The 111,132-nt window shown below is 45.9% G+C and overlaps 3 protein-coding genes and 1 non-coding gene across 12 annotated transcripts; 2 read left to right on the top strand and 2 right to left on the bottom strand.

Moving 5' to 3' along the window:
* The first annotated feature begins 13,546 nt into the window (after positions 1 to 13,546).
* ZNF3 (zinc finger protein 3) lies at positions 13,547 to 23,908 on the top strand. 5 transcript variants are annotated; one of them, XM_060078693.1, is made up of 7 exons: positions 13,547 to 13,633; positions 14,229 to 14,303; positions 14,777 to 14,905; positions 17,848 to 17,984; positions 18,940 to 19,031; positions 19,322 to 19,448; positions 21,168 to 23,908. In XM_060078693.1, the coding sequence occupies exons 4-7, from the start codon at positions 17,930 to 17,932 to the stop codon at positions 22,235 to 22,237; spliced, it is 1,344 nt and encodes a 447-aa protein (XP_059934676.1). In that variant the 5' UTR covers positions 13,547 to 13,633; positions 14,229 to 14,303; positions 14,777 to 14,905; positions 17,848 to 17,929; the 3' UTR covers positions 22,238 to 23,908. The 5 variants fall into 5 exon arrangements, with proteins under 5 accessions (XP_059934676.1, XP_059934674.1, XP_059934678.1 ...); XM_060078695.1 differs by having other exon boundaries at positions 13,553 to 13,633; positions 14,193 to 14,303; positions 17,898 to 17,984; XM_060078690.1 differs by having other exon boundaries at positions 13,553 to 13,633; positions 14,193 to 14,303.
* Positions 23,909 to 34,686: 10,778 nt separating this feature from the next.
* Positions 34,687 to 96,173, bottom strand: ZKSCAN1 (zinc finger with KRAB and SCAN domains 1). Of its 5 annotated transcripts, none has more exons than XM_060078688.1 (7): positions 73,903 to 74,014; positions 64,772 to 65,287; positions 64,366 to 64,519; positions 62,248 to 62,339; positions 61,849 to 61,975; positions 58,271 to 59,111; positions 34,687 to 35,680 (listed from the first exon to the last, which is right to left on the bottom strand). In XM_060078688.1, exons 2-7 carry the CDS (start codon positions 65,195 to 65,197, stop codon positions 35,083 to 35,085), a joined length of 2,238 nt encoding a protein of 745 aa, XP_059934671.1. In that variant the 5' UTR covers positions 65,198 to 65,287; positions 73,903 to 74,014; the 3' UTR covers positions 34,687 to 35,082. The 5 variants fall into 5 exon arrangements, with proteins under 5 accessions (XP_059934671.1, XP_059934667.1, XP_059934668.1 ...); XM_060078683.1 differs by lacking the exons at positions 34,687 to 35,680; positions 73,903 to 74,014 and adding exons at positions 78,050 to 78,177; positions 96,073 to 96,173 and having other exon boundaries at positions 52,005 to 59,111; XM_060078686.1 differs by lacking the exons at positions 34,687 to 35,680; positions 64,772 to 65,287; positions 73,903 to 74,014 and adding an exon at positions 64,049 to 64,087 and having other exon boundaries at positions 52,005 to 59,111; positions 64,366 to 64,452.
* On the top strand, positions 89,367 to 89,473 carry LOC132477204 (U6 spliceosomal RNA). Its single transcript, XR_009530224.1, has one exon. It is a non-coding gene; the product is annotated as a U6 spliceosomal RNA (small nuclear RNA).
* A 599-nt stretch (positions 96,174 to 96,772) lies between the features above and the next one.
* AZGP1 (alpha-2-glycoprotein 1, zinc-binding) lies at positions 96,773 to 109,863 on the bottom strand. Its single transcript, XM_060079194.1, is given in 6 exon segments — positions 96,773 to 96,830; positions 103,202 to 103,294; positions 103,296 to 103,328; positions 109,295 to 109,379; positions 109,382 to 109,542; positions 109,820 to 109,863. Coding segments are annotated over 6 exon segments (474 nt in total).
* Between the last annotated feature and the right edge of the window lie 1,269 nt (positions 109,864 to 111,132).

Raw genomic sequence — 111,132 nt, 5'->3', positions numbered from 1 at the left:
GCTGCCTGCCAGCCGGCCCTGGCCTCTGCCTTTCTGATTCTCAGTCCCCGTGCTTCAGCCACACTGGCCCTCACGTCTGTTCCTTTCACACGCCTCACTCACCCCCACTTAAAGGCCTTATGTCGCCTTCATCACTGTAACCCCTGTGACCAAAACTGTACCTGACACATGGGCACCTAAATGATTTTTGAGTGAGGCGGTGGAGTCTGGTCTTGAGAGGCTCCATCCACACGTCCTATCTTTCCTCCTTGTGTATTACCTAGGGCACTAGGAACACCCCCTAGTGTTTTCTAACCTCTTCCAACCTCCCTCTACCCTCCATCTCCATCATTCTTTCCAAACTCACCTCTGGCAAACCTGGCCTACTACAGCCCTCTCCTCAACCCTGCACCCAAGCAAGTTGTGTACACTGCGTTTACGCCATCTTGTTGCCCCTACAATTTCGCTGGCTCTTTTAGTGCGTGTCTGCACTGAACCCAAAGTGTTAGCTCTTAGAGAACAGGTAGAGACCTGTATCTTGACCCTATGGAGCCTACTCGTGCCCAGAACCAGCAGGTCCCAGGAGATGTTTTCTGGTGATAATGGTGCTTTCTGTGAATTAAGCAATCTTTCCTAAATGGAGCCTGAGTGAAGGGAAGTTAAAGGGCAAGCAGCCCTCAAAGGAAGGGGCTTGAGAAATCCTGCAGGGAGAGACGTCTTCTGGCCAAAGGGAAGTTAAGAGTTTCTCTCGTTTTAATCCCCAACGAGTGAAAAACCTCCCCGTCAACTGAGAGGGTTATGGGAAAACCTCACTTCTCTATATATGCCTCACTTCTCTTAGGAAAAGTGAGGTCAGAAACATGTATCTCTTAAATAATAGGCAGCTTCTGAGGACTGTAATGCTTCTCAGCTATATTGAAGACTCAAAAAAAAAATTATTCTGGTGTTGAAGTTGCTAGTTTGCATTGCTGTTTCAGTCATTAGAGAATTCCTTTGCCTTTTTGTTGTTTCAAATGCTTTTGAAACATTGTTCAGATAACTATACAACACATAAAACAGTGGTTACTGTGAAATTTAAAGATGACTTGGAAATTGAATCAGTTGTTTATACATGCTTTGGAAGTAAGCTCAGCTGAGCATTTCTTTAAAGTGCATTGTATTTAAAAAAACTACCATCAGGGACTTCCCTGGTGGCGCAGTGGTTAAGAATCCACCTGCGAATGCAACGGACACGGGTTTGATCCCTGATCCAGGAAGATCCCACATGCCGCAGAGCAACTAAGTCCCTGCACCACAACAACTGAGCCGGTGCGCCTCGAGAGCCCGTGCTCTTCAACAAGCGAAGCCACCACAATGAGAAGCCTGTGCACCACGACGAAGAGTAGCCCCAGCTAGAGAAAGCCCGCGCGCAGCAACAAAGACCCAACACAGCCCAAACTATAAATTAAAAAAAAAAACAAAAACCTACCATCAAAACCTCCGGTTGAAATGATGGTGTTAAAGCAGCTATCCCACTGTTCTTTTTTTCCCTTCCAACAAAACTAAACATACTGTATCACTTTGTTGTTTTGTTAACTTTTCCTTCCACAGACAGAGTGGAGGTGACTGGGCTGGTGGGGAACAGAGCAGAGGGTCTGCTCAGAGAGCCTGCAAAGAAGGCACATATGTGGAAGCTGCTAAGAGAGTACACCTTTTTAAAAATTATTATTATTATTATTATTTGCCACGCTAAGCAGCTTGTGGGATCTTAGTTCCCCGACTAGGGATTGAACCCGGGCCCCCAGCAGTGAACGCGCAGAGTCCTAACCACTGGACCACCAGGGAATTCCCGAGAGTACATCTTAAAAGTTCTCATCACAAGAAAAAGTAACTATGGATGGCGGTGGATGTCACATCCCAGTAACTATGGCTTCTCCTTTTCTCCAATTATCCCCTATTTCCAGACCTTTTGTTCAGAAGGGTCAGGTGTGAGTGACGAGGCATTTTTACAAAATGTACAAAGACCCATTACTCTGGCCACCGTGGCACATGTATTTGTTTCCCATTGTTGCTGAAATAAATTACCACAGACTTCGTGGCTTAAAACATCACACATTTATTGTCTTACAGTTCTGGGGGTCAGAGGTCTGAAATAGTTTCCACTGATCTGAAACCAAAGTGTCTGCAGGGCCACATTCCTTCTAGGGGAGAATCCCTTTTGATGTCTTTTCCAGCTTCTAGAACTGCATTCCTTACATTTCTTAGTTCATGGCTTCTTCCCCGTCTTCAAATCCAGTATTTTAGCAGCGTCCTCAAATCTCTTTCTTTGTCCTTCTATCCCCATTATCGTATTGCCCTCTGTTGTAAAATCTGTCTCTACCTCCCTCTTATAAGGACACTTGGGATTGCATTTAGTGCCCACTGGGATAATCCAGGATAATCTCCCCATCTGGAGATTCTTAACTTAATCATATCTGCAAAATCCCCTTCACAGGTTCCAAGGATTAGGACCCAGAAATCTTGGGGGCCACTGTCCAGCCTGCCACAGCAAGTGTGAGCCACTATAGGGGAGCTGGAGAGAGCAGTGTCCTCAGTCACATGATCTAGAACCACACCAATCCCAAGGCTGGGTCAGAATTAAGCTGGAATTCTCTAGGCTCTCTTTTGGCTGGGCTGTACTCAAGAGAGTCTACCAGCCAGGCTGGCCTAGGGTAGCTATTAGGGGAAAGAAAAGAAATGCCATACCAACAAGTGGTCAGGGCAGACTCTTTGATTTTCAAAGTAAGTCTAGAAAGACCCCCGTCCCTTTCATCCTGATCATTACCCAAGAGATGGCCAACCAAGAAGGGACAGCCACATTCAGTGACCAGGCTGCCTTACTACAGTGTGTGGACCAGAAGGAAGTGAGGGAAGTAGAGCTGACTTGAAAGAGGTCATTCCAGTGCTTGGTACCCAGATGCTGTGGGTGGTAGGGAGTGTGGAATGTCCATCCAACACCTTGACTATTGGCCCCCGGTGAGTGGCTTTTGTAACAGAAGGTGCATCAATATCAGACTGTAGAGGACCTGCACAGCCTAAGACATGACACAGTTTCAGGGCTATAATGATGTGGCCTGAGTCAGCCGACTGGACTGGAACAGGGACACCAGCATCAAGAGAGCCCATAGCAGGTGTTAAAGTTTCGATGGAGTCAATTTACCAGGAACAGGAGGGAGCTTCTGGGCGGTGCAGGCTTGATCAACAGCCAGGGAGTCTTATCAGAGACCAGGTCCCCACTCTGGGCATCCACATGAATGACCCATCTGTCAGATAGGACCAAGGTGTGATTCCATAGTTTACCTCCCCAAGGGTGTGTCTTTAATTCTCCATACCTGTCATTTTCCAAGTGAACCAAGCAGCCAGGCCATTGGCTAGCAGCCCAAGTCAGTAAAATGTAACAAGGTTCATCAAGGGGAGTGCTGGCCAGACTCAGGATGAGAATGGCCTTGACTTCTGCCCATGGTGGCATCCACTTTCGGTTTTACGTAGCTGGCCATGAAGCTGGATGGCAGTGGCCACCCAACGCACCCATCAGGTTTCACCTTGGCTAAGTCATCAGTGAACCAAAGCCGGGCATTTAGGGGAACCTGTGTCACTTGAGGGCCCCAGATTCAGGACCTTGTTTCAGGTGGTTTCTCCCAAGGCAGTAGCTGCCACTTTTTCATGTAAAATTCCTCAAGGGCCAGGCTGACTGCGCTTTTAAATATACCATTTCTATTTGACTATCGAGGCCTTTTAGGCTCTTCCCATCTTGTTAACTCTCAGGTTCGACTTGACTCATCCCAAAATGGGGTATCAAGCTGGAGAGCTACAAAGCCTCCCGGGTGTGGAGCTCAGTGGCAGAGGTACCTTGTGGCTGTGTCAGCAGGTGGCGCTGTTGCAGTGAGAGAGGCCTCTCTGAGAGCACAGGCAGCAATCCCGTTTTTAAGAAAAGCTGTGATTTCCTTTTCCTGCTTCACAGTCTTTATTGTTTCTGTTGGACCATCGGAGGTGGAAGGAAGGAGGGTTGAGGAGTGATCTCCGTGTTCCACTGTCACCCTCTACGTACAGCAGTCCCTGAATGGGAAAAGCCCCTCTAACACTTAAGGGACTGGAAAAGTGCAAGCATATAAGCCATCAATTCCTGCTACGTATACAGGTGCAGAAGCATCAGTTGAATTCAGACACCTCTTCCCCTACAGGAACAAGGACCAAGAAATCTAACACATTTGCGAGGGGCAACAATAACCACCAGCAGGAGACCCCACGAATCCTCCAGCTGAGCCTGCAGGGCACGGTGGAGGCAGCAGAGGGGAAACGGAACCCTCAGGCTTCTCCTTCTTGGGCCTCGCACTCCAGGGTCAGCACCCACGATTCACTGCTGTCCCTTCCCTTGCATGGAGGGTTGGTACCTCCTGGCCTCCTGTAAATGCCCCAGCCCAGGGGGCCCCTTTCTTTCTGCACCCATGCATGTTGTTGCATTTCACCCTGCAGTCCTCAGGGCCTTGCCCACCCCTGTGCCGAGCACCCTGACCTTACTACCAGGAGCCAGGTACTGCGGCTGGTTGTGAGCCCAGCCCAGCAGATACTCAGGCCACTGGCTTAGGCAGCACTGGCATAAGCCAGTGGCCTGAAAGGTGACCTGTCCGGACACCCTTGCTTTGCACAGAGGGGTAATGACTCACAAGGCCACAATGACTGCCCCCTCCAAACCCACATTGATGAAAACAAGTGGCCTTATTATTGGGCTGGGGCTGCACAGGCCCCCTGGGTCACTTGTGGCAGCCCCCCATGTGGTGGGAAGAGAGGACGAGCTGACCAGCTTCAGTTCATAGAATCCTATAGTGCCGGCCTTGAGTACGTTCCTGGAACACACAACGGGCTAGTCAGCTGTGAGCGGGCCACATCTCCTGGGCACTTCCTCCGCTCCCCCCCACCCCGGAACCACACACACACACACCCACACACACACACACACACACCCCACTGAGCTCTTTATCCAGGAAGATAAGCCAAGAGAGGATATGCATTCACCCTTCATTCAGGCTTGGAGGTGGCCAGAAGAGTTTAATCTAGAAATAAAGCATCATTAATTTTCTAATTGATTAAGGCTCTGTGGGGGTAACTAAGATAAATGTGCCCACATGTCTCTCCCCTGGGAGTTACAATCAGAAAAAGAGAGTGACTGGTATTCAAATGTTGCAGGGAACTAGTAGACTCTGAGTGGATCCCAATGCAGTGAAGGTCAAAAAATTATCATCTCTTCTAGTCCTCTGGGTCCCTCGTTCTGGGCGTTTAATCCGTTGCCAAGCGCTCTTGGTTTTTACCTCTATGAAATCTCCCATATACCAACCTCCTTCTCCCCGTTTCCGACGACGCCACCCTAAAAGCACGCAGCCTGCTGGCCATCCAAGTGCCGAGGAGTCTCTGATCACCTGTAACTCGTCCCAGGCACCCAGGCTGGGCACCTGGTCGGAAGCCCCTCTTCCCTCAACCCTGACCCCTCCACTCTCACCCTGCCTCCTGCTTACCAGGAAATAAAGGCTCTTTGGTACGACTTACGTCGACTTCCTGATCTCTAACAATCCTAGCGGGTATATACATCTCTCTCCATCTCCTCACCTGTAGTTTCAGAGGATGAATCTTACCTGGAGTTTCATCAGAACATCTTGCGGGAGCCAGTCACGACTCGAGGGCTACAGGCAGCCTTTACTGGAACAAGCAGCGGCCGTGGAGATAAACGGAAGGGCCGCAGACAAGTGTGGCGGCCACTGGGAGATGACCTGCTGGGCGCGGGTGCAGGACGCCCGCCCTCCACCCACAGACAGACAGACTCTGGGGTCCAGCCCAGCCATAGCCGTTCATAGCATGTGCCATCCAGGGAATCTGGTTACTTATCCAAAGTTGAAAACTTCATTTGCAAAAAACCCATATGAATTTTTGCCACAGCTGAAAATAACTGACAAGTGAGCTGACCTCCCAACAGAGGCCTTCCTGTCCTGTGGCCACCAATGGGACCCACTCCTGGATGTAAAAGCGCATTATCTCCCTTCCTCTGGCCTCAGAGAAGCCTTCAGTACGGACAAGAAAGGGTGGCTGAGCCTCCTAACTAATCCTGGGGTCCTGTGCGCATGCGCATGAGTAAGACGTGGGCTCGTAGAGAGGAGAATGGAATCGACCCACAGAGCAGGAAGCTGGGTTAGATCGCTTAGGGAGTGCCTGCTTCCCTTAAAGTTCCTTGAGTTCCCAACTCTGAGACGGATCCTGCCTTCGGATTCTGCGTGCTGTCCGGGGCCCTTCATCACCCTCCTTCCCCTACTTTGCACGAGTTAGTCTGGAGAGGCTAAATTACACGCGCGATGAAGCACCGGACTGCAGTGCTAACACCTCCCTGAGGCCAGGAACTTCCAGTTACTGAGCAGGAAACGCTTACAGCTGGATGCCCCAGAGCCGCTGTTGCCCTGGGCTGTACGGTGTACAGTGGTGATCCAACGGGATTAGCACAGCAGTTCTGACCAAAAGACAGGATTAAGGGGGCTCTCTTATTCCAGGGATGTGAAGAAAGAATGCCATCCCCGGACAGAATCTTAGGGCACTTGATGTAAAGGTGAAAGAGAACTATAGAATCATGCTTCCGTTTCCAATAACCACTAAAAACTAACTAGAGTGCCCCTCTAATTCATTTTGGGGTCCAGGTGGATCCCCTAAGAATGCTCACATGCACAGAGCTGGAATAGAAGGACATCCAGACATCCTGTCTGTCCCTCTCCAGAGCTTCAAGCCTGCTCCCTCCCACTGTGCCGGATGCCAGAGTACTTAGACCCTGTATTTTTTTTTTAAAAGCAGCACTTTATTATTATTATTTTGCATTTTTTAAAATTTATTTTTAATTATTCTTTTTCTTTCTTTTTGGCCAAGCCACCGGGGCATGCAGGATCTTAGTTCCCAGAGGGATCGAGACTGTGCCCCCTGCAATGGAAGTGTGGAGTCCTAACCACTGGACCACCAGGTAATTCCCTAGACACCTGTCTTGAGTTCTCTTGGGTCCTATATTGAGATGTTGGACAGGAGGGGCCAGGTGATGGGAAGAAACTGGCCTGGTGATGGTGGTTCCTGAGCACAAGGGTGGAGTGGAAGTCCTTGCTCCCAGGCTGGCCTTGGGGCTGGCACAGGGTCTTACCCTCAGGGCAGCAGCTTTTGCAGGCCAGCTCTTTCCACAGTGTGTCACTGGATGAAGGCAGCTCACAGACAAATAGGCTAAAGCCTTTTTTCTACACCCTGGGAGCCAGGTTGCCCTGGAGCAGAAAAGATGGGGCAGCTTCCTTGTCAATTGTCCCTCAGGGATGGGACTGCAGCTTGAGCTCAGTCAGCTGAGGAATTTGGTTGAATTTCTCTCAAAGGAGACAAACTACATGAGCAACAACGCTATTCCCAAAGCCACGTTTGGAGTCTGGTCATGGAATCTGGTACTCGGCTCCAGCTGCTACTTCCAGAGCCAAGGTGCCCTTCCCCAGCCTCACCAGTTCTCTGAAGGAAGGCAGCCATCCTAACTAATCTCAGGGAGAGACCTTTTCCCCCTAACCCAGTGGTTCGCAGCTGGGGTCGATTCTGTCCTTCAGAGGTTTGGTTTCATAGTTCTATGTTTCATGAAGTCCTTATCATATGGGCAATTATACTGTAATTATTCTGTAAAATAAATATTTACATAAAAATACTGAATTACTATAATGTTCACCTGAAACTCATATAATATTGTAACTCAACTTTACTTCAATTTTTTTTAAGTGTGAAAAATAATATTTACACAAAAAATGATGTTATGTTTGGGATTTGCTTCAAAATAATCAGGAGGAGGAGTGGGACTGCAGATGAAACAAGATTGGTACCTATTGATAACTGATCGACTTATCATAATTCTCTGCAAAAAAATTGTATATAAACTGAAATTTAATTAAAGTTTTCTATGAACATAAGGCTTTAAGTATTTAAAAAAATTTCTCCTGGATTGGGTTATCATGATAAGTAGGACTTTACACTTGATCAAAATAGAAATGTACAACAGGGACTTCCCTGGCGGTCCAGTGGTTAAGAATCCACCTTGCAATGCAGACGACTTGGGCTCTATCCCTGGTTGGGGAACTAAGATCCCACATGCCACAGAGCAACTAAGCCCTTGCACCCTAGAGCCCGAGTGCCACAACTACTGAGCCCCCTTGCTCTGGAGCCTACGCACCTGCTGCAACTAATGACCCTGCGTGTCACAACTAGAGAGAAGCCCATGCACCGCAACAAAAGATCCGGTATGCCGCAACTAAGACCCGATGCAGCCAAAACTTAAATAAATATTTTTTAAAAAAATAAATGTATAACAAATCTGATCTATGAGTAACAAAAAGTTATTTTTATTAGAATTTATCTCAGTGAGATAGAGGGAACTGTCTTGTTTTTCTCAATAGATGGGCAATACTTATTACCGGAATGAAATATTATGTCTATTACTACTTTTGGGTTTTCTTTTTTTTTAATAGATCTTTATTGGGGTATAACTGCTTCACAATACTGTGTTAGTTTCTGTTCTACACCAAAGTGAATCAGCCATATGCATACATATGTCCCCATATCCCCTCCCTCTTGAGCGTCCCTCCCATCCTCCCTATCCCACCCCTCTAGGTCATCCCAAAGCACGGAGCTGATCGCCCTGCTACTTTTGTTTTTTAATTTAATTAATTTATTTATTTATTTAGGCCGTGCCCCGCACAGCTTGTGGGATCTTAGTTCCCTGACCAGGGATGGAACCTGGGCCCCGGCAGTGAAACCGCCGAGTCCTAACCACTGGACTGCCAGGGAATTCCCTACTTAAGTGAGATGAGTGGTGAAAGGAATATAGTTATAGCAATGTCAATTTAATCTGCCAAAATCATATTGTGATCTATCACCAGCAATGGCCTTGTCCTCCTCTCATTTTTTTTGGAGGGAAATAATAGGAAATCACTTGAATCACAAAGGATTTGTTCATCTACTCGATATTGGCAGCAAGGTTCCCAATGAATCCTTTTGTTTGGTACCCCAGAAGTTTTGGGGTACCAAGAAAAAGAATAAAATACCTAGGAATAAACCTACCTAAGGAGGCAAAAGACTTGTATTCAGAAAACTATAAAACACTGATGAAAGAAATCAAAGATGACATAAACGGATGGAGAAATACACCATGTTCTTGGATTGGAAGAATCAATATTGTGAAAATGAGTATACTACCCAAAGCAATCTACAGATTCAATGCAATCCCTATCAAACTACCAATGGCATTCTTCACAGAATTAGAACAAAATATTTAACAATTTGTATAGAAACACAAAAGGCCCCAAATAGCCAAAGCAATCCTGAGAAAGAAAAACAGAGCTGGGGGAATCAGGCTCCCCAACTTCAAACTATACTACAAAGCTACAGTAATCAAGAGAGTATGGTATTGGCACAAAAACAGAAATATAGACCAATGGTACAAGATAGAAAGCTCAGAGGTAAACCCATGCACATATGGTCACCTAATTTATGACAAAGGAGGCAAGAACATACAGTGGAGAAAAGATAGCCTCTTCAATAAGTGGTGCTGGGAAAACTGGACAGTTATATGTAAAAGAATGAAATTAGAACACTACCTAACACCATACACAAAAAATAAACTCCAAATGGATTAAAGACCTAAATGTAAGGCCAGACACTATAAAACTCTTTGAGGAAAACATAGGAAAAATGCTCTTTGACATAAACCACAGCAAGATCTTTTTTGACCCACCTCCTAGAGTAATGAAAATAAAAACAAAAATAAACAAATGGGACCTAATTAAACTTAAAAGCTTTTGCACAGCAAAGGGAACCATAAACAAGATGAAAAAACAACCCTCAGAATGGGAGAAAATATTTGCCAATGAAGCAAAGGACAAAGGATTAATCTCCAAATATACAGACAGCTCATGGAGCTCAATATCAAAAAAACAAACAACCCAATTAAAAAATGGGTGGAAGACCTAAATAGACATTTCACCAAAGAAGACATACAGATGGCCAAGAGGCACATGAAAAGATGCTCAACATCACTAGTTATTAGAGAAATGCAAATCAAAACTACAGTGAGGTATCACCTCACACTGGTCAGAATGGCCATCATCAAAAATCTACAAACAATATATGCTGGAGAGGGTGTGGAGAAAAGGGAACACTTTTGCACTGTTGGTGGGAATGTAAATTGATACAGCCACTATGGAGAACAGTATGGAGGTTCCTTAAAAAACTAAAAATAGAACTACCATATGAACCAGCAATCCCACTACTAGGCATATACCCTGAGAAAACCATAATTCAAAAGCCCACATGTACCCCAATGTTCATTGCAGCACTATTTACAATAGCCAGGACATGGAAGCAACCTAAATGTCCATGTACAAATGAATGGATAAAGAAGATGTGGTACATATATACAATGGAATATTACTCAGCCATAAAAAGGAACGAAATTGGGTCATTTGTAGAGATGTGGTTGGACTTAGAGTCTGTCATACAGAGTGAAGTAAGCCAGAAAAAGAAAAACAAGTATCATATATTAACACATATATATGGAATCTAGAAAAATGGTACAGATGAACCTATGTGTAGGGCAGGAATACAGACGCAGACATAGAGAACGGATGTGTGGACACAGTGGGGGAAGGAGAGGGTGGGACAAATTGGGAGATTAGGATTGACATATATATACTACCATGTGTAAAATAGCTAGTGGGAAACTGCTGTATAGCACAGGGGGCTCAGCTTGGTGCTCTGTGACCACCTAGATGGGGGGGATGGGTGGGGGGTAGGAGGGAGGGCCAAGAGGGAGGGGATGTAGGTATACATATAGCTGATTCACTTCATTGTACAGCAGAAACTAACACAACACTGTAAAGCAGTTTTACTCCAATAATAAAAAATATATATTGGCCGCAAGATTCCCAAAGAATCCTTTTGTTTGGTACCCCAGAAGTTTTGACACCCTGAGGGCAATGCACCATTGCAAGATTTGGGGGTGAGAAGCCTGACTATCTTCTGCCAGGTGGGGAAGGCGACCGAGAAAGAGGGTGCCCTGGCCACTGGGATGCTTTCCAGGAAAGCAGTTTTAAATGTGAACAGATAGAAAATAAGGATCTGGGGCAAACATGGCACTGAAAGCTGTGGGGACTGTGCAGGGCCGAGGTCTGCAGCCTGTGCACCGTCTCTGTCACCGTGGCACACTGGCCCGGCTCTGCTGTCGGGTCGTAAATTCACAGACAAACATGAATGGGTAACAACCGAAAACGGTGTGGGAACCGAGGAAATCAGGAATTTTGCACAGAAAGCTTTGGGAGATGTTGTTTACTGCAGTCTGCCTGAAGTTGGGACAAAATTGAACAAACAAGAGGAATTTGGTGCTTTGGAAAGTGTGAAAGCTGTGAGTGAACTCCACTCTCCTCTATCAGGAGATGTAACAGAAATGAATGAAGCTCTAGCAGAAATCCAGGACTTGTCCACAAATCTTGTTATGAAGATGGTTGGCTGATCAAGATGACACTCAGTAAGCCTTCAGAACTAGATGAACTAATGAGTGAGGAAGCATATGAGAAATACATAAAATCTATCGAGGAGTGAAAATGGAACCCCTAAATAAACTAGTTTGAAACAACTTAAAAAAAAAAAAAAGAAAGAAGGATCTGGAATTGATTCTTTCAGAACTGGCTGTGTCCTCACACTCTCTGGGAAGATTTGTGTGTTCTCCACCCTCTCCCTTCCCTATGCCCCCTCCCCCAGGTCCTCATATCCTTGTCTGAAAATGGCTACAGTCTGACATGAGACCCACATACGGCCACCAGTACCCTTCCTTCTATGGACCTCTGATAAGACTTATTATTTTTTAAATGAAATTAATACTTTTACTGCTTCATCAAGGACATTCTTAAATGAAACTGGATTTTTTTGAAAACTATGCATGCATGGCAATGAAGAATATAATAGTTCAGTTTTGTGCCATTACCTGAATTTATGCGAAGGCATTAGCAGTTTCACCCACGATTACTTTTGTAGCATCACTGCAAAGTCAACACAGTGAAAAAGACCAAAAAAATCTATCTTATGTAAACAGTTTTGACCTCCCAGACCACCTGGTCGCAGGGACCCGCACAGGTCCACAGAACATACTTTGCAAACTGCTCAAAATTAGATACTTCAAAGATAAGATAATGTTACAAATAATATCATACCAGAAGATTCGAGATTTTAGATGAAACAGATAAATTCATAGAAGAAAGTAACTTACCAAATCTGATTCAAGAGGAAACGGAGACATGAAAAACTCTAAGCCAAATTCTAGGCTTCAGAGATGAATTCTTGTGGAAGTCTCTTCTGAGATACAGAACAAGATAGATACAATTTTGTTCTAATCTGTTTGCAAAGCCACAGCTGCAGCTTACTTTAGGACAAATGGACTAAAGTGCAGATAACACTCTCTCTTCCCCTCACCAGCCTGTATCACTGCTGGAAAGTCTTCTCACCTCTGGACAGGGTCCTGCTCTTCATCACCTTTTCTTAGCACTTACCGTATTTTCTTGGAATTGATTAGATTACTGTCCTTAGAGTGAAGTCCCAGGAGAGTAAGGTCTGTTACATTGCAGAGCTGAAAGGGTGTGCTATAAATATTGGAGGCAGTAAAAATTGAGATCAACCGCGAGGCAGAGTCATAAGGGAAATCAGGAGATCACAAGGGTTCATTTTGTATATCATCTGAAAGACTTGATTCTCTCACTACCAGGATTCCTCCTGTGAGGGCATAAAAGTGAGTGAACCTGAGTGAGCCACGAAGACTCGCTCCTCATTCCCTCTAGCATTTCACACCTTCTTCACAGTGATGGGGCTTCACCAGTTTTCTATGATCTGGATGGATCGACATCGGTAACTTCCCCAAGTCTTTTCTGCTCGCTTGCCTTGTACAGGTTTTGTCCTCACGTGAACTCTCTGATGGGCCGGAATGTTTTCTTCAGATTTTAGTAATTTAAAGGAGGCATTTTTACAAGAAACAAACACAAAACTTGGTTTGTTTGGAAGCATAAACTTGGTTTATTTGGAAACTTCAAGTAAGGGTGAATGTTCTATATTGAATCCTTCCAGCGTCCTCCTGTTTGCTGCGTGTCGGCTTGGGACTCCGATCCCTCGGACACGGTGAGCAAGGCTCGGCACTCGGAGGCCCCGCGGGAGACCACGTGGGAGGGCAGCCAGGACCCACTCAGCCCCCTGCGCCCCGCCTTCTGCGCCCCGGCCGAGCATGCGCCCTGAGGACCAGGTGCGCGGCGCCCCACCCGGCCTGGCCAGCAGGGGGCGCGGCTGGCGGTGCCGCAGGCCTGGAGTGTCGCGTCGGTGCTGGGGCCCTGCGCCCAATCAGCAAACCACCGAGAGGCGAAGACCTTCCATTTTCCTAGAGGGAACAAGTGGATGTGGGGGGACCGGGGGAGGTGTGGGTGGTGGTGAATAGGACCGACCCGGAAGCGAAACGGAGCGAACTTCCGTTCTTTGTTCTGTCCCCAGTGTGTGGGTTTGTGACAGGGTCCGACGGGGCCTGGTCGGTGTCCGGCCCCCCAAATCTCCCGTCCCTGCCCCCAGGGTGAGTCCGGCCGCCCCCGGGGCTCGCGGTGGGACAGAGGCAGTGGTCGCCGGGGAAGGGGTGGTGTCCGTGCCGCTGCGGCCCGCGGGGTCCCCAGGCCCGCCCGGGGCAGGGTGCCGGGAGGCTCTGGTCCTGACTCCGCTTCCCCAGGGACCCCGCCCCCCAGCGGGCCCTGCATCGCGGGAGGAAAGGGGCTGCGGTTATGGTTCTGTGACAGCGCCCAACTCGAGTACTTTAAAGTTCTGGTATGGCTGCATAGGCGTTCCTCTCTTTAAAACAGCTGATGACAACGACCCTAACTTGGTCGTTCCCCGAGACGCTTTCATTTGATGTTAACACAGTTACAGTTATCCGCGCCCGCGGCACGAGAGAGGGTCGATTTTTTACTGGGCTGGGTCTGAGGACCAGAGAATGAGTTCAACGAAGTGTGCGCAGTTAAAACTATTCAGATTCCATAATAATCCCCTTGGCGCCCAGTAAATCTAGTCTTTTCCTAGAGTGGTACAACTGTGTCCCATTTCCAGTTGTAATAGATCCCTGATTTGATTCGCTTTTCAAGTGGGACTGAACACCGACCGGTGTTTCCATTCTGAAGGGCATGTGTAAACTCCAGGAGAGGATAAGCAGGATGCTGAACCTGAAGTCTGTGGGATAATTAGAGGAACTGAAGGTATTTATCCCCAAGAAGAGAAGTTTGTGGAGTGGGCATCATTTGGTTTCAGGTGTTTGGTGGAGAATTGTGTGGAAGGAGAAGATTCTATCATTGAAGGTCCATAGGGCACTAAGCCTCTGAGAGGTGAAGGTCCAAGGGGCAGGTTTTTAGTTTACCATCCGAAGACCTCTCTAATGGCTAAGCTGTGCAGCAATGGGACAGACTCCCAGCTGAAGCAGCTGAGAGTGTCTAACAAGTTAGCTGCCAGAACCTTAGGAACTTGAGAAGGTGTTTCTTGCCCTGGGTGGGAGGTTGACCTGGAGAATCTTGACTTCTGTTTCAGCTCTAAGGGTGCAACACAAATACCAGTTGTGGTCTTAATCAGTATTTATTAGCATATGTCCCCTCTCTTTTTCTCTTATCTCTAAATATCTAGATTAGAAGTGAAGTTTACATAAACATTTAAAATGCCTTTTTTTTTTTTCCCTTAGTCCTACAGCGTTGGCATCAACTAAAGTCAGAATTCCCAAGAACTTGAACAGAGGCTGCCAAGTTCCCAGTAATTGCTACTCTGGCCTTTTAGAGACCAACTCCAGAGAAGGAAGGAAAGAATCCAGGAGGTAAAGCTTTCCATGACTTGTTCTCACTGCCAGGTCATCTTTCCCAGTCCCCAGCAGCACTCCAGAGAGTGGGGTTGGCAGTGGAGCAGGGGAAGGGCCCTGCCAGGACCTGAAGCTCTGGGGGCACAATGGAGGTTTTTCTTTCTATGAGAAACATTGTTTACTGATCCAGACACCGGGGACTTTTTCTCAACAATATCCGTTTGAGCTCCAGCTTTGGTTAACCCAGCTGGGAGGAGGGAGTGTTGCTTTCTTCTCCGGAGTCAGAGCCTCTGACTTTCCCTTCCTTTCTAAGGGAGAGCTTAGACTGAGAGCGGATTTGTTGGGGGTGCCTGCTTATAACCAATCCTGGAGATTGTAAAGTTCGTTGACAGAAAAAGATGGCTGGCTCTGAGAAAGAGTTGAAGGGCCCCAGCCAAGAGGGCGATGGTGGCAAGAGGGTGTGTCACCTTGATTGTCAGTGGGTCTGGCTTATGCCTGATTCATTGCTTTTCACTGTGTTATGGCACTGGTGATGGGCCTTCTACATCCCCTTGCTGCCCAAAGACTATAGAGTTCTCTAAACTCTGAGTGACTCTTAGGGCCCCTCCCCTTTTTATACCTTAATGTGAATGCAATAGTCTGTAATGATGAAGCAAGTACCTTTTGCATTGCTGATTTTCTTACTCCTTTCAGTAGTGCTTTGCATTGTTAATTGGCACTCAACAAGTGTTTGTTACATGTGCAAATGAACAAAGAGGGAGGCACACAAAATCCAGGGGTTTTCCCTGTTCTTCCCTCAGTGTAAGGATGCGCTGGCAGCTGCAGCACCTATTCTCCATCTGTTGATTCTTGCCACAGCATTCAGTTGTGAAAAACAAACTTGTACTTGAGACCCAAACCTTCGTCTAGGTACTAATGTTACATCTTATTCCCTGGAGCCACAGAGAACAGCAACCGGGGAGTGGGGATCTTAGTAGGGACAAAAATGGAGTAATAAATAATCTTATGCTTTTTAAAAAGCATTGGTTCTTGCTTCAGGGACTTACATTCTGATCCAAGAAAATCTCTTATGAGAGAAGGGAGATAAAAAAGAAGGTTGGGGGGCTTCCCTGGTGGCGCAGTGGTTGAGGGTCCGCCTGCCGAAGCAGGGGATGCGGGTTTGTGCCCCGGTCTGGGAGGATCCCGCATGCCGCGGAGTGGCTGGGCCCGTGAGCCGTGGCCGCTGGGCCTGCGCGTCCAGAGCCTGTGCTCCGCAATGGGAGAGGCCACAGCAGTGAGAGGCCCGTGTACCGCAAAAAAAAAAAAAAAAGAAGGTTGGCTGCTACCTTCTTGGGGAGAGGAAACACAGCAACTGGGACTAGTCTCTCAGAACCTGGCAAATATATACACCCACCCCTGTGATGAGACGACACAAGGACCACAAAAAGGGACTAAATCCTTCAATAACATCCCACCTTTGACTGAGACTGGAAGCAGAAAACTTATCTTTTTTTTTTTTTTTTTTTTTTTTTGGCCACACCGCACAGCTTGTGGAGTATCAGTTCCCTGACCAAGGATTGAACGCAGGCCACAGCAGTGAAAGCGTCGAATCCTAACCACTAGATTGCCAGGGAGTTTCTGAATTTATCTTAATTTAATAGATCTGAGCTATTTGCCCTGGTTCTGTGAGACAGGTATTGTTTCCTCAGGGTTTTTAAATTAAGACAGAACTTATGGAAACTCCCCCATGGTCTCTGTTATTTGGGTGCTTTTTCATGGCCCCTCTTCCTCTAAGGATAGCACCTACATTTAATATAACAGCTAGAAACCTACCACAGTAAGTTTTCTTTCCTTCTACTAATTCTAACATTTATGAGGGTTTAAAAAAAATCTATATAGGGCTTCCCTGGTGGCGCAGTGGTTAAGAACCCACCTGCCAATGCAGGGGACATGGGTTCGAGCCCTGGTCTGGGAAGATCCCACATGCTGTGGAGCAACTAAGCCCATGCACCACAACTACTGAGCCTGCGCACCACAACTACTGAAGCCCGTGCGCCTACAGCCCATGCTCCGCAATAAGAGAAGCCACCGCAATGAGAAGCCCGTACACCGCAATGAAGAGTAGCCCCTGCACGCCTCAACTAGAGAAAAGCCCGCATGCAGCAACAAAGACCCAGTGCAGCCAAAAATAAAATAAAAAATCTGTATACATTAGCTTTATCCATTATTACAAGTATTCTTAAAAGTTGATATGATACTTACATTTTGCAGTCTGCGTGTAACACTTTTTCACTTTAATATTTTTCATGTGACTAGTTGCTTCATATTTCATTCTGCTAATGGCATCATTTGGCACCCGTGTTCCCCATTTTTTGTTGTTAGAAATATCACTCAGTGTTGCTGGGGGAGCCTAAAGTGGGATGTGGCCCAGGAACTTCGGCCTTTGACCTGAAAGACTAATCCCAGTTGCTGCATTTCCTCTTTGCTGTTCTGGTACTAACTGAAATGCTAGTTTCCCTCTGTCTGTATTCAAGAGGGTTTTTAAAAATTATCTTTGGGACTTCCCTGGTGGCGCAGTGGTTAGGAATCTGCCTGCCAATGCAGGGGACACAGGTTCGAGCCCTGGTCCAGGAAGATCCCACATTCTGCAGAGCAACTAAGCCCGTGCACCACAACTACTGAGCCTGCGCTCTAGAGCCCGCCGAGCCACAACTACTGAGCCCACATGCTGCAACTACTGAGCCCGTTTGCTGCAACTACTTAAGCCTGCACGCCTAGAGCCCGTGCTTCACAATAAGAAGCCACCTCAATGAGAAGCCCGCGCACATCAACAAAGAGTAGCCCCGCTTGCCACAACTAAAGGAAGCCCACGCGCAGCAACGAAGACCCAATGCAGCCAAAAATAAATAAAATTAAAAAAAATATATATATATATATATATATATAAATTATCTTTGAACCTTGAACTTTTCCTTCTACAGTGCTTCCTCATTCTCATTCAAAACCTGTTTCCTGCTGACTCTGCAAATAGGAGACCAGAGATCCGAGCTTCACACCCGACCCATGGAAACTCAGGCTGATCGAGTATCTCAGGAACCTCAGGCCCTGCTTGAGAGTGGTAAGGAATCAGGGTTCCCTCGTCTTTTTATTCAGCCATTCAGCAATCACCTGTTGAAATCCCTCATTCACCAAGTGCTGGGCTAACTTCTGGAATCCAGACTGGATAGGACATAGTCCTTGCCTTTCACTAGCTCCCCGCCTAGTGGGGAAAGGCGGAATGAAGCCATTAGTTAAGTATAGTTTGGAACTTCCCTGGTGGCGCAGTGGATAAGACTCCGTGCTCCCAATGCAGGGGGCCCGGGTCCATCCTTGGTCAGGGAACTAGAGTCCACATGCCACAGCTAAGAAGTCCGCATGCCGCAACTAAAGATCCTGCATGCCGTAACAAAGACCTGGCGGAGCCAAAATAAATGTTTTTTTAAAAAAAGAGTTACAGGAAAAGATATATGATCAAGCACGGAAACAGGAAACAAGATATATCATCTAGCACAGAAACAGGAAACATTTTGTAGTGTGTAGATTTGATCTGGGGATAGAGAAAAAAGAGAACAGTTGTGGGCATTGTGTCTTCAGTCAGGGCTGGGATGAAGCCCGTTTTCCTCTGGTCAAGAATTTTGTCCAGGAGTTTGAGATGTGGAGAATGACGGAAGGGACATGAACAGGATAGCTTGTGTTCTGGCCAGGCTTGAGAGGATGGACGAGAATACACGAATCACTAACAGTAGTTCAGGGCAGATGTCATGAAGAGTAGAGTGACTGGAAAGAAAGAAAGGGACCTGGGGCAGACCAGAGAGCCTGGGTCACCAGGGCTTTGGGTGTCTTTCCTCAGGCAGGAAGGCCCACGCTGAGCGTGCCGGCCGTAAGTGTAAGCACCTTCTGTAGCTGCAGACGGAGTGAACTTAGAAATGTAAGAGGGGGTGGGTCCTTGGTTGTCCCAGGACCTGTGAGTTTTCTGTAGGTCGAGAGGCTCAAGTGCAGATAGACTGACTCATGGACCCTTTAATTGTCCTCAGCTCTTCCTTCCTCAAAAGTTCCTGCATTTTCCGACAAGGACAGTCTGGGGGATGAGATGTTGGCAGCTGCACTGCTGAAGGCCAAGGCCCAGGTAAGCTGTGCTTTTCTTTATCCTCCTTTCCCTTCCCATTTTGCAGAAGTTTTTTGTGTAGCAACATCCCATTCAGTGCCCTGAACTATGATTCCCTCTATCAGGACTGTGGGCGTTTCCTGCTACACAGTGGAACTTCGCTTTATCTCAGACTCTCTTCTCTCCTCCTCCACCCTGACCTCCTCTCCCACTTCCCAATATGCGTTATTCAGCCCCATCCCGAATTAGCTTTTGGCTCTACCAGTCCCATCCCGCAGCCTGAAATTGCACGGGAGAACATGTTGTTTCAGGAATTGGTGACCTTTGAGGATGTGGCTGTGTATTTCATCCGGAAGGAGTGGAAGCGTTTGGAGCCTGCTCAGAGAGACCTCTATAGGGATGTGATGCTGGAGAATTACGGGAACGTGTTCTCCCTGGGTAAGGAGCGATGCTTCCTCAGTAAAACTCCCTTGGCATTTCTCTGCTTCCTTGTTTGCTAGTAATAGTTGAGTCACTGAAAACCATTAGCTAAGGACTGACTTAGTCTCAGAAAATTCTAACAATAGTAGCAACTCCCATTTGTACAGTAACTTGTAGTTCATAAAGAGTGTTCATAGATATTCTCTCATTTAATCCTCACAGTGATGCAGCTATTGAGGTAGCCAGAATTAGCCTCATTTTATAGGCAAGGAAAGAGAGGTCAGAGATCTTAAATGCTTTGCATACGGTCATATTGCTAGTGACTGGCAGGACTCGAGCCCTGGCCTTTTAATTCTATACTTCTTTTTAAATCTGGCACTTTTTTCCATGTTATTCTTAGGACTTAACATTAACATATAACCCAGAGATTTTCCCAAAAGATTACATATTGGGATCCCTAAACATGTGAGGTACTGCTCAGTGCCCAAGTGAACATTCTGGAACTCTGTCTAGCTCCTCCCCTTCTCTGTCGGACTTCCTTTAGGGATCTGTTGATTTGTGGGTGGACCTAGTGTAATTGCTGCTCTTGTAGAAATTTCAACTTGCGTTAGGGAGGAGAGCAGTTAGCTTCTTAACCTGTCGTCTGTGGACTCTTCATTCCTTTACCCTCGCCTGCTTTCAGTGAGGACATTCTCCTGGGCAAGGCCGGGGGTCTTCCTGACTCCCATTTGAGAACTCCCCATGCATTTCCTCTCTGTCCCCTGCAGATCCTGGGTCTGGGATTGAGCTCTGGGGCCGTTTGGTATGAACAGGATAAACCTTGTCCCATGTCTTTCCCTGTGAGCAGGATTCCCATTTCTGAATTTTGACATGATCTCTGGGCTGAAGTGAGAGGAAGAGCCGAGGGTCCTGGGTTTGAAGGGCACTGAGCAGAGAGGTCCTGAGAGGTACCTGTTCAGGTGAGGGAGATACAGCTCTTTCTGTCCCTAACACTCACTGCCCTGCCTTTACTCTCACAATGTTGACAGACTAAAAATGCTAACAGTCTGGACCCTTTACCCTTGTCCTCTGTGCCTAAAGTTCCCTTAGAAACCCCAGAGCAGTGAAAATAGCGAAGGCAAACTTGGAAACTGTTGACATAGCCTCACATCGTAGCACAGCGTTCTAGGCCTGGGGCCCAGAGATGGACTGACCTCTGTCTCAGGCCTGTTTCCATGGACTTGGCATATAGGTGCCACGACTACAGACCCGAGTGTCCTTTTCTCCTGGGGCTACAGGGCTTCACCCTTGTCGCTTTGTATTCATCACCTTCCCACTTTTCTCCACACCGTCTGTGGTTAGTTTCTCATACCTGCTCCCCACTTCATCCTCTAACTGTTTTGCAGTCACCATCTCCCAGGTTATGTTCAGTCTCTGACATCTAGGACTTTGTCACTTCATTAAACCGTGTGTCCTGTCTCTTCTGTTTTTGGTTCCCTGCCTCTGCCTGATCCAGCTTTCTCTACACTTCCACCTCCACCTCTTTTCTCGATTTTCCTTCCTGCCTTTCTCCTTCCCTGTTTCCTTGGCCCGGTTCTCTTATTCTGCCTTAGCTACGTACAGCCTGGGTAGGCCTCTTTGCACACAGATAAGAGGCATGTGCTTTTAGCCTGTGAACATTATGTGATTATACTGTCTCTGGTTTTGATTCTTTTTCCCACAAAGAACAAGTGACATTTGTGTTTTGTATTGTGCCAGATGGTGAGACCAGAACTGAACATGATCCAGAAATTTCTGAAGATACAGGATCACACGGGGTGCTATTGGGAAGATTCCAAAAGGATATTTCTCAGGGTCTTAAGTTTGAAGAAGCCTATGAACAAGAAGTCAGTCTGAAGAGGCAGCTGGGGAGCTCCTCTGGAGAGAGACTGAATAGGAAGATACAGGATTTTGGTCAAGTGACAGTTGAAGAAAAGCGAACCCCCATGGGAGGGAGAAGTGAGAAATACAGCGATCTGGGGAACAGCTTCACTGTGAGTTCCAACCTTATTTCCCAGCAGAGACTTCCTGTGGGAGACAGACCCCATAAGTGTGATGAATGTAGCAAGAGCTTTAATCGAACTTCAGACCTTATTCAGCATCAGAGAATCCACACCGGGGAGAAACCCTATGAATGTAGTGAGTGTGGGAAGGCCTTCAGCCAGAGCTCACATCTTATTCAGCATCAGAGGATCCACACTGGGGAGAAACCTTATGAATGTAACGACTGTGGGAAGACCTTCAGTTGCAGCTCTGCTCTCATTCTCCACCGGAGGATCCACACTGGAGAGAAACCCTATGAATGTAATGAGTGTGGGAAAACCTTTAGCTGGAGCTCCACCCTCACTCACCACCAGAGAATCCACACTGGAGAGAAACCCTATGCTTGTAACGAGTGTGGGAAGGCCTTCAGCAGGAGCTCCACCCTTATTCATCACCAGAGAATCCACACTGGAGAGAAGCCCTATGAATGTAATGAGTGTGGGAAGGCCTTCAGCCAGAGCTCACACCTCTATCAGCACCAGAGGATCCACACTGGAGAGAAGCCCTATGAATGTATGGAATGTGGAGGGAAGTTTACCTATAGCTCAGGCCTTATTCAGCATCAAAGGATCCACACAGGGGAGAATCCCTATGAATGTAGTGAGTGTGGGAAAGCCTTTAGGTACAGCTCAGCTCTTGTTCGCCACCAGAGAATTCACACTGGAGAGAAGCCTTTGAATGTAATGGGAGTGAGCAAAAGTTCTCTCCGAGTTACTGCTGAATTAAATATCAGAGAGTCTACGTGAAAGAGAGCCAGATGCCTGTTTTCCTCACTTCCTCTGAGTTTCAAGAGCTCCTGCCTTACTATATAAGTATGAACAATTTGGGACGTGTCCCTTCCGACTCCATCCTTTCGCCTTAGAGAATGGGGCATATTGGGCAAATCATCCTGGCACAGTGGTTAGCAACCTAGTCAGTTTTCCCAGGAATGACACCAGCCTTGAAAAATTAGGGTGCAAGCAGCAGGTTAAGTGCTGGGAGTAGAGGGAAGCTCTGGGACCAGTCTCCTTCCATTTGGGAAGGGAGTTTGCACTAGACCATTTTTCTCACACCATTTCCAAGGTGGGGATGGAAGCACAATAGGAATAAAATTCCAAGGATTCCTCTAACTGGAGTCAGCACAGAAGAAAGTAGAATGTTTTGGGTCGTGTTTTTGCTAGAAAGGGGAAATGGAGGCTGTATTTCAAAGCCACTGCTTCTAATCCAGCTTTAAATTTTGATAAGGAATGTGCTATTTTGTTTCATGACTTCATTAATTACGGGAATCTGGTGCTGAGGGATTTGTTATTTTGTTGGGCATGGGGGAAGGCCCCAAGAGAGATTTTCTGTAGTGACTATATCCTTCAGGGCTCTTGGAGCAGCAAGACCAAGTTGCCAAGAGCAGTCTGACGATATGGGTGGAGAACTCACTCTTCCCTTTTGTGACAGTGAGTCTAACATGAGGGAAAGGATCAAAAGCATTTAGCACTGGCCTCTGTCTCATTCCCTCCCCTCTCCCTCTTCCTCTTGGCACTCCTGTGATGGAAAGTGATTTAATCTAAACCCCTAGCAACTAAGGACACTTTTAGGATCTCGCTCAGCCAGCTTGCCCTGCCCTCTGATACCGATGACCTCTGACATCTGGCACCAGCAGCCCGACCTTTCCCGACCCCACCTCTGACTTCAACAGCCAAGTGTGAATGCAGAGAGCACAGCCCAGAGGAGGAAGCTCAGGTCTGAGCCTGGCATCAGGGCTCCTTGCTGGCTTAGGATGGAGCTCCCCGAGTTTTCCCAGCGGAAGGGATGACCTTTTGTTATATTTTCCAAATCCTGCTCATCCTGTAGCATAAATCAAATGCACTATTAAACAGAATAGTTTTCCAGAAGGACAGATGGAGTGTGTTTTTGTGCTGGGGCCAAATTTATTTCGGCTTAAACAAGAAACATTAGTGACTGTAAATGGAATCTTTAAAACTTTTTACAGACAGCTGTTTCTCTTCTAGTCTCAAATCTGTGACCTCTCTCCCTTGACTCTGTCCTTTCCTCTGCACACTGCCACAGAGTATCTTATCTCATTTACACAGCCGCTTACACGTCCGTACCCACCTTTAGGATTTCATGTGCTGCATGGCGTTCTGTGTTGCACGATACTTTAACACCAGCAACCAAAACTAGAAAGGTGTTTCTGAGTATGGGGTTCTTGACAAGAGCATGCTTGGATGTTGGGTAACAGTAGGCGTATTGAGGCAATTCCCTAGCGGCCCAGTGGTTGGGACTCGGTGCTCTCATTGCCACGGCCCCGGGTTCCATCCCTGGTCGGGGAACTAAGATCCCGCAAGCAGCATGTCTTGGCTAAAAATCGCGCCCCCCCCCAAAAAAAAAAAAAAAAAAACCAATAGGCATATTGAGATTTCTTGGTTTGGCTCTTGGTGGGAGGTTACAGTCATGGAGAAGGCTGAGATGAAAGTCTGATGGAATAAAAGGAAATGTCTGGAACTCTGACCTCTGAAAAATTTTGGATCATATATTGTGACTGACTAATATGTTTTTAATTTCTTAAAACGACCATGAAACTCATCATTTTTGGCTCGTCTTTGACACCCACCATAGACTTGAGATTGACCAAGTGTAGACCACAAACTATCATAGCAGGGTCACGAGGCTGCTTGTTAGTAATGCAGGTGTCTGGAGTCCCAAGTCAGACCTATAAAGTATAATTCCTGAGGGTAGAGCCTAAACATTTACACTGAGAAGGAAGAAATAGTAAGGAAATGGAGGAAATTTCTAAAAGATAAACCTGAGCTAGGCCGTATAAGACCCATGTGTAAAGGAGAGGAGGTTCCAGGCAGGACAGTTTGGGGTGGGCCTGAGCCTGGCTGCTCGTGCAGGTTCAACTGTGAAGCTCTGGGAAAGACCCCTTAACAGGTAGAACTGGTGATGGACAGTCACTGCACAGCAGGGCTCAGCCTTCTGACCACCCCCGACCCCTACCCCTACCCCTAGAAGACTTCATGACACTTCTCAGAGCATCTCAGGGGGGCCCCTGAGACTGAGCAGGGCCACTGTGTGAAAAATATGTTTTTTAAAAAATATCTTTGAAACAGCTACAACATCTGATTCACCTGATTCTCCTGATTGTTCATTCCTTTTTCTCTTAATGATTCCTCTTTTCTCAGTCCCTAATTGAGCATTCCTTAATGTTCAGTCACCGTATCGGTGGTATCTTCCTATGCCATTATCCTTGGAACCCATTTATTCCCATGGCTTCGACTGTTAACCTCTATTCAATTAAATTTTAAATCTGCACATGGGGTACTGATCACTCTCAAGCTCCAGTCTCGGGTCTCTAGCAGACTGCGGGGCATTTACACTTGGGCCTCTTAAAAGTTTCAAATTATTTGCTTCAAACCAAATATGTTTTTTGCCCCATATACTGCCCCAAATTTTCTGTAAACCTCTCGGGGTCTAAACTTCTGAGTTTTCTTTAATTATGCTCATCCTCCTACATCTGACCAGTGTCAAGTCCTGGGCAGTTTCAATAAGCCAGGTGTGGAAAGACGTTGTCAGAGGGGAAGGTTTCAGAGTTGAGTCACGGAGGTGGTGGGGTTTCCAGTGAAGGTAATAATAGCGGACACGTGGCATACACTCTTCCTGGCCCTTTCCCAAGTGGTGTTCATATATTAGATCATTTAATCCTCACAACAACCTGTGTGTGAGGCAGGTGTTAGTATTAACCCCGTCTTACAGAAGAGAAAACAACTGAACTTGCCTAGGGCATGGCCTAGACGCCTTGGATGTGACGTCAGGAGGCCGGTGTGAAGAGCAAACGTCATCCAGGCAATTGCCTTGTCCTGTCAGTTACAATTCTACCATCTCCTTCCTAGTTCCTCCTCTTTGTTTCCTTTGTTGCGAACCCTAGAGTTCAGGTCTTTATGACTGTTCCTCTGGATCACATCAATAGTCTCCTAATGGACTAATACCTTTGTTTTCTCTCCAGTTAATCTCCCCTAAGCTCTACTCCCATCTTGTCACTGCTTTACCAACAAGTTTCAATGTCTTCTCCCTCCTTAAAGGATAAAATTCAAACTCCTTAGCCATAGAGTCCAGGCTTTCCTTGAGCTGGTGTCTACATATCTGTACAGCCTTCTCCTTTACTGCTCTTTACACATCTGAAAACCAGATGTTTGAGAAAACAGAGGTGGGTAGTAGGGTGGTAAAAGATTTTATTCAGAATTATTATAATAGGGGAAAAGAGGCCTCAGTGTAGAACTGGGCTCAGTTCTGAATACAGCATGGCCACATGGGAATTTATAGCTAAGGAGTAGGGTGGAGGTCAGTGGATAGAAAACTTCTAAGGGGAAGCTTTAGGGGTAAGAGGGGTTTTGGCTAAACTGACTTAGCAGGGTTCTTGCTAGAACTGGATTTTGCAAGGAAGTGCACAGAGGGGCCTAAGAAAAGGTTCGGGAGCCTGAGTAAGGTTTGCTCAAGCAAAGAATCTCTGTCACATCATATAGCAAGATGATAACAAGGCCCCAAACACACCCTACATCCTGCCCGAGAGGTTGTCCACGCACGGTGTCCCCACGTCCTGCTCCAGCTCCTTACCTCCAGCCAGTGGAAGTCAGAGTCCAAGAGGGCCTGTTTCAAGGCAGTCTTCAACCTCCACTCAGCGCAGACACTAAACAATAGTATCCTGGGCGGATGACTCTCGGGTCTCTGTGGTGGTCTCTTTAGGGATGGCAGACTTGTTGTTACCCCAGGCAAAAGTCGGTGATTCCACTGTTGAGCTTTCTGACTGCTGGAAGTTAAGTTGTGCTGCTTGCTGCCTCCCTGTAAGCTTCTGCCTTCCACGGTTAGCTTTGCCTTCTCACCTGTGGAGTGATTTCGAAGGATATTATCAGTCCTAGCAAAAGCAATTTCATTCCTGATGCCCCTGCCCACCCCAAGTCACGCCTGTCCGAGCTCCAACTGAAATAATTCTGAGAGAGGATGTTGGGTTAAGTTTCCAAGGAGAGGAAAAGCCTGGTTCTACATGAACTCTGCAGCTGACAGGAATGTGAGCCATGGGGTGGTGGTGGAGAAGAACATCTTAACAAACTGTTCCTTTTTAATTAAAAGATTGTTTTTAAAAGCTCCCCAGGGGCTCCCCTGGTGGCGCAGTGGTTGAGAGTCCGCCTGCTGATGCAGGGGACACGGGTTCCTGCCCCGGTCCGGGAAGATCCCACATGCCGCGAAGCGGTGAGCCGTGGCCGCTGGGCCTGCGCGTCCGGAGCCTGTGTTCCACAACGGGAGAGGCCGTGGCGGTGAGAGGCCAGCGTAACGCAAAAACAAAAACAATAAAAGCTCCCCAAAGGGCTTCTCTGGTGGCGCAGTGGTTGAGAGTCCGCCTGCCGATGCAGGGGACACGGGTTCGTGTCCTGGTCCAGGAAGATCCCACATGCCGCGGAGCAGCTGGGCCTGTGAGCCCTGGCCGCTGAGCCTGCGCGTCCGGAGCCTGTGCTCCGCAACGGGAGAGGCCACAACAGTGAGAGGCCCGTGTACCACAAAAAAAAAAAAAAAAAAAGAAAGAAAGAAAGAAAAAAAAAATATATATATATCAATAATGATGAACTGAAGAGTTTTAAAATGAGTCCAAATTCCCATATGGACCATTTTCTGCATATGCAGATAAACATGGTCGCCAGAGTGGTTTCTCAGGAATGACAGAGGACTCTTAGTACCTTCCTCCACAGCACAGTTTCCCTCGTGTATCCCCTCCTCTGGTTGCTGAGAGCATCAACTTCCCGGTCAGCAAGCCCCAAACCCGGGCCTTGTTCTGGCTGTGCTGTTGCCCTCCATCTCCTCACCCTCCACGTCTCTCCCTATCCTGCCTGGCCCATTCCTGGGACTTCTGCATTGGCCTAGGCCATCTCTGATTTGTTCCCAGACTTTGGCACCAGCCTTACAGTAGGTCTCTTCACTCCCAAAGTGCCCTCCAACCATTTGTCCTGCTATGAGTGAGTCATCGCTCCTAAATGCTAACTGGCTGACAGCCCGTCCAAGCCTTCCAGGGCCCCTTCTCAGCCCCCAGGTTGAAGTCCAAATTCTTCATCATGACACAGGGCTTTTCACTTCCTGGCCCTGCCTACTTCCCGTCCCCCCTCCTACCACCCCTCTCACTCCAGCACCCACCCTTCTGCCCTCCCGTACACACTATACTGGAGCGATGCACAACTACAGTGACGGCGGCGCAGAAGCTATTTAATGCCCCGGTGCCTTTGCACATGCTAATGCCCTTCCCTGCTTCGTCTACCTAACAAACTCCTATTCATCTTTGAAAACCTCCTCGTATGTAAGCTTCACCTTGTCCGTGGGGTCTTTCCAGGGCGTGGGGGACGGCACCTTCTGCCCCCACCGAGTACATCATTTCCTTGAGCTGCCTCTGCATCTTGTACACATGTGCATTATTGTGCTCATCTCCCCCCTCCTCCATCTTTTACTTGTTTGCTCATACCTCTGACTCCCTCACTATGGTGGGGGGGTTTCCTACGTTTTCACACTTTTCTACCATAAATAAGTATGGCGTTCATAATCAGAAAAAAATACACCAAGAAAAAGAGAAAAGTAGTAAGAAGGAACAGCCATGGAGCACTTATTATGTGTCAGGCATTGTTCTAAGCATTTTATCTGGTAACTCATTTAATCCTTGTAGCCATCCTGTGAGGTAGGTACTAATATTGCCCCCATTTTTATTCCCTTTTCTTCAGGAAAGAAGAAAGGAAGGAGAGGAGGGAGAGAAGTCCTCCAGGCACAATAAATGGTGCAGTGAGACTCAGAGGCTTTGGAGGCCAAAGCCCGGGCTTGCCCTCCCTCATCACAGTCTCCCCAGACCTCCTCCCACTGATCCTTGAAGCCCTTCGCCAGCAGCTCAGCGAGTGCCATGGGGGGCACAGAGGCGAACCACCCATTGTTCTGCACTAAGGAGGCGCCAGCCTAATGAGAGCCAGAGTGAGACCCCAGGAGAGGCTGGTAACCATCATGACAGCTGCCCTTTGCTGACCGCTCACCTACACGCCAGCATGGACCGTCTTCAGTACAGTCAGTATTGTTGTCACACAGTCATATGTGCTGTTAGTCCTACTAACATCCCCCTTTTTACAGATGAGAAAACCTAGACACACAGTGCAGTGGAGCAGGGTTTCAAACCCAGGCAGTCTGGCTCCAGAGCTTGGGCTCTTAATTACACCATGGTACTCTCTCTTTACAAATGAAACGGGGGAATCAAAAGAAGCTAGCTTGTGTTCCCCATGGGGAGGGGTGAGGCACATGGTGGTCACCAAAGGCTTCAGTGAGGAAACAGCATTAAAGCTGAGTTGAGAACGTGGGTTGGTAAATACAGACAACCATTCCTCTTTTAGTCACCAGGGTGTGACCTCTCTTTCCCTCAAGACTCCAGCATATTCCCCTGGATACCGCCCCAGACTATCTCGACATTACAGTCACTGCCACCTTCATGCCCATGTACAGAAATTTCTGTGCTGCGTGTTGTTCTGTGCGGTACGATACTTAAGGCTGGGGGCAGGCAGGCATCGTCTAGACAAAACTGTCCAGAACCATGAAATACCACTGCCACCTCCCCCCACCTGCCCCCATCTGCCTCGTCACAGTGTGGACGCCAGGTGAAAAGTTCCAGTGAAAAGAAAGTTTATGTCGTCTCTTCTGCAGGAAGAAGCTGATGCACCGTCAGAATTATAAAGAGTAGCAAGTGACAAAAAAGTTGTTTTTAAAGCTACTAACATTACCTGTCATGTACCCCAAATTAAACACAGAATTTCTTAGTAATACTTATCTGCTCTAATTACACCATGGAAACACCGAACCCCAGCAGCTGCACTATTCCCTGGGATAGCCCCGCCCCATTTTCTTCATGTCTCACACCTGTCCGGGAACTGTCACGCTGCCCTGTCACAGCTTTCTGTCACTGACTCCACGATCTGCCATTAAGCCTTCTCCGCACACCAGCCTCCCCAGGACCCACCAGCACCTTCTCTCAAGAGTGTGCCACATACTCTCACCACCCTGTCTTTGCTGGTACTGTTCCCTGTTTGCAGTGTCCTTCCCTCCTTTCCCTGGTTGCTAAAATCCTAGTATGTTCATATCAGGGGAAAAGCATTCCAAGCAGAAGGAACAGCAGCTGCAAAGGGCTCTTGAAGAGGACCGTGTTTGCCATGTTCCAGGAACAGCGAGGGGCATTGAGATTTAGAAAGGGTTGCATTCTGGAAGTCAGATCATCAGATGGGAGGGGTTTTTCTCACACAGAATTCTTTTTTTTGTGTGTGTGGTACGCGGGCCTCTCACTGTTGTGGACTCTTCCGCTGCGGCACACAGGCTCGACACGCAGGCTCAGCGGCCATGGCTCACGGGCCCAGCCGCTCCGTGGCATGTGGGATCTTCCCGGACCGGGGCACGAACCCGTGTCCCCCACATCGGCAGGCGGACTCTCAACCACTGAGCCACCAGGGAAACCCTTTTTAAAAAAATTTTTTTTTTATTTTTTATAAATTTATTTATTTTTGGCTGCACTGGGTCCTCGCTGCTGAGCGGGGGCTACTCTTCGTTGTCGTGTGCGGGCCTCTCATTGCGGTGGCTTCTGTTGTTGTGGAGTAGAGACTCTAGGCATGCAGGCTTCAGTATCTGTGGCTCGCGGGCTCTACAGCACAGGCTTGGTAGTTGCGGCTCACGGGCTTAGTTGCTCCACGACATGTGGGATCCTCCCGGACCAGGGCTCGAACCCGTGTCCCCTGCATCGGCAGGCGGATCCTCAACCACTGTGCCACCAGGGAAGCCCTCACACAGAATTCTTGATCCTCAATCCAGTTGAAACTGATGGAAAATTTCCCTATGGTTATTACATGCAAGGGTAACTGCTGGCATGAATCTTTTCATGTCTTTTCACATCTGACTCCCCAATGCATCTTCTGCTAAGCAGCAGCCTGTGTGGGCATCCATGGGTCTTGTCAGCATGAATCCTCCACTGCTCCACCAAGGCTGGCCCCTCGGCAAAGGCTCTGTATTTGTTTGCTTGAGTTTGTGGGGGGTTTTTTGTTTTTTGTTTTGCGGTACGTGGGTCTCTCACTGCCGTGGCCTCTCCCGTTGCGGAGCACAGGCTCCAGACGCGCAGGCTCAGCGGCCATGGCTCACGGGCCCAGCCACTCCACGGCATGTGGGATCTTCCCGGACCGGGGCACGAACCCGTGTCCCCCGCATCGGCAGGCGGACTCTCAACCACTGCGCCACCAGGGAAGCCCGAGTTTGTGTTTTTTAAAAACAACTTTGAGAAATAATCCATACAGCATATCGAGTGGTTTTTAGTATCGAGTTGTGTAACCGTCACAACTTGAGAACATTTCATCACCCTAAAAAGAAACCCCATACCCTTTAGCAGTCACTCCCCACTTCCCTCCAGCTGCCCCAGCCCTAGACAACTGCTGGTCTACTTTCTGTCTCCATGGATTTGCCTATTGTGGACATTTCACATAACTGGACTCATAATCATATATGCGGCCTTTCGTGTTTAGCTTCTTTTGCTTAGTACGATGACGTCAAGTTTCATCTATGTATGTTGTAATGTGAATCTGCACTTCATCCTTTTTATGGCTAAATAATATTCCATTGTATGCATATATCACATTTTTTCTTTCATCCACTGATGGAAACATTTGGGGTTTTTCTTCTTTTTGGCTATTATGAATAACGTTGCTTTGAACATTTGTATACAAGTTTTTGTGTAAATATGTATTCATTTCTCTTGGATATATATCTAGGGTAGCAATTTCTCAAACACTCTATTTAAACTTTTGAGGAAATGCCAAGCTGCCTTCCGAAGTGGTTGTCCCATTTTACATTCTCACCAGCAGCATATAAGCTTCTGATTCCTCTGCATCCTCAATACCTGATATTATCTTTTTTATCACAGCCATCCTAGTGGGTATGGCGTGGTCTCACTGCGGTTCTGATCTGCATTTCCCTCAGAGCTATGTTGAGCACCTTTCCATGTACTTGTCCGTTTTTGTATCTTTTGTGGAGAAATGTCTATTTAGATCCTTTGCCTATCTTTTAATTGGTTGTCTCTTTTATTACTCAGTTGTAAAATATATTCAACATAAAAGTGCCTTATCATATATACATGATTTGCAAAAACGTTCTACCATTCTGTGGGTTGTCCTTTCACTTTCTTGACGGTGTCCTTTGATGATGTCCAGTTTCTCTTATTTTTCCTTTGGTTCTTTATGCTTTTGTTATCTGTATTAGGTTAGACAGAGAGGTGGAAGCATTGCTGTTCACACATACTGGGGGTAGGATTGCCGGATAAGATGCCCAATTACATCTGAATTCCAGATAAACACTGAATAATTTTTTTAGCATAAGAAGTATGTCCCAAACATACTGTTTACCTGGAATCTAAATGTGCTTTTATTTGCTAAATCTGGCAGCCCTAGCCAGGGGTCCAGTGTACATGTGTATGTGTGTGTGTCTAAATGTGTGTCCGTGTGTGACATATGGGGCTACACTCACAAGCATCTTCAGACCAAGCCAGCCTCGCAGCCCCCTGGGACAGTGTCCTTCCCAGCCCACCAGGGATCCTCAACCACTCTCTTGGAGCCAACCAGGAACTAGCCTCCTAACCATGGGAGGGGGGCACTGGGACAGAGCAGAGGTCAGGTATACCAGCTTCCCCCATTTGTGACCTCACGTCTCTGAAGGTCCCCAGCAGACCTGAGCACTAGCTGCCTATAGAGGAACCAGCTCAATAATGTGTCTCTTACTGGCTTTTCCTCCTCTCTCTCTCCTTGCTTCCTCTGGCCATCTCCCTAAGTAAACTATCTGCCCCCATGCCCTGGTCCTGCGCTCTGTGTTAGAGGAAATCCAAACTATGACAGTTGGTACTGGAAGTGCCCTGGAGATGGAGCCCTCAGGATGGGATTCTGGAGTAGGTCATTTGCTGGTCAGATGGTAAAAAAAAGGAGCCTGGTGATAAATGTAATGGTGTTAACCCCTGGCGTTCTACCCCATGGCAGTTGCTACTGTTCCTACTAGTTCTGGCAAGAGATGAGGTACAGGTACCAGGGAAAGCATCAGCTTATGCAATAGTTCTATATAACCCAAGCATTACTGGGATAGTGGCAGTTATAAGGGCTGCAGAGTTTCTCTCTCTCAAGCTTTGAAGAAAGAAAATGATACACTTGCGTAAGCCAACTATCAGTTCAGGGCCTGTTGTGACAGCCAGAAGTCCTCCACGGCAGCGTTTGAGGAGAACCGCGCTTTGTGTACTGAGAGCAGACTGGCCTGAAAATCAGGCACAGTGTTTAACTGTCAGGGTGGCAGAACTGCAAAGATGGCTAAATGAAAAGCCTCACCAAGTCACTGATGCCAAAATTCCAGGCCCTGATCGGGAAAGACTGGGATCCTGATGTATGTGACACTTGGGTAGGTGTGCCTGAGCACCTGGAACCCTAAATTCCCAAGTCCTCTGGCCTAACAAAAGCACCTCCCTTCCCCCTTGATACAGGAAAGGAGCCTCTTTTTGCCTGGAGACCATGCAAAAATCTCACCTGAGGCAGATGCCTCTCAAGATAACGCTCATTCTCCTCAAAATCTGTCCCCATCTTCCACAATACATACAGACTGCGATACTGTGATTTATAACAATATGAATTTAGTCATTCATACGACCTGAGCAGGTCCAGAAGTCACAAGGTGTGTAAGCAGGAGGCTCAGGCCTCACATTTCCTACCTTTGTTGACCTGATGCCTCCCTCTGCTCACACCTGTGGATTCATTCCCCTTTGACTTGGTGGAAGAAGCAAGTAGCGTTTGTGTTTCACAGAGGGATCAGCTCAATATTTTGGTGTGTGAACCAAAAATGTGCTGATTCACATGGCCTTGCTCAGGAGTGGCCCTAAAGGCCAGAGTGAGGGGAATCTGGTGGGCAGAGCTGTGAGCAGTCTATCTGGCACCAACTTTTCATGGAGGGAGAAGTGGCCTCCTGGGCTGTGACTTGTCTAGACAAGGGGTCTGCAAAGAATAAGCCTGAAAGTCTGGAGACAAGGAGGTCAGAGGAAGACTTCAGCTCGCAGATGGACCGATGGGAGCTGAAAGGAAGTGTGTGGACCTTTGCCTCACATCAACACCCATCAGAAACTACCACTGCACAGTCAGGAAGGTGAGGGGCAGGACAGATGGGGGGCCCAGGCCGCTCTCACCAGAGGAGGACGAGGGCTCAGCAGGCTCCTCAGCCTTCATCTGGAGCAGTTTCGGCGGGGGCCCTACAGATAGCCAGCTGCCACCTAATCACTAAATTCTCTGTGGGCCTCCGGGAGGGTTAATATACAAACAGGATGGCTCACATGAAATGGCCAAAGGAGCTGGCAGGGATGTCCAGATCATCAGCAGGCCACCGGAACAGTAAGAACCCTTCAGATTTCAAGCACTATTGATTCTTTTTCAGTAATGACACCCCCGCCCCCCCGCCGCCCTAATAAATTTGGCTGCTGCATAGACTCATTACCTGTAGTTTAATCTGATCCCAGGATGGCATACGAGGCAGTTTCCAGCGATCAGAACTGGTACTACACATGACACTTTCTTGCTGTCCCCAATCCTGGCATGTCAGGTTTGTGTGACCACTAGGGCTGCAGCAGCAGACAAAGAGATATTTCAGTGACTACTAATAAGAGGTGGAAAAAACTCACAATATGAAGATAAGCAAATGACAGGAGCAAAGAGTGAAGTTGTTGGGTTTCCAGGTAACAGGAGGACCAAGTGGCCAAAAGCCATACCTTAAATCAAAGAGTTTGCAGCCAGAGGGAAAAAAACAGGATGGATTTAAGGTAATCATACTGTGCATTATTGGCTTCTGGAATTTAGTAGGAAGCTTATCAGGGAGTCAGATTTTCACAGATTTTGGCAGAGACACGAGTGTAACACCCAAAAAGCATGAGGCTGACAAAATGTTCCCAAATGCTGGAAAAACGTGTTCTGTACACAGGAAAAGCACGATGAAGACTAAGCTGCAGCTACCCTGCACATCCTGCTGCAATTTCCTCACACACACACTCACAAGCACTGAAAGTTCTATTTACCCCAAATCCAAATTTTCCAAAAGCAAAACCAGTAGGAAGTTTCCTCTCTAGAATAGTGTTGAATAACATACAATTTTTTAATAAAATAGTCCTGAGGCATCACAAGATGTTTTAAGTTTATTCTGAATCGGATTAAACTGTGTTCAACATGGCTCATTTCTTTACAAATCATAATTCTTGAATATATGTTAAAACACTTAAACAGTTTTAATGTTTCCTCCTTAATTATACCGGATACACAGCACTTTAACTATACAAAAGGCAATGTCCGCATGGTTTATGGGACTCGAAGTGTGGTGAGGGGACCCTGCTGCAGCCAGCGGGCAGGTGAGGAACCCGCAGTGTCCCCACCTGAGCTCTCACCCTGTCCCCTCGACGTCGAGTGAAACGAAATCTACCCCAGAGTTTACACTGCAATTACTGGGCTTTCTCCCTAGCATTCACGTTCTGAAGTTAAAAAAACAAAAACCATCAAGAGAGCATACCTGACAGTTAAGGCCCTTCTCCCTCTGCAGTGTGGACCCTCTGATGTTTGGAAAGATTGGACTTACTACAGAAGGTTTTCCCACAATTATTACACCAATAGGGCTTTTCCCCGGTATGGATTCTATGGTGTTTATTAAAATTGGAGCTGTGGTTGAAGGCTTTCCCACACTCCTTACATTTATACGGCTTCTCTCCAGTGTGGAGTCTCTGGTGAGAACTAAGACCTGCGTGCTGACTAAAGCTCTTCCCACACTCGTTACACTGATACGGCTTCTCCCCGGTGTGTATTCGATAGTGTCGAATGAGGCTGCCTTTCCCGCTGAAGGCTTTGCCGCAATCTTTACACTGGTAAGGAGCCTCTTCAGTGTGCATTCGCTGATGTTTAAGGAGGTCCGAGCTCTGACCGAAGGCTTTTCCACACTTACAGTCATAGGGCCGGTCCACCAAGTGTGTTCTGTAGTGAAGGGTCAGGTTGGAGCTGTGGCTGAAAGCTTTCCCACATTTGGTGCACACATACGGTTTCTCCCCAGTGTGTGTTCTCCGGTGTTTAGTGAGATTTGAGCTATTACTAAAGGCTTTCCCACACTCAGCACATATGTAACGTCTCTCTGCTGGGGCAGGTTTAGTCATTACTTCTCTACCTTTGGAGGAACTTTTGTCTTGGAGAGGAATTTTTGTTCCTCTTCCCTTTTCCAGGTTAACCCACTGCCTTTCTAACCTGGCCTCACATTTGTTGGCAATAATCATGGGAACAGAATCCCTTCTGAATCCTTCTGCGTGAAATTCTTCAGAACTTTCCTGCTTATCTGTTGATTCCTCATTCTGGGTGTTCGACTTACGATCTGAAACAGTAAGTAGAATAAGGACATGTCAGTTGTTTCCTGTCCTGAAAAGAAACTGTTAAATGAGAAATTGAATCACCAGGTGGCACTGATGGATTCTAAGGGGTAACCAAATATTGCTCTATGAAGTTACAGTATCACACTGATACAAATAAGTCATTATCAGATCTAGTTTATGATGCCAGACTTTCACGCAAGCCCCCTACCAGAAGCTATCATGGTATGAGAAGTACATGGTGTTCTCTGCCAGGAGAACTTCGGGTATAGAGGGCAATTAGGCAAAACCAAGCATATTGAGACAGGGCTTCCCTGGTGGCGCAGTGGTTGAGAGTCCGCCTGCCGGTGCAGGGGACATGGGTTCGTGCCCCGGTCCGGGAGGATCCCACATGCCACGGAGCAGCTGGGCCCGTGAGCCATGGCCGCTGAGCCTGCGTGTCCGGAGCCTGTGCTCCGCAATGGGAGGGGCCACAACAGTGAGAGGCCCGCGTACCGGAAGAAAAAAAAAAAAAAAGCAGCATACTGGGACAGCAGCAAAGGAGCTGGGCGATGCTCAGGGAGAGAAACAAGAAAGACTGTGCAAGGGTCAAAGGTGAGAAAGGAAAAGAAAAAGGATGATTAAGGGAGAAGAGGCTAGTGGCAAACTCACAAAATCCTTATTCTCACGGAAGCTGAACATAAAAGCAATAAGAGAGAACGTTTGGTCCACTTATAATCATTCTAGTCCCAGATCCTTACTAATTTGAATGACAGTACTTAACTCCCATGAGGGTTTAACTCTCATCATTTCACCTACATTGGCTACGTCTTATCATTCTCTTAGTTACAAAGTAACTGTCAAAATCAGACTGAAGCAGTTTAGCTTTTTTAGAGCACTTCACGAGACAGTCACACCTCTTAAAAGTCCACCTAACCATCCACATACACAGAAAAGGGGAGTAAGACAAATTCACACTGAAAAATGGGCTCCCTTTGAGAAGTGTCATCCCTCCGCAAGTCCAGAAGCCTCAGTCAACAAGGTACTTTCCTCTAAGCCACTTTCTCCTCGTCCCTGTCTCTCTCTCCACCCACCATCTATTTCCCTCCTCTGCTACCAGCTGCTTCTAGGCTCACCCCCTCCTCACTGTTCACTGTTGACTGAAGCAGCAGCTAAAATCCCTCTCAGTCCCCATGATGAGCAGTCACTTGGCTACACGTACAGATTTCCCTTCACGTTGCCATGAACTATGTGTGGGAAGTAAATAACTTAAGAAAAGTTAAACATTTTAAATAGCTTAATGAGGCATAAGTTGAAAAAGAAATTACCAGGACCATTTCTGCATAATCCCAAACTGATCACAGCAGGTTCACTAAGTCATTAACAAAAGAACCAGTACCACCTTTTACTGGTTCATTCAAGTTGTCCTCGCTTCCATGAACAGTCCCCTTACTAAACTCACTTCAACTCTCCCTTTACGAGCGTGTCATCTGTTCCCACGCCAGGACTGACTGAGACACACCTGAGGGAGGAAAGGAACTCATTCTGCCTCATCAGCCAGACCAGTTGAGTCAGCCTAGGGGACCACCTCACAACCAGGAATTAGGACGAGTGTTTCTTCAACCACAAAGGCCTGGGCACCGAGTGGGGGCCTGACAGATGGTCTTACCTTGAATCTTTCTCAGCTCTGGAGTGAAGTCCTCCTCTTCACCAGTCTCTTGGATGTAGAGGGGCCCCCAAGACTCGTATTTGTAACTGGTCTCCACAGACCGTGGCTGCAGGCTGCTCAGGGATTCCTCCACTGCTCCTGAGGATGCCATCTTCTCCCACCACTGTTTCTGTTCACTGGGAGGTGGTGAGGCCTAGAGACAATTAGGAACGGCTGGGTCTGTGCACAGCTCACTTTAAGAACCAGAACAAAAGAAAATCTCAGGACAGCTATGTAGAACCTCTAGGAAAGAGAAAAGCATCCATCCCATTCAACTCCCACGGGTAATTCCCCAATTCCATATAGGATAGCAGAAGAAAAATAGGAGGAAACATGGTCTAACTCAGCGGAAGGTCCATTCAGTTATTCTCAGTTTGTGAACAAACCCGCTCCTGCCTGGACTGCTATGCTTCCGAGCTCACAGAGTAAAAGGTCTCCCCAGCCTACCTGCTGTGCTGGCTCATCCAGCTCTCGCTCCAGATCTTCCAGGAGAGTGACGGCCTCTTCAGCGCTCTCCGGGCAGTGCTCCTGCACCCAGGCCTGGAGCTCCTGGGGCAGGATGGTCAGGAACTGCTCCAGCACCAGCAGCTCCAGGATCTGCTCCTTGGTGTGAATCTCAGGCCTCAGCCACTCACAGCAGAGCACCCGGAGCTGGCTGAGGGCCTCCCGAGGGCCAGGGGTGTCATGGTAACCAAACTGCCTGAAGCGCTGGCGGAACATCTCCAGGCTGGGAAGGCGCTTCCCTTTCTCCTCCTCCTCCTCCTCCTCGACCTTCACAATCACAGGCCCCTGCTCTTGTGGAGTTCTAGGGCCCAGAACTGTGGCCATGCCCAGTACCTTGGTCATCATATAGGTACTCCAGAAACAGTGTCACTAAAATGGGGCTCTGTGTAGCAGGAGTACTGGTTCCTTTGGGTTTCTGGTTCTTTAGGGCTACACGTTAAACCTATGAAAATATGGTTACCATAAAATTACCAAAAGAAAAAGTATGTATGCTTTTTGGTTTTTATAGCCACACCTTTAGCACAGGAAACTGGAAATTATGGCCATCGTAAAGCTACCATATTACAATGACTGTCAAATATCTTTCTGGAGTCAGCTCAGGATATCCTATTTTGATTTGACTTTGCCTCCACTCTCTGAAAAAGTGCACTGTGGCTCAACCCCACTCCTGCATATATGTCTGAAGAAAACGAAAACACTAATTCAAAAATATACATGCACCCCAATGTTCATAGCAGCATTATTTACAATTACCAAGATATGGAAGCAATCTAAGTGTCCATCAACAGATAAACAGATAAAGAAGATGTGGGGTGTGTACGTGTATACATACACACACACACACACACACACACACACACACAATGGTATACTAGTCAGCTATAAAAAAGAGTGAAATTTTGCCATCTTCAACAACATGGATGGACTTGGAGGATATTATGTTTAGTGAAAAGTCAGACAGAGAAAGACCAATACTGTATATTGTCACTTACATGCAAAATCTAAAAAATAAAAAAAACTAGTGAATATAATAAGAAAGAAACAGACTCACAGATACAGAGAACAAACCAGTGGTTACCAGTAGGGTGAGAGAAGGGGGGAGGGGCGATATAGGGCTGGAAATTAAGAGGTACAACCCACTATGTATAAAAGAAATAAGCTACAAGGATATACTGTACAGCAGAGGGAATAGAGCCAATATTTTATAATAACTATAAATGGAGTATAATCTTTAAAAATTGTGAATCACTATGTTGTACACTTGTAACTTATATAATATTGTACATCAAATATACCTCGATTTGAAAATAAATTTAAGAAAAGCACTGTGGCATAAGCTTAAAACTAAATTTAAATTAACTTTGCTCCAAAAACTGTTTCAGAATCCTACAACTTCTGAGATCTCAAGAGGCCATCTACTGGCCAAATGAAGTCTGTCTAAACCTACAACTTTTAGCTTCAGCATTAAAAATTTACTAGTCAAATGACAGGGCTAGTTAGCATAACCAGGAATCATGTTAGAAGCCTGGAATTAACTAGCATATTTTTAAATGATTGAGCACAGTTAGTGATGTAATTTGAGCTTCACTTGACCCATTTTAAGCAGGGCATACTCTTGTTTTAAAATGCCATTTATGTTTAACTTTCACAGAAAGACAAGTGGAATGACAAGAGATTAGACTAAAAGTAACGTATGTTCTTTCAGAGGTATTTCTTTTGATGAGACACATACTGCTGAGAGGAAACTGAAAGGAAAAATTAAACCACAATAGACAATACAAACAGAAGATGTTTAAGAGTATTTTTTCTTTTAAATTTTAAATATTCTATATATTTGTCAGTTGATACATTAGAATACTGAAAACATCTATAGTAAATATAATTACTTCCATTTTCTTCATATGCCAGAAAAGTGAAATCCATTCACTCAACATTTGCTGAATACCTGCCATGGGCTCGACGCTAGGACTGCAGGGATGCTTAAGACAGATACACGCCTACCCTCACACAGCTTTCAAGTTGTGGGGGAGATGGAAAAGAAGTGAGTAAACAGACAATAGAATCAGTCTATCATTATTGGCATTCACTAAATATAGTACTCTGAAAGAAAACTACATAAGTTAATTAATCTTACACACTTGTGGCTGGCCTTCCTGATGAGCATGTTTTTAAACTCTAAGCAGCACCTTTCCTGTCACATAGGTGTTCCCGTACTGAATTTGAATAATCTAGACCAGGAAAACTCCAGCAGTCTCAAGAAAGAGCCAAACACGTAAAAAATCTATGTGGGTGTTCATTACATGAAATTATATTGATAACAATGGTAGAGAACATAAAAAGGATGTATAAATGGCCTGAAGACGAGGGAACAGGAGTTGCAGATAATCTAAAGCTAAGGCATTTAAAAAGTTGAGTATGCTAATTTCTAACATGTGTGTCAATCTCCATGGATCTGGCTTGACAGCCTTGAAATATCATTTCGCACACACAGTCATAATATACACACAATCACAATGAAGGAAAAAGACAAAAACACGAACAGTGATATTTCTGGGTTACAGAATTATGAATGATTTCAATTTTTTAAAGTCTTTTTTTGATTTCCTAAATTTTCTATAATGGATATTATTACTTTTGTAGCCAGAAAATCATAAAATCTCCAAAGGGATCATAAGCAGTTTTTAACAAATAAAATAGATTTTACTTCTAATGCCCAAATTCCATGCCCTTCAAAAAAAGAAACCCAGGAAAACAAAAAAGCAGCAATTCCAGCCCATGCAGAACCTTCCAAAAAAGGTACATTTATGTTACAGCTTTTATATCAGATGTTCAGTTTCACACATTTAGTAGATATGTATTAAAAACATGTGTTTTATATGACTTCCCCTTTATTTTTGTAATCAATTTTGGTAATTAAAAAAATATAGGAAGTGGGGTTCTAGGAATAAAACCTCAATATGTAACCTTGCTTTTACGAGAAAGTCAATAATTATCAGCTGCTAATTAGTTCAGAACTCTCGGGATGCTAGCTGGGACTCCCCTCTACTGTACCCAAATTCTGAAGCATCCTATGAGGTGCCAACAGGTATTCCAACACAGTGGACCAGCATCAGCACTGAACACTCGTTTATGCTATCCTCTGCACCCAGTACACTACTGAAGCTCCCAAGTTCAGGATTACTTGAAAACTGAGTGGGGATGGGGGGGGGGGTGGGAAGCACTGTCATCTAGTCTCTTAAAATAAAGGCATTAGCACCAAAGGCTAAAATAACCTAAATATAGATGTAGCAGCGCTGGGAGCATTCCTTAGAAATCCTTTCAAGTGGACCTCCTAAGTGTTGGAATAACTTTGTAACATAACTGGTTACAAAATTTCCCACTCTCTTCAGAGGAGGGCACCCCAAGAACAGGAAAGACTGCTCAGCTTCTGGGATCCAGCCTGGGAAACTCTGCAAGACACTAGGAGTTATAACCCAGCACAGGAGGCATTAAACAGTGAGTGTCCTGTATCACGTTCACATGGGATCAGTTCCCAGAAGTTGGTGAGTTCAAACTCACAGATGCCACTATATCACACAATCGCCTTTGCAAAACACATACATAGTCATAATTGAAGAAGAAAGTTTCCCTAGATGTTGCTGCTGGGCAACTGGCTGGGCTGGCTCAATAGCTCAGTGGTTTATTCTAGCACACCAGTTTTGCAGTGCCCACAATTCAAATTCATGCCTCAGCAAGGCCACAAACAAGTGGAGGGCTGGGTGCTTGGAGCCTTCTTCCTAACTGTACTCACTCTCTTTGGAGAGTTCATCCAGTCACGTGGCTTTAAGTACCATCTATATACTCAACAGCCGCCGATTTATCTGCAGCCTGGACCTCTCTTCTGAACTCCAGACTCACACAACAAACTACCCACTTGACGTTGCCACCAGCACGTCCAGTGGCATCTCAAGCTTAACACTCCTGAAACTGTACTTCCCATCTTTCCCCCAAAGCTGCTCATCTTAGTTAACGGCAACTCCACCATTTTTTCCAGACCAAAAAAACCTGGGCACCCAAATCCTCCTTCACATTCTGCACACAATTCATGAGCAAAGCTCTACAAGTAAGAGATTCAGAGTTCGCTACCTCCAGCACTGCTGTCCCACCAGTCCATCATCTGTTGCCTGTTAAATACAAGTCAGATCACATCGTTCCTCTGCTCACACCTTTCAAGGCTTTGTGTGTCATACAGAGTAAAAGCCAAAATCATCACAAGGCCAACAAGGTCTCAAAGATTTCAGCCCCTGTTGCCTCTCAGATCTCCTTGTCTCTTGTCTGCCTCTAGCAAAGCCAGTATTGGTCATGACCACACTGGTCATGTTGAGTTTGTCTAAAGGTTCATTTAGGGATGCCCTCAAGGTCTTAGCTTTCGAATTTTTCTTAATAAGGTGCTTATAAAATAAAAAAGCATGTGAATAGAAAACAGAGGCTTCATTACTCGCTGTCTTCAACCACAGTGAACTATTTTAAGCTCGCTAGAATGTTTAGGACAAGAGGCCCATCAAGGAAACATTCATGGTCTACTACAAGCAGAGGCCTTTGTTCTGTTCCGAGGTTTTTTCCCCCTCTTTTATGCCGATTTCCCAAAGCTTATATGCCCTTATCAAAGTGCCCCAAATCCATTCTAGAACAAGATGAGGCATAAATAAACCAAATTATTACAGTCTAACAATTTAACATGACTTACCTATTAATGCTAGAATGCTTTTGACATACTCATTCTGTACCTGAAAACTCCTACGCAGGCAAACTTGATAATTCATGAGGCACAGATTTTTACTGCTGGACAGTTCTAACTGTTACAGGTTTTCTTTAAACTGAACCAAATTCTGCATCACTTTTTATCTTCTTTCTTCACTGATCCCAGTTTGGTCCTAGACCAAAACTTACTTTCTCCGTTGTAGGCTTCCAATACCTGAAAACAGTTGCCTTTTCTTCACAGTTCTTTCAATTGCTCCTTATATAAGAGGTTTCCAAGTACCTCACTCACCAGATCACCTTTCTCTTGACAAACTATTTATAAATAAATAGTCCTCTAAAACTGCGTTTCCAAACTGGAGCAGATCCCTGTTACGTGCTTTCTAACCTGAACAAAGCCCTCCCTATTCCCTCCCTTGGAACAGACACTACCCAGGACTACTGAGGCCCAGTTTCTCACACGAGGTCCCCAACCCCCTCGGGCGAATTCTTATCAATTAGCCTTGAATTCGGACCGCCTACTGAGAGCCAGGGAAAAAGAGAAAGCAGCCCCGCTCAGACTGACGGGCCGTTCGGCTCAGGGAGCGCAGAGAAAAACTGCTCTGGAACACGAAAGAGGCCAACTTTCACTTTTTAAGCCCCTCGGGGGGTGCGCGGGGGTGGAGGAAATGCTTTCAAGGGAGCAAACGCCTCCGCCGTCTAGGGCTGGGCAGGGACTGGGAGCTCCTCCCACCACCCTCCCAGGACCGGTCTGGGGAGTCCCCACAGGCCACAGCTGCCTAACCCACTCGTCCCTCCCCGCACCCTTCGGCGGACACTCCCGCTTCCGCCCGCCACGCGAACCGGGGACCCGGAGGCTCACCGTGAGTCAAACCCGTTCAGGCCGCTGGAACACCTCGACGCGCACCGCCGCCGACGCAGCCGGAAGTGCGTCATAGCCCCGCCCGCGGAGAGCTGTGCGGGGCCGCAGAGGCCCCTCTAGGAAGTTGGGAGGTGTTTTTGGCATCTCGGTGTCTCGGGTACTCGGGAGGTAGAGGAGCGAAAGTGACTAGTGGAGGCGCCCTCGCAACGTGAACAGGCGGGGACCTCTTTCCCATTCCTTTTTTTTTTTTTTTAACTAAGGAGGGGCCGACCAGATGAAGTCTTGGCGGTTTTCGCACCCCGCTCCCGACGCCCCGGGCCAAGGAGAGGCGTGGGCTAGGCGCGGCGGCCTTGGTCCTCCTCGTGGACTTAAGAGGCCGGTTCTCCTGTGACCCTCAGGCCGGTCACCGCGTGAGAACTCGGTCCCCGTTTATGGACACAGAGCCCCACGCTTAGCCCACGAAGCCCGAGATTCAGTTATCACACTCAGATGCCCGGCGGCATCCACCTGAAGTAGCTGTGCCCTTGGGGCTTTGCGGGTTCGAAACTTCCTGGGCAGAAATCTCCGAGGCCGCCTTCCAGAGGCTCCTGATGCTGCAGGACTTGGTACAGAGGTCCTTGCCTACCTTTTCCCCCGCCGCTATTGCTCAGCTGCAGGTTACGGGACTGTAGATTCTCAATGTTTTCGATCTCAGCCCCACCCCGTCCAGCCCTCACTGAGTTTGCTTTTGCCTGGTCCCTCAAAAGGCACACATGTTGAGGGACAGCAACGTGCCTGCGCAGGGAATACCGTGTCTGAATGCACCATAAATTTGTAGAGATGAGACGTTTTTCCCTGATGTTTTCTATGATCATTTAAATTTAAAAACATAAAAATTTAAAATTCAAAGACATACAAAAGATCAACAGTGAGTCCCCTATGTACCAACTGACCAGTTTCAACAGTTATCACACAGTCTTGTTTCATTCATTCCCCCACGCACTGGTCAGACGTCTAAGATGGGCCCCTTCTGGGTGGCACACGTTAAGAGGAGTGTTCAAAACCCAGTGATCATCCAGAAATAACGAAATCATTGGGAGGTGTGAGCTCTGAACACCATGCCATCCCACCTAGGAGAATCTGGAGAATTTTTCTTACCTTAGGTAGGAGAGGACAAGGGGAGAATGAGAGACAAAGCAGTCTTAGTTTTCAAATTTGTGAAGTGTCATCACTTGAAAATGAAGTTTGTCTTCTGGAGCCCAGAGGACAGAACTAAGAGCAATGAATGGAAATGAAAGAAAAGTTCAATACAAGGAAGGACTTTCTGAGAGAGTTGCTCAAAAACGGCCACTTCCTGCATCATCTTGTGCTGCTTTGAAGTGGGAGAGCCCTGGGAATGGGGAGGACAGGAGTTTTGCAGAGTGAATTTTGGGGCTGGATGACCTGCAGCTTGCCCCAGACTCCTGTTAGTTTTTCCCTTCACCTCCAGTCCCAATGGCATTCATTCACCATTACCACTCCCTCCACACACCTCCTCTGAGTACTTACTGTGGGCCGGTACTGTGTTAAGCACTTGGTTTCAATTCTTTATTGCCGCATAAAAAACTACCCCAAAACTTAGTGCCTTAAACACAACAATTATCCTGACTTCTAACTCAGAGGCAGTAAGGGGATTAAAAGTATAGACTCTGAAGAAAGAGCCAAGTTTGAATCTTGACTTTCCCACATCTCAGTTGTATGACACTGGAGAAGTTACTTACTTTCCTGAGCCCATGTTTCCTGATCTATAAAACAGAGATTTTAATATTTTACAGGGGTAAGTATTCTCAGGATTATGTTTCAAAGGACTGATAAATTGAAGATAAATGTGTGTAGCAGATTGTTTCTAAAAATAGTCACAACATTATCTACCATCCCACATGCTCTTTTGCAATGTGGCCAGGAGCCAGATAGAACAGAATCACTCGGGCTGAGGGGGAAACCAGAAACCTGCATAGTTCCATGAGCCACATATGTTTCGTTGTTGTTGTTTTTTGGTTTTTTGGCCGCACTGTGAGGCTTGCAGGATTGAACCCGTGCCCTCTGCAGTGAAAGCTCGGAGTCCTAACCACTGGACTGCCAGGGAATTCCTGAGCCACACGTGTACTGATGCCTTGGCAGTGCTCTGTCCAACCTCTTAGACAAAAGGATCTTTGCCGAGTCATGCAACCAGTAAGTTGTGATGTTGAGGCTTAAAGGAAATCCTTCCCGTTCCAAGCCCATCGTTCTTCCTACAGCAAAGGGCCTAGAGCTGCAAAATACTGATGGCAAAAGAGACCTTAGGGAAAAGCTGGTTAAGCTCTTGTTTTCAGATGAAGAAACCCACCTGTGGCTGAAGAGGTCAGCTCCGAGGCACACTAGTGAGCTAATTAGTAGCAGAGCTGAGAGTAGAATCCAGATGTTCTAATTCAATCCTGTGTCCTTACTATATCTCAGCAGATTAAAAAGATCAATATGCTTCCATCCAAATCAGACTGTGGTAAAATAAGTTAACTTACGTGATCCATTATCATCTATTGATATAACCATGGCCATATGACAAAACCACAAGAGAGCAGACGAAGGAAAAGTTAGCCATTGTGGCTGGTGGCTCTGCATTTCTTCTTCAGAACAGTTTTGACTTACAAGAACCTCATATTCTTCCAATGAATTCATTCAGCAAACACTAACCAAGAACCTACAATGTGTCAGCCACTGGGTTCAGGCAAAAGGAGAAAATGAAAAATGAAAAATACATGTAGTTCTTGGCAGGTACGTAAACAAATAACTATGGACATGGTCCATAATAATACATGGTCCATGATAATACAGACGAGACCAATAAATGGTGACTAAGTGACGGGTCATCTTGGGGATGCACAGTGTGATGTCTCCTAATATGCAAAGCTCTGTGGCAGGGAGTTTATTAGAGGACAGTTCCCGCCTTTTGGAGAATTCTACTTGCTAAAAGTTCTTTCAATTAAAGCAAACATCTAGGGGACTTCCCTCGTGGCGCGCAGTTGTTAGGAATCTGCCTGCCAATGCAGGGGACACGGGTTCAAGCCCTGGTCCGGGGGGATCCCACATGCTGCGGAGCAACTAAGCCCGTGCACCACAGCTACCGAGCCTGCGAGCCACAACTACTGAAGCCCGTGCGCCTAGAGCCCGTGCTCCACAACAAGAGAAGCTACTGCAATGAGAAGCCCACACACCGCAACAAAGGGTAGCCCCCGCTCTCTGCGACTAGAGAAAGCCCACGTGCAGCAACGAAGACCCAACGCAGCCAATAAATAAAATAAATAAATTAAAACAAACAAACAAAAAGCAAACATCTGCTTTCTTGTAATTTCAACTCATTGATCCTAGTCTTTTTTTTTTTTGGCTGCACCACAAGGCTTGTGGAATCTTAGGTCCCCAACCAGGGATTGAGCCCAGGCCCTTGACAGTGAAACCACGGAGTCTTAACCACTGGACCGCCAAGGAAGTCCCACATTGATCTTAGTCTTGATTGATCTTTTTCTCTCACAAAATGCATGTAGTTGTTCTTGTCAGCCCTTCAAAATATTTGGAAACTACCATGTGTGACTGTCGCGAAGACCACCTACAACAGTTCTATGACCTTGTCTGAAAGTTGCTTCTGAATCTTGGAATGTGAAGTGTATAATGACTCTCTGAGGGTCCACGGTTCCTCATTTAAATGACCTCCATACTCTCCCACTTAACTTTCTCTGCATTACTCGGTTTTCTTTTGTCTTTTTTTTTTAATTGGAGTATAATTGCTTTACAATGTTGTGTTAGTTTCTGCTGTACAACGAAGTCTTTTGTCTTGAAAGATTATTTGGTTTGAAAAAGAAAAAGACCCCACTTTGTAGCAGAGGTCTGGAAGGGGAAAAGCTACGCTAGTTACTGCAGGTCTGGGCTCCCTCCCTCCTCTTCCAGCAGGGTGGCCGTGGTTCTCTCTAAAAAGGTTGCTTTCTGGATCTTCCTCACTCAGTCTCGCCATCACTTACTTTTGCTGCCATCACTATGCTTCGCCAGCAGAGGGTGATCAAACCTTGGTTTCTTTTAGAACAAGGCAAGCTCCTCATCCATCATAGCTCTGAAAACTTCCTTTTTCTTCCCAGAGGGAGTCCACCTGTACGGCCTGTTGGGAAGCTGCAGAGACATTCATTCAGCTAAAGAAAATGAAAAGAGAATAAAGGTGATGTAGTTAGACAACCCCATAGCTTAGAGCTGGAGCGCTGTTGCTAATGAGCCTTGGAGAACTTGAAGATGCAGCTTAATTATCTGGAAAATGGGCATAATAATAACCTGCTCTGAGAACTTTAAAGCATTTGGATCACATGAGAGTGAACTAGCTTTGTAATTACCTGTACCAATAGTAAGGACATTTTCATCTTCAAAATTCTTGGCTACCATATTATTTCTGATCTCTGTTTTAATGTCAGCGCACTGCCCTCCCCCCCACCCTGCCCTAGGATGTGGCTCTGCCCATCACAGGTCCTTTTTTGTTGTTGTTGTCCTACCCCCTCTGGAGAGGGCCACTTGCCTTCTTAACAAGAGACAGTAAAGTCTCCCGCCAAGGCTTTTACAAGAGCAGGTTGCCGGCTTGTTCCCCGTTGTTGGTGGAAGAACCCAGAAAACAATTGCATAACCCCTGAGTAGAAGGAGATCACCAAGGGCATCTGGCCCAGCCCTCCCCCCTTGCAAAATCCCTTCCTGCCCAGGACCCCTGGGTGTCATACCTGACCTGATTCGATGCAGACACCTGCTCTGGCTGGCTCTGCAATGAGGTTCCTTCTCCCAGTGTCTTCCACTAGGGCCATTCCTTCTGGGTGTACACCTTGGGCCCTGCAGAACCCTGGGGCCACCAGTCATCTTCTTATTAGGAGTTGTACGGTTATCACAACTCGCTAGCACAAGGCAGGCAAGTGTCTTGAGGAAGGGGTGCCTTTTTCTAATTTGCCCAAAAGTCCTGGTAGCAGCTGGGAAGAGCTGGCTTTACTTATCTGCCTTACTCACTGCTGGACCTCTTTCTTTTTTATTATTCCTGACACCCAGCACATGGCCTGACAATAATGTTTGTTGAAAGGGATTTAGATTGATTTCTTGGAGGCATGCAGAACAAACTGAATGCCTCTTCTACATGACAGGCCTTTAGATACTTGAGGGCAGAGACCAAGTTCTCATGTGTTTTCTCTTCACCAAGCAAAACCCCTTATTGCACACCTGAGGTGGTTTTGGTTTTACCATCCTGCGGTTGGTCTGTCTCTCTTTTAAAATGTGGAGTCCAGAACCAAATGCAGGGCGCACGATGACAGATAATCCAGGTAGTGGGGAGTCGTGCTAGCACGTGTATGTTCAAGCATCTGGAGTGGAGGCCGTGCCAAAGACACCTGAGACTTGGAGGCAGTGGTGGTGACTACTGGTGAAGGGATGTGCATAGTTTGGGACAAGAAAGCCCTCTTAAACCTGTGCAGTAATGCCCATGACTCCAGAGGAAATACCATTCCCCGGAGGATTTGGAATTGCAAGAGCTGAAGAAGCATTGGGGCAGGGGAAAGAATTGAATAGGGATTAGTGCAATTTGAGAGACTCAGAGGCCATGTGAAATTCTGTCCATAACATTGGGGACTGTCACGGGTCCCAAATTTTCACAAAGACCAGATTTCAAGGTAACGTCTTTTAGGGACTCATGGGATGGAGGACACTGCCAGCATGTTTCACTTAAAGAAGGGAGACTTTTGTGAGGGGTAAATTAATATTCAGGAAAGAGAGGACCATGGAGGAAATAATAGCTAGTATTTCTGGAACACGTAGGTCAGGCACTGCTGTAGCTGCCTTACATGTAACGGCTCATTTAATGCTTATAACGCTATGTCCATTTTGCAGATGAGGAAACTAAGACACAGCACCTAAGTGGTAGATGAAGGATTTGATCCTGGGCACACTGGCTCCAGTGCCTGTGTGTGTAAACACTATGCTAGGCTGCTCCATAAATGTAGTTGTGGGATCACAGAGGTGGCGTATGCAGGTGGGAGAATAACTGAGCTCAGAAAGGAAATGAAGTAGTGGAAAGAACCTGATTGCTGGAGTCAGACACACCTCGCTTTAAATCCAGCTCTGCCATTCATGGGGCCAGCTGCTTCACGTTATGGGCCTCAGTGTCCACATCTGTATAATGGGGCAACTGTCTCTACAAAGTTGATGTATGGATTAGAGAAACTTCATGGTTGTTATTATTCAGGAGTGAAGGAGGAAGAGAGGAGTTGATGGGCAGTGCAATGCAAACAACTGACAAGGTTTCAAGGAAATGTCAAATGCTCTAGAAAAGTAAGGGAGAATGAAGACGAGAGAAAGGGCTCTGTCAAGAACACTGGTGACCTCTAATGGTGCCATCTAAGAGGCTGGGATGAGAGCCGAGTTACAAGGGAATTCCCTGGCGGTGCAGTGGTTAGGGCTCCGTGCTTCCACTGCAGGGAGCAGATCCCTGGGGAACTAAGATCCTGCATGCTGTACAACGTGGCCAAAAAATTTAAAAACACACAAAAAAAATGTTAAAAAAAAAAGAGCTGAGTTACAGGGGCTTTATGAGGGAGGATATCAGCGGTGAAGAGATGAAAACAGCAGTTCTGGTCCACGTGGCAGAGGAATTTGGTAGCTAAACGGAAGGGTCAAAGTCAAACCAAAGATTTAAAAAATTTGCTTTTGCTCCTCAAAGCTACAAGTTTGTGCTTATTTAAATGGAGAACAGGTACTGAGGGGTGAGGAGGAGCCTGGAGGCGCTCGAGAGCAAGGCCACATCCCTCTTCAGGCAGCAAGGGAGGGGCTCCAGGGAGCAGGGAGGACCAGACAGCGAGGCATCGGGATGGCCTGAGGCCCCTGGGAGAGCATATCAAGGGGGGTCTGCTGAGAAAGGGTGAGGTGAGGCCATGGTGGGCCTGGGAGCTTGGGGAGCAGGAAACACCCGGACAGCGGCCCCAAGACTACGGCAGAGAAGAGGGTAGGCTAGCAGGGGCGAGGGTCATGGAGGGGTCATGGAGGGGCCATGTCTGCGGATTTTCCCCAGGCAGCTTTCTGTAACTAAGGCACAGGAATGGAGGGAGGAGGAAGCTACCAGGGTTTGAAGTGGACACAGTGAAAGGCTGAGATGCTCTTGGAAGGTAACCTTGACCCTTACGACTCCTGGGGCTCTTGTCTACACTGGGGACGCTGGAGTCTCTGGTCCTCTCCACACCCAGCTGTTAATAAGCTCAGGACCAGAATCTCTCACAGGGCCCATCGTCCACAGCAGTGACCAAGTTCAATAATGCACTGGATTTCTTCCAGCTTCTGTCTACCCTGCTGTTCTCTGGAATCATCTCCTAAAATAAATCATCTGCACACGAGCCCTAACCTCAGGTTCTGCTCTCAGGGAACCTAGGCTAAGATAGTTGGACAGGATAGGGTTTAGTACCCGAATTAAGATTTGGTCATGATACCTAAGTAAAAATACATTGCTTTTTCATATGTGCCTTTTACTTTTTAAACAATTTGTTTATCTCACCATAGCCCTGGAAAGCAAGTGAGGCAGGGTAAGGAAACTTTAGGATAAGGAAACTGAAGAGCAGAGGAAAACAGAACACTTTGCACTTCTCTCTCGTTTCTAAATAGGGTGGAAAAAAATCAATTATTTAAATGAGACAGTGAAAAAAATCACATTGAGTTTGTTTCAGTAAGTTATGCAAAAACAAGGTTATTAGGTTAGAGTTCATAGTTTGAAGGTCTAAAATATCAACTTTACATGTTGCTCCTACTATCAGGATGTTCAATTTTTTGTCTCATAAAATGGTCGAAGGTTTTGTTTTTGTTATTGGAGTATAGTTGATTTACAATGTTGTTAGTTTCTGCTGTACAGCAAAGGGAATCAGTTTATACATATATCAACTCTTTTTTTTTAGCTTCCTTATCCATATAGGCCATTTAGTTCCCTGTGCTATAAGGTAGGTACTTATCAGTTATGTTTTATATATAGTAGTGTGTATATGTCAATCCCAGTCTCTAAAGGTTATTTTAATGGTTCCATCCTATGAAAAAATTGTTTTGGGGATCATTAAAAAGCAACTTTATTCCATGGTTTTTCATTCTGTTGCCAAGAAGCTACCTAAGCGCTTGTGAAATTATCCAGAACATGTCATTTGGGTGAGGATTGTTTGTGTCACAGTTCTAGTTTTTGATTTTGAAATTATACTTTTTTCTTTTCCCAAAACACGCATGTTATGCAACCAAGGACAACAAAAAACAAACATCACAACTACTGCCACCTAGAGATGATAATTTATTGTTTTACCATGATCCTGAAGAGAAACATAAAGAGAATATTTATTACAAATCCCCACAATTTCCTTCCCCCACCTCACTACTCTAAAATTTGTCAGACACCATCAGCCTCCTAAAATGGACCACTGACTATAAATGCATTACCAATTTACTTTGCTGCCATTTCTCATGACTGAAACTTTAGTGATCAAATGACTTTTCAGTGGAGGAGTTTCCTAGCTTTAAAAAAAAAAAACCCTTTTCCTCTAAAATTCCATTATTTACTGAAATAAGCCGTTCTAGAAATGTTAATGAGGATTTTAAATGAACAAATTCATTAAAAAATCATTCACTGAACATCTACCAAGCATCTGGATGCTTCAAAGATCAGGGAAATGAAAAGGCCAGGTTTCAACAGCAATAACTTAATTCTGCGGATATACAAAGACAAGTCAGTTTCTTTTCGTCTAATTTATTCTAAACTAAGAAACTAGGAACTGACAAAACAGGAAAGGTTTGTTTTATCCAGTCTACAGATAAACAAGACAATGCCTGAGTTAGCTCTCTCTATAGATTTAGGCTTATTGTGTTGACCTGGGTGTAATAACCTCTATTTAACTAAAAGTTAATAAAAATATTTATGTTCATGTTAAAATAATTGCTGATTTTGCTTGACTATCCCGCCCCTTGCCCCCAAGCTCATAGATTTTTAGAACAAGATTTTCCTGTGTCGTCACAACCTGCTTCCCCCTGCCCAGCCCTCTCACGTAAGAACCCCTGCAACCAGCAGAAGCACCTCTAAATCTAATACGCTTTGTCCTCGCTCGGCAGACTAAAACCTTACTGTCAAGTGGCTGAAGTGGGGGTAGGGGGGTGGGGAAGGCAGGCGAGCACTGGCCCCCAGCACATGCCCAGCAGTCCCTCTTCTCTCCCTCCACAGGGCTCCCTCACCACTCTTCCGCAGCTGGGAGTCTGGCCCCTACAACCCTCCCCTGCACTCTCCTTCCTAGCAAACCTGACCTTGTCGGGAGACTAAACAATAGCGACTCAGGCAGCTGCCTGGTCCCTTCCCTGGACCAAAGGAACTTGAAACCCGCATCTGAAACTGGAATGAAATCCCAGTTTCAGCATCACCTTTCAATCCCTCACAGAACTTACTCTTTGTATCTTAACGCACTCAGCCTGACTGCTTAATGAGTGCTTGCTGAAGGGAGAAAATTTAATTTTAAGACCAATTAACTTTGCTGATTACTGTGTAATTTGAAGTGAGTCGTGATTCTTTAGTAAATGGAGGTGAGAATCTCAATGATTAAAAGAAAAACAAAACAAAAAACCTGTGAAAATAACAGACCATTGTTCAGAAGTCAACCTAATGCCCCCTCTTTACCTTCCACTGTTTTAGGATAAGAGAAAAACATGAGGCTTGTGGTATCCACTGTTAAACAGAACCAGACAATATGAAACTAAGTTCTCATGTTAAGACATTCTGTATTATGAGATGTCCAAAATAGTTCCCAAACTTTTGTTTGACCGGCAGAATTGGAGATGGCTTACCTCCCTAAAACTTCAAGTTTGTTTTACAAAGCTCTGTAAAGTAAAACAGATAATTTCATTTTTAGATATAATAAAAAATTAATTTGAATAGCAAAATAAGTAACTACTTTTCAATGTACAGTAGTGTGTCCATTCTAAAAACGAAACCTCAATGTTAGGGAAACTTTTCAAATAATACTTTTTATTATATTCTCCAGTAGTAGTTGAAATAAAAATCTACTCTAACTTCTATGAAAAGATCTATTTATACCACTTAATTTCCTTTTCTCTGATTCTACGTTTCACTTTGCAATCTGCAGACCTTCACGTGGTTTCCCAGGTGGGGAACCATAGCCCCCTCATCAGTATTTCTGATAAGTTGCACAGAGTGGGACCCACAAACACATGGCTCCGCTGCTAAGTACTGCTGTCACTGTGTGACTACGTTTTAATAGTTACTCCAATTCACACGATGACTCTTCTGTGAGGATGGTAGGATGAGCCTGGTTAGCTAGCTTTAGATGAGGACGTCAGGACGACGAGACCCTGCAATAAAAGGTGATCAACTCTAGGATAAAAATTAGAAAAAAGTTCTTTCCCAGCTATGAATCTTCACAAGCCCTCTCTCCTAATAATCACAGGCCAGGCGAAGTGAGTGGGAGCAAGGAGGGTACACAGGAGACAGATGAGACAGGAATATTGCAAAATGCTTCTCAAGCCTTCCTGCAATCCCAGGGACTGGATGCCTGTGTGTCTATTTTCCCGGGAAGAACCCATCCTGGTGTTTTCCTATCCCAAGTTTTCTAAACACAGAAATTTAAGAGTTAGTGGAGGAAGCAGGACTACGCTTCACACCATTGGGTCAAGGTAAGTGGTCCCACTGGCCCTCCCAGGACATGCCCTCTTCTTGACTGACGGGGGCAGACCTTCTTCCTCCCCCTGCAAGCTCAGAGAACCCATTCTCCTTGCTTGAAATGGTGATCTGGCAGCTAAGCGGTCAACTTCCTGGCTTTGAAGAGAACACTCTCAGGAAGCTGCAGATGTTTCTAGAACTGTTCCATTTTAGTGCCCTAGTCGCCTGTCTCTCCTAGCGATTCCACTCATCTCCTAAGCTCTTGACTTGATAAGCACCAAACTATGAAGGTTTTTTTCTCTTTTTCCCCTTCCTCAGTTCTGTGAACTGACTTTTTGTCTATGACCACATCAACTTCTTCACTACTCCAAAACTTTGCTCTTTTGGAGTGATGTGTTCTGTCAAATAGATTAAAATAAAAATACATTATCTGTTTACAGGAAATATACAGAATAACAACAGGGGCTGGAGGTACAAAACACAGACACTGACATTATGGTCATACAAAATATATAGAAGTACCCAACATTAACAATTTTTGTCAGAAGTTGTACATTTGCTATTTCTTTAGCAGTTCCCCACATTTTTTTTTCTTCTTCTGTGGATCCTCTGGAGTTAAGATTGAGCTTCCTCTGCAGTGTTTCTGAAATTCAATACATGATTGGAACATACTGACGGAATTCATTTTCTGTCCAAAGCAATGAGTGCTACACATGAAAGTTTTCCACACATATAATAATAATAATGTTTATTTACAGTGTGAGCTTTCTGATGCTAAGGGCTGAGATGTGATTAAAGGCTTTGCCATATTTATCACATTCAAGAGGTTCCTTCCTGGGATGACTTCTCTGACGCCAGGTAAGATGTGAATTGTCTTAGGTATCAAACGTGTCAACCTCTCTGTACATATTTAGCACAGTTTCACTTTTATGCCTTTAATAAAATACTAAGTGCCTTCCATATCAAGATGCCTCATACATCTGTAGTCTTAGGCTTTAGCCTTGCCTGCCAGGATGAAGTAGAAACAAATGCCCCACAACTTGAAGACTTTTACTTCTCTTCCTGGCAAGGTTAAGGTATATTTTTAAAAACCCCTCAAAAACTTCCACTGGGTCAACTAGCATGCTAACAGTTAACTAGAGTACTTAAACCATTAACATACTTCAGCCAGTTGACAACTTTCAAATGACTATCCTGAGCACTAATTTAGATGTCATAAGCCTTTTGGGCCATGACTCTATTACACTTTGCGCTGAAGAGCTGATAAATGAATGCAATGCAGATGGTTTTAATAAACAGTGGTAGCCGGTTTTCTTCAGAAAACTTGTCTTCAAATAGCTGCTTCAAGGAGTCCATCTGCTGAAGATCTGGAGCAATGCCCGTGGCCATCCCACACAGTCAGTACGATGTCCCAGGAAATGGGAATTAAATGTGGGGCACAGGTTATAGTTAACTTCCATTAAAAAGAAATGACGGCTGAATCATGTCCGCATAAAAAAGCCAATGTGGGTGGACCTGACCAGTGTTCTTTCCCTCTTCACAACAGTCGGTGCTTCAATCGGTGTCTGGAGTTAAGCACCTCACTGCTTTCAGTTGCTTCCTGGCGGCAAAAGTCTTTGCTCAAAAGCATCAGCAGTTTTCTATGCGACCACCACTATGTCTCACTCTTTGAAGAAAATTCCTAAAAGCATTTCTTCTACCTTCCCTTACTATAAGAAGTTACTTAGGTGTGCTCTTCTGGAGTCTCTCTCCTGTTTTTCTTAAATTGGATGGATAGAATACTCTGGTCACCAGCTGACTTCCTTAAAGTTCCCCCAGGCAACACTGATGCAACTGCTTAGGAGCTACCGGGAAGCTGGAGTTGCTCCAAGTTAGAGAGAGAGGCCAGAGAAAAAGTGCTGTTTGGCCCAGAGCTGAGGCACAGGTGCCCCCACCTCCATGGTTCCCGGTGAAGTGACACTGTCTCACAGGCTTGGGTTGTTGGCTAGCAAACCAGTGATGAGTGACAGTTTTAGTTCTTGACGGAAAATCTCAAACTCTATGTGAGGGGTCTCCCGTTATGGGGCTAGTCTTCAGGTTGTGTTCTTAGTCTGTTTCTAAGTCCCTGCAGGGCTGTCCACAATCATTCGTGCACTCTCACGAGCAGTTACCTCTACCCAAGGCCCTGATGACTTCCTATGTGACCCACGCTGCTTGGGTCTCTTGTGTGTGCATCTGAAAATGGTCTGTCGCTGGCTTCTACACAGAAGCTAATGCATCCTTCTGCACAGATGATGGGAAAGATCAAAGTTTCATAACCTCACCTCAGTCTCTAGTGATGAGAAACAGAAAAGACATTGTGCAGTATGACTACAATACGACCAACCACATCTTAGCACATGGGTGAGCTTCTCAGAGCAACAGACACGTTTAGTAATTGCCAGCTAACGATCTCAAATGTCTTTCCGAAGTTTCTGGAAGTTTCTGTGGGGAAAAAAAATGCTCCCTCCAATGTTCCTTTTTCTGAAAAGCAACAGAAATCACATCGTTTGAACTTTAAAGTTACAAATGATTCAGAAAGTGCCCAAATCATCATGTTGTTCAGCAGCTGACTGAAGAAATTCTGGTTAAGATCTTTGCCATCTTTGCCTTAGTAAGTGTTCACGTTGTTCTTTAAGATGGCGGATGACAACAAAGTCGTTTGACATTTCATGGTATTTACTCTCTGATCTATGTCTAGATAGTCTACGCTGGCGGCTGACCAGCACCCTTCGTTTATATTTAGGACAAAAACAACATGTTACCCTAGAGCTTTAGCCACGCCTCGGGCTCACAAGCTGGGCCACGCTACCATATTTCAGGTACTCGTGACTCACAGGCCTTGTCGTGAATGTACAAATCCTGCTAGGCCTAATGAGCACTTCTCATATGGTCAGCACTGTGTCCAGGGCTGTCGGGGATATAAATATATCCCCCGACGAGAGAAGCATCTCTTTTGGGGAGTGATGAAAACTTTCACACACGGAACAACAAAAGATTCAAAGACAGTATGCAATCAAGTGCTAACCTGTGGAGAAACGCAGTTAGGAGTGCGATAGTGCTTTAGGGAATTCGGGGATTTCACGAAGGGAGAGAAGTGTTTTGAATCACGGTTGCCATTTCAGTAGGATTTATCTCAGTCATGAGGAGGGAACCATCTACATCTGCAGCTGTCCTTTGGAACTGTAGACTGGTGCGCATGCCCTCTCTTTCAGGAAGAGATAGAAATCTTTGGTTTGATACTGACAGCACAGTCCTAGATTTCTATAGCTTTGGTAGGCTACCAGCGACTGTAGAGAACTTACCGTATATATATAACTAGTTTGAGCAGCACGTGCCGATGTAGTTTTTGTTCAAACTGTCCCTCTTTTTTTGAGAAATAAGGTTCAGCAAGACGTTGGCCAAGTAGGGCGTGTTTGCGGCAAGCAGGTTTTGAACCTCAGTGTCATTTTCACAGAGCCGATCTTAGTCTTTCAATTATGTACTGTGGTTGCGGAGAGTTCAAGAGCACCTTAAAGGTCTCCTCATTACTGAAAAGCTTGACATTTTCCTGTGTGTGTGCTTCTATCCTGTGTGGAAATAGCATGTGGATTATCCATGCCTATGACTAGCACTTCCCTGAAGGGGCTGTGGAAGAATTATACGCCCAAAGTCTAGGCAAAGGCAGAACACTGCTGATGTACCTGTAAGGATCCATAAGTGTGATTTTTTTTTTTAACCTGTTGAGGCTTTTTTTTTCCCCTCCGTGGGCACACATCTCTGAAGTAATTTTAGAAACGAAAAGGGGAAATGGCTTGTTGACAAATTCTCGCTTTACACACAGCTTTTCAGGAATGCTCCGAAAGCATCGAGGGAGGCGGGGCTGTACTCGGAGGCTCGCTCTCTGGTGTGGATTCTGTGATGCAGAGTGAGGGTAGAGCTCCGGGTGAAGGCCTTGCCGCACTTCGTGCACTTATAGGGCTTTTCTCGGGTGTGAATTCTCCGATGCAAAATAAGGTATGAGTTTCGGTTGAAAGCTTTTCCACATTCACTACATTCATAGGGCTTTTCCCCCGTGTGGATTCTCTGATGCTTAGTAAGGTCTGAGCTCTGGCTGAAGGCCTTCCCACACTCGTTACATTCGTAGGGTTTCTCCCCAGAGTGGATCCGCTGATGCAGAATGAGATTTGAACTGTGACTGAAGGCTTTGCCACACTCGTTACATTCATGAGGCTTCTCTCCTGTGTGGATTCGCTGATGCAGGACAAGGTTTGAGTTAAGACTGAAGGCTTTCCCACACTCACTACATTCATAGGGCTTTTCTCCGGTGTGGATTATTTTATGGCGAATAAGGCTTGAACTCCTTGTGAAGCATTTACCACATTCATCACATCTGTGGGACTTTGCTCCTGTCGGAACTTCTTCAGGGGTGTTGAAGTTTGAGCTCAGACTGAAACTTCTCCCCAGTCCTTTACCCTTTTCCCTTGGACCTCGCTCTCCTGTGCTGGGGTTTTTTTTTTCCTTGACTGCAGCTGGCCCCGGATCTCTCTTTTCTTTTCCAGTCTTCTCCTCAGAGTTTCTCTGCTGCCTTTCTACTACTCTGCCTTGCTGGTCACGTTTTTCTCCAAAATCTTTCTGGAATTTTCCTGTGGTCTCCCCATGTGATGCTGAGTCTTCTGCAATTTCAGCTTTTGAGGTGGACTCCTCATTCTCATTCCTGTTTTCACAACCTGACACAATAAATAAAAAATACAAATAGCATCTTTTTCTTTTGAATATGTGGGTTACTCAAGTGACACTGTTTTCCAGGAAGCTTCTACCTGCCTGCAAAATGACCTCACAATATTAACTGGAGATAAAATAGTAGAAAAACAAGGGAAAAAACATAGGGACAACTTGGAGTAGAATTGGGAAATGAGAGGGCAGGCAAAGCGTGGAAAGGACAACGGAGGGAGCGTGCAGAGAGGCCAGGAGCGAGCAGAGGGAACAGAACCAGGCGAGGAAGGAAGGAAGGGGTGAGGAATTAAGGAACATAAGAGGTCACAACTCATGGTTCTATAATTTGGTCACCTGGTAATTAATCGGAAAGAATAAATACACATTAAAAAAAAAAAATCATGGGGCTTCCCTGGTGGCGCGGTGGTTGGGAGTCCGCCTGCCGATGCAGGGGACACGGGTTCGTGCCCCAGTCCGGGAAGATCCCACATGCCGCGGAGCGGCTAGGCCCGTGTGCCATGGCCGCTGAGCCTGCGCGTCCGGAGCCTGTGCTCCACAACGGGAGAGGCCACAACAGTGAGAGGCCCGCATACCGCAAAAAAAAAAAAAAATCATGGTCCAGGGATTTCCCTGGTGGTCCAGTGGTTAAGACCCCGTGCTTCCAATGCAGGGGGGTGCGGCTTCAATCCCTGGTTGGGGAACTAAGAGCCCACATGCTGTGAGGCTAAAAAAAAAAAAAATTAAAAAAAAATCATGTTCCAGTTCTAATTAAGAATTTATGAGTTAATGGGCTTCCCTGGTGGTGCAGTGGTTGAGAGTCCGCCTGCCGATGCAGGGGACACGGGTTTGTGCCCCGGTCCGGGAAGATCCCACATGCCGTGGAGCGGCTGGGCCCATGAGCCGTGGCCGCTGAGACTGCACGTCCGGAGCCTGTGCTCCGCAACGGGAGAGGCCACAACAGTGAGAGGCCCACATAACGCAAAAAAAAAAAAGAATTTATGAGTTAAAAAAAAGAGAGAATGGACAGGTCTTTCCTAGAAAATGGTAAGTGGTATTACCAGAAAGTAAGGAATGCAATTAATAATAAAAAAAAAAGCAAATACTCTGCCAATTCTGTGAGATTTTTATTGACAAGGTGATAGTTAACAGGCAAAACAAGGAGCGCTGAACCTGGCAGGTTACCTTCAGACACAGAAACTAGTTTCTCTCCACCAGGGAGAGCAGCACAGAGCTGACAGTGCTCAAGCAACAGGAATGAGGGTGAAGAAGCTGGTTGGGGCATTAGTACATGTAACTGAAACCTGCACTGACAAATGACTGAGAACTACTGAGAACAAAGAGACCGAAAACAATTCCGGAGACAGCCCACAAAGGACGTAATATAAGACAAGATCTTACAAATGCAGAGATGATCCTCTGATTTTAGCAATCTGCCTGTTAAAACACTGGAATATATTCTTATTGTGAACTGCTATATTTTGTGTGCCACCCTGTTTTTTAAGTATAGACTAAAAATTGTTCAGTACAAAAACACTATTTTATATATGTTTACATTTGTCTAGGAAAAAACCAAACTATCCCAAATCTATTCTTTATTTACTTGGCCTTAAGAAACCTTTCCAAGTGAGTGTGCACTATCTCAACGCAATCACTGAAGGAGTTGAGTATCTAACCCCTGACTTGAGTGATGAAATCACCATAAATACTGACCTGATCATAAGGAAGAGGAAATTGGTCTACTTCTTTCGAATTCCAAGCCTAGGTCCTTGATGATCTGGATAGTTCCCCGGCTGTTCCCAATGTTTTGTTTTGTTTTAAGTTAGCAAGGGGTGGGTACTACCCCGCTCACAAACAGAGATCAGTTTTTTGGCTTAATTTTCACCTCGTCCAAAGAGCAAGTACTAAGAAACAACAAACCCCAGTTATCCCTGTGGTTCAAAACAAAACTTGAGGTTTCTGTAGTAACATCCTTTCTTCATAACTTCCCTTCATTCACCCTACCACTGCCCTCCCTAGGCACAAGTCTTAGGAAGTGGCCTTCCCTATGACAGGACTGATCTGAGAGCTTCCTGCAGTACTGTCTCCCAGGGGTTAAGACCTAATAGAGACATATGGGACTGTTTGTCAACTGTCACCTTGTCTTATCTGGTTGATGCCTCTTAGAACTTCTTTGTTCTTTAACTACACACTCAGGAGCCAGAGCTCTTCATAGAAGATCACCATTAGGTTTGGAATCTGGGAATCCTGACCATAAGGGAGGTACAGGTGCAAGTTCATGGAATTATACAGAGCTGTCGTGGAGCAGCGCTCACAGGATGCAAGACTGAAAGCCCATGGCAGGATGCAGTGTAGGTTCAGGAACATGGTCCCAGGTTAGGATTAGACTGATGATCAATTCTCACCTGGCCCTCTATACTAGGAAATACAGACACTCCCCCTGACAAAAGCACTTAATTGTATCCACAGGGAATGAAGCAGAGTCCTCAATGGTGACAGAGTAGTTGAAGAGGTGGGGATTCAGAACATAAAAGTATTTCTGCTTTCAAACAGCAAAAACTACCTAGAGGTAAAAAATCCACCTGGAATCAGGAAGTCCCAGTACCAGGCTTTTGGGATTAAAGAAACTCAAATTGTTCTCCTTCTCTATCTGAAGAAAGGGGCTCAGTAGTCTCTAACACATCAGAGATCCCAGAACTAACAGAAAAAGAGGCAATACAATCTTATCAGACAATAATCCTGCAGCCATCTTACCCTGGGAAATCACGTTCCCATAATTCTCCTGCCTGGTGTCCCTATTCAGATTCCTCCGAGCCAGGTTCTGACATCCCCATTCCTCCAGGATGAGGGACACGGCCATGTCCTCGATCTTCACCATTGCCTGAAATAACATGAGATCCCCACACTCAGTTCTCCCAAAGTCCAGGGACAGTCCCACTGCCCGAACCTGGAGTCGGGGACGGAGGTGACTGCAAACCTACAGGATGCTGGGAAAGAAAAGGTGACCACGCCAGGCTCTAGTGGACAGGTGGGAGTGGGGCTACTCTGTGGGCAGGGACATCAAGAGCCAGTGTCCTGGTGAAGACCGCTGAAAGAGCCCCAGGAAGAGGCAGATGTGAGGGACTCAGGACGGCAGAGGGGCCCACAGCTCACCTGGGAATCTGCCGAGAACAGTGCAGATGCCATCGCCTGGTCTCTGGGACCCCCCTCGTGATGAGAGGCAGGAACGTGGGTGGCAGGGAGAGCTGAGGGAGGAGAAAGGAGCTGTGAGTGAAGCCAGCTCTGCTCTGGGCCTTCCCTCAAAGAAGGGCCCAGGGGCACCCTCTTTCTTGTACAAGCATGCCCAATGTTCAGTGTTTAACTACAGAACTGAGAACCACAGAGAATATAAGAAAGAAAAGGCATGATCTGTGTCTTCCCAAGACCTCTGTTCTTAAGCAGGAGTAACAAGGGTCATAAAAGGGTCCTTAAAATCACCTGGTTCAACTCCTACATTTTAAAGAAGGGGAAACCGAAGCCCCGAGAGGGTAAACAACTTGCCTAACATCATCCTGTTAAGAGGGCAGAGCCAGAACTAGAACCCGGGTTCCTACTCTCAGCCACAGAAGTAGGTAACACTCAGCCCACATTCAAGTCTGGCTCATAATTTAATTTTCTCCAGTCCAACGAACAGTATACTAGGACTTCAGAATCCCATTCAGTTGTGGAAAATGCAACAGTTTTTAAAATCTTTAGTATAGTAATATCTTGAAACACTGAGAAGGAAGGGGCTCTTCTTACTTCTGGGTAAGTTTCTGCCATTTTTTGTCCCTCTACTTTTCTCCCTCACTTAGCCACAGTTTTTGGATAAAATGCACACATGATTCGAATGTCAAGGAGACATTTACAAATGTATAAAGGTCTGGGTTGACACTCATCTAATAAAAGACATCTACAATATAAGATCACACTAACTGCGATGTGCAAGAAAAACTGGAAAAATTTTAAACGGCAAAATCAAAATCCTCCCTTGCCAAGTAATGTTAGATTTGGAAATGTTACTGGTGAACAGATGATGTTACTGCGCTGCAAAGATACTAGAAAAACTAATTTGAAATGGAATTAGTAAATCTTGTAACTATTTCAGAATATACAGCAATAATATAAGCTAAAGCAAAATGTAGAAAAAGATCAAGTACCTAGCACTTTAACCCTCTGAGAGTTAGGAAACACTCTGGAAGATGAGCAGCACAAAGAGAAACTGAGAAAGTGCATATGCCTCAATTCCTTCAAGAACTATTTACGACTTAACAACTGTATGTTCCAGGGTCTGGAAAGCTGCTACTCTGGTAACCTGAATCAGCCCTAATCTGGCACTTAAAACCACGAAGATCCTCCTCCGTTTCCTGACTTCACCTGGTGGAGTGGGGAGAGAGCTCACAAACCCTACGAGGACCTAACGGGACTGGGTGGACAGCGGTGGATAAACATCACAGCGCACTGGTTGGCTCACAAGGCTTTCTCCAGCTTACGAGCGCTGGCTATCCTGCAGAATGCACGGAAGACAATACTTCCTTAAGCTCTAATATTCCTATCCTGAATGTCATCATAAATAAACACACTGGTTAAGGACTGAGCCTTTGTCATCTCTTGCTGAACAACCATACTTTTAGCATGTTATTTTTTTTTTCTTTTACTGATATTCTACGTATCAACTTTGATTTTAACATGGATAAAAATATTGTTAATATTTCCCTCAAAGGAAAAAAAATTCAACTGATTTTTATTTATATGACCCTGAAGTGATTTTTTTGCCTCATGTTCCTCAACCAAAAACAAAATATTTTTTCCATCCTTTTCCCATTCTTTGGAATTTTTGAAAGTAACCAAGAAATAGAGTGATGTTACAGTATTTTACACATTTTAAATAAAATGAATTGATAAATGATCCTTTTAAAGATAATTTACGACATACTAGAGTGTTGGCTATATTTCATCTCTTCCTAGGACTTTCCTGTAAAAAAAAAAAAAAACCTGCTAGACATCCAGAATACTAACAATTCAACAAATAATAATAATGTCCACCCAAGTTCATTATGCACATTTCACTTACCTCCTTGGTAACATTATTTAACTCCTGAAATTGGTCTGTAAGTTATATTTCCTCTGATATTTAGTAATAACAATAGAAGTAAACATGCTTCTCTATTACAGGCATTTAGCAACACAGAGAGGGCACTCCCATCTGGAATAGTTTGCTTCTTTCCCGCCATGTGAAACCTTGCTTCTTACCCCGTGGTTGTAAGAGGCGGGGTTTCCGAGATGAATGCTTGAAATGGGACTGGGTCGCCTCATGAGGAAGGTCAAAGCTCGAGGACTCCTGTACTGGATCCAGAGGCACCATCCCCCTTGCGAGCATCTCAGGTCCATGAACTTGACCTGGGACCTGAGGACAAACAGGTTGGGCTTGTGGGTAAATCACTTTTTAAACAGGAATTTAAACAAACGAAAAAAGACAGTAAATATACCAGTGGCTGCAGGAAGGACAGGGCCAGAATACTTTTTAATATCCAAGCAGAACAGGGTCAAAGCACCACAAGGACTATATTAATACAAACTTTAAGTCAGTAACTTTCTCTCTGCTCCAGTCTCAAAGTCCACGTGCTGCTCGCACATGACAGGTTTCCCCTCTTCTTACCTGCTGTCCTGATAAATCCAGCTCCAGATCTTCCAGAAGGGTCACAGCCTCCTCCCCACTATCGGGACGGTATTCCTGCAGCCAGACTTGGAGCTCCTTGGGCAGAATGGAAAGGAACTGCTCCAGCACCAGCAGCTCCAGGATCTGCTCCTTGGTGTTTATCTCTGGTCGCAGCCACTGGTGACAAAGTTCCTTCAGTCGACTCAGGGCCTCTCGAGGCCCAAAAGTGTTCTGGTAACAGAAGTGCCTGAACCGCTGGCGGAAGATCTCTGGGTCAGGAGGAGGAGACTCCTGCAGACTGGCGTCCTGCCCCCACACGTGCTCTTCCTCATCTTCCTCTTCGACCTTCACTATCACAATGCCGTCCTTCTCCTGGGCAGCGTGGGGGGACAGACCGGTGGCTTCCCTTGACTCAGCAGTCATCATTCAGGCTCAGGGACCTGACTTGATCCAAACAGGGTCTGTGCTCTCCTTTCTGTCCTGGGAAATGTTTTCTGATATGTTTCTGTACTATTCCTGAAGGAGTAAAAAAAAAAAAAAAAAAAAAAGTTATTGGTACCTTTATGAAAAGTGACCTGTGCTGTTAATACTTCATACAAGGCTCCACATCAAGGCATTAAAAATGCCTCTGGGGGCTTCCCTGATGGAGCAGTGGTTAAGAATCTGCCTGCCAACACAGGGGACATGGGTTCGAGCCCTGGTCTGGGAAGATCCCACGTGCCGCAGAGCAAATAAGCCCATGCACCAGAACTACTGAGCCCACGAGCTACAACTACTGATCCCACGTGCCTAGAGCCCGTGATCCACAACAAGAGAAGCCACCGTGATGAGAAGCCCGCACACCGCAACGAAGAGTAGCTCCCACTCGCCGCAACTAGAGAAAGCCCACACACAGCAATGAAGATCCGACACAGCCAATCAATCAATCAATCAATCAATCAATCAATATCTCTGAATAGCAAAGGGGGAAAAAAAAAGCCTCCAGAGCCACACTGTTTTCCCTGTCACTGTAGATATTAAGGTTTGCAAACAAACTTCCAACTGGCAAATCCCCCCCTCAGGGTGTTTGCCTGAGCACCGTCCCTCCAGGAGGAGGGCAGGCTATGACATCATGTGTTTACACGCTAAGCCCAGTGAGAGCGGAATGTTAGTGGGGTGCCAGGCACCCGCTTCAGCAGCACGCTAGCCATCTTACCACCTCCCATGACACCCTTGGAGCACCATCTCACAGATGACACGACTGCGGCTCGGAGGACTCAAGTGATTTGCTCAGGAACAGGAGGCTACCTCCCTAGCAGAGTCAATACTCAAGCCAAACGTGAAGGCCAGGACTTGCTAACCCACCGTCTAGCTATTTCTATTATTTTTATGGGTGCCTTGGTCAGTACGAGATGATCCACTTTGGACAGAGAAAGAAAATATCAGAACGTCTATTTATATTTTAAAAGTGAGAAAAAATAAACCATATTTAATGTACAAATGGAGAGTACCAAGCTCACTTGGTCTAAATGCTGAACTGTGACATGTCACACATGAGACAAGCGTGGGTGTGTGTGTGAGCAAAATGGGTCAAATGATACAAACTTCCAGTTATAAAATAAGTTAAGTCCTGGGGATGTAACGTACAGCATGGTGACTACAGTTAATAATAATACTGGGGGCTTCCCTGGTGGCGCAGTGGTTGAGAGTCCGCCTGCCGATGCAGGGGACATGGGTTCGTGTCCCGGTCCGGGAAGATCCCACATGCCGCGGAGCGGCTGGGCCCGTGAGCCATGGCCGCTGAGCCTGCGCGTCCGGAGCCTGTGCTCCGCAACGGGAGAGGCCACAACAGGGAGAGGCCCGCATACCGCAAAAAAAAAAATAAATAAAAATAATAATAATACTGTACTGCATATTTGAAAGTTGCTGAGAGTAGTTCTTAAAAATTCTCATCAAAAGAAAATAAAATGTAGGGGACTTCCCTGGCAGCGCAGTGGTTAAGAATCTGCCTGCCAATGCAGGGGACACGGGTTCAAGCCCTGGTCCGGGAAGATCCCACGTGCCTCGGAGCAACTAAGCCCGTGTGCCACAACTACTGAGCCTGAGCTCTAGAGCCCGTGAGCCACAACTACTGAGCCTGTGTGCCACAACTACCGCAGCCTGTGCGCCTAGAGCCCCCGCTCCGCAACAAGAAGCCACCGCAATGAGAAGTCCATGCACCGCACCGAAGCGTAGCCCCCGCTCACCGCAACTAGAGAAAGCCTGCGTGCAGCAATGAAGACCCAATGCAGCCAAAAATAAATAATAAAAGAAAAAAAGAAAATGTAACTATGGTGACAGATGTTAACCAGACTTATTGTGGTGATCACTTTGGAATATACACAAATATTGAATCCTTATGTTGTACACCTGAAACCAATATAATGTTACATATCAATTACATCTCAAAAAAAAAGAGAGACAAGCAGCTTTAAAGATTCTTTCAGAGAAACTACAATTAGGGAAATACTAACGATGCAAACACACACAAACAAGAAAACTGCACAGCAATTTTTAACTCAGCCAGGTTAGAAGGTAAAAACAAATGTGGAACTGAATCAAACTTAAGAAGTCAACCAGTAAGTGAGAAAGTAGCTGCTTAAAAAAAATTGTGAGGAAAGATATATTATGAGAACAGATGTGTGTTGTTACATAATTTTAACTGCCAAAAATGATACTCAGTTTCCTGGAAAATCTTTATTATCTACACACTTTAAAAACTTGGAAATATTTCCTAATTTGTTTAAAAATTTTCCAAATGAGAATTTTTAGTGGGTCTTAAATCTGTTTGTTAAAATTATAAAACACCTTTTTTTTTTGGCTAAACACCTTTTTATTTTTTTTATTGGAGTATAACTGCTTTACAATGCTGTGCTAGTTTCTGCTGTACAATGAAGTGAATCAGCTATATGTATACATATATCTCCTCCCTCTTGGACCTCCCTCCCACACCCACCATCCCACCCCTCTAGGTCATCACAGAGCACTGAGCTGAGCTCCCTGTGCTATACCGCAGGTTCCCACCAGCTATCTATTTTACACATGTTTATGTATTTATGTCAAACCTAATCTCCCAATTCATCCCACCCTTTATAAAACACCTTTTGATTAGTTTGTAAGAACAGATGATTTAAGGGCATGGAAAATGGAAATGTACTAGCTGAATTTCAAGAACAAAAATTTAACATGGTTGGTGGACAGGATCAATCATGAGTTACTGAGCAGAGGCAACAATGTGTTGCTTCCATCTGAACTGACAAATCTTTGTGAAGCATCTTTTTTTTTTCCACCTCTACAGCCATCAAAATTAAGCATCAAATTCAACCTTTAGAGACAGAGCATCCAATTGTTCTATAACAATGAGATAAGCCAAGAGTTTTAAACTAGCAAAGTATTTTTAATTACATGGCTCTCACTGAAGAATTATTAGTAATTTTGATGGAAAAAGGATCATGTACATTGAAAGCACAAAAATTTTTCTAGAATAGCACAACTTAATGTATTTTTTTATTATACAAAACACTGGTACATGTATATAATTTTTCTAAATAGTTTTTACTGACAGAAACGTGTGACCAGAAGTTTGGAGATGACTGTTCTAATCGCAAAGAATATGATTTTAATCTGAGATTTATCACAGGATTAGTTTCTTTCTCTCTCTTTCTTTGGTCCTTAATGAAAACCAGAAACCCTTATTAAAATAGCAGTCTATAATAACAATAAAGAATATTACATTCAAAAAGGCTTTCTACATAAATGTAAAAACAATGTGGGAATTAAGTCATTTCTCCAATGATTTTAAACTGGTAAAAGTCCTGTTGCAAACCATCTTCTAGCCCTTCCCATCCACTCCTTCAGATCTGTTTTGCATCCACCCACCTTGCCGCAGGAAATATATTTGTTTTTCAACTTCAGAACAGCTTTACCTGGAAAGTCCTTACAGTTACGAGTATTCAATTTCCTAACCATTTCTGAAATCTACAATATGCAAAGTGTCTTGCTAAACTGAGGGGAATAAAAAGATGAGAAGCACCATTCCTATTTTTACACAAATAATTACAGTACAAAGCAGATGTGCCAACAGTTCTAAGGAGGTTACAACCTGAGTGCTGGAGAAGCCCTGAGGAGAGACTGACAGCTACAAGGCAGCTTCCAGGAAACAGCTCCCCTGGAGCTGGGACCCAGACAGGAAGAGGCAGCGAGTAGGGAGTCCAAGAGATCACTCCTTTGGCTAGCTTTCTCCCAGCTGGAGGCTAAATAATTCCTGTAAGGTTTAGCCTCTTTATTTCGTTGTGAAAAGTGAAAAGAAAGACTATCTTTTCCAGCTATGCCTCCCAGAACTGTCTTCCACCACCCTAATCCAGGCTCCACATCTCCTGCCGAGACTAGGGCCTTAGCTCCATACAGTTTCTCTAGCGTCCATTTCTCCCCTTTCTAATACGAACAACATACCAAGGTCAACTTAGTATTGCCAAAGCATGCTTCTGGTCATTCCCTCCTTCCCCTCAGTTACTGTCAATGAATCCCTGACATCTACCGATTTAGTGTTCAAACAACACACCCCCTCGACCTTTCTACTCCCATTACTTTCCTTAGTAGTGATCTCCTATGTTTCAGCCTATTGGGCCCATTAATGTTCACCAAGCATAGGGTGCGACTTTGCATCTTCAGCCCTTTGCTGGGACCAGTCTCCTACCTTTATCTACCTCTACTGGCCAAATTTTCACTCACCCTTCAAGATGTACACTGTCTCCTGACATTCTGAATTAAATAAGATATCTTCCTCCTTTGAACACCCCTGGTACTTTCTCTGTTCCTATCTTAGGCACTTCTACTCTCCTTGTATTATCATTACTTGAGTTGCAGTTCCTATCTCCACCTTCCAACTGAGCCCCTCAAGGACAAGGACTTTTGTTTACTTATCTTCTAGGGAACTGGGGAGACTGTTAAACGGCACAGAAGAAATAAGAACAACTCAGGGACTTCCCTGGTGGTCCAGTGGTTAAGACTCCACGCTCCCAATGCAGGGGGCCCGGGTTCAATTCCTGGTCAGGGAACTAGATCCCACATGCCGCAACTAAGACCCAGCACAGCCAAAGAAATAAATAAATATTAAAAAAAAAAAAAGGAAAAGAAAAAAGAACAACTCAAACCATTACAGCTCCCCCTGCCGTCTTATTGCCTTTAGTGGCAATTAGTGATCAGACAGCCCACGAACATCTCATCACTCAGGCGCAGAATCTCACCTTCCTTGACTCCTCTCTCCTTACGTGCATTCAGTCTCCAAGCACCAGGGAGAAGTAATTCTTTGTTCATACTTATTTTTCTATCTAGCTCCGTGGAGGCCAGCTTCCTCTCTTTGGTGCCCTGCCTTCATCCCCCACCCCAGTTCACCTCCCACCTTGCTCTCAGACCTCTTCCTTAAACTCTAGAGCCTTGCAGTCAATACTCCCCAGCACCTGGTCCCAGTTTCCCCATCAAGCTTCATTTCCCATGAATTTCTCTCCCTCCCCTGCATGAACCTTTTCCATCCAGCAAAATGAGTCTACTCAGTACTTCCTAAATATGTCTTGTATTTTGAACACCATCCTTTTCTCCCATGATAATGCCTGGGATTTCCCTCCCCGTCTTCTCTGACTTTTCAAATCCTACTTATCCTTCAGAGCTAAGCTAAAATGCAACTTGCCCCTCATCTGTTCAAGAGGCCTCTAGTAGGCATTATAGGAAGAACCAATGTTAACTGAGTGCTTGCTATGTACCAGGCATTTCACACAACACCCTCAGGAGGCAGGTACCATTGTTGTCTCACTGTATAATGAAAAAACTAAGGTTTACAGATGTTAAATAACATACCCAAGGTCACAGAGCAATTGAACGGTAGAGTGAGGATGTGAAATTAGGTCTGTGGGACCCCTCAGTTCAAGCTCCAACCACCATACTAAACTCATTCTGTCCCAACGTGTGGGGTAAGGAAGGGCTTCTGTGGACATACGGATTCTTTCGAAGAGGAAGGCCTATGAAGGATGACCACTCAGGAATGGGCCTCACCTGCCATCCACTGTTTTCACTGGAGAGCTGCGTGACTAAGGAGACACGGCAGGAGATGCAAGTGGGAATCATCTAAACTCTAACCAGGTGGGACCTTCAAAAGAGACAACTGAGCAGAGCTAGTGTGGCATCTAGCCTGGTGTCAGAAATCTCATTTATGAAAATTCTGTTCCATCTTAGGCATTTAAGGAGACTAAAGGAATCTTAATTTGTGCCCACACCTTAGCCAGTTTTGAAGAGTAGGATGCTCCTTGGGTCAGTGGGACTCAACAGGAAGGGATTCTGAGGAGGAAGTGAGACCTTAAGGGACAGAGATGAGGGCACGGTCACAGCCCCTCTTCCCCCAATTTTGACAGGTACCCTCCCCCCCCCATTTCTCTGCTCCTACTTTGGGCAGGAGAAAAGCCACAATAGCGGTGGAAGGGCTGGGTTTTATTTTAGGTTTCAGAGGATCTGTGCACACAATCTTTTCTCCTCTCTCTAAACTCTAAGCCCTAATGGTCTCCACCAAGCATCTGCTATTCAAGTTCTTTCTTGGTAATTTAATTTTTCATGCCATCTTCTTCGACTGGGCTATTGTTAAGAGTATGCGTCTTTGTACCTCTTAGACCACTTAGTATGACCTCTTTGCAAGCACTAGTTTTTAAAAAATACTTGACTGAATGTTACTCTTTTTGGCCCATTCATACAGCATTCAAAGTTGCCCTCAAATTACAGGCGTGGAAGAGTTTCACTGAGCTGCATCACCACTTACCAGCTGATTTTAGGTTAGTTACTCTAAGTACAGATGTTTCTTCTCTGGGTTAAAAAACAGTATTTGTCTCACAGAGCTGCTGTGAGGATTATAGGAGTTAACATATATGAAGCACTTAAAACAGTCTCTGGCATTTAGTAGGCACTAGAGAAGTGTTTTAAATTTTTTCAATAAACTTAAGAGATGTAACTATACTTTCCAATTTTCAGCCTGCTTAAAAGATTAAGCAACAGGAGAAATCCTGTAATAGTGAAAGTAGCACAGGGTGGAACACCTGAATCCTAGTCTCCCATGAGTAAGAGTGAGTCCCTCCCTGGGTGAGTTATTTAACCTCTCTGACATCCAGTATCCTTATCTGTTAAATTGGGGCAGGGTGGGGGAGGCAACAGAGGAGCAGAAAACTACCTCTGGGGTCCCTTTGAGCTGAAAACCATTCTGACACACTATCCGATTTAGATAAGATCACCCCCAGTACCTGGTTCTCCCCGAAGGTAAATACGAAAGATTTTCTTACAAAAAAGGCTTGGAGTTACAAGCTCAGTTTATTCCAAAGGCTATTTTCTAAACAGGCCAGTATCTTTTCCAGGGCATAGTCCTCAAAGTTTAAACTGCCTCCCACCCATTTCTGAACAGAGCTCTAAGATGTTTTAAAACATGAAAAAGCTACCTTTAAAAGACAACTAGGGCTTCCCTGGTGGCGCAGTGGTTGAGAGTCCGCCTGCCGATGCAGGGGACACGGGTTCATGCCCCGGTCCGGGAAGATCCCACATGCCGCGGAGCGGCTGGGCCCGTGAGCCATGGCCGCTGAGCCTGCGCGTCCGGAGCCTGTGCTCCGCAACGGGAGAGGCCACAATAGTGAGAGGCCCGCGTACCGGAAGAAAAAAAAAAAAGACAACTAGCTACCCAAATACTGATACTCAGAATGAAAAGGTAACATTTAACATAACACTCATCTGTATTTAGATACAATATAAAGTTAGAAAAAATTTAAATGCTTAGATCAAGTAGGGAATCAGCAAAAGACTATGATATTAAGTAGCTAGCTTCCCTGTTTGTATTTTAAGATTGGTGAAAACTGCCTGAAATAATGAACAAGCATCGTGCATAGTAATTCAGAGACAATACAAACTTGGAGAAACATTCTGGGACAAATGACCATTATGGTTCCCTAAGTAATAAAGCTACTTCTCCACACGTGGCTGGCAAATACAGTAACAGGGCTTTGTTGACTGGTTACAATGAATCCCCCACAGTTCAATTCGACAACTATTTACTGACCACCTCCAATCAGCCTAGCAATAGTCTGTACAATAAATGCTTTCTTTGGTCCCAGGCCATGTAACAGCTGCTCTCTGTAATGAAAGTATCTTATTGAGTACTGGAGGCACTGCAGGAAACGGAGGGCAGGGGGTCAGTGTCAGGCTGAGCTGTAGCTGAATTTTTCAATTATATTGACCAAATCAAATTATCTCATTAAATTTTCTTTGGAGAAAACCTAGTTAATCTGATTGATGACAAAACTGAGAGTTGGCGGAAGTGTCTTATCTTATCCAAGGTCACTCAGTTAATCAGTCTCCTAATGGCCCCGCGCAATTTCCACAAATTCCTTTCACTCTTCACCCCTTCCAAGTCAGGCAGAATAACTACTACCCAGAAATGGAAAATCCACCTCATCTACCGGACAGCTCGTTTTCAAAAGCCTTCGAAATAGTCCATAAAGCTGAAAGAGAGTGGGATGTACATATAATCTCTACTAGACCCGAATCATTCTTTACCCGCTCTGACTAGGTTTCAAAAGCTCTTTTAATCACCGCTCGGGGGTGGGGGTGGGATGCGGAGAAGCAGGTGATCTGGAAACACGTATGCGGCACCTTGAAACGTGTCCATTTCTCAGCCTTCCGCATTTTTCACCTCGAGGTCCTGCAAGGACCCCGAAAAAAAAATCTCTCACTGGAATCAAAGCAAATGGCGACGAAAGCAGAGCAGAACATTCAGACAGGGGTCGGTTCGCTCGCGACCCGGTTCTCAGAAACGTCAAGCGACGATGACGACACTGCAGGAGAGGGGCCCGGAAGGGGCCCGCAGACGGCCTCCCAGGACCCCCGGCCAAGGACCGTCGCCCCCTCCCCGCCTGGGCCCGCGGTGGGGAGGGGACGGCCGGGCCTGGGGCGGGGACGCGGGCACGGACTCGCTTCACGCTGCGCCCCGGCCGCCCGGAGAGGACCCCGGGGCCGCAGCTGCAGAGCCCACCCCCACGCACACACCCCTGCGGCCCCGCCCGCCCCCCACAGAGGCCGGCCCCAAGTCTCACCGTGAGCCCCGGGAGCGGCCTGGGGTCGCTGGGCGAGCAAGGGGAGCTGACTCTGGGGATCAGGCCGGCTGAAGGGCGCCGCACACGGATCTAGGCCCTCCTAACGCCTCGACACAGACACAATGAGTCACAAAGGCCGGAAGTGTGTCAGCACCTCGTCTTCCGGGACTGCGCCGCGCTTCCGCGTCCTCTCTAGGAGCGCGGGAGGTTTTGGCATCTCGGTTCCCGAACGCTGGACCAGTCCCCTTCCCTGCCGTGGTCCTGTCTCCCGCTTTGGGGTCTCCGCCCTCAGCCTGTGCGCCCCGTGTGAAGGCTGGGGACGAAGGAGAAGGGATCCAGGCCTTTCGAGATACAAACAGAGTGTCCAGTTCTGACACCAGTCCGTCTGATAATTCGATTTCTCCTTTTTCATCTCGGGCAGTCCTTGTAGTAATTATAGTGATTACCAAGCAATAATACTATTTAATAATTGTATGTCTGTGGCAGAGGAGCTGAAAGAAGGGTGTACACAGAGGAAGGTCAAAGTGAAGCCAGCAGTGGCTGGTTTCACAAGACTGCCGTGGTAGTTTCTCTCGGGCCCTGAAGATGTCTGACAATTGAGTTGGTGGTATTTTTAAATACTTGGCCTGTGGATGAAGGACATCTTTCTACAACCAAGCTAGTTACAGGTTCTATGTTCTGCTCATGTGACATATGCTATTATAGCGATTTGAAAGAAGTTTTCAGAATAATAACAGACACTTTTGCCTTCAAGGTGCTTTCACAACCTACAACAATTAAGGCCTTCACCTGGCAAGATAAAGCAGAAATAATACTCTGCCTGCTGAGCAAGGGTGACCACAGGCTTTAATGATTGTGACTTTGCTGTATATTCCAAGGCAAGTTTGGGGGAGAGACTGAACTTAATAGCTTGGTTGCATGACTCCTATTGCTTGGAGGAGATTACTTTTTAAAAAATATTTGAAAACTAAAAGGCAATTACAGTTTCATTAAATGAAAATTGCAAAATGGAGAAAAATAATCAGCTGTAATCCCTCCATCGTAACCCAACTATGATGGTTTTAATGTATCCCTTTCCTATCTGTTTTCATATGTATATGTTTTTATTGTTTTAAACATGGTTCAAAACTATGATTGTATTGGATATGTGGCTGGTGTACTTGAAGCACCTGCCACATTCATATTGTGTGGCCACTTTTTGGACCAGAGCTGATGGGAACAGTTTTGGGCACTTGATGGAAACACAGCTCATATGCTGTGGTGGTCTGGTCTGAGAGCTCTGATGAATGGGACAGTAGGGAACTAAAGCAACTAGATCTCCTTTCTTGGGGAGTTCAAATGGGAGACACACAGAAAACTGGGGCCAAGCAGAAATCAGTCAGCAGAAGGCATTAGGTGACAGAAGCCACAAAGCCACAAAGCCATGGGTGTCATGGGTAAGCAGTGGTTTCAGTAGAGAAAACTCAACTGAAACAAAGACCAAGAGCGGCTGATGCACCACATGGCAGAGCTCACAGAAGGGAGCCCAGCCACCTAGTGCTGAGAACCCACAGCATGAGGAGGTGACAGCCTGAATAACCCTCAGGTTCCAAAGTTTTATTCTCTGCACCACTTGACTTTGCTGCAGATGCTCTTGTATCCTGTCTCCCTACTTCCCCATGTGACCGTGTGTCCTTAGAATAAATCCCTTGCCAACAAAAGAGTCTCACTTTGTTCCTTGCCACAAAGAAAAGCCCCATGTGGTTGATGTGAAATAATGCATGCTACTTAAAAAACCTTAATATCATATCATTAACATTTAAAATTTTGCTACACAGAATGGATAATTATCATTTTAATAGCTGTATAGTATTCCGTCAAGCAGCTGTACCATTAATTATTTAATAATTCCTGTATTTCTAGACATGCTGAATACTTCAAAAGTTTCGCTAGGTTAAGCAATATTTAAATGAAGATCTCTGTGCAGATGTCTTTTGGATTATTTAAATAGGACAGATTCTGACAAGCAAGTTTACTGAGTTAAAAAAATATATATATATGTACATATATATATATATATATATATTACCATTATTTACAATTGCCAAGATATGGAAGCAACCTAAGAGTCCATCAACAGATGAATGGATTACAAAGATGTGGTGTGTGTATACAATGGAATATTACTCCGCCATAAAAAAGAATGAAAATTTTCCATTTGCAACAACGTGGATGGACTTGGAGGGTATTATGCTAAGTGAAATAGGTCAGACAGAGAAAGACAAATACCATCTGATAGCAGTTATATATGGACTCTAAAAAATACAACAAGCTAGAGAATATAACAAAAAGGAAACAGATTCACAGATATAGAAAACAAACTAGTGGATATCAGTGGGAGAGGGAAGGGGGGAGGGGGAATATAGGTGTGGGAAGTAAGAGGTACAAACTATTATGTATAAAATAAGCTACAAGGATATATTGTACAACACAGGGAATATAGCCAATATTTTATAATAACTATAAATGGAGTATAACCTTTAAAAATTGTGAATCACATTTCCTCTGTGACTTATATAATATTGTATATCAACTATACACTTCAATAAAAAATATGCATACAACCATATTTCTTCCCCAAAGAGGTTTAATTCTTATCTTTGTCCTGCAGCAAATCTACTTACACCAGAAGGGTGGCAAATGTCCTTCCATTGACCTTGCTTAATTTATTGGGTCACATCAGAGTTATGGCAAAACATTTATATATTCATAACCATTGATCATATAATATGTATCAGGGATTATGCTTGACTTTGGAGGATACAAAAGTGACATAGCACTGGTCTTCGAGAAGTTTAAAGTCTGGTGGGGATATTAGATCAATGCATGGGTCACCAAAATACAAAGTGAAATGATGCATATATCCAGAGCCATATAAATACACTTCCCTGTCCTGACTGCAGGTTTCCCAGGGCAGAATTAAGGGATCTGTGGGGCCCCTCTTCCAAAGGTTACTCTCTGGTAGTAGAAAAAGGGCTTGTCTCTTCATAGCACAGGGAAATCTACTCTGTACTCTGTAATGACCTATATGGGAATAGAATCTAAAAAAGAGCGGAAATATGTATATGTATAACTGATTCACTTTGCTCTACACCTGAAACTAACACAACATTGTAAATCAACTATACTCCAATAAAAATTAATTTAAAAAAAAAGAAAAAGGGGTTGTCTCAAGCCTCCTCCAAGGTCAGCTGTGACAAGGTCAGCTGTGACAAGGTCAGCTTCTCCTCCTGCTGCCCCTAAGTGCCACTGCCTGCTGTTGTCTACTCTGAGTCCCCTGGCTTGGAAAAGCCTCTTCTTCAGTTCCTGGACTTATGAAAGGTCCATAACACAATACTGTTGTGCACCTGTGCCAGCGAGGCTGTGGGCAGAGCAGGGCGGGGTGGAAGGGGCCAGGCCAGGGAAGGAGCAGTCCCCACGTGAGGACCTTTCTCAGGTCGGCCACCTCTGTGCTGACTGAGGGCCTGGCCCTCACGCCTCCCCCCTCCCCCTGCCCCTGCATGGCACATCCTCTGTGACCCCAGCTGTCCCACTGTGTGTGGCCTCTGGCCTTCCCACCTGTCCCCTCTTGCTTCCTGTGGCTCCACAGAGAGACCACCACCAGCAGCCAGCCTGCTATCTGGCCCTTGTCAGCGCGTCTGGGTGCAGTGGCTGTGTCCCTGAGCTGGGCTTTCCTACAGCATGGTCGCCCCCCTCACCTGCTCCATTACCTCTGATATGCTGTGCAAACATATTTCTGGATAAAATGCTGGGAAGAAAAAAGATTGCTGTGCACAATAGATTTAATCCTCAGTTTCTGAATCAATGAGGAAAATGATAACATGCAGATTGGAATCAAACTCAAGGTGAATATTCAACATTTGCAACCACTGCAGCCATTGGGAATTTATACCTGCCCAGCTCGCTAATGCTTAGCCCTCCCCCCGCACCCAAGCTCTCTGCTTTACCCAGATCCTCCCTCTCATCTTCCTTCTTCTAGGATTTTAACAATCTCTTGGAGCTTTTATTCTATTGAATATCGATGTCTCTTTATGTACGTCCATCTGCCCCACCCCCAAGTAGCCCCAGGGGCCAGGCAGCCAGTGGCTGGGATAAATTTAATTGTTACCTGAGCTTGAAGTGGGACTGTGGGTGGCTGTCCATCTGTTGAGCACAGGCCCTGGCCGAGGGAGGCACTCACATTTCAGGCTATTGCTGCCAAGCCAGGTGTGGACTCAATTTCCAGAAAGGCTAATTCTTCCAAGGAGAAAAGAGAAATGGGATTTTTAGATGAAGTTTCTCAATTTTTACTTGGTACTCAGCAAACAAACGAGGGGCACACTGGCACTGGGCATGCACACAATACACCCACCCCCTCTGAGTTGGGTGCAGAGAGATTTGCAGGTGGCCCTGTGTGCTACCTCTTGTCTAAAGAGCCCCAGGGCCGAGGGACCTTCCCTTTCTTATACAAGTCCCCTCCATGGGTTTTTCTAAACAAAGAGCCATCCGAACGTGAAGTGAATGCTGATCCTCCACCAACAATATGGAAGCACTATTGCAATTCCTTCCCTTTAAAAAAATAGTTTTTTTCTTTGCACTGCATGAGAAAATTGTACATCCTGGAGGTGGGTGGGCCCTCTGGGAGAAGGATATTGAGGGATGTAGCTGGTTGTTTTGGTTTTTTTAACATCTTTATTGGAGTGTAAGTGCTTTACAATGGTGTGTTAGTTTCTGCTGTATAACAAAGTGAATCAGCTATACTATACATATATCCCCATGTCCCCTCCCTCTTGCATCTCCCTCCCACCCTCCCTATCCCACCCCTCTAGGTGGTCACAAAGCACCCGCTGATCTCCCTGTTCTATTTGGCTGCACTGGGTCTTCGTTGCTGCGCGTGAGCTTCCTCTAGTTGCGGCGAGTGGGGGCTACTCTTCATTGCGGTGCGCAGGCTTCTCATTGTGGTGGCTTCTCTTGTTGTGGAGCACAGGCTCTAGGTGCACGGGCTCCAGTATTTGTGGCATGTGGGCTCAGTAGTTGTGGCTCGCGGGCTCTAGAGCACAGGCTCAGTGGTTGTGGCACATGGGCTTCGTTGCTTCACGGCCTGTGGGTTCTTCCTGGACCAGGGCTCGAACCCACGTCCCCTGCATTGGCAAGTGGATTCTTAACCACTGCACCACCAGGGAAGTCCTGCAAAGGACTTCTCACCATGAAAGATAACAGATTCACAGGTTTCAGGATTAGGGCATAGATATCTTTGTGGGGGGGATCGTTCTGCCCACCATAATTTCCTGGGAGAAGAATTCTTCAAACTCTCCCTGCAGGCTGTCCATCCAGTTCCCAAGTCCTGGGCACGTACGGACCTGCATCCTCAGGCCATTGCTTCACCATCAACTGTCAGCTTGCCATCACCACCATCAAAGATGTTGCTGCTGCCACTACCCCCAAAGGAAATGACACCAGAGTCACCTGCTGGCAAAGGAGTCTGGAAAGTGTAATTTGCATGGTCCTAGCTTCTTCCATACAGAGTGGGAGCCAGAAGGGAGAGAATCAAGCTGGGAGCTGAGAGCTGACAGGAAGAGTCCACTGCACTCCTTCTCACTGTTCATCAAGATTTAACTTCCATGTAGCAGCAGCAACAACAAAACACATTGTACTTTCACTTAAGTTGTTGCAATGATCCCTCATATATGTGAAATGCTTTTGCGCATTTCCACAAATCCCCATCAGTCACTTATTCACCATTGGGTGTTAATATCTGGTTCAGTTCCAATCTCACCTGTATAGTCTGTAACCTAAAATCTAAATTGTAAGTTAACCATTTCTGATGTAAAATTAGTAACACTCTTTATATAAAATAATAGGAGAAACAGAAGAAAAAGGACAGATTAGTAAATACATAGAAATATATAAATACATATATAACTATATACTACAAATAAGGAAGAAAATAGGCATAGTTGCTACAGGTCTTACTTCTGTAACTCACTGTATGGTTGTGTTTGGGGGCTTTTTAATAACCTCTCTAAGCCTTCAGTTCCTTCATATGTAAAATAATGATAATTAATAACTGATCATTATTGATAATCAATTGACAAGGGTGAAAATGATACTAACCTCATGAAGTCTTTGTGAGCATTAAATGACATAATGTATAAATAATGTATTAAATGCATAGCAAAATGCTTGGTACACAGTTAATACTCAAGGCCTGTTACCTATCATTATCATTATTATTGTTATTCTTATCATAATCTGAATCAGAAGAGGAAATAATGGAGCTTACATCCACATGGGGGAAAAGACGCAAGTAAATAATCAAGATAGTTTCATAGTGGTGCTGTGAAAAAAGCAAACCAATTTTGTGCATACTCATTAAAGGCATCTCTGATGATTTCTTTTTTTTTGCGGTACACGGGCCTCTCACTGTTGTGGCCTCTCTCATTGAGGAGCACAGGCTCCGGATGCGCAGGCTCAGCAGCCGTGGCTCACAGGCCCAGCCACTCCACGGCATGTGGGATCTTCCCAGACCAGGGCACGAACCCGTGTCCCCTGCATTGGCAGGCAGACTCTCAATCACTGCGCCACCAGGGAAGCCCCAGAGCGTGGGGCTGTGCGCGTCCAGAGCCTGTGCTCCGCAGAAAAAAAAAAAAAAAAACCCATGCTCTGGACACCAGAGGTGAGCAGACACTTCAGGGAAAAGTCTCTCACGGGTGTGCTTATCGCTCTGGATTGTCCTTTATGGCCTCCAGGGAATTCCCTTACTTTCCAACCAGCTCTTTCACATACAGTATTAATAAAAGATGTCTTTTTCATGGAACCCATCGTTTTTCGGTATGCTCTACAGGGGGAGTTCCTCTAATCTTCTTACCTGCTATATGGCCAGAAGTAGAAGTCCAGGAGGATATTATATGTAAGACTTGTAAGTCTGAAAAATTATAGGTGGCATGACTGGAGTAAAACAGGCTTAATCATTAAATCATGGAACACTAGAATGAAGATGCTCGTGCAAAGTACAAAGGACAAATACCTGGAGATATTGCTTTGTAGAGAAGATAGTGATTTTATGGATCTTATTCCTGGGGGACAGGCTGGAAAAATGTGGCCCTCAATGACTATTTGCTATATAAATGGAAGGCACGTAAGGGCAGAGTTGGATGGAATTTTTAGTTGGTTGAATTACCAGACCCAAGTTCTATTAACAAATTCATATCAACTTTGAATGGAGTCTCCAGAGACTGCTACCACTGGGCTCCATACTGCTATTCTCATTCAACAGGATCCTCTTATTTTATTTATTTTTGGCTGCGCTGGGTCTCCATTGCTGCGCGCGGGCTTTCTCTAGTTGTGGCGAGCGGGGGCTACTCTTCATCGCGGCACGTGGGCTTCTCATTGCGGCGGCTTCTCTCGTTGCGGAGCATGGGCTTTGGGCACGTGGGCTTCAGTAGCTGTGGCACGCGGGCTCGGTAGTTGTGGCACGCGGGCTCAGTAGTTGTGGCTCATGGGCCTAGTTGCTCCACGGCATGTGGAGTCCCAGGGCTTGAACCCGTATCCCCTACATTGGCAGGTGGATTCTTAACCACTGCGCCACCAGGGAAGCCCCAACAAGACCCTCTTATATGTGCTTTATATGACCTGTTTCCTCTTTTATCAGTGTCATACTCAAGAATGTTGGTGTCATAAAGTTGGATTAGCACATGATCCTAAGCTAACGGTGTTAACTAATGTGTTGAAGGTAGAAAAGCAATTTCTGTCCCTTCTCCCCCGACCCCAATCCACAGACAGGGAATGGATGAGTTAAAATATAACAGGGCCAAGTGTTCTGCTTTTAGGGGGAAAAGTCTACAAAACATCCCTGTGGCTACCATCTAAGATGGAACATCAGTCTGGAAAAAATAAGCATAGAAGGCCCAGAAGTGGAAGATGTGGCTTTTTGACAGTAATGTTAGTGAACAAGCCCTGGGGTTCTTTACGGACTGTAAGCTCAAAGGGAGCCAAGGGTGAGTCAATCAAAGTTAAATAAATCTTAGTCTCTGTGAGCAGCAGCACAGAGTCCAATGAAGTGAGAGGCAGGTGCTGGAGCCGGGCTAAGTGGGGAGGGGAGCAGAGCTGAGAGGGTCCAGCTGACCTCACAGGTCAAAGCAAGTTGGATGGAGCAGGACAGCGGGACTTGAGGGACAGAGCTGGAACTCAGGTAACGGCTTCAGGTAGACACGCACAGGTTTGAACGCACGGGGACAAGCCCAAGAGGAGGCAGGGAGAAATGAACTTGGAGGAAAGCTTCGGTGGTCCTATAGCACGTTCCCCCTCCTCCACGATTCCGCTGGTGGTAGAAGAGTGTGTATGTTCTGTGTCGTTTCACCCGGCTGGTCCACATAAGGCTCTGTCTGGTGCCCGGGGAACGCCCCATTGGTGGTACCCATGGACAGACCCCGTGGTCTGGGCACAGTGCCCTGCAGCTCACACCGCCTTTGCTTTCCACTAGGTCCCTGAGATGCAAGGCTCTCTCCCAGGAGCCACTGGAAGGATGTAACATATTGGAACAAGGTCTCCGCACACCTTGCTTTACAGCCAAGTGGGAGGCAGGGGGCGAGGTAGAAAAAGCTCATAACCTGCAGTCACTGGGCCTCTGCCTCTTGTTGGGTATGTGGTTTCGTGCCAGTGACTTGACTCTCTAAGTGTCAGCTCCTCATCGGTAAAACAGGGATGATTTTGGCCGCAGCTACCCACCTCCTTGCTGTCTTGAGGGTCACATGAAACGGTGGAAATGACAATGCTTTGTCAACTGTACCTCGTGTATGAAACATCACCATTCCTTGAGTGCTGAAAATGGCACTTCTCCCCACTTTGAAAGGTCCTAGATGATTTATTTGGTGTGGGTATGAATTAAAGGGGAAAATAATTAGCACTGTTTTGAGAATTTTTCCCAAATCTGCCAGATTCACCCTCAAAGAAGAGACGAGAGCGTCTCCAAAAGACTGTTGTCAGGGGTCTGCTTTCCCCGAGGCCCTGGAACACGGACAGGGCCTGACCTGCGAAGGTCCCCCGCCCGCTTCCCCGCTCAGCCAGAGAATGGCCAGATGGCACTGCCACCTCCCTCCCTGTGCAAACATCTCTCACCCAGCCGAGTAAACAGGTCTCCTGGGTAGCGGCGCCTCTGTGCTGCTTCTGTGTGATGTACCCCAGGAAACGAGGAGCCCTAGGCTCTGGACTTGGGTTCTGTTTTCAATACGGGCCCCCGGGCAATGGGGTCATCCGTCTTGTCTCCTTCTCTCTTTATGTAAACAGGGCTGGGGGCCTCTGTGGTTTGAGTACAGCCAGGCCCCTGCTCTCACTCCTCCCTGTGTAAACACATTACAAAGAATCTTTGTAACCGTCCAGAGGAAGGGAGCTTGAATCAGGAAGCACGTGGTGGTAGAGATGGGGGTGACTGCAGGAAGCGGGGAGAGGGGAGGTGGCGAAGAGGTGATGCCCATCAATACTCCCTGTGCTGTGTGATGCAGAGAGGTCTGCTTTGCCCAGTGTCTGGCCATGGGACAAGTGGGTCTGTCCCCTGCAGCAGAAACCAAGCGGGCTGTGAGAAGAGTTGGGGAACAGACCTGATATCCTTCAGCCCTGACACCTTCCCTACTGTAGAATTTCAGGTGTGGTAAGAAAAAGAACTAAGACCTCCTCTTCCAGCAGTGCAGGGTATAAGAAAGAATATCAGCTGGAGAGTTGAGAAAACAAACTCTATTCCTGCCTCCACCCTTAATGAGCTGTGTGCCTTTTGGATGGTGCCTTAACCTCTCTGAGTTTCCTTGTCCAGATAAATTAGAACTACACTCTCTGCCATTTGTTGAGCCCCTTTGATGTGATGGGGACTTTAGGGGGTATGTTATTTTATTAATCCACACAACTACCCCATGAGGTAGGGAATGATTATCTCCATTTTAGAGATTCAAAAATTTTGAGGCTTAGCAGGTAGACCTGATTTGCCCCCAAAATGCACATTAAGAATCGGAAGATTGGGACTGACATAAACACACTGCTATATATAAAATAGATAACTAATAAGGACCTACTGTAGAGCACAGGGAACCCTACTCAATACTCTGTAATGACCTACATGGGAAAAGAATCTAAAAAAGAGCGGATATATGTGTATGTATAACTGATTCACCTTGCTGCACACCTGAAACTAACACAGCCTTGTAAATCAACTACACTCCAATAAAAATTAACTCAAAAATAAAAAGAAGTGGCAGAAGCAGCTCTTCTCTCTGCCAAACCCCCATTTTGCCCCCGCAACTGAGGATTTCTTTCCTTGACAACTTGGAAGCTGAGCTAAGAAGGTCCTGGCCTACGGAAAACAATCTTTCTTGCCAGAGACAGAGGTTCTGACTCATAAGCTCAAGGCCTGGGAGTCAGGGTTCTGTCTCAGGGGCCCCACCCTCCCCAGACATCTCCTCTCACTGCATTCCTGTATCATCTTGGGTAAAATCCAGGGAAAGAGAACAATCAGCGACTTGTTCCACCCGGGGTAGAACTTGGCAGGAACTCTCGGAATCGCTGTCACCACCTTTTCCACTCCAAGGCAGTTCATAAATGTCTACATTTCCATGGCACGTCTTGGAGGCTGCATGAGGGAGAGAGAACCTGTAACCCTTATACCTACAGGTAAAAATCAGCGCTGGGAGCATTGCTAAGGGGAGGAGTAAGAGAGGTTCAGAGGCCTTTGACAATAAACCCTTGACCACGATGTTCTAGGACTGGGATGGGCAAACTTCCACCACTGGGCCAACTGCAGCTTGCTACATTTTTTGTAGAGCTAGCGACCTAAGAATTTTATGTTTTTATTTTTATTTTTTTAAATTTTATTGGAGTATAGTTGATTTGCAATGTTGTATCAGTTTCAGGTGTACAGCAAAGTGATTCAGTTATACATATACATACAGTCATTCTTTTCCAGATTCCTTTCCCATATATGTTATTACAGAATATTGAGTAGGGTTCCCTGTGCTGTACAGTAGGTCCTTGTTGGTTATCTATTTTATATATAGAATTTTATGTTTTTAAATGCTTGGGGAAAAAAATCAAAAGAATCATTGTTCATGACATGTGAAAATTATATTAAATTCAAATTTCAGCCCATAAATAAAGCGACTTTGGAAGGTAGCCACGTTTCTTCGTTTACACAGTTGCCTTTGCGCTAGGATGGCAGAGTTGAAGAGTTGTAACATCGACCACGTGGCCTGCAAAGCCTAAAATATTTGCTCTCTGGCCCTTTACAGAAGAAGTTTACCATCTCCTGTCCTAGGAAAAACTATGTGCCTGGGACAGGGGCTTGGGGGGAGGGTCTCACCATTCAGGAGGTAGATATTCATTTAACCCCTTGTTTTTGGTACAGCACCCACATCTCAGCTGCGCCTGGTGGCCTCGATCCAGCTGGGTCTAGTTGGTAGCCTGAGGGGTGCAGGCTCCCAGACCCACAGTGGATGAGTGGCCTTGTCCTTCACTCCCTACCCTTCAAGGGTCAGGTCCTTTCCTCCCCGGGCATCCGGAGTACTGGCAGCCTCAGGAGGGAGACTGGAGGGTTTTCCCCCGGAGAAACTGACCAAGAGACAAGATCTAGATGCTGACAGTTGGGAGTTGAGGGAAGCTCGTGGTGGACAAGCCCTGCCCACAGCCAGGGCCTTCCAGAGTCCCACAATGACATGTGAGTGGACGGCCGAGACATGTGAGCAAAGCCCCCATCTTTACGTCTGGTGAGGTGGAGAATTTCAGGGCTGAAGAGGAAGAGATGGGACCATGACGTGTCAGGATCACAGAACAGGCCTACTGGGTCGGGACTGTGTGAAAAGGACCTTACAGACAGCTGCAGGAGACCTTACAGGGGCAGCTGCGGCACCCAGAGGGGGAACAGGGCAAGGGAACTCCCAGGAGAGAGTGGAATCACAGAGGGGACTTTTGTGTCTCCGTGGCATCACTCAGCAGTGCGGTGGGGATTTTCCAGGTCAGAGACCCCTGAAGGGCAAAAGCAGATTTGGGGTCTTTTTTTTTTTTTTTTGCGGTACGCGGGCCTCTCACTGTTGCGGCCTCTCCCGTTGCGGAGCACAGGCTCCGGACGCGCAGGCTCAGCGGCCATGGCTCACGGGCCCAGCCGCTCCGTGGCATGTGGGATCTTCCCCGACCAGGGCACAAACCCGTGTCCCCTGCATCGGCAGGCGGACTCTCAACCACTGCACCACCAGGGAAGCCCAGATTTGGGGTCTTTAATGGGCCCAGGGTTTGTCTTATCTAAGGTAAGCTGATGCTGAGTGCAGTTTTGCAAAGCAGGCAGGCTCAGGTGGCTAAAAATACCCTTCTTTGGGCTATATTTAAAGCAATCAGATGTGTGAGGATTTGAATTTAGCACTGGTGGGCTTGGAGCCTGCTGTGAAGAAGTAAAAAACACTGAGGTCATCTCTAGCCCATGAAATAACAGCAGCCACAACAAGAGAAAGACCAGGAAACCATGGCAATAGAGGGAACAGGAGAAAATCGTGAACAAGAACCCCTGCTGTTAACGTCCTCAGAGATATGAGAAGAAATTGCAGGGTGCTCTATAAAAGGAACACTCAGAAAACAAAAGGAGTAACTTTGAAATGGAAATTATTGGAGCAAAAATGGAAAATTCAACAGAAGAGAAGGTTAAGGAAATAGGACAGCAAATAGAACAAAAAAGACAAAGACAGTGTGGTAGTAATCAAGACAGTGTGGTATTGGCACAAAAACAGAAAGATAGATCAATGGAACAGGATAGAAAGCCCAGAGATAAACCCACGCACATATGGTCAACTTATCTTTGATAAAGGAGGCAGGAATGTACAGTGGAGAAAGGACAGCCTCTTCAATAAGTGGTGCTGGGAAAACTGGACAGGGGCATGTAAAAGTATGAGATTAGATCACTGCCTAACACCATACACAAAAATAAGCTCAAAATGGATTAAAGACCTAAATGTAAGACCGGACACTATCAAACTCTTAGAGGAAAACATAGGCAGAACACTCTATGACATAAATCACAGCAAGATCCTTTTGGACCCACCTCCTAGAGAAATGGAAATAAAAACAAAAATAAACAAATGGAACTTAATGAAACTTCAAAGCTTTTGCACAGCAGAGGAAACCATAAACAAGACCAAAAGACAACCCTCAGAATGGGAGAAAATATTTGTAAATGAAGCAACTGACAAAGGATTAATCTCCAAAATTTATAAGCAGCTCATGCAGCTCAATAACAAAAAAACAAACAACCCAATCCAAAAATGGGCAGAAGACCTAAATAGACATTTCTCCAAAGAAGATATACAGACTGCCAACAAACACATGAAAGAATGCTCAACATCATTAATCATTAGAGAAATGCAAATCAAAACTACAATGAGATATCATCTCACACCAGTCAGAATGGCCATCAAAAAGTCTAGAAACAATAAATGCTGGAGAGGGTGTGGAGAAAAGGGAACACTCTTGCACTGCTGGTGGGAATGTGAATTGGTACAGCCTCTATGGAGAACAGTATGGAGGTTCCTTAAAAAACTACAAATAGAACTACCATATGACCCAGCAATCCCACTACTAGGCATATACCCTGAGAAAACCATAATTCAAAAAGAGACATGTACCAAAATGTTCATTGCAGCTCTATTCACAATAGCCCGGAGATGGAAACAACCTAAGTGTCCATCATCGGATGAATGGATAAAGAAGATGTGGCACATATATACAATGGAATATTACTCAGCCATAAAAAGAAACGAAATTGAGCTATTTGTATTGAGGTGGATAGACCTAGAGTCTGTCATACAGAGTGAAGTAAGTCAGAAAGAGAAAGACAAATACCGTATGCTAACACATATACTTGGAATTTAAGAAAAAAAAAATGTCATGAAGAACCTAGGGGTAAAACAGGAATAAAGACACAGACCTACTTGAGAATGGACTTGAGGATATGGGGAGGGGGAAGGGTAAGCTGTGACAAAGCGAGAGAGAGGCATGGACATATATACACTACCAAACGTAAGGTAGATAGATAGTGGGAAGCAGCCGCAGAGCACAGGGAGATCAGCTCGGTGCTTTGTGACCGCCTGGAGGGGTGGGATAGGGAGGGTGGGAGGGAGGGAGACGCAAGAGGGAAGGGATATGGGAACAGATGTGTATGTATGACTGATTCACTTTGTTATAAAGCAGAAACTAAAAAAAAAAAAAAAGAACAGTATATAATTTATTTCTTTAAAAAAAAAAAGACAAAGAAATTTTTAAAAATGAGTGGAAAATGAAAATGAGGGAAGCAACCCAGGAGGTCCCACATCTGAATTTTAGGAATTTTGGAAGGAGAGAAACAGAGAAAATGAAGTGGGGGAAATTATAAGTAAAAGAATTTAAGATAATTTCTCAGAAATAGAGGACATGCACAGCCCACTGAATACTCAGCAAAATGAATGGGAAAGAAACAAACCATAGATGTGAAATTTTTGGGCCTAAAGATTTCCAGAAATCAAAAAGAGTTCTCATATAAAGGACAAAGAATCAGAATGTTCCTGGGTGGCTTAATCACAATACTAGAAGTTAGGAGACAAAATTCCATGGGAAAATATTTCCAAACTAGAATTTTATGCCCAAACTTAAAAAAAGAGTTTTTTTGAAGGAGAGCAAAAAGATATTTTCAGATATGCAAGGTCTCAAAATATGAACTCCAACAGGCACTCTATCTTAGGATGCTTCTAGAAGAGTATGCTTCACCAAAAGGAGGAATAATCAGGAGAGAAAGGGGATCCAGAAGCAGGAAATCCAACATATGGGGGGTGGGGATGGTCCCAAGGTGACATCAGTGCGGGACTGAGAAGCAGCCGTGCATTTCTGGGGCAGGAAGCGAGAGCTCCAGAATTTTTCTAAAGAGTAAAATACATGCCTGTATTCAGGTGATAAATTGAACAGTTCTCAAAACCGAAAGAAAACATTTTAGCCCCAGTGGAAAAGGACTCCTTTGCATTTCTTAAAAAAAAAACAAAACTTTTTTTTGCTGTTGTTGTTTAGCAGTTTTCAAAAAAACCAATCAAGTCCTTCTGTTTTTCCATGTCATTTGTCATTTGTGCATCTATATGATAATATGAAGAAGACAAAATTTGCGGTAAAGAATATTCCAGCATCTTTGGCTATCTCCAGAACGCAAGATCATACTACCCTCTTGTCTTAAACACTTCAGTTTTCCTCTTGAATACTGTGCAGCAAAACTCCCCCTAATGCATAGAGCCCATGGGTTTTCCAGATGGCTTGGGGCCTGTTCTAAAATGTGAGCACAGTAAGAGCCTATATCTGGAGGATTTTAGTGAAAAGAGCCTGAGCTTTGAACCTGAACAGACTAGCCTCTGCCACTCTGCAGCTGATGCATTCTGGCAACTGTTCTGACTTTTAAAAATGATCCTGTGCTCGCTTCGGCAGCACATATACTAAAATTGGAACGATACAGAGAAGATTAGCATGGCACCTGAGCAAGGATGACACACAAATTCGTGAAGCGTTCCGTAGTTTTTGTGTATCATGGGATAAAGTAAATGAATGATTATACTGATTTTTTTGAGAACTGAGATTTTCAGCATGAGACAAAGAAAACATATATGTAAGATCGATGCAGTTAAACAAAAACTCTATAGTCTTCAAGAAAAAAAAAAAATCCTATCGTGGCTACAAAGCATCTAGTACCATGGGTGGTTCCTAGAGATGCTTAATGCCTTGTGGCTGTGACAAGTGTTAATGTTCTGTAGTTTCCACAGTGCTTTCATCTGTCCTTTCTCATCGACTCTTCATTGAGGTGGGAGGCGAGGTGGGAGGGCGAGTTTGAAGTCTCCACTTAAAAACAGACAAAATCAAGGCTCAGCACAGTCTAGTCCTCTGGGATGGACCCTTTGGTGGCGTAGCGTTTCTCATCACTGGGCAACGCTCTACCACAGATAGAGCCACTGAGAAGGGAACTTCCTTGAAAGAGCATTCATCCCTGCTGTGGTTTTACTTCCCATCCTACCCTCCCAGCAGCAGGACCATGTGGTTGAGAATAGACTGTGATTACAGACCTGCTCCCAGAAAGAGGGTGTTTTGACGTTCCAAGCGGGACCAGGAGGGATAAGTGATGACAGGACAGAGTGGATCCAGGAAATAATGTTTTCCTATCCATTGCCCAAAGGAAATTGGAAAACAAGTGTGTATGAATCACTTCACTCCTGTAAATACGTTTGCTACATAGATGGGATAAGAAATATCAGGGCAGTCTGCAGAAATAACAAGGACAAAGCCCCAAGCAAAGGATAGAGCTTTTTATTCTTAAGCAGGCTTGGAGTTCCTCTTTGAACATAACTAAGTAAACATTTGTGTTAAACCATGTCTTTAAAATGGTGAATGGGAAGGATTGTGCCAAGAATGCCATTTAAAACAAATTCAGACTTCTCGAGTCATTTAGAAATAACTTAAAAAGCTTCAGAGATTATTATAATAACTGCCATGAGAGCAGGATTCATATTTAATTGTCTGAGCAAATTATCTGTGTATACAAGACTTCTGTTTACTTTTTCTTTTAAAAGAAATGTACAGGACTTCCCTGGTGGTGCAGTGGTTAAGAATCTGCCTGCCAAAGCAGGGGACATGGGTTCAAGCCCTGGTCCGGGAAGATCCCACATGCTGCAGAGCACCTAAGCCCATGTGCCACAACTACTGAGCCTGTGCTCTAGAGTCCGCAAGCCACAACTACTGAGCCTGTGCGCCACAACTACTGAAGCCCGCATGCCTAGAGCCCGTGCTCCGCAACAAGAGAAGCCACCGCAATGAGAAGCCCGCACACTGCAACAAAGGAGTCCCCACTTGCCACAACTAGAGAAAGCCTGTGCGCAGCAACGAAGACCCAACGCAGCCATAAATAAATAAATAAACAAATAAGCAAATAAATAAATAAAAGAAAAAGAAATGTACAGTGGAGCCAAGAAAGTTATGTTAGACCGTTTTGTGTAGGGCAAAGAACCCTGAGGGCGTCATTGTGTAAAGGATATTCATAATGTTGACCAAGTCAGAGAAAAGTGAGTTAAATCGTACACAGACAGGCAGGTGTCATAAATTTTAGAAAGATTTCCATGCAGGATGATTAAATGTGTTATTTCTGAAAATATTAGCAAAAGGTCAATAAATGTGGATTGAATGCAGAAAAATTATTTAAAACAATAAATATCCAAAGATGAAAACACTAACATGTAAATGATTATCTCTAACATATAACAATATATTCTAATAGTCCCATTATAGACTGGCTTTTGGGCATTTGGAGCTTATTTTCCCAAATAAGCAGTGCTGTAGACATCAGTTACGCTCTCACAAAAGTTTAGGTAAAACATCATGTAGATAAAACCCTGTGTACCTGCAGTGAAAATCAGTAGAAATTCTAGCATAGAAGTACAAAAGGAAAACAATAAAATTGGGTTAGAAATGCTATATTAGTTTGCATGCTAGTGTTCAAGGATTAGAGAACTACTGAAAAAAGAGATTACTTCTGGGAGGATTCTGAGTGAGGTATCTGGGCTTTCAAATAACTGAAGTGCTGGTGGCACCCATGTGATTTCACTTTAATACTTATGGCCTTCTCTTTTCTTGATACACTTATACCTCTGGATTATTGTGAGTCAAATCAGTGATTATTGTCATCTTTAAGTTCACAAATGGTATGAAGAGGGTGAGGGGATAAAGGACAGTGTTGCTTTTTTTTTTTTTTAACTGAGGTATAATTGATTTACAGTGTTGTGTTAAGGACAGTGTGTCTTTTAAGGTAAAAGGCAAATGATGAAAGATAGGGGCCTGTTGCAGGGACGTAAAGAGGGAGCTTGTGCACCCTTGTGAAAGGGTGTGAGACGGCATAACTTAATGGTAAGCAGTGAGGGGCAGGAAAAGGCAGTGAGTCATGGTTGCCCTGAGATGCCTCATCACACGTGTCCTTCCGCCTTAACTCCTGGGTTCTGGTCAGCGTCTTCAGGGGTGGTGGATTCTAGGGGTGGGGTGGCGTGGGGGAGGGTGGAGCAAGGAGGCAGGGTGCATCCGGCCACTGTACATACAGAACATCTGTAAACTGAACCCTCGTAACTTGAGGACTACCTGTATAGTGTATATTTCAATCTCATCCACGCCACCCCATTTTTTCCCCCACATGCTTTCTCAATTTCTGATAATTGTGAGTCTCTGCAGTAGAACCATGATTATTATCCATCACATCCCCTCCTGAGAAATTAAGAAAAATGTAGCTTGAGGCGTTACAAAAGGACCAGAAGAAAACAGTGACCAGATAGTCTGTTTACCTAGCCTGTGTGTTTCTGGAATGTGAATAAGCTCATGCACACTTGGTAAACAGGGGAACCATATTAGTATAAAGTGAAGCCCTATTGTTTCATATACAAGTTTTCTCAGTTTACTGTTTTGAGCTGCTAAAGCACCAGCGCCTGCAAGCAAAGCACACCAATGAAGCTGAACTCAGCAAGGTGCGGGCCAATCCAGAACAGTACTCGCCCCTTCTTTCCTCCTGTTAGCTCCGGTGGCCACATGCTCTATTTTGGAAAGGCTTATGCACACTCATCCCTAATCTTTGTGTATTAGCCCATGTCTCCCTAACTCTATAGCCTCAAGTTTTCCTCACAGCCCTTCCATCAAGCTACCTTCCCCTTTTATTTAAAAGAATTCCCCCGGTTTTACTGAGATATAATTGACATACAGTATTGTATTAGTTTCAGGTGTACAACATGATTGATAATATGTATATATTGTGAAATGTCCACCACAATTACTTAACACCATCACCCCACAGTTAACAATTTTTTTTCTTGTGATGCAGACTTTTAAGATCCACTCTCTTAGCAACTTTCAAATATATAACACAGTATTAACTATAGTCATTATGCTGTACGTTACATTCCCAGAATGTCTTATAACTAAAAGTTTGGACCTTTGGACCACTTTCACTCTTTTTAGAAGAAATCTCTAGAGCAGGGATTTGTGGCCACACATTCTTTAATCTCCACTACCCAGTGCAGAATAAACATTTACCAGAATGGTATTGAAATATTTACTGCTCTCTCTGCAGTTCTCCCCACCCTTTCACCTTTAGGCTTTTGCACCAGCTCTATCCGGAATATCCTTGGCTGGCAGGGCAGTGCCACAGATCCAATTCTTACTCTCTTCGAATACCACCCCCGCCCCAACCCCCCTTTGCAAAATCTTCAGGATTTGATCTCAGCCGCTGCAGCTCTATCGGTATCTCTCCATCTCTCGGTTGTATCTCACATTATATCGACAACACACGTCAGTTCCCTTGCTAGACCGCCCAGCTCGGGAAATGCAAAAATCTAGTCTGATGTTTATTCCCCCTACACCCAGGTCAGTGCTCGGCTGATTAAGTGCATGTGGAAGAATAAAGAACATGCAAAGCCGAGGGATCCAGCGTGTGTTCTGCGGTTCAACAACCTGGACTTCCCACAGGGTCCTTTCAAAAGGAGTTTCTGTGGACTTGGGAGGGGGCGGGGGCGGCCTGAACTCCGCTGCCAGGCTGGCTCCAAGGAGGCCAGAACGTGGGGTCAAACCTCGCACCTACCCCCGCTCCTGCCCCAAGTCTCCGTAAGTCCCCCCGGGCTGGCTGGGAGGACAACACCAAAAATGGGAGAGTAGGGAGACTTGGTGCCTGCAACTGGCCGCCTCGCCTTCTTGGGCCCCACAGGCCGAGACTGGCATCGCGTAACTCGGTAACCCACGCCTTCATCCTGGGGGCCTCAGAGCCACACCTCACCGCGCACCCCCGCTGACGGGAGCGCGGAGAACTGACCCCCCGGGCCGCGGTCGACTGCGGCACACAAAGGCCGGAAGTAAGTCGGCGTCAGACTGGCGAGGCGTCCTCTCTAGGACCCAGGAGGCCCCACACCTCAGTGGTTCGCCAGACTCGCAGGTGGCAGGAGAGGACCAGGGCCAGACCCGGCAAGACCTCGTCTCCCAGGGCGTGTGCCCCACTCCAGGGGCAGCAAAGTGAATCGAAAGAAACAACTTGGAAATCAAATCCAGAACTTTTATGTGCAAGAGAAACTCCCCTTAAATGTATTCAGGCCTGTTTCAGCTAAGGGTTTGGAGCACAGTGGGTTATCATCCTAGCTCCCCGCAGAGGAGGAGAAAACAACCTGGAGAAAGTTCTCCGTGGCTCAGGGCTCAGGGCCTCTCACTGACAGAGTGGGTCAGACCCCGGACCTGTACCACCACAGTCAGTGCGCTTTCTGCTGCCCGGGGCTGCCTCTCATCAGAAAGACTCAGTAGGGACAGGAGAGTGTCTTCAGTAAATGGTGCTGGGAAACTGGATTACCACCTGCAGAAGAATGAAACTGGACCCCTATCTTCTACCACTCACAAAAACTAACTTGAAATGGATTAAAGACTTAAATATAAGACCTGTAACCATAAAACTAATGAAGAAAACATAAGGAAAAAGCTCCTTGACATTGGTCTTGGCAACAATTTTTTGAAGATGACAACAAAAGCACAAGCAGCAAAAGCAAAGATAAATAAGTAGGATTGCATTAAAATAAAGACCTGCTCAGGGGAAAAAAATCTGCAAAATGAAAAGGCAACCTATGGAAAGGGAGAAAATATTTGCAAACCATCTATCTGATAAAGAGTTACTATCCAAAATGTATAAGAAACTTATACAACTTAACATCAAAAACCTAATAATCGGGCTTCCCTGGTGGTGCAGTGGTTGAGAGTCCGCCTGCCGATGCAGGGGACACGGGTTTGTGCCCTGGTCGGGGAAGATCCCACATGCCGCGGAGCGGCTGGGCCCGTGAGCCATGGCCGCTGAGCCTGCGCGTCCGGAGCCTGTGCTCCGCAACGGGAGAGGCCACAACAGTGAGAGGCCCGCGTACCGCAAAAAACAAAAAACAAAAAACAAAAAACCCTAATAATCTGTTTATTGTATAATGGACAGAGGACCTGAACAGACGTTTTTCCAAGGAAGACATACCAATTGCCAACAGGTACTTGAAGAGATGCTCAGTATCACCAATCATCCAGAAAGTGCAAATCAAAACGACAACGAGGAGCTTCCCTGGTGGCGCAGTGGTTAAGAATTCGCCTGCCAATGCAGGGGATACGGGTTCGAGCCCTGGTTCGGGAAGATCCCACATGCCACGGAGCAACTAAGCCCGTGAGCCACAAATACTGAGCCTACACTCTAGAGTTCGTGAGCCACAATTACTGAGCCCACGTGCCACAACTACTGAAGCCTGCAAGCCTAGAGCCCATGCTCTGCAACAAGAGAAGCCACTGCAATGAGAAACCCGCGCACCACAACGAAGAGCAGCCCCCACTCGCCGCAATTAGAGAAAACCCGCGTGCAGCAATGAAGACCCAATGCAGCCAAAAAAAAAAAAAAAAAGACAATGAGATATCACCTCACATTTGTTATAATGGCTGTTATCAAAAAGACAAGAGATAACAAAAGCTGGTGAGGATGTAGAGAAAAGGGAACAGGGTGCATTATTGGTGGGAATATAAATTGGTACAACAACGAACAGTATGGAGGTTTTTCAAAAAATTAAAAATAGAACTACGATATGACCCAGCAATCCCACTTCTGGGTAGATATCCAGAGGAAATGAAATCAGGATCCTAAAGAGATATCTGCATTCCTGTTCATTGCAGCATTATTTGCCATAGTAAAAATACCGAAACAACCTAAGTGTCCATCTAGGGATAAATGGATAAAGACGATGCGATATCTATCTTCTTCTGGTATATGGGATTATTCAGCCATGAGAAAGAAGGACATCCTGCCATTTTTGACAACATAGAGGGATCTTGAGGGCATTATGTTAAGTGAAGTAAGTCAGACAAGAAGTCTCTGGGTCCAACAGCCAGTTCTGGATTAAGCCAAGCTCTTCTGTTCCTTAGTAGAATGTCCTCAGGTTCATCCATGTTGCAGCATGAGTAAGGATTTCCTTCCTTTCTAAAGTTGAATAATGTTCCATTGTTTGGATAGATCACGTTTTGTTTATCTGTTCACCCTTTGATGGACACTTGGGTTGTTTCCACCTTATCTTGACATTTAAGAGAGAAGTGACGTGATCTTACCTGTGTTGTCAGAGCATCGAGCATGTTAGGAAAGGAGACAGACTTGTGAGGACTGTGAATAATTGATGGCGGTGCAGCATGACAGGAGCAGTCTGCTGGAGAAAAGGGCCCGAGTCAGAGCATAATTTGGTGACATCTAGGCTGCCGGGGCTGAAAGGGAGGGGACAGGAACCTTAGCTTGGGAGGTTGGGAGGAGAAACCCAGAGGAGAAGGATCAGGAGGCGGAAGAGGAGGAGGACGGTGAAGAGGGAAAGTAGTTTTGGTTTTCTTTGGGGGTGGGGTGGAGTGGGGAAGATCATGCCGGAATTGGGACTCGTGATTCTGAGACGTCTTCAGGACATCCACGTGGCAATGCTGGGGAATAGGTGTGAAAACGGAGGGAGATGATCCCATAATTATAAAAGGGATCAACAAATACAGTGGAAGAGAGATGCCCTCCTCTTTCCTGTCACCCAGGGCTCCCGGACAAGCCCTGCAGGTTCTTAGAGCTGCTGGGAGAACCTCTCCGAGCCCGTTAGCTGGACACACAGTGCCCTCTCCTGGCGATTACTTGCAGCTGCAACTGAGCCTCCACCCTAGGGCGGAAATGCCTTTCCCGCTGAGCATCCTGAAAGCCGCAGCTGCGGTCCATTAGCCTAAGAAAGAACTGTGACTGACCAGCAAGATAGGTTTTAAGATCCTGCACGTGAGGATTGCTTGCTCAAGGGTCCAGAGAAGCTAACCGCCCCCTCAGCAGGTGCCGTGAGCCTCGGAGGCACCTGCGGGACAGCAAAGTGGAAATGGGAGACCAATACGGAAGGTTCACGCCTAACTTAAAAGAGTCCGATGCTTTTGCTGTAAACCCCGTTGTTTATTTGAAAGCATTCACACACGGAACCTCACAAACAGAAGAAAGACCCAGGGCGGTGAGCGCTCCTTCATCCCTGTGGTCCCTTGAGGGCGCAAGGGCAATGGTGTAATTCCATCATTTTTCTCTGCCCGGCCCCTGCCGCAGCCCCGGCTCTTTCTGAGAAGTAGACCCCGTCTCCTAATCCCACCTTCTTCCGAGGCCTGGGACTTAACACAGAGGGGCCTTGCCTCTTCTGTGTGTCGGGCATCTGAGCAGCCCCCAGGAGCTCCAAATCCCATCCTCTCCCCCATCAGGAAAAGTGCTGCATCCACCCAGCCCCGGCCGGATCCCCGGCATCTGAGTTTTGAGGTGCCCAGAGCTGGCTCCATGGCTTGGGGGTTTGGAGGAGAGGAAGGAAGGGGGAGAAGGCAGCACAACAGAACCCAGGAAACAGTCTAGACTGAGCTTTTCTCGTAAATTCTGAGATCTCTCCCCTGTCCTGTTATCCACAACATACCACGATTTTTTTCCTGATTGCGAGGCCTCCCGTGGCTGAGACTAAACACTCCCCTGGTTCTCAGAGTTCCGGGTCTCCCAGTGAATTCTCTGCACAGATGCAGCCCAAGCATTCGTTCCTCCTTCCCCTCTTCCCAGGACAGCATCCTGCCCCGGTGCTCCTGGCCTCGAGGGCACACACCCACCCTGTGAACCCGGCCTCCTCCCTCCCGGCCACGGACCCAGGGCTCTCCGTCACGTGTGAGCCTGAAACCACATAATCCACCACCCACTGGGGACACGGAGTGTGCACAGGCAGGAAGGGTGACATCCTGCCAAGGAGCTGGACTTGTTGATAAAGCAAGATTTAGAGGCTCTGGCTCTGTTTACAGAGCAGAGAGAGGGACCGCCCCCCCTTAGGGTGGGGAAAGGCAAAATCAAGGTTAGCGATGGGGTGGCGTTGGGGGTACTCACAGCGGTGGCTCCGGGGGCAGATTTTTAAAATATGTAAATGTTGCAAAACTGTCACATGGCTTCACTAAGGGCCTTTCACAAGCCTGGTGACCATGGGGATAGAGGGTGAGAGATGTGAGAAGGAATGCCAGTGAGGGGCGGCTACGTGGTGAACTGCCCCGTCCTGGGCATCCTCCCCTGGCTGCTCTCTGCCCGTGTCACTCATCTGGAGGCCCGAGCAAGGGCTTGTCCACAGGTAGAAGCACACAGAGAAAAGAGCCTTCTGGCCGGAGACCACCTGAACCCCAGCTCTCCCCCAGGCCCAGCTTCCAGCCACAGCTGTGTCTGCCTCTTCGCTTTCCATTCCCCCTCGGAGGAAAGAAGACCAGCAGCTGGAGGCAGTCCTCCTCCTGCCTGTGTTTGAGAAGCAGCAGAAACATGGTTTCCTGAGCAAGGGGTGGGGCTGGAGAATCACTCCGAAGCCAGTGTGGAGGCAAGGAGGTGATGCCTGGGAGGAGTGCCCTGGGTGAGGCTCTGATCATGGCAATGGCAGGTCTTAGAGCCCAGGGCATGGAGGGGCCCTGGGCAGCAGGAAGGAATGCAGCCCCCGGTTACCTTCCTAACTTTCCTCTGTGTCACCTCTTTGTCCCTGCTGTCTACCACTGTTCAATTCTTAGGCCTTCCAGAAAAAAGCCCTGTGAGCACTGACTATCTCCAATTCTTGCCCCACCATCACTGCTCAAGCCACTGCAACCTGGCAGCTTTTGGCTCTCTTAACCAGCGGGCTGGAGAGGAAGATGGGAGATGCCTGACAGCTGGAGTCAGGAGAGCTGGGAGAGCCCTAACCCTGGTTCTTAAAGAGAAGTGGCACCGAAGAATGTTCCTGAATACAGCTCTGCAAGATTGCAGGTGCTGCAAAGTCAGGGGCTGTGCCTGTCACGCTGACCATTGTGTCCTAAGCTGGGTGTCTCACACGCGGTACATTTGAAGTAACAAGAAAACACAGTAACTAGGAAACAGAAGATGAGATGAAAGCAATCAATTTAACTGTGTCAGAAATCACAACATATTTAAATAGGTTAATTTCCTATATTAAAATGCAGATTGTTTAGGACTTAATTCTCCATTTCTTGGAATCCTTAAGAAGACATACTGTTACCCAGAAGGCCTTTATAGTTTTGCAGTGTGTAAAATAAGCATCAGCCCAGAGCAGAGAAGCAGAAGTTTGCAATCCAAGGGCAATGTGATGAGCTGAATTGCATTCCCCCAAATTCATGTGTTGAGGCCGTAACTCCCAGTACCTCAGAATATGACTGTATTTAGAGATAGGGCCTTTAAAGAGGTAACTGAGTTAAAATGAGGCCATTAGGGTGGGCTCTAATCCAATTTGTCTGGTGCCCTTATAAGAAGAGGAAAGTTGGACACACAGGAGACACCAGGGTGTGCGTGCACAGGGGGACAACTGTGTGACAACACAGGGAGAAGATGGCCGTCTGCAAGCCAAGGAGAGAGGCCTCAGGAGAAACCAACCCTGCCAACACCTGATCTCAGCTTTCTCGCCTCAAGAACTGGGAGAAATAAATTTCTGTTTTTTAAGCCACCCATTGCGTGGTGTTCTGTCACGGCGGCCCTAGGAAACTAGTACAGTCATGTACAAGAACATCGGGTGCTGACAGGTTATGGGCAAGTTACCAAAGGCATCTGCTACAGGGGCCAACTCATTTCATCAGATTCTCAAGGGGGCGATGATCTCCCAAAGTTAGAGTCACAGCGTAGAGATTTCATAACTCAGCGTGGAGATAGAGAAAGGTAGGAAGTGCCCCTCACCCCAGCTTCCGAGGCTGCTCACCCTGACCCATTTGCCTGGCAGGAAGAGAACCCGCTAGAAGGTGGTGTGTGGGGCAGAGGCTCATCTCCTATAAACAACCAAGGGGCTGCAATGTGAGGATGTGAGAAAATTTGGGAAGTAACTGCATAAAGGAAAACCCTAGGGGCCTTGAGTCATCGGGCTGATCCCATGCTGTGTATTTCAGAGTTATGATGAACTTTAACCTCCATATGGGGAAGAGGAAAATAAAGTAAAATGAGGCTGCCTGGGAGGGGGGGGTTGTCTTCTCTCCTTCTGCCCCTTCTGGGGCAGCCAGGGGCATGAGGAGACATCTGCCAAGGGGGCTTCAGGGAAAAGTTCAGTTGGGTCTCTTCAGTTTGGGCCACTTTGTTTAAGAATGATCGATAGCAGTTATTAACCTCCCGGGTAGAAAGTATTTCCACTTCCTGGAGCTCTCCTGCTGTCGGGGATATTAATCCAGCCACCTAGGCTGAAGATACAAATTTGAGAGCTTTCAGCAGATTGATGGCTTCAAATCCATGGAAATGGAGTGAAAATCCTAGGAGAGGGTGGGCACAGAAAATAGAGGAAGGTCCATGCATTAATCGTGAAAGGCAAACCGAGTTATCAAAAAAAAAAAAAACTCTTCTGCATCTCAAAGGCTTAAAATAAAGGTGTGTTTCTCACTTACTTAACAGTTAGTGACCGAGATGTATGGCCCCGCCTAGATGTCAGGGGCCTGGGGACTGAGGCCATCCTGTGTATCCAGGAGGACAATGGATTGGCTTGGTGGACACACAGCATCATCTCTGCCACAGTGCAGGCCCGGGCTTTCATCAGAGGAAGCTGAGGCAGGAAGCCCGTGTGCAACGTGACAGCCTGCAGAGGTAGGGCTGCAGGAAGTGGCTCAGAGCAAAAACCTGGGATGCAGACTTGAGTGATCCCTTCCCCGCAACAGCTCATATCCAGCCCATCAGCAAACCCAGTGCTTGCAGATCCATCAGCAAGTCCTGTAGGCTTGATCTCCAGGATATATCCTAATCTGGCTGCTTACTACCTTCTCCACTGCTGCCACTCTGGTCCAAGCCCTTCACTGGTGCCTGGATCTGGTTTCCTGATCTCCCTCCTTGCAACACTCTGGTCAGTTCACACAGCAGCCGAAGGGATGTTTTAAAAACTTAAATCAAATCATATTGCCACCTTGGCTAAAACCCACCAGGAGTTCCATTTGCAATAGAAACTCCTTTCCAAGGCCTACAAAGTCCTACATGATCTGGTTTCAACATCTTCTCTTAGGGTTTTCCTCTTGTTTACAATGCTCCAGCCCCACTGGTCTTTATTCTGTCTTTCAAACACCTAGATGGTTCCTTCCCCAGGACTTGGCATTTGCTGTGCTCTCTGCCCCAAATGCTCTTCCCTCAGATAGTCCCAGCTTTGATTTCTTTACTTTTCTTTCTCTTTCTTTTCACTTGGGAAGGAAAAAAAAAAAGAGACTCGGTGATGGGTGGTCTGGGATCTCTTGCGACATCCTCAGATGATGTAGAGATTGGCTCACTCAAACTTCTTCTTGAAATCTCCCCTGATATTTCTATCTGAAAGAAATTTCAGCATGAAAAGAGTGCATGTTGGAATTGGTTATCATGGAAGCGGTCATGGGAGGACGTGAGATTGGAGCTGGACCTTAACAGTGAGGGTTGTTTCAATAAGCAGAATTGGGGTAACCTCCATGCAGGAAGGGGCTGTACCTACCTTGTTCTACGGGTCTCCAGTGCTTATTAGAGTACCAAGCAGAAAATAGATACCCAATATAGAATTCTTGAATGAATTCACCACTAAATAAACAAAGGAAAGAGAGTGAAAACACTAAATATGTGTGATGGCGACGAACAATAAGGTCTATTTGGCTAGAACAGCCAGTTCTAGCGAGAAACGAGGTTGAAAAAGCATCATTCAGCTGAATTGAAGAGAGCATTAGCAGAGAATGTATTTAAGTCCTATACCCGGTTGGTGTCTCCTGCCTAATTCGGAGCATGCCATTCCTCCAATCCAGCTGGTGAACTATCCCCAGAGAAATCCTCCATAGAGAGCTGAGGTAGTACTTAGGGACTGAGGAACTGTTGAGAAGGAGATAATTTGCGGCAACGAGCCTCTCCTGGGGTGGGACATCCTCAGATTGCACTGGAAGTTGGTCCTGCCCGCAGGGAATCTGTTGGTGGGTCTTTGCTGGGTGGGCAGGAGGTGACCATGGCAGGACCCACATTTGTCTCTCTGGACCCCTTCTTCCTCCCTGCTTTGTCCAGTCGATGCCCATGGCCCCGCCCCACCCTCGGGTTGCTTCCCTTGTCAGGACCTTGCCACCTTCACATCTCAGCTGTCTCACACCCGACTGGTCAGGAACACTCTTTTTAACCTCTTCTTGGCAAGCTGTCTTAGGCTTCCCCTGAAATCTGAACCCCTCCAGGAAGTTTCTCTGGGTGTCCGAGTGGCTCTGTGCCCTCTCTTTGTCCCCACACCTGGCCAGGACTCAAGTTTTTTGAGGTTTTCTCCCCCTTGCCCATCTCTCCTGTTGTAAGTGGGGCAGATCTCACATTGCCTCAGCCCTGGCCTGTTCATGTGGACTCTGCGTCTCCTCATTGATCTGAAACTTTTCTCCTGTCACGTGTTATTCTTTATTTGTTCAAAGGTCAGAAGTTACTTTGAAATATCACTGGCTGTGTTACTGAGTTATATATATATATATATATATATATATATATATATATATATATATATATATATATATATATATATATATAACTCCTTCTGAGTTATTTGGTTCTTCTTCCATGACTAACTATTAAAGATAGCATTTCCACGTATTGTCCACCAAATACAGGGTAAGAAAGTAATACTACTATGAGTGAGAATTATAGAACCATGGGGCTTATCCAGGCCAGTGTCTCCCTGGGGAGCTCAGGACAAGGACAGAATCCAGACTTAGGCCCTTTTCTTGAGTCTCAGGAGTGGGCTGACAATGTCCTTCCCTGTCTCCAACCTTGTCCTGAACCTACAGCTTTTGAGAGTACTTTTAGTGGGTTAAGCAGGATTCTGAGGAACACTGTTCCACACCTCTAAGCCTTCCTCCTTCTCTTCCACTGAGTCATGCACCCTCTTATGTCCCCTTTCCTCAAGGTTTCTTGGTCCTTCTTTTGCTCAGTGCTGATGAGTAGAACACAAGAAGAAGTGAACACTTAGTCCAGGTAGTAGGTGATCCTGCTGAGCATCTCAGGGCACTCCTCCTCCAGGCAGGCCTCAGCCACTTCACTGAGCTGCTCTCCGATTCCCACTTCTTTTTTTTTTTTTTGCGGTACGCAGGCCTCTCACTGTTGTGGCCTCTCCCATTGCGGAGCACAGGCTCCGGACGCGCAGGCTCAGCGGCCATGGCTCATGGGCCCAGCCGCTCCGCAGCATGTGGGATCTTCCCAGACTGGGGCACGAACCCGCGTCCCCTGCATCGGCAGGCGGACTCTCAACCACTGCGCCACCAGGGAAGCCCTGATTCCCACTTCTGATGGGTGTCTGGGGCTGCAGGGTCCAAAGGGACTCAGGCTGGGATTTCTTTGTTGAACGTGATGAATCCGTCCATTGTAGGCATACCTCCAGACTGCTACCCTGCTTTGTTTTTTTATTTGTGTTTTTACTCCAGAGCTTTCAACCCAACATTCACTGGAAGATGTGAGTCCCTGAACGTATGGCCTCCTGGACCCCGTACACAGTCAGGTGGTCTGGCTTCATTTCCTGCTTCGTTCACAACATGACTTCCATCTCTGTTTTTTTTTTTTTTTTTTTTTTTTTTGCGGTACGCGGGCCTCTCACTGCTGTGGCCTCTCCTGTTGCGGAGCACAGGCTCCGGACGCGCAGGCCCAGAGGCCATGGCTCACGGGCCCAGCCGCTCCACGGCATGTGGGATCCTCCCGGACCAGGGCATGAACCCGTGTCCCCTGCATCGGCAGGCAGACTCTCAACCACTGCACCACCAGGGAAGCCCCCATCTCTGTTTCTTAAAAAAATTTAATGTTTCATTTTTATCATTTTATCCTATAAAGCTATAAAAGCAGTTGAGGCTTGAGCCACATTTTTTTAAAATTAATTTTTATTGGAGTATAGTTGTTTTACAATGTTCTGTTAGTTTCTGCTGTACAGCAAAGTGTGAGCCACATTTTTTGTTTTAAATAAATTTCCACACAGTTACTTCCAATTACATGACCTTTTTGCAATTCTTTCCTTTTTCTGTTAATTATGTTCCAGTAAAAATTCTTTGCTTAAGACCATAAGTATTTTTTTCCAATGCTTGGTTTATGCAAAAAGTAATATGGTTTCCAAAATATTTTTTCTTTATATTTCACGTGATGATTTTTCATATCTTTTAGCTGGTTATTTTGTAGATACTTACCTCCATGTCTCTAAATAAAATGCTTTCTTGGTATTTCATTATAAAGTCAATATCCTGGAAGATGATGAGTTACCTTCATCCTTTCCCAGCCTCCACCACACACGTCCATTTCCCGTCATCCATCCTCCCAACATAAATAGCTTATATGAGAATTTAGGTTAGATCGTCATTATTTTCATTATTATGACTCTGTAATATATTCACACCTCTGCTGTGTAGGAAACTATAATCATTTTACTTTCCCACACAACTTTTTATTTTCAATGGAGCTAATAGTTATTATTTTCAATGTTCTTATTCAACTGCAAGCTTCTCACCAGTCATATTAATCTCATCACAAGACATTCAGAAATCTGGGGTTTAGACAGGTTGCTCTCCACACTTGGGATCTCCCTTCATCATCCTCATCTTGGGAATTCCATCTCTTACCTGTGTGGCACCTTCTATGTCCTCTATACCATATATATAGTCTTCTCTTAGTTTACTTTTTCATTTCGATGGAGCACATTATCAAGAAGCTTTTGGAGGTATATTTTTAGAGTGCTGGTATATCTGAAAATGTCTGTATTATACCCTCACACTTGAGTGACAGTTTGGCTAGGTATAGAAGTTTAGGTTAGAAATTATTTTCTTCATAAGTTGAGGCATCTCTCTGTTATCTTCTGGCTTTCATTGGTACACTTGAAATGTCTGGAGACATTCTGATTCCTGATTCTTTAGTATGTGACCTGTTTTTTTTTTTTTTGTCCCCTTTGGAAGCTTGTAAAAAAATTTATTTTTTTCTCTAGCATTTTGGAATGCAAGATATGAGTCTATTCCTCCTCAATTCTTTCTTTAGGGAACTCCTATTGTGTAGCTGTTGAACCTGCCAGCCAGGTTAATTTTTAAAATCTCTTTTCTCCTACTTTCTATTCCTTTTCTTTTTACTATAGTTTCTGGGAAATTTCTTCAACCCCCCCCCCACCATGAGGGGCTACAGAAACAGAATGACCCATTGCTCTGTTCCTGTGCCTCATGGAACACCTGGAGCTTTCCAGAGCCAGTGAGAGGGGCTGGAGGGGGATGTCCAATGATGGGAGGACCCTCCCTCCCCTTGGTGGAGGGGGATCCCCAAGAGACAGGGGGACTCTGAGCCATACTTCACCAACCATATGGCTGAGGAGGAGGAAGGGGAGGGCCAAGGGGGCAGCAAGAAGAGCAGTCAATCCTCATGGCTATGCCTGGCCAGGAGAGCACTGAGTCACCACACTGATCACCACAAGTGAGGATGTTCCTCTGCCTAATTCATCTGGAAAGCCCAGCTACAAAGATAGGTGCTCTCCCCACTCCCCAGCCTGATCTGAGAAACAGAGGGGGGTGTCCAGGTTGCCGGACACCAGCTGCCACCTTCACTGCCCTGGGGTGCTGTGGATTGGAGGGGGCACCTCACAGGTTCTCCCCGCGACCTCCAAACTCACACAGAAGGGTAGGGCTGTGGGCTGCTATAGCCCAGAATCCTGAACCCGTCCTGCGTCCCATGCCCATGAGAGCAACCGAAGATCAGTGTGTTAGCATCATTCTGATGCAGTCCTGCCTCACCAGCAGGAGCAATCAGCTTGTGTGGACAGTGGGCCAATCTGGTGTAGAGGTGGGGTTGGGGGCAAGGAGCTGGGGAGGGTGCTGTTGGGAGGGGCAATCTGCCATGGGTTTTGAACTCCCTGTACATTCTGGGCGTCTCAACAATGCAAAGTCCTGTGTTATCTTTACCCAGGCTGTTTCTCAGGGTACTGCATGGAGCCACCTCCAAGGATGTGGTATTGATCCCCTCTGGAGAAAGATCAGGCTTGTGCCAGCTCGCTGTCATTCCCCAAGCTCCGTGTTCCCTCCAAGCCTACCACCTGGGTCCTGTGGAGTCACTGTCTGGGATTTAGGGGCCATGCTGCTTGCTGTGCCATAATCATCAGTTCTTTGTCTCTGTTCCAGAGCTGTCCTGTCTCTGTCACATCCATGAAACATAACAGGCTAATTTATTGGCTTGCAAGTAGGGTTCAATTCCAGAGTCTGACAAGCACCTGCCCCAGGGGATGGTCTCACGCCCCTCCCCTGCCTGCATCTGATTCTCTGCTGGCAGTGTGTGTTGGGGGTACTTTGTGTGCTAAGCTGATCAACCCACATGTGTGCACCCCAGCTATGGATATGTCAGTGCACTTTTAGGAAACCAGGTCCACCGTTCCAGGGAAAACAATCAGGATGATCCAGCCCTCACTGCCGGCCTCCTAGAACTCTTGTGGGGGACACCACACACCTTCACTTTAGTAAGGTTCAAACCCGACATTGACACTTGGGTTGGTGTTTCTTAGACTCTTAGAGGTAGTATCCCATTTAGCCACAAGAGGAGCCTATCAGTGGGCTGGGAAAGGAAAATCAGCCCGGTGGGCACTACTGAGTCGGCTGAATAGAATCTTTCTTTCTTTCTTTTTTCATTGAAATATAGTTAATGTACAATATTATGTTAGTTTCAGCTGTCCTATATCATGATTGTACATTTGCATACATTGTGAAGTGACCAGCATAAGGCTAGTAACCTTCTGTCCCCATACAAATTTATTACTATATTACTCACCGTATTATTCTTTATGCTGTGCATTATTATACATCCCTGTGACTTATTTATTATGTAACTGGAGGTTTGTTCCTCTTAATCCCCTGCACCTATTTCACCTACACTTACTCACTCCCTTCTGGCAACATTCATTTGTTCTCTGTATCTGTTTTTGTTTTGACTGTTTGTTTTTTTAGATTCTACATATAAATGAGATCGTGTGCTATTTGTCCTTCTCTGACTTATGTCACTTGGCATAATGCCTTCTAGGTCATCCATGTTGTGGCAAATGGCAATATTTCTTTCTTTTTAAACAGTTGAGGAATATCCCATTGTGTGTCTGTGTGTGTGTGTATATATATATATATATATATACTGTACATACTGTATATATATATATATATATATATATATATCACATTTTCTTTTCTTTCTTTTCTTTTTTTTTTTTTGGCCGACCAGGGATCGAACCCGGGCCCTTGGCAGGGAAAGCGTGGAGTCCTAACAACTGGACTGCCAGGAAATTCCCTATACCACACCATCTTTATCCATTCATCTATCAATGGACACTTAGTTTGCTTCCATATCTTGGCTATTGCAAATAAAGCTGCAATGCACATTGGAGTGCAGATATATTTTCGAATTAGATTTTATTTTCTTCAGGTAAATGTCCAGAAGTGAAAATTCTTCAGGTAAATACCCAGAAGTCATATGGTAGTTCTATTTTTAAATTTTTGAGGAAACTCTATACTGTTTTCCACAGCGGCTGCACCAATTTACATTCCCACCAACACTGCACGAACATTCCCTTCTCTCCACATCCTCATCAACGTTTGTTATTTGTTGTCTTTTTGATGACAGCCATTCTGACATGTGTGAGGTTGTATCTCACTGTGGTTTTTTTTAATTTTTAAAATTTATTTTTATTGGAGTAAAATTGCTTTACAAGATTGTGTTAGTTTCTGCTGTACAATGAAGTGAATCAGCTGTATGTATACCTATGTCCCCTCCCTCTTGGCCCTCCCTCCCTCCCTTTCTCCCCCCCATCTAGGTCATCACAGAGCACTGAGCTGAGCTCCCTGTGCTATACAGCAGGTTCCCATTAGCCATCTATTTTACACGTGGTTAATCTGCATCTCCCTCATGATTAGCAGATGTGTGTGAGGCTGGGGAAAGGCAGAAATGTCTGGATATCTCTTCCCCTCCCTGAACACCTGGGATCAGTATAATCCTACCCAGGGCTTCCTCCTCCTTCCTCCTTCTGTCTATTCAGAACAGTAACTCTAACTAGGATTTAACCCAATATGAGTGTTTTGGTTAACTATCCAGGTTTTACAGACAGCGTGTCCGGTTGAATGTTGAATCCCAGTTCCACCACCACTGGCTAAATTTTTTACCTTGAGCAAATTACTTAATTCCTCTGTGCTTCAACTTCTTCCTCAATAAAATGGATATTTTGATAACAGTTTTATCATAGAATTTTTTGGGGTGAGAATTGAGATAATATGTACCTGGTACAAAGTACTTGCTCAATAAATGCCATCTACTATAATTACATAGTGTCCTGTTGTTTCTGTCTATCTGTCACCCCTGCTACTCATGACTCTGACCACAATTCTTCTGTTCCAGCCCATGTCTCTCCCAGTCCTCTGTGCCTTAATTACTCCTACTTAGGAGACACGATCCAGGCTGCTTTCCTGATCTCTCCTCCTGGAGATTCCAGATTCTCTGCAGCTTTCTGGGCATTCTTTTCTCGAATGCCGCTCTTTACCTCTTATTCCATGTTTTGTAGCAATGGATCTGAGGAACTGGTTCTTGCCCTGGTCTGGATCTTGGAGTCTGTATCACCCATAGAAATTATTTATTCTGAGTCTATTTCCTCATACATAAAATGGCCTGGAGGATTCGTAGGATTCCATGTAGCTATAACAGTCTATGGAAAGGAAAACATTTAGTGAGCACCTGGCATGAACCATGAACTAGGCACCGTATGTACTGAGCAAGTTCTAAACGCCGAGCAATGCCCTTGGCAATGAGGGTCAGGGCAGATCAAGAGACACACCCTCCCTGTCCTCACGATGCTTACACAGGCTAGTTTTTAAAAATTGAATTCTCATAACAACCATGAGGGGACTCATGGGGGCAATGCTATCCAGATGATTAAGTTACTTGATTAAATCACCAAGAAACAGCCAGTGACTGGTGGAGCCATCATGTGAACCCAGGTCTGACTGACCCCAAGATTGGCTCACTTTCCACCCAATAGCCCTGGACAGGGGTGAGTCTGACACCTTCTGAAGCGGGAACAGCCTCAGGCAGATGCGGGGCGTGGAGGTGAGAGGTCAGATGTGCCTGGATCAGAGCTGACTCTGACATCACTTCCTGTGTGAGCTGAGGCCTGGGAGTGGGGATGGGGGAGAGGTGGGGGAAGGAGGAAAGCAGATGAGTGTGGGGTTGGGGAAAGGCAGAAATGTCTGTGTATCTTTGGGGGCTCTGATATTTCCTTCCTGCTATCTCCCTTTCTCATGTCTACCTGGGACTGGCCCTTGAACTTGTGAAAATGGCCTAGTCCTACCTCCCATTCACAGCCTTCACTCCACCAGCCTTCTGTCTTTGGAATGGTCCATGACGTCATTCAAGGTCGCCATGAAGACGTCCTCTCTGGTCTTCTGAACTTGGTTCTCCTTCTGTCCTCCATCTGTACCTCCTGGCTCTAGGGGCCCAGGGGCTTACTGCCTTCACAGTCATAGAGAAAGAAGACCTGATCATTGGAGTGGGCAGTGGCCTAAAACATGGGGAACACTTCATGGGGCCTGGAAAATCTACTGTAAAGAAAGTCACAGAGTAAGGACCTATAAAATTGGAGAGGCCTTTGAGGTGTGGGTCTACTGTGAGTCCCACTGAGGGGCAGCAGAGGGCCAAGAAGGAAGACCTGGTCATTGGGATCAACAGTTGTCCACAGCCTCTGGTCTCTAGCCTTTTCTTCCTGTCAGCCTCTCAGCAATGCACGCTCACAGGGGCAAGGACTTGCCTTCATGTGGTAGAAAGTGCAGGATGGAGAAATTTCTAGAAATCTAGGTAATAAACCAGATGGAACAAAACCAGGATGCTGCTCCCATTAAACTTCACCAGTCCTTTGAGTTAAACTCATTGCTAAGTCGAATCCTTGCCATACTGGTGGGAAATGCACTTGCTGACTCTGTAAATGTTGCACGTTTTAAACCTGCATAATATTAAAAAATTACTAGCTTTGGGGCTTCCCTGGTGGCGCAGTGGTTGAGAGTCCACCTGCGGATGCAGGGGACACAGGTTCGTGCCCCAGTCTGGGAAGATCCCACATGCTGCGGAGCGGCTGGGCCCGTGAGCCATGGCTGCTGGGCCTGCGTGTCCGGAGCCTGTGCTCCACAACGGGAGAGGCCACAACAGTGAGAGGCCCGCGTACCGCAAAAAAAAAAAAAAAAATGACTAGCTTATATTTTTGTGACCTTCAGATTGTCACGCAATGATGGGCCCAGGACTAACTTATCTCCCTTCTCTCCAGGTCACATGTAGTATCCCTGGCCCAGTGCTGTTGAATCCGATTCTCTAGGGAGTTTTTTTTTTTTTTTTTTTTTTTGCGGTACATGGGCCTCTCACTGTTGTGGCCTCTCCCGTTGCGGAGCACAGGCTCCGGACGCGCAGGCTCAGCGGCCATGGCTCAAGGGCCCAGCCGCTCCGCGGCATGTGGGATCTTCCCAGACCGGGGCACGAACCTGTGTCCCTTACATCGGCAGGCGGACTCTCAACCACTGCACCACCAGGGAAGCCTGTTTTTCTTTTTGTTCTGACACTTTCCTTCTACTGACTGTAACTGAGCAGGGCCCTATGAGGCCTTTCCAGAATAACCACCACCCCCTCCGCCCCCACCCCCATGTCCTCCGTCTGCCTTTTGTCTGTAGAAAAACTTTAGTCAACGAATACATTTAATCAGAGAAGTGAGAAAACGCAGAAAGAAAGAAAAACAGTCAAGCAAGACAAACTAATAATACTTTAGCCATTAAACAAAGTCAAGGACCTTTAGTTCTTCCTCAAGGGCTATAGATAATATTCTGAGCCATGTCCTTTGAGCTGTTATGCAGATACTGAAACCCCCTCCAGGTGGAAGAAGTTAACCGTGTGCTGACCACACAGGTAGACCCTAGACCAGTTGGAACCAGAAGGTTGATGATGTTGACGCCCCATGACCTCACCACCGACCAATCAGAAGAATGTCCACGAGTTGACCACGCCCTGCTCCTAGAACACTATGAGACTCCTCATTACCCCCTCCGGGGGGGGACACACAGTTTTGAGGGCATTAGCCCGCTCTGGCCCCCTTTGCCTGGCAAAGCAATAAAGCTATTCTTTCCTACTTCACCCAAAACTGTCTCTGAGATTTAACCCGGCACTGGTGTACAGATGCC

The sequence above is a fragment of the Mesoplodon densirostris genome, chromosome 16 (genome assembly GCF_025265405.1).
Source record: "Mesoplodon densirostris isolate mMesDen1 chromosome 16, mMesDen1 primary haplotype, whole genome shotgun sequence".
In the NCBI taxonomy this organism is placed as follows: Eukaryota; Metazoa; Chordata; class Mammalia; order Artiodactyla; family Ziphiidae; genus Mesoplodon; species Mesoplodon densirostris.
This window is presented reverse-complemented; position numbering and strand designations above follow the sequence as displayed.

Coding starts and splice junctions, on each gene's coding strand:
- ZNF3 (XM_060078693.1), top strand. CDS start 17,930: ATGGAAACTCAGGCTGATCGAGTATCTCAGGAACCTCAGGCCCTGCTT. Junction 17,985..18,939: donor TCAGGCCCTGCTTGAGAGTG/GTAAGGAATCAG, acceptor AATTGTCCTCAG/CTCTTCCTTCCTCAAAAGTT. Junction 19,449..21,167: donor CGGGAACGTGTTCTCCCTGG/GTAAGGAGCGAT, acceptor GTATTGTGCCAG/ATGGTGAGACCAGAACTGAA.
- ZKSCAN1 (XM_060078688.1), bottom strand. CDS start 65,197: ATGATGACTGCTGAGTCAAGGGAAGCCACCGGTCTGTCCCCCCACGCT. Junction 64,520..64,771: donor TGGATTTATCAGGACAGCAG/GTAAGAAGAGGG, acceptor GTTTGTCCTCAG/GTCCCAGGTCAAGTTCATGG. Junction 61,976..62,247: donor TGTTCTCGGCAGATTCCCAG/GTGAGCTGTGGG, acceptor ATGTTATTTCAG/GCAATGGTGAAGATCGAGGA.